Source organism: Amblyomma mixtum, chromosome 6, assembly GCF_055824585.1.
Source record: "Amblyomma mixtum isolate Tamu chromosome 6, ASM5582458v1, whole genome shotgun sequence".
Classification (NCBI taxonomy): Eukaryota; Metazoa; Arthropoda; class Arachnida; order Ixodida; family Ixodidae; genus Amblyomma; species Amblyomma mixtum.
In genome coordinates, this window is record NC_143017.1 from 147,173,878 (window position 1) to 147,295,773 (window position 121,896).

General features: G+C 46.1%; 2 protein-coding genes and 1 long non-coding RNA gene across 4 annotated transcripts; 2 read left to right on the forward strand and 1 right to left on the reverse strand.

Annotated features, from left to right (window-relative positions):
- Positions 1 to 29,912: 29,912 nt before the first annotated feature.
- LOC149340703 (ATP-binding cassette sub-family G member 1-like) lies at positions 29,913 to 66,689 on the forward strand. Of its 2 annotated transcripts, XM_089549533.1 has the most exons (13): positions 29,915 to 30,510; positions 35,515 to 35,637; positions 37,847 to 37,964; positions 39,305 to 39,491; positions 40,072 to 40,217; positions 43,604 to 43,727; positions 48,389 to 48,503; positions 49,544 to 49,683; positions 50,737 to 50,838; positions 53,885 to 54,053; positions 57,950 to 58,050; positions 60,582 to 60,737; positions 65,437 to 66,689. In XM_089549533.1, exons 1-13 carry the CDS (start codon positions 30,384 to 30,386, stop codon positions 65,779 to 65,781), a joined length of 1,953 nt encoding a protein of 650 aa, XP_089405659.1. In that variant the 5' UTR covers positions 29,915 to 30,383; the 3' UTR covers positions 65,782 to 66,689. The 2 variants fall into 2 exon arrangements, with proteins under 2 accessions (XP_089405660.1, XP_089405659.1); XM_089549534.1 differs by lacking the exons at positions 48,389 to 48,503; positions 49,544 to 49,683; positions 50,737 to 50,838 and having other exon boundaries at positions 29,913 to 30,510.
- Positions 66,690 to 72,774: 6,085 nt separating this feature from the next.
- On the reverse strand, positions 72,775 to 107,338 carry LOC149340704 (ATP-binding cassette sub-family G member 4-like). The gene is made up of 13 exons (XM_089549535.1): positions 106,391 to 107,338; positions 97,621 to 97,743; positions 95,134 to 95,251; positions 81,503 to 81,689; positions 79,824 to 79,969; positions 79,299 to 79,422; positions 78,333 to 78,447; positions 77,301 to 77,437; positions 76,313 to 76,414; positions 75,397 to 75,565; positions 74,579 to 74,679; positions 74,089 to 74,244; positions 72,775 to 73,703 (listed from the first exon to the last, which is right to left on the reverse strand). Exons 1-13 carry the CDS (start codon positions 106,503 to 106,505, stop codon positions 73,359 to 73,361), a joined length of 1,938 nt encoding a protein of 645 aa, XP_089405661.1. The 5' UTR covers positions 106,506 to 107,338; the 3' UTR covers positions 72,775 to 73,358.
- A 13,436-nt stretch (positions 107,339 to 120,774) lies between these two features.
- Positions 120,775 to 121,688, forward strand: LOC149340705 (uncharacterized). Its single transcript, XR_016283873.1, has 3 exons — positions 120,775 to 121,079; positions 121,232 to 121,449; positions 121,557 to 121,688. It is a non-coding gene; the product is annotated as an uncharacterized LOC149340705 (long non-coding RNA).
- The last annotated feature ends 208 nt before the right edge of the window (positions 121,689 to 121,896 follow it).

Sequence of the window (121,896 nt, forward strand, 5' to 3'; positions counted from 1 at the left end):
CGATGCATGTTTCATTTGCTCTCGCAAACAAGGTTGGCGCAGTACAAGCGCCGACCGGAAGTGGGGCTCTCCACGCCAGTGCCCTTAGTTACTCTGGGCCCCGCGGGGTAAAGTTTGCCATGCTCGCTCCTCTCTATTAATCAGTTGCTGTCTGAAGAAGGCAACGCCCTCTGGCGCTGTTCTGCGTGACAAGGCTTAGACCGAAAAACGCGCCTCAGTCACGAGCGCCGGTAGCTTCCAATCAGCAATTACTCGCGGAACTGTGTAAGAATGTTGAGCAAAGAGTACGCTGTTGTATTAGACTTGAACGTTCAGAAAATGGTTTCCATCACTGCGTGCGGAAGGGATGAGGAAGAGGCACCCTTCAGCAGTGACTGGACATATTAGCCATCTAACACGTGCCCATCAGCTACTCACCATGAGCGTAAAGGTCAACTGAAGCACACTCACTCAAAACTTACTCGCTCACGCTTACAAAAACAGAGCTTTAACAAGGTGCGTGCATGTTCGGTGTTCCGGAGAAATGTTAACAGAGACTATTTTGCACGTAGACTGAGGCCGCGTGAAAGCAGGGTACAGGTGCATTAATTGGACTGCTAAGGACTTATCTGTTAAGCTATTGCGAAAACTACTTATTTCTTCTTCTCTGGGTACATGCAGTTTGCAATGGTGTCCGCTTCGTACATGTGCAGGAAACATTGAAATTAAGAGTCGTGCTTTGTGCGAAGTTACAGAATGGTTTCCAAGCAATATGTTAGATCATGAACGTATTCCCTTTTGGAATGGTCCTCCTAACTCGACAACACTCTGCTACAGGACCCTTCCTTCACGTTGAAAACTTCTCACACTCACCAAAATAAATTCAAGGTTCTTCGACTACATAAGGCAGGTCTTGAGGATCGAAAGTGTTTAAAGCAACTAAATTGTTCTTGATTTCAGATGGCGAACCAAAGCGGGCTCAACCAAAACAACCTGCAGCTAACGCAATGTTCACTAGTTAACTGCCTTGAATGAACGCAAACAAAAGCAAAACAAATAGTATTTTATTCCACAGCTTTTGATACTTTCGTGCACTCCTTAAAGCTTATGAAGAAAAACACCAGGCGTGTATTAATTTAAATGTAACAATGAACATGTTTTAAGTCTTCACTGAATGCACTACTTTGATCGAAATACGTACAGAAAAGTACTTCTTGTGTGAGCACGAAACATTTCGAAGCTGTCCCGGGTATAATCCCGGCCGCGGCGGCCATATTTCTATAAAGGCAAAATGCAAAAGGCGCCCGTGTGCAGTGCTATAAAAGCGCACGCTAAAGGTCCCAGATGATCGAAATTCATCCGTAACCCTGAACTTCGGCGTACCCTATATCCTATATGTCGCTTCAGGACATTAAAACCAAAAATATTTTTCGAAGTTGTCTTTTTTACGTACTACATATATGTTTCATAAGATTAGTTGTGTGTATCTCGCCATCAACCTTGAAAGCAAGAAACAGCAGAAATGGCCCCTAGCCTATGCGCTAATTATGGCTGCAAAGAAAAACTGGATTTAGTGCGAAAGTAGAGCTACTGCAAACCACCCGGAAATCTTATGCTTGTTAAAATGAAGCCTCCACTCCAAGTGAGGAGCCTCCAGCCTCCGCCTTCGTCCTACAGAGGCACCTACCACCGGACACCTCCTTACACACCCTACCAACCACCACACTCAATCCATCGCTTTACCCCACCCCCGCCCACCTTCTACCTACAAAGACGCCATCCACAACCCAGCTCTACTTTACAGATGCGCCACTGTCCACCAATCCACCTAAACTCCGCAGTGTCTCCATCTACTGGAAGCCCATGGGCCATCGAGACGACAATGCGACGGCGAAATCTCCAAAAGTTCCGCACTGTTACCATCTCCCAACCACACCCAACCTGCCTAGAAAGAAGGCTGCCCACCCATCCACCGTCTCTCTCGACCCAACTACGCCCACGTTTACCCTCCAGAGAATATTTGTCGCACGAAGCGTCGGCTTACGGTAAAAGCATTCTATAGAGTAAAAGTAGAAAAGTATTCTTGAAGGGTAAATCTAACTACTTTCGCAGAATTATCGCAAGCAATGTCTGGTTGTCCAGCAGTTTTTTTTTATATAGTCTTAACATCTGCGCCAGAAATCTGCGGTTAAGCGGGCTCTTTCACAACCTTGAGGAATTCTGCGTAAAAATATAGTTATAATTAGTTCGTACTCATAAAGAGCAGGACGAAACACAAGACGGGGGCACGAAAGGCAAAGATGGCTAGGTCTATCCTTACGTGAGCTTTTACACCGATGTCCTCTGTCGCACTGTACTCTGACCTATATATTCTCTGTTGTGTCCTGTGCTCCCGAAGATAGGCACACTTTTAAAACATCCTGTCTCTCGGCTCTTTTGTGGGCACCCCAGAGCATCCAGTTTACATGAATTTAGCTTTCCTTTGATTAACGCTGACGCTCGCCGCAGGACATCTCTCAGAGAGACTTAGCGCGGAAGCATAGAACGAAGAAAGACAGGACAGTACGAGCTCAGAAAATGCATTAAAAACTAGACCAGAGCTCTACTTTGCTATAAAGGACATCTGTATCTAATACAGGAAGCGTGGAGACCCCGGGCTCACCAGATGTCGAGCCTAGAGCCAAACCGTGAATTTTTAGCCTCCTAGTTATTGCACGTATTCTGCAGGGACGAGAGTCATCGCTGACTCAAAATAGAGGAAAATGAGCTCTCTATTTTGGAGTAAAAGCTTGCGAAAACATTTTGGAGGTAGAATATTTATTATTACATCATGTTTAGCAATTGTTGTCGTTGAGCCCGAGGTCGCGAGATGGAATCCTTCCTGCCACGCTCGCATTTTTACGGACGCGAAACGCGAAAACCCTGCATTTCCTGAGCAATGTTAGCCTGCATTAAAAAACTCGATGGCGTGCAAATCAGTTAGGAATGCAGCACTACGGCCTCTGATAACAAGAGTATAGCTTCAGGTCGTTAAACCCTGCATAAGATACAGAAACAATACGGAGATGGGGCGTCATAACATGACCGCGCAACACCTGTTGTGTTGTGGCGGGATCTGGCGTGTTGTGGCGCGCACAGTGTCGTGTGTGTCGTTCCGTGTACACGTCCCGCCTCTGTACTGTTTTTCTAGATACGACGAAGGCGTGTATAGAAAAGCGGTCCTCTGTGCTTAAACCTTTCATACGCTTTGTACACAAATGTGTACTTTGTAAAGTCACATCTTTTTTGTCACTGTGTGCTACGCCTAACCCTGATTTCTTTGTTGCATGCCAATCTAGAAATAATTCGTAGCGTAAATGATGTGTGTTCGGTGTTTTGTAGCCAGCTAACTAAAAAATGTTTCCCAAAAATGTCTACTTAGTCCGCACGTGCTTACCAAATTGCCATTAAAGATGATTTTTCCATTTTATTTTTGTTTAATGAAGTTAAGTCCAGCTCCGGAAAAACTTACCTGATTGCGAAATCCTCACATTGCCCATTCGACAAATGCCAATAATTAGCAGCGCGCAGTAACCTTTTGCCGCCAAAATTTGTGAATGTACATAAATGTCTTCGAAACTGAACCGCATGCTTCCCACTGTCTAGGTACACTCAGTTATGGGCATATGTATCTGGGGGTCACTTAGTATTTTGTCTGAAATATTTTCGTACCGCTTTTTATTTTAAACATATGCTTGGTACGACAGAAGAGTATGCAAAAAATTCAGTTCATAACAGATCAGGAACCATCCGGCACGTTGACTCCAGAGGAAAGGAGAACGAATTAAGTTAATGTGACTGTTTCTCTCGATCCACCTCTTAACATAAGAAGACGAACGGAGCAAAAACATGTATTTAGGACAATGACAGTGCTGCCACACCATAAAATAAAAAGATGCACTGAATGAATAGAAACCTCCGCTAGTATCAATTCATTCAAAAGGGGAAGCCACATGTGCTGCAGCGTAACGCTAATGCATGCTAGAAAGCGTGGGTTGCATACCGTATACTTTAAATCTTCCAAAGGCTTTAGGAAGGAAAGATTAGCCTGCGTAATGAAACAATTTACTTTTTTATGGCTGCTCTCCTCGCGAAAGCATGGCTATAGTAATTAGCGATTTTCTTCTAATGATTCGATCGCGTTAGTCAACGGCTTAGGTGCACCCTGTCTTCGTTACAACAAGGTTAGACGGTTCGCGCAGTGTCTGATAAAAATAAAACTGTGTCGAATAAATATAGCTGTTTCTCAGTGCACAACAAGTTGCATAGCTTTCTTCAAAGCTCCAGCGACTATTTACAAGGAAACGGGTTTTCCCCTGTGAAAATGTCGAAGCACGCCTGAAAGGTTCAACTAGAATGGCTATTTTCGAAACATCTTGGAACGGTGTTTGCTGTTTTCAACATTTGCTGACTTGTATATTGTGTGCCCACCCTGAAAAAGTGTTGGAAAAATATCAGAGCATCAATAAATAAATGCTTCTCCTGTCTTCCCCTAAAAAATCACGAGGAAAAAAGAAACATGCCAAAACCTAATTCCAGTATGTGTTGGCAGTGCGATAGCATTGAAAGCTGTTGATGCCTTTGCCGGAAGTGACTGGTGGCGCTTGTGGGACCCACGTTGCTTTTCCCAAGCTCTCCTCGCCACTCCCCTCCAGCCAATCGGCATTCTTCATTCTGGTGACGTCACCGATGACGTCACTGTCCTCTAGCCAATCAGGAGCTTTTTCCGGTAAAAGTTTAATGCTTTCGCAAAAAATTCCTAAACGGTGTATAGATAGTTCTGTGCTGTGCACGTTTCCACCTCCAGACTTTGAGAGCTCCTCACGTATCTCCCCGCAACGGCCGATCCATCACGAGCACTGCGCAGCGGTATGTATATGAGAGTAGTTTCGGGCTGTCGGATTTTAATGATTCCACCTTGCTTTTCGTACCGTTCGTGATCTCGGCAAAGTTTGAAGCGCATATTGACAGAGAAACGGGGTTGGTATAGGCTCGGTCGCCCTAGAGCTATTTCAGCATTTCCGAACTTTGTGTTTGTATATTGTTCGCGTAGCAGTGCATCTGATTGCTCTTCTTCGCGACCTATTGCTTTCAGCGACAGACGGGCCCCAACTGACTGGTGCGGTGTATGGTGTATGGGGGTTTGACCTCCCAAAGCGACTCAGGCTATGATGGACGCCGTAGTGAAGGGCTCCGGAAATTTTCACCACCCGGGGTTCTTTAACGTGCACTGACATCGCGCAGTACACGCGCCTCTAGAATCTATAGCCTTCGTCGAAATTCGACCCTCTGCGGCCGGGATCGAACCAGCGTCTTTCGGGTCAGCAGGCCAGAGCCATAACCACTGAGCCACCGCGCGGCTCCAGCTGATTACCACTGAGTTAACGGGGTAACCAAGCTTGCATCGATTGAGGTTTGACACTGCACATTCCAGTCCACGCTGACGTGAGATGACGGGTATAGAAAAAAAAGGGGACCGGCACCAATACCTTCAAAAGATAGTCCACGGAAGATAAAACATGCACATGCTCCTCACCTCAGCGTACCACCTCTCTTATGAAAAAATTATTGCTCAATGGTAGGATAAACGCCCAAGGCGAGCTTCAAAATTGAACGAAATCAATTTGACACACCGATGAACAAAGCCTAGACTACCTCACGGTGCTCGTTTCTTTGAACGGTAAACGTTCCGTTGTATCGCGCAATATTCATACAGTAAGACATTTCCGCATTAATTAGTGACAGACTGAATGAATGTCGATAGAAACTGCTCTTGCGTCTTCGTCTTCCCCTGTTCGCTTATGCCAACGCTTTGTTAAGCATCAAGGAGAGTTTTAGGTAACAAGAGTTATTTTAAAGCATATGTGATAGGGCAAAGTAGAACTATAATTACTCGCTATTCCTGAGCTATAACCTCCATTTTCTGGCAGAATGCAAGAAACAAAAGCGGCAGTAACGTCGCCAGATATACCGAGATCAGCATCAGTTGGGTTCATCCTCCAATTTTGGGTTGCTGTTCCCGTGATTTTTTTTTCCCGGCGTGAAAATTCTGAGGAATTTCTTATCACTGCGCCATTGCGTAGATGCGTAGTAGTTCTTTTGCGTAGATGCGACCATTTACGTCACTCGTGGAGATGACTACATTTTGACTCACTATCAGACTAGACACCAAGAAAAGACGAACGTAATTGGAGGCGTCCAATATGCGGATGGAGTGACAGTTTTGCGAAATTTGCTGAAATATCGAGGCAGGAGCTCACGCGATAGAGGAATAGTTGAAGGTTATAGGAAAAGTGTTTTGTGATGCATTGCGCTCATCTCTGACGACAACGACGACGGTGTTGATGATGACGATGATGATTTGGGGGAAGGTTATAAGAGTCCGTCTTCTAGCGCTACCAGAAAGTCATGGTTCCATAGCTTTCCTATCTGGCTACTGAAGCTCAGTGACGGCAGCTTTTGGGCGAGAGTCTCTGCTGCCGTGTTAGCCTTTTCGGTAGCTTCGTTGCCACCAGAACGAAAGCGCTCAAAGTAATTCCGAAGCTAATCCTTCGGAACTGAGTTGTTGAGCGTGTGCCTTATGAAACCGTAAACGAAGGACCCTCAACTTTTGTTCGAGAAGTATTTGCTCTTGGCAATTTCAAACCCTTGATACGTGTTGCATCTTGCTTCATTAGCGCTTGTGCGGCGCTCAGGAGAGGTGTCATACATGCGCAAACGAGGCAAGCCGCATTGGTTTCAAGGCAGCCATCGCGACTCTTCGGCCTAGTTGGTAGCGGCAAGATGTTGTGCTGCCGTTTCATTAAATGTGGTTGGGAGTAGGCTCTGCGTCTGTTACTCTGTTTCATTTGTTATTGCGCTGTAAACAGCATGCCCAGCGAGGTAATCACCTAGCTTCCCCCAGAAATACTAGCATTTATCTTTAATGTGTTCACACCGATTCATAACTACGCAGTGCTGGGATCCCTTTTCTCAACTTCCCCCGGGTCAACCGTGATTTACGTCAAAAGGTTGCCAACGAGGCAGGACCTTTTTGTTCTAGAGTAGACTCAAGAAACAAAGCGTGTTTTCGCAGCAAAGCATTTATTTCAATAAGAGAACGTGATATGAAAATATGCCGAATTTTTCTCTTATAAGCGAACTTTCTAAAACTTAAAAAACAAGGGGAGCGCTCTGCACTTCACCATCATCAGCTGCACAAACTCGGCGCCTTCCTCCAGCAGAAAAGAAGCCGTTCTGAATGCGCATAACGCAGAACAACATAAGGCAAAACAATTCTTGAATCTGGAATAAGGTCTGCAGTACTATTATTTAGTTAACTTATTCTTTTCACGCTTTGCCTAGTGCCACATGAAGAACAACAACCCTTTCAGGCATGAAAAGCCAGTGCTGAAATTTAAATTTTTTGCCTCAAGCACTTTCGTGTTTTTATTCTAAGAGTTTACGGCATTTTTATGATAGACTTGTTCATGAGGTGCTTATCTCAATCAGTGTTGAAACCGTACACTATGCTGGAATACGAGGCGCGCGCTAATGAAGACGCTGCCAGGCGGTCCCAAGACAAAACTAGACCATTAATGCATGATTTCCTCCCTGTTTGCATATAAACAGCTTCGTGAGAGGGACGTCACAAAAGTAAAAACGAAAAAAGGGCAAATGAAGAGGGGGGAATTGCATTGAGAAGTGCGAGACCTCTGCGTTTACTTGCACCTCAAATATAAGTTGCAGCCTTCCCTTTCCACACGAACGCTTCTATTTTGTTGTTTCTAGTCGAAGGTTGTGCTGACGGCTCTATTTTCCCCTTGATCTTCACACCTGCGCTTTCATTGTTCCATTGTCATTTTTTTTTCGTTTCCTCTAGCTTACGAAAAAAAAGCGTGAACGGCACATTTTACCTCGAAAGCAGCCCGTGTAGTACTAAGAAAAAGTTTTACAACTCCCCGAAGACGGCACAGTACAACATACGTATGCCTTATGTCTGACATGCAGTTTTCGCATACAAATCGACTACTCATTTCCATGAAAAACCGCGACACCGTGAACACTGCTGAAATCCCAAAAGCAAGAGCGAAGGACCGCAAGAAAATGAAGCAGCTAAAGGAAACGAGTTTAGTGGGAGGCGACTCCGGTTAGCATGCTCCGTGAACTGCTGACCAAACTGGATAGCTTGAGCACTCCTCTTTGGCGCCATTTTTGAGACAGCTCTCCGATGCGTTCCCACGGAGGGCGAATTTGTCTGCTTGCCCTGCAGGATATACGGGAATTAACTTGCTGAAATCTGGCTGACTTTGATGATCACCATTTCATACTTAATAAAACAAACCTGCTCGATGTACACAGTTCTCTGTTCCCAACAATACACGCAGAAAAAAACTATAAGGACGATTACGGTACTCTCTAATGCGAAATTTGAGCCCAGCTCAGTAGTTGTCTCAGGCATCGTAGGCTCATTGTTTTCCTTTGACGGGTCGTCACAGACGTCTAGCGACGATATTAGTTGGTTTGGTTTTTTGGGGTTTGACGTCCCAAGGCGACTAAGGCTATGAGAGACGCCGTAGTGGAGGGCTCCGGAAATTTCGACCACTTGGGGTTCTTTAACGTGCACTGACATCGCACAGCACACGGGCCTCTAGAATTTCGCCTTCATCGAAATTCAGCCGCCGCAGCCGGTATCGAACCCGCGTCTTCCGGGTCAGCAGCCGAGCGCCGTAACCACTGAGCCACCGCGGCGGGGCTAGATATTAGTTCGATTGTAGCATTAGTCGATGAAGACGACGATGTGCAATGCACAGCAAGTGAGAGTCTGTATATTAGTTCCGTAAAAGTATTAGTAGAAGAAGACCACAATGTTTGGTTTTTATGGGGTTTAACGTCCCAAAGCGACTAAGGCTATGAGAGACGCCGTAGTGGAGGGCTCCGGAAATTTCGACCACCTGGCGTTCTTTAACGTGCACTGACATCGCACAGTACACGGGCCTCTAGAATTTCTCCTCCAAAGAAATTCAGCCGCCGCGGCCGGGATCGAACCCGCGTCTTTCGGGCCAGCAGCCGAGCACCATAGCCACTGAGCCACCGCGGCGGCCAAGACCACAATGTGCAATGCACAACGTAAGTGTATGTTGCAGTTTAACAAGAGGCGTAATCGGCTGCGCCAGTGTCTATTTTTGCCGCCCTTTTAGCTGTGTTGTTTTTCGTCTAGCTAGTGTAGTGCCGTCGCTAGCTGCGTGCTTTGTAAACATTCTGTACATATCCCCTTTCTGTACATACATAACCTTGCGTAGTTAATACCATGTTTAAAAAATGCGGTGATAGCCTAGTGCAGTGGAGAGCGAAGCGGATCTGCTCGCGGAGCCGCGGGTTCGAATCCCAATCGCGGCAAAGTTTACTTTTCTTTGTTCATTGCTTAGCTCTGTTACACTAACAGTGGCGACACGGCACAACCCACGAATGGGCGCTTAAGGGCTGCGCTCTAAAACTGTTGTACAGATTCGAAGTGCGCCACATTACAGGGCGGGAATATTAAGGCAGGTACAGAAGGCAGAACATTTTTTGAAGCAGAAACTGAGGTAATAGTCGCTCTTTGTACAGGCAATGTTTAAACCGCGAAACTTGCATATAGAAAGCAAAGCAACCTTCGTTTCTATTTTTGTTACTTGAAAACCACTTACTTGCTGAGCAGAAGAAGCCCTAAAACCAGAAAAATATGTGCACTAAAATATGTCACGATATAGAGAATACGTACATGAACGGCGATTTTGCTTAGTGCTCATAGTTTACGCACAGGATCGAAGTAATATAAGCTATTCAAGTTCCGGTGATCACACAAGGCTTCGTTGTCTAATACAAGCTAACATACAAGATACAATGACCTGCTATCAACGGGGTGATGGAGAGAACGATGGATGAAAGGCGACCTCGTTAACGGGTTTAAGTTGGTGAGACCTTTTACAAAACGTGTGCCATACCGTGATGGATGTCAAATGACGCTTAATGGGTAGGTGTAATCAAGGAGCTCCCAAAATGCGTTTACCAGTGAAAAATAGCAAGGTTTGGATCCTATTTGAAGTTACTCATACGACTTGAATCGGCTAGTATGTTCAAACATCGCACATTCTTTTAAGATAGCTTAAACTGTTCAATTAACCTAAACACTTCGGTAGTTACTAAAAAGGCTTTCGAAGCAGGCAGTAACCGTGAGCGGTATTTGATCGATGCTGATAGCTGCATTTTTTTTCTCAACTCATTCAGTTGCACTGCACATTGCCAGTATCCCCGGGTGCGCACAGACACTGGCGTCAAAGCATCACAAAATCTTGAGTTAAACGAAGAACGTTGAACGGGCTCTAGCTAGCTTAACGCTCATCGTCTCAACATTTTTTACCCAACCCGGTTGAGCCGCTACCTTGATTATGACACTTTTTAAGAGCGAGTAGAAGTTCTTCAAACTTGCATTCATAATTTACGACTAGTTAGGTAAGCGCAGCTGCACTAGCACTCGTCCAAGGCATAGGTGCCCGTCTATCACAATATAAAAGGCGGTCATGCAATTCAAAAAATTCTACTTGGCTCGAGCAACCTGAGGTTTTCCCCTCCCTTGTTCATTTTGTGATCTACTTATGTATGTAAGTTTTATGATCCATCTCCCAGTACACTTTACATAAAAACTAAGGCACCGCTGACTAGTCCACCTTACTCGCTGGTACCCGCCAACTTGCGGGATCTAGCAAACGTTAACTACAACGGATAACTTCCCGTTTCCCACGCATCTTGAAAAACCGCACTAGCGCGTTCTCCTCATGTTATGGCCGTGCTTCGTTACCTGCTTGAAAGGCGGTGGGTTCTTTCCGCGAAACAGAACCAACTCAACGTAATTTGCCACTGCCGGCGTGCGAGCTACACTTCCGCCCATCCGAGCTTTTGCGGCGGGCTGCAGAAACCGCACTATTATAACCTGCGATGAAAGAAAGCGAAATACACAGAAAGCGTTCATTCGGCGCATTGCCTGCGCGTTTAATGAGCTGAAACTTCGGGCACGGCAGTTTTTCGCGTTAATTCGAGCGGATCCGAGGTATGTGGGTCCCACACAGTGGAATGACGATGAAGTAAAAAAGAAAAAAAGAGGGAAGGGGAGAGAACTCATGGCGAATCACCCGGTGCACGGGCAAGTCGCGAGTGCTTCCAACGGCGCTTAATCAAAACGCGTGAATCATGGAGAATGAAAAATGAAAACGAAGAGATCTTCGCAGGCTGCCGCTCTTTTGTTGCCATTAGTGCCACTCTCGTCGCTCCATAAAAGCATTCACACGCGTTGCACCCCCCCCCCCCCCCCCTCCACTCCCGAGCGCATACAACACGGATGCTGTAATTGAAAAGTGAACTGTGTTCGGCATAGCTTCGCCGCACGTGCGCTAACTGAAAGTACGTGGGGCGGCCTCTTTTTGTTTGCTTTTTGTTCTTTGCCTCGTTTCTAAGCAGCGTGTCCAAATCAGGGTCTCATTAATGCCGATAGCTGAACTTTGGGTGCAGTTTCGTGCAGTTCATACCGCAGCCTGTTCGGCAAGTAAACCTGTGGCACGTGTTAGCTCTAATTTGGTTGAGCAATGTAGCGCGCAGTCTAATACATTCGGTGCTGTTTAGACATAGCCCATATGACTGGTCAACAACAACAACTGACGTTGTTGACCTTTTTTATTCCATACCACAAGACAAACTGCTTTGTGCTCTTAAGGATACCATAGATGACTACGGCTCAGTGGCCTTTCAGAACGCATGTGGCATGAGTGTGGACGACTTTGTAGAAATGCTCCGTTTTTATCTTTCAGCGACTATAGTTAATTTTGAGGGGAAGAATTTCATTCAGAAGCATGGTGTGTGCTTTGGTTCATGTATTGCCCCATTGTTAAGTGACATCTTTTTATCATATTGTGACAAGCGGATCGCTGCTAGCCTCGACACAGCCCACTTGGCTAAGATTTTTAGGTATGCTGACGATTATGCCATTTTCTTAAAAGGGGTATCTCCAGAAGGGGCTATTACAGTAGTGAACGGAATCCTTAAAATCTTCAGTGAATGTGCCTTTGGGTTGAAATTCACCCATGAGTTGCCATCGCAGGGATGCTTGCAGTTTTTGGACATATGTATTGTCACGAGTGCTAGTGGAACCCAGGTGTGTTGGAGGTACCATCCTCGCTCAAAAAAGGTATTTTAAACCACCAGTCAGCTCATTCAAAGCTTATTAAAAGGGGTATAGCAAAAAACTGCCTGCGTGCTGCTCTTGATAAGTCTTGCCCACATGAAATGCAGGATAGCGTGCGATTTCAGTTACAACGTCTGAGTAGTGCTGGTTTTCCTCGAGAGATGGTCACCTCGGTGATAGAAGCCCTTGCCAAGGAAGCTCGTTGCCCACCGAAGCACAGCCCAAGTGAAGAACCGCAACGCCGGAGACCCGTGGCAATGCAATACTTCCACCAGATCCCCTTATAAAAATGGTCTATAGACTTTCTATAGACTTTTTATAGACTCTATAGCCATCCTATAGACTTTTCCTTTTGTCTATAGACAGTCTATAGAAAATCTATGGACTAAAGTCTATAGCTGCTTCAATTTCCTTTTGTCTATAGACGGTCTATAGACTCTCTATAGACTAAGGTCTATAGCCGCCTCAATTTCCTTTCGTCTATAGACCCTCTATAGACTAAGGTCTATAGCTGCCTGAATTTCCGTTCGTCTATAGACTGTCTATAGACTCTCTATAGACTAAGGTCTATAGCTGCCTCAATTTCCTTTCGTCTATAGACTGTCTATAGACACTTTATAGACTAAAGTCTATAGCTGACTCAATTTCCTTTTGTCTATAGACGGTCTATAGACTCTCTATAGACTGAAGTCTCTAACTACCTCTATTTCCTTTTGTCTATAGACGGTCTATAGACTCGCTATAGCCTAGGGTCTATAGCTGCCTCAATTTCCTTTTGTCTATAGACTGTCTATAGACTAAAGTCTATAACTGCTTCAATTTCCTTTCGTCTATAGACGGTCTATAGACTCGCTATAGACTAAGGTCTATAGCTGCCTCAATTTCCTTTTGTCTATAGACTGTCTATAGACTAAAGTCTATAACTGCTTCAATTTCCTTTCGTCTATAGACGGTCTATAGACTAAGGTCTATAGCTGTCACAATTTCCTTTCGTCTATAGACGACCTATAGACTCTCAGTGGACTACGATCTATAGCTGCTTCAATTTCCTTTCGTCTATAGACGGTGTATAGACTCTCTATAGACTACGGTCTATAGCGGCTTCAATTTCCTTTCGTCTATAGACGGTCTATAGACTCTCTACAGACTACAGTCTACAACTACCTCAATTTCCTTTCGTCTATAGACTGTACACTATAGATAGTCAACTGCCTATAGACCAGTCTATAACAATCGTAATTTTATCTAACAATGTTCGATACTCTGACCTTCTACTAAGTCCAGAACAATATCAATTTATTTTTGCACTGTATGCTGAGGGGACCTGCATCTAGTGACCGCAACTATGTCGGGATTCCCGCACCTCCTTCGCTATTACGGAAATTAAAATGTATTGCGTAAGGCCATTACAACACCCTCCTGTATATTGTTTTCAGGAGCCTTGACAAGCTCCTTTTCGTTATACCGTGACGTATATTGTCAATACAATTAAATATTTAATGCTAACAAGTAAGCCGAGGAAAAGCAGCCGTTCTTGAAGTAAGGGCGCCCGCAAACAGTACTACATCGAACGAATACGCTGTCCCTTAAAGGAATTGCTCGACAAAATTTGATTCCATCTTTCAATCGTTACTGTCCAACGTGCTGAAATCAAACATTTTATCAACGGATCTACATTACTCTTTAAAACGTCCTGAAAACAAAGGGGGAAATACGGGTGTGAGCATTCAAGGAAGCGCCCATCCCTTAGAAACATCTTAGATTAATCTCAAAGATCCTGGTCCTCTCTGCGATTAACATCTGCCATTTCTACCTTTGGAGTTTGTATTCACGTGAATAAGTGCTGCGACGCAACAATCACAAAGCCAGTATTTTTTCGTTCCTACCCTTGCACCTGTTGCTTCGGAGCCGATGACACGCTGATGTGGCGCATATCAGTTCTCTAAACACGAACACACGCAAAAAAGACGTTATGCTACGTAACCTTATAATTATTATTTGAGAATTGTACCACATACTATTCGGTGGGAGATGCGGCGCGTATACCGACAAGAAGTTAGATTTCGGTTCTGTTTTCACGAAAACAATAAAATTTTTAGAGGGTAAGCGAAGAATTTAAGCTTATAAACCGATTGCCTTCTGTGGACTTGGATATCAGATCAAGCTGCGCACGGCCGCCGCGGTGGCTCAGCGGCTATGGTGCTCGGCTGCTGACCCAAAAGACGCGGGTTCGATCCCGGCCGCGGCGGCTGGAATTTCTTTGGAGGAGAAATTCTAGAGGCCCGTGTACTGTGCGATGTCAGTGCACGTTAAAGAACCCCAGGTGGTCGAAATTTCCGGAGCCCTTCACTACGGCGTCTCTCATAGCCTTAGTCGCTTTGGGACGTTAAACCCCATAAACCAAACCAAACCAAGCTGCGCACGGCAAGAGTGCGAGCGATAAAGATACGACCGTGAAATGGGTTTCTGTTTCACGTTTTACCCATTTTACCGCGAGACGGCGGAAAATCATTCGGGCTGCAAACAACCCTGTGCGTGGCTGCATCAATGGCGTTGGCGTGTTTATCACGGATTACGTTTTCTTCAAAATCCAGCTTCATCGTCCGCTTACGGTAAGTCTACACGTTTATATTTTATTCATTTGGTCTCCTAAACCACTCTAAGCAGAGCTGTGTGTGCAGAACAGATTATGTGCGCAGTTACAAACGTCCTATCTTCGTTTCTAAGGCGGAAGCCATCGGGCTCTCGACTAATGCCGCTTATCTCTGTGCCGCTGTCTTTACTAACGCGCGGAAAGGCAGTCTGTGCGATGCCCTTGATGATAAGCCGCTCCTCGCGAGCTGTCTACTAGATTTTTCGTGTTTCAAGGTAGATGCGCGGCCAGAAATGTCGTTTAGCCTGTGAATGACGGCCGAAATGGAACTGTGTGTTAGTTAGCGCCGTGTGAGCTCAATTTACTTTGCACCTCCGAAAACGTACTTACATACAGTCTCGTTTAGTGGTGGATTACATTTCTTTTCTTATCTTTGTGTTATCGCCTGTCTGGACCATGGAGTGCTGTTCTTTTGGAGGTGTGCATTGCTTGCTACGTATGGACGCTCGCTCGGTGCGCGTCGTGGACGCCGACGTTTCAGCAAAGGTGTCTTGTAACGCTATTGACTGGAGCGCGAGACGTTTGTCAAAGTTGTAGCCAAGCGGCGCTGGAGGAATGCTTGTAGTGTGATGGGTGAATACAATTCGTTGCCGGCGCGAATGGCCGGCGTGCTCAAACACCGCGAAGAACCCACGAGCTCCATCCCGTCTCCCCTTCGTTGCACACGTATGGATTCGTCCGTGTCTGTCATCAGAGCCGTTGGCCGCCGCCGCTGGCTTGCGGGCACTTCATTTTGAAAGCTGGGTAAAGGTCGGCTCGACAAGAGGTGGCTTACATTTCGTTCCGAGTGGTTCGTTCATGAATCCTGCTCACGCGTGCACAGATTTCTCGAATACCATTTGCGCTAGAGGCAAAGTATGTGTTTCTGATTTCAGACTGCTACGTTACGAAAGCGCCGATGTGACTCGCCGCTTATTTGCGCCTAAAATTAAATTAAGCTCTCGTGTTATTATAGCTGCACCTGTAATTGTTTCATTGAAATACTACCGACTTTGAGCACGTTCAATGCTTTCGCTGATTTTTCTAGCAGCGTTGGGTTAGGCTACCTCCATGCAATAAACACACCTCTTTACTGCGCTGTTGGGGCTGCACTTGAAGGAAAAACTAAGTGAATTTCAGACGGCATTTTATCGTGACAGTAATTTGCTGTCTCAACCTCGCGACTGCTTTTGAAACGGCGCAGCTGCAGCCTCTCTGTGCTGTATTAGTATTCTGAATAATGAGCGCGGCATGGAAGCGCTGCAACCCGCTTGTTTCTAAGAGCGCGCGCAGATGTATGAGTATGCTGTTCCGTCTTTGTGCTTCAAGTTATAGGCGCAAATCTGTGGTGAACTGGTTGCTTCTGCCTGCTGGTTTTGTATAGCTTGTGCCCGTTTGAGTATCAGCTTAAGTACACTCGGCCAAATCTTTAACTGGCTCAGGTGTTGCATCGCTAAATGCACCTTGTAAAAAGGTGCCTTTTGGCTACACTGCTGGCATATTCATGTTGTAATTTAACGCGTGAGATGGAATTTCATAGCTTCTTTTTGTTAATATAATGTTTGAGTGGAGTACTTGCGTGTTTAGATCAAAGGTATCAAAATATTCATCGTCTGCCGCTATACGAAGAGCCGAAACAAGCGAAATACGAAGCAATGGTTCTGGTGGCGCATTTGCACTAATCTGGCTAAACGACTTGTCCGCCATGAAAGGAGTGGTACTTTGCCCAGAGAATGAGGCCATATGGACCAGATCCATTTCTGCGTATGCCGCTTGTTTCAGCTGTTCGTAGTGGCAGACGAATGTTTCTGATAATGTTGATCTAAACACGCAAGTACTGCACTCAAACATTATATGAACAAAAAGGAACCACGAAATGACATTTCACTCGTTAAATTACAGCATGAATATGCCAGCAGTGTAGCCGAAAGGCACCTTTTTTACAAGGTGCATTTAGCGATGCAACACCCGAGCCAGTTAAATATTTGGCCGGGTGTACCAGGCTTCACGCAGGGTATTTTGAAGCGCTTCTTCTATAGCGGTTATAAGAATAAATGCTGCAATATTCTCCTTTTTGGATCCCTGTGTGAGGTGCACTGAATCTGTATTTTATGGAGGTGGCATTCTTAACAGCTCCTTGCGAGTCAATGCAGAAATGTGGCACAATTGTTCGAAGTCTTCTGTTACAAATAATGTAAAAGGATTGCCATAAAGAGGTCAGTATTGGCTGTAACAGTATTGCCATACAGAAATCAGTATCAGTACTGGATTCAGAGTAGAGTGCTCCAGGGATTAGGGGTCTTTGTTACAATGTTTTATGACGACGCATATAATCTTTCGTGTATTTACTGATATGATTGAGCCGGCGTGATAGCTCAGTGGATGTCATGTTCGTATGGCGACCTGAAAGATGCAGTTTCGATTCCGGCCTAGGCGGTCGCATTTTAATATTGGCAAAATGCTAAAGGCCTGTGTACTCTGCACAGGTGGCCGAAATTATTCCCCAGCCTTTCACTTCAGCGTCTCGTAGCCTGTGTCGCCTTGGGTTTTTGAACTCCATAAAACCAAACCAAGAGATCAAGATTGCCTTTCTAGAATGGCATAGCCAGGATATGCCTTCCATTGTAAAGCACATGTGTAGAGATGGAATGGGAATTTTTTTTTTCAGTTCCTCTTATATTATTTTTTTCCTTTGTGCTGTACAGGTAAACATGCCCGGACGATTTACTGCAGACAACAGGCCACAAGAATGCTTCTGAGGAAACTAGCCGGACTGTTACTTTCAAGTTTTATGTTACTGTGGTGCATTCTTATGGTGCATGTATTGCATATTCCCAGCCTGGATAGCTTGGAAATAAACTAAATTTGTAAGTATATTGATTGTTTCATGTGTGAACTCTGTCTGGTGACCTTTTTCAATGATTGTGGACAGTCTATAGGCAGTCTATAGATAATGGTCTACTAATAGTTTAGTAGACAGAGGTCTATAGACTGTCTATAGACGAAGGTCTATAGCACTGCCAGGCCACACACCTATGGAATGTCTATAGACACTCTATAGACATATGTCTACTGGACCAGTAGACTTTTGTCTGTAGACTGTCTATAGACGGTAATCTACAGGAAGTCTATGGCCATAAGTCTATAGGTCGTCTATAGTCCGTCTATAGACAAGTGTCTATAGACAGCTCTATAGGAAATGTATGACCATAAGTCTATAGATCGTCTATAGACTGTCTATAGACCTGTGTCTATAGACTTCCTATAGACCTATAGACTTTCAGTAGACATTTGTCTATAGACTGTCTATAGACAAAAGTCTACTAAAAGTGTATGGCCATAAATCTATAGACTGTCTATAGACCAGTCTAAAGGATTTGTCTATAGACAGTCTATAGACTTCATAGACTAAAGTCTATAGACAGTCTATGGACTTTCTATAGAAATTTTTATAAGGGTCTCCCATCGCCTCAAAAAAGTGGCCATGAAATGTGATGTCCCGGTGGTCTTCACGGCGCCCGAAAAGCTTTCGGGCATGTGCAATATGGTGCAGGGAAGGGGAAAAAAGAACGAGTGCCGCACTGAGCACGTAGACAGGTTCATTCCCTGCAAAACGGGGGTGGTGTACAAAATATCCCTCACATGTGGGAATTGCTACATAGGGCAAACTGGACGATGCCTGAATGTCAGACTTCAGGAGCATCGCGCCGCTATTGAATCATTGGCGGGAGGCGGGGAACTGGCAAAACATTGTCGCCATTGTAGTAATTGCACACCCAGGTTCCGCGACACAACTGTCTTAAAAAAATTGACGACCCAGCTTAGCAGGGAAATCTTCGAAGCCTACTCCATAAAAAAAGAAAATGACCGTTGCATCAGCTCCACTTCAGTATCTTTATCTAAAAAAGAGTTAATCAAATGTTTTAGGGGAATCCCCCAAGGTGGAGTAAATTTGTAATAAGGAAGTAATTACTCATTGGCATCCACACAAGCGCAGCCATACGGCTACAAAGGAAAGCTATACAGCTTTCTCAGAAACTTCGTAGTTAAAGAAAATTCGTCCTGGTCCGGGGTTCGAACCCGGGACCACCGCTTCACCGGAGCAGTCGCTCTACCAACTGAGCTAACCGGGACGGCAAGCTTATACTAGGGCGAGAGCGAATTGATCATTTCGCTCTCGCCCTACCATAAGCTTGCCGTCCCGGTTAGCTCAGTTGGTAGAGCGACTGCTCCGGTGAAGCGGTGGTCCCGGGTTCGAACCCCGGACCAGGACGAATTTTCTTTAACTACGAAGTTTCTGAGAAAGCTGTATAGCTTTCCTTTGTAGCCGTATGGCTGCGCTTGTGTGGATGCCAATGAGTAATTACTTCCTTATTACAAATTTACTCCACCTTGGGGGATTCCCCTAAAACATTTGACCAACACTGTTCCCACTTCGAGTTATTGATCATTTCGCTCTCGCCCTACCATAAGCTTGCCGTCCCGGTTAGCTCAGTTGGTAGAGCGACTGCTCCGGTGAAGCGGTGGTCCCGGGTTCGAACCCCGGACCAGGACGAATTTTCTTTAACTACGAAGTTTCTGAGAAAGCTGTATAGCTTTCCTTTGTAGCCGTATGGCTGCGCTTGTGTGGATGCCAATGAGTAATTACTTCCTTATTACAAATTTACTCCACCTTGGGGGATTCCCCTAAAACATTTGACCAACACTGTTCCCACTTCGAGTTATTGATCATTTCGCTCTCGCCCTACCATAAGCTTGCCGTCCCGCGGTTAGCTCAGTTGGTAGAGCGACTGCTCCGGTGAAGCGGTGGTCCCGGGTTCGAACCCCGGACCAGGACGAATTTTCTTTAACTACGAAGTTTCTGAGAAAGCTGTATAGCTTTCCTTTGTAGCCGTATGGCTGCGCTTGTGTGGATGCCAATGAGTAATTACTTCCTTATTAAAAAAGAGTTAAACTATCTAGATGCTAACTTGTTCCACGCGCGCCCTCGTGCCTGTGTTATTTGATGGTTCCGGCTGTTTATCAGGTGTGATTACGGTTCCTGTATAAATGTGGTTTCCCCATAGTAAACTTTAGTTGAAGTTCCGCGTCTTGTCCTGTGCTTTCCTCTCTTCGTCCTGCGTCTTTCTGCGCGGTTGCAATATGCACTCCACTTTCTCACGTATTCAAGCACTTTGTTGCTCCATCGGCATTAATTAGTTTATCCTACAATTCTTCCCCACATGGCGCTACGAATTTTTCACGTGGTTCTCTTATCTCAGGCGGAAAAATTTGGATAGCCTCTCACGTCGTTTTCTTCCTCCATAGACTTCCCTAACAGCTCTCTCTCTTTTGAATAGAAAAGCTTGGTCTATGTGAGCTCGTCGCACACTTAACTCCAAGCCTTCCAGCGGACCCGAATCGGTTACACGGCGTCTGCCACAGACCGGTTTATCCAACGGGGCATTTCTGCGTAACGTCCGACCACTCGCAGCCGTAGCAGCCGTGCACAACCGCAAAGGCAAAGAAAACACGAGAGAATGCTGCCGGTCAAGGCCATCCCAAGACGCGGATGCCAAAACTCGCGTTACGTTGACAGCTCCGGAAACTCTTCTAGGTACCACAACTTGCAAATCGCTCCTTAATATCGAGCTGCTGCTTGCATTAGGACACACAGGTGCGCAAGTGAACAAAACAGTACGAAAAAGTGAGCAGCACTATTTTGGCAACGGCTCAACGAGTGTTTTCCTAGAAGCAGGCCTCGGATGACAAATGATGAGTTGCGACGGTCGTTAAAAGAATAAAAAAAATCCAGTTCGGCATCTGCCTTACTTCCCGCAAGGCAAACACTTCCTACGCCTCATCATACCGGCCAGCCGGACATATGCGTTAATTTCGGTGCTGTTGGAACATGGCAACGGGTTACCCTGGCAACAACGCCGTTGGAAGGAGTTTTCGGAAAAGCTTGAATACTTTTTAGAGTGCAAACTGCATAGCACTTTCCTGAGGCCGGCATTACAAGAAGTGGAATCTCTGTGTCGTTGCATCTGTTTGAATGTGGAATGAAACGATGCTACAATTTTTATGTACTATACGAAGAAGGATACAGGCCAGTGCAACGTTTTTAAATGCGCGGCAAAGAAGATTCAGCAGAAATCAGAACAAATGAAACAGAGACATCATTTAAATCAGCTGCTTCTGGGCGCTTTTCTTTATGTTCACTATATACTACACCAAGGGGTATGTCATGTTAGCGACTAAAGGGGTTTTTCGCGGCAAGAAGCACGCCACGAGTTCTTATTAACTCAATTAGAGGTGCTGAACTAGAACAAATAATTGCCGCAGATTTAGAGCCGCGCATTGTTCTGGAAACTCCACTACCCTCTAGAAATTTAGGTCGGCTGAGTAGATCGCTCTTTATACCGGTTGGATATGAAGTACTTACTGCAGTTCACGCGACAGCCCCCTCGGGTAATCATCATGGGCATAAGAAGTTCTGTTAATTAAACTACTAGTACTTAAGCGGCGCGATATGATTACAAAAGAGAACGAACCCATCGTTCCCTCTTACAAGGGTCATTATGAGCTAAGTAGGAAGACCCCAACAAAGGCTTTGCGTGGCGTATCTAAGTTTGAAGAAACCTCCTCACTGCAGTTTATTTCTTTTTGTTTTTCTTTGCGGAAGGGTCGCAGCGCCTTTCGCATGATTAAAATCCCCTTCACGGGTCACAGCGAAGTTGTGGAGAAAGGCCCGTCACGTGGCAGCAAAGCAGGAAACTGCGTTGAAGTTTCAATTTCCGCTTCGAAACAAGCTGCGCTATACGGACCCTCCGGCCGGCTGAAGACGCTACGCACTCTTTTCACAGCTTCGACGGCGGCTGGTGCAATCAGCAAGGAGCACGCATCCAATCATAGTGCGGCGCCACACGGCTTAAATGAAGCGGAGGGGGCTGGAGTGGCTTTCTTTCGGACGTCCGAAGTGTCCACGTCTCAAGAAAGGTTGATCAAATGCTTGAGCTCTTGTGATTAGAGGCGTCCAACTTTCCTCTGAATTCAGTAACAATGCAGCGAACAACAATCTATGGTGAAGTTCGGTGATATCTGAGCCAAGGGCACTTTGCAAGCACTAATTGGTGTTAGTAAGGCTTTGCAGCAACAGAAACATCATATGTGTGTGGGTGTGTTTGCATGTGCAGAGGGGGAGGGGGGTAAGGGGTGCGTGCCTCTTGGTCTCCGTTTCTGTCGTTGGTTTTGTGGAGGAAGAAGCCTTAAATATGCGTTTGGTAGGATTTCACATCACAGCTTAGCAAACCGCGCAAAGACACAGACGCGAGGAACATGGTGATGTCACAAAACGTGCGCCCCGCCGCGTGTCCTGTAGTTCGTTGGTGTGCATTTGCTAGCGTCTTCTGCTCAGATGATTGGCTACCAACTAGCCCAACTTTTCTAACTTGCTGAACTGCACCACTTTCGTGCAGATTGTCTCTCGTGTTCGCGTTCCCTGGAATGTATAGCTCACAACTAGTTCCGCTCGCTACGATACTGATAGCACAGTGCTGTTGAATACCACAGCAGTAGATAGAAGGGGACGGGTCTCGGTGTTAATTAGAACACGGCAGTGTCTCTAGCATGCGCCTAATTCCTACTGCAAAATCAATTTTTCAGTTGGTTACACACCACATCTCGACTCCATTCCATGGAAGGAAACACACCAATTAGCTGAGCATCATACCAGCAAAGGAACTGCGACGGATACCGAAGCTGTCCTCAGTGGCACGTTTAAAAAGCGGCGTCTAAAACACTTGTTAAATATATGTGCGCCTATCTTTAAGTTTTGAAAGCGAACAGAATATTACATGCATTTCATATTCCTACTCGAATCAGAAGTTTACTTCCTTCCTCTTGTATCAAATATTCGAAGGGATACGAATATTCGAGAGAAATCGAATATCCGGAAATGCATTCGCATACGAGTATATTCGTTTTCTTCTCAACGGTCAAGTTAGACAGCTTCACCGGCAGCTACACAGAAAAAAGGCAATCCCGTGCACTGGCTTGTCGATGTAGTAGCGATTGATTATTAATTAGTGCTCTCTGTGTTAGTGGTAAGCTGCGCATTGCTTCAGCCATTGCAAGTTTGCAAACCTAAGGTACAGATGTCTACCACGTGAGCTCCAGGCAAGGGGGAGCGGTTTCATTGGGGGGGAGCGGTTTCATTGGCAGCGAGAAATTTTCACTGCCCGAAGACTACCTCTCTTACCTTCCCACATAAAATTGCTTTTATTTTGTAGGAAAGTATGAACGCGTGTAATGCTTGAACCTGTTCTATTACTGATTCTATTAAGTGTTAAGGATAGCTCGCCCATCTGCAATATCTTCTATGTTTATAATGTGAACTAATAAAAAAAGCTATTGTGCGCAAACGCATCAGCATTTCAATGTTCTATACTGCATTGGTTCTCGGAGCTCGCGGTTAAATATTGCGATATTGGCGCATTCTTAATTTCATTAACGGGAAAACCGAAATTATATTGCTATTACTGGTTTATTCATAATGAAATAAAAATGGAAGGAAAAGATATTGCTAGCCGCGGCATCTGGTACCGAAGCCTAAAGCTACTATGCTGTGGCTAGCGGAAATAAAAGGTACAGAAAGACAGGGAGGGAGTGTGAAAAGAAAAAAGATAGAAAGAAAGCATAGCGAAATCGAAACACAATTACGCTGTACGGCGCGTTTGTGTTATTTTTGTCACAAAGAAAGCTCTTCACAGCTCATTTGATTTTTTTTTTCCTTTAGGACGAAAAGAATGCTTACCCAGCATTTCTAGCCCAGTCGAGGTCAAGTGTTCCCCTTGTTCTTCCTTGCAGAGAATGCATCCTTCAGAAATGGCGCGCCTGCATGCTCTTTGCGCGGTTGCTTCATCATCTTCGAGAATAATAATAATAATAATAGTTTGTTTATTTACAAAGAACATAATACAGATTCAGGCCTGCCTAAACCAAAGAAGGCTTGAGGGGCAGTGCCTTGCATTTGGCGACCACAATGGTACATTAATATTGTTTAAATGTTTAATTAATTTTATTAAAAATTTATTTGAACATTTATTTCTAACAGCTGTAGAACAACAGCTGGGCAGGTTGTAGGGATGCCGCAAGGTCACGTCACCTAAGTTGCCCCACCTACCTCCTAGGTCGCTGCTCCGGAGATTACCCGAGGATTTTTCGCTGAAGGCCAATGGCACCGATTACGACGGCCGGCTTTTCTGCGAGACGCTACACACAACGCTATAGCGTTAATTACGAGTGGCACCTGACAGAGTTAAACTGCTTCGAAGTCTAGCTACCGAAATGCGCGATAGGCGCTGCAACTTAAGAGCCCAGTTTCCACTTCACCCTTTCTCCTCTTCCGCCTCCACACTGGCTGTTGTGCTCGCCTCACCTCTAAGAAAAATTAAGAGACATGTTTAACTGTTGCACGTGCCTTCATTTTAACTCTAACCTATTCTATTCTGCCGTTCATATGAGCGCCTGGCAAAAGTTCTTAAAGAAAATTATGCAACTTTTGATTATTGGTGTTGCCCACCTGTCAGTGAATATAGGTCAATCGGCAACAAATACAGCTCACCGATTCAGGCAATTAGGTCGACCAGTTTACCTTTTTTTCGTTTTTAAAGGAAGGAGAAAAGTCACCAATGTGTTATTTACTACCTTGTCGTCTTAGTTTATCGTGTTTATTTTTTGGGTCAAATAAAGCGACATATGCGCCGCTCTCCCCTTGAAAAGTATCCACTGGCGCTGGTTGCCTAAGTGGCCGAAGAATCACAAATAAAAGCGAGTGCAGCGCAGTAGCGCCATCTTGCGATTGCGAGTCAGACTGCATAGATGCTAAATACAGTTCTAGCGGCTGGCGACAGGTGTCGCTAAGGTTCCAGTGACTTTCTATCTGAATAAAGCTCCCATAAACCTCAAGGTTGAAGTTGCGTGGAATTTTTCCACCTCCCTCCGTGGAGAGGATATAAACGAAGAGTAAGAAGGAAAATCAGGAAAAAAAAAAATCTGACATCAATTTCGTTCATGGAGAACACAGAGCAGAATATGAATGCCATAGATGTTGCGTGCATTGGTTAGAAAAATAATGCCTTGATTATGCCATTTATTCTTAGATGCCAGGGTGAGTCCTCGACGCCAGGGGAACGTTAGTCTTATATTTGTTCAATTTTATCCCTCCTTTTCGGCACCTTCTATTTTTTCGCCTTATTACCACTTCCACAGTCAAATTAATATCTGTTCTCAGCAATAGCGACCATTGTTATTCAGAGGCTGCTCGTAAAATTTCCTTGAATTTAAACACACTCCGCGATTGACCAATGCGTGACCGTCCGGCACGTTGCGATTGCTAACACAACTATAAATGTAGCTCAACGATCATAGCTAAAGAAATCACACAGGTCGTACTACAGAGATGCTTTGTGAATCTCATACCTTCTGCGCTATAGATATATGTGCAATGTTGTACGCAAGAGTATATTTCCATCATTTCCCGATTCCTAGGGACATTATATTAGGCTATCAATGGATGATAACCCCCAGATATCACCGAAAGATTAAAACAATGTTATTCGTTTGCTTTGGTCAAACGTTAATTCAATGTTCTCATGTTCTCTTTTTCTAACGTTTCTGAAGTGTTACAAATAAGTTTTCAAATAACCTTTTCCTAACATTAATTATTAAACAACATTAATGTACTGTTCCCGAAAATGATGAAGCAACCCTGCAAAAACATGCAGGCGCACCCTTTGTGAAGGTGCACTACCTAATCAACTTTCTGACGATGAACAACGGCGACACAACAGAGCATAACGCGTACCTCATACACAAACCTCCGGAAGGATACCATGGTGTGAAGCTGATACAGCTATTATTTAGGGGTGTTTCATGGATGATACTGGCGAGCGTTTAATAAGAGAAGCTTTCTTACAAAACGATGGGGTTGCGCATGCAAACTGTGGCAGGCACAATCTAACAGATTTAGTTGCAAAGTACTGCTAACTGTAAGATGTCTTGTCTCTAAGAGCAGTGGGAAAAGATCTGGGGCACAGTGATCGAAATACATCTGCAGTTTTCTTCCATATTCATGTTTCAAACACTGTAATAAGGTTTGCAGATCGATATTATAGTAATTGATTATTTGCAGCATTTAACCAATGTTTGTGGTAAAATATTTTAGCTTATTTCTTAATTTTTAATAATTACAATGTTTACTTTCAATATTAAACCAATATTTCGGACATAACACCTAAATTTATTTGTTAATTCTCAACACTTATGTGACGGTTAAATGTAACAATAACTTAATTGCATTTTGCATAATATTTTTATAACATTATTCTTAAATTCTGTACTACCATTGTCACGGCCGCGAAAAAGACTTACGAGTTTCCTTGCGATCAAGATCTAAGCCCGCATGGGTTCGACACGTCTTTTCATTTCGACTGTAGCCTTTGCCTGCTTCTTCATTTAATCTAACGACTAACGATAGGGCTGGAACCTCGGATAGCCACTATTATGGACGCCAGCAGGCTAAGTACATGCCTAAATATGCCATTTAAATCCATTCTCCCTCCAAGATCTCATCACTCCTTTTATAAATATTTTAAGATTTAACATTTTTATGACGAGGATGTCATCATAGTAATTAAAAAGGCGCAGGTATGTCCCTTATCTCTAGTGATAATTCTAATAGCAATATGAATAGTCCACATGCTTATCGAAAAAGTCAGCTAAGCTAGTAAGAAATGCATCAAATGAAAAGTCCGTCAAGCTATTGATCCCCATGACGCTGGGAAGTAACATTCGCAGGGCCAACTACGTGGCAATTTGAAGCATGCCGTCATTTCGGAAGCGATAACTTGGACACAGGCATAGGAAGATCGACAACGACGAGAGCTGTTTCCTGTGTCCGTGTCAACCTAAGCGCTTCATGAAATGACACGGCACACGGACAGCACATGGATAGTAAAATTCCTCTGAAATACAATGACGTTAGTCATGGACAAAAGTTTACGAAATGCAAATTGGGGGGGGGGGGGGGGGGATCTTTCTGCGTTTCCTTGCCAGCCAGTGAATCGAGCGCTAGCCAGCCAGCCAATGCGTTCCAGAGCACAGAGTATACATCTCCCGTCATGCTTCTAGGCTTATAACTGAACTGCTTTGTCGGACCGGTCAGATATAATTTTTTTCTGAATAAAGTTTAGCCCTAGACTGTTTAAGAACACGAAGAGCACAAAACCACTACACTTACTGTATCCAAATACGGCGCCTTCATGGCTCTTTTGTATCCCTCTAAACTGTGCATAGCCAGCCATATTGCCTGGTGTGGAGCTGCTGGTCCGCGAAGCTACGTAAATAAATATTACGATTACATAATTCTTATGTGGCGCATAAAGCTGGGCAGGTTTACCTGCGATTAAATAAACACCGAAATATTGCTAATGTCGGAGAAGTGCTGTCCTTTGAAATTGTACACTTTGCTTTAGTTAGACTAATTCTACTCCGTATCAAACTAATACGGGAAACTGGAGAGGACAAGTAAGCTTCGCCTTATGAGTATCACTCGATAGCGCTAATGCGTTAATTGGTTAATTGGTCATTCTGTACTTTACATTAATAGATCCCTGGAAGTTCCCCTAGCACTCCTGGCGCAGTGATGCAGCGGTTAAGCGATGCGCCACTGCCCTGCGATGGCAGGTGCTGTTCCCGATGGAGCTTGTGAGGCCCGGGTTGCTCTTCCCGAGCAACCTCCCGCGACCAGTCATTAATTTCACTGCTACCTGCCACGGTGGCCAGTTTGCTCACAATTCAGTGGGCAGGTTGTGATGACGCCACAAGGTCACGTGACCTATGTGGCCATCTAGGGTTGCTTCTTCGATGATTTTTGGCAACAACGCCGACGACACCGGAGTTTGTAGCCTGAAGCATTGGTAAATACTTGTACGTTTTTATCATAAGTTTCTTCCTTTCCTTCTCCTATTTTTCGGGTATCTCTTATCAGGTATCTTTTTCGGGTACCTCCTATTTTTCGGATATCGATATGCGCTTAGCTACGAAAGCTACTTTCCGTCCCGTGTGTTCCCTGTGCGCTATTTTTTACATCATGAACGTTATCCAACTTGCCCAACTTTCCGCTTTGCCACATGTAATCATTCCATACGCTATTGATGCGAAGCAGCAGCCTACTAGATTAAGCCTGTTATTCTCAGATTTCGCATTCCTACCAGCATCGAAAGCGAGCCGTGATCAACACTCGCAAAACAAGATGATCGCTTCTTCGTATCGCAGTGTGGAGAGCCTTGAGACGGACGTGGTTAAGGCCGGGTTTTTCTGGGACGAGGTCACGAAAGAATTATGCAAATACACGTGTCGTGTTTACCGCAGGACCTGCGTCAATGTCTGCGGCACGCTGTAAATGACCAGAATAAAGTGCAGCAAACTGTGCGCTCAAGGTCAAGGCTGTAGACAAGGCGTAGCACAGGATCGCACTGCTACATGAGCTCTGTCTCGGCAAGTTTTGGGTAGCGCTGAGCTCAAAGGACATTCATCAGCTAACCAAGAGACTAAGTCACGTAGAAATATGTTGCATTAATTGACTGTTCTGCTTTAAACAATTGCGGAAATTCGCCTGACGTCACCGCGTTCTTTTTAGCCCCACTGTATGGTGCGGAGGGTTGCCAGACTGGCGTCACTACCCCAGCGACCGCAGGATAATTTGCGTGGACATGGTTGCTCGTTTTAGCTCATTGTAGTTGATCTACAAGAAATTATCGCTATTCATCTTTTGTTTCCTTGCCTGAGGTCCACTAGTGCTGCGACCGATATAACGGCCCCCGAAGCACTAAGGAGTAGCATTATTTTCTTGACAACCACGCCTGGGACCCCTGTCCCTTGAAATACTTGTCCAACTCGTCCAACTGAGCTAGAACCACATCATAATTGTGGCGCTGGAAAACTTTTTAACCCGTTAGCATTAAAGGCCCCGTTCTCCAGAAAATCCGACGTCGGCGTCGACGTCGTGAGCGAAAAATCGCAGCCGTGGCTATGGCAGGTGGCGTCCTGAGAGCAACGTAGGCGGCAGGTGGGCCACCTAGGTCACGTGACCTTGCGCCGTCATCACAATCTGCCCACCGGATAGTGAGCAATCTGCCCACCTTGGCAGGCGGCAGTTAATGATTCCTCATTTTCATGCCTTCGTTAAGGATGGAATGGACAGATCCAACGCAGATGCGGCGATTCATTGTTACATGCACTGCAGTAAGCCGGCTGTCCCTTATCATCATTTATTTCAATTGCGAGATCATGCACGTCTTCCGAGAAGCTGCTTCGTGCCTGAGACTTCTTTGGTTTGAACTCACAAAACCTTCAATAATCTTTGAAGTCTCGCAGTGGCAAGCGAACCATTTTCTACTTCCAGAACGCAAACATGTTTTGTAACCAATATAGGATTTGCCCAATGTGCTCCGAAGTTCCTACCACGAAATTGCGTAGTTCCAATGACAAATGCCGCAGTGCGGTCTGATGTCTATTCCCAGGGACACCGATAGCGGTCCGTAAATGGTTGAGTTCTTCCTTAGTCACGTTCACCGGAGTTCATCAGCTCTCCTGATTGGCGTAACACTACGCTGTACGGTATTGATGACACAGAGGACAGGCTGGAGTCATGTTCGCTCGAGCGCATCGTCTATCCTGATTGGTGAAGGCCTCTGTCCATAATTTCAAGTACGGCGCTATTTCTGGTGCGGCGTCTCCTTCGTTACACTAACAAACAAGAGAGGAGGACTGGACAGAACCGATCGACAGCTCGCCATGCGAGAGTCAGGCCGAGCCGCTTCTTAGGGCGCGCGGAAACTTTCGGCACCCGCAAACCATGAACCGAACGATTAAAAACACCCGCCGCTGCCGCAGAGAGAGTTTCCCACCGGTCTACTGCTACCCTGCTCTCCTCGCCCACATGCCGGCGGCCGAGTTCAGAAAACTTTATTGCGCTCACCTTCGTTCGCGCTCCGTGACGTCACCACGAAGGTCACCTCCCCCACTCCGGTTCACCTCCTCGTCGAGGCCGAGCGATCCTAGTGCGCGCTTTCTCGCGCAGGCTATCGAGTCGTCTACGCGTTTGTGGCCCATTTCGTAGACGCTTTGCTTCGAGTTGTGCTCGCGTAGCAACGGAAGCTTGAGCGCGCTAATAGGTTGCCTTCCGTTCTCGGCTGCAAACCGACTGCACCCCCCACATTCCGCTCGACAGAGATCTCCTTTTTGTTTTTGTTTTTCTGGTTTCCGAGCGTGTGCCGGTGGCTGTTGTGGAAAACCACGGCGAAAACACCTCGCAGCGTGTGAGTGGGCCAGGCAGGCAATACGCGGCCAGTTGGATTCCGGAACACCGACGAGCTTCCCTTGTCCTTGCTGTTTCTCCGGCTTCAGGAGGCACGTGGTGGGAAGTGCATCTTCAGCTTCGATGTAGTCAACTGGTGTTTTGTGTCGTGTTCGCCGCGTCGGCGTGCTGTCGTGATGGGCCTCAACGAAGTGCTTCCGACGACCGTCCCTTATCGAATGTCCGACAGCTGCGGAGCTGAGAGGTCTTGGTGGGAATCTTACGAGGACTGTGGTACCGTCAATGACGCAAGCGGGCAAAATTGTAAGTCTGCGGTTGCGCGTGTGCTGCTTTTATATATATATATATATATATTCTGTTGATACGCCGCTGCTTCATTTGCTGCTATAGCCTGCTGCAGTAATGTCGAGTTTCAATTAAATCTTTGAACCTCACTGCCGTTCGAGGTCGGAATTTTTTAATATCTTTTTCGTGATGCAGAGCTCATTTATTTGTCTTGCGAAAGTCTGACAACCCATGCCAAAGCGGGCGCACGCAAAAGAAAAAGATCGCTTTCTGAACATGTGGTTGTCTGGTTTCAATTAATATCCTGAGTGTGTGAACTGCTGAATACTCGGGCCAATGCGTGGCTTAGTGACACGTTAGCCCTTCTATATCAGCTACAATGATATTGAAAAGGCAACTGTTGAGAAAAGGACCATGCGTACAGTACGGTCTCCTGTTAAAGGGAACATGCGATTGCGTGGCCTCCGCGCTTCACGGAGCGCTGCCGACGAGAATCTGTGGGAATTGTCGGCCCAAGACGCATGCGCAGCAAGCATGGCGGGTGGTCTTTCCGCGCATGCGCCTCATGCCGCATATTCTCGCCGCAACTAGACAGCAGGGCTTTGTGAAGCGCGGAGGGCACGCGATCGCATGTTCCCTTTAACAATGGACCGTACTGTACGTTTCCAATGAGTGGCGGCTATTGCCACATGTCTCTAAACCAGTCCGCTGAAGTTGATTTGATGCACAGTGACCGTTGATGTTCAGTGACTGACAAAGTTTTGACAAAAAATTTCTTCGTTGTCTTGCTAGACATTCAGTTGACATTTGTTATTCCCGCAGTTCGAGCACGCATATCCCCCGTCCCCCTCCCACCTGCTTATATGCCTTTCACTGACCTGCTTTGCTTGATGAAATGAAGAAAAGAAATTTTTTGCGAACACCGATCCTGCATTTTTTTGTTTATGACTGTACGTTACCGCTGCGTGCAACAGAACTTAGTCCTCGGCTGTTTTCGTCGCATTTGTACGTACACATAAAGATGTTTTGTTTGTACACGAACATGTATGGGCAATAGAACTATTTTCCTTACTTCAGGCACATGTCTCGGGATGTATTTTATTACGCAGTATGCTTCTCTCCTACATTCGATCGTGACACGTCGTCCTTTCTTCTCAGCTGGCTTCCGATCCTTCTCTTTCTCTCGCCAAACTTCTCCGACTTCTCTTCCTGTTGTCGGTCCGAACGCCTCCTTTCATTACCATGTCAGAGCAGCAGTCATTCCTCCAAGTGATGTCATCCTCAACGTGCTTCCTGTTTCTCTCCTTGTTTCGAAACAAATATCCGTACCATTCTCCAGCGTCGCTTGATGGATCGCTGCTCCGATCCATCATCCTAATCTCTTTTCACAGTGTGCCCTAATGTACTTCACAAGCTACACAAGGAGGAAATGCCCTTGAAAGTTATGTGGCTATGAGCACTCGCTCTCTGTTTTCACGACACAGCTAGGTGCGACTGCTTCGTGTACATATTCGCTCAACGTGTGTTTCTACTGCACGCAACATCACAGATACTGTTTATATCCCACAATGTGTTCTTCGGTGACCGTGAGTGCTAACCTTGCCTCACCTGTTATGGAATCTTGAGCACCGTATCCTTAGCGTCAGCTTCAGTAGTCATGTAGCGACGAGCGCAGGTCTAGTCACGTAGCCTACAGATGTCTACGTGACTAGACACAAGCTCGTCCTCTCTGCAGTCAGCTTCATCGACCACATGCCGACTAGGTTGCATCACGCCGCCTAAAGGCGGCTACGTGACTTCGCCTGAGCGCATCTGTACTTTCCAAATGAAGCTGACGCAAGAGAAACTACGGTTAAGATGGAACCACAAGTGATGTAGGGTCTAAGGTTTTACAGTGGCACAAACTGGAACATTCATACGAAGATAAGTCTGTCACTAACGTCTTCGATCCCACACTAAAAAAATAAACTGCCAGAACACTTCATTTCATGTTCGTTTCGTAGGTCATGGTGACGTGAAAAGTTCGACGCTTTACATTTCGGGACGCACTACCTGTTCGAGACTCGTGAACTAATGCCGAAGCGCAGTGTGTTGAACAAACTAGTCTTGCCTTCAAATTTGAGACCAGAAGCGGGCGGAGTGGGTGAGAGAACAAATGCGGGTTAATGACATCCTAGTTGAAATCAAGAGGAAGAAGTGGGCTTGGGCAGGGCATGTGATGCGAAGGCAAGATAACCGTCGGTCCTTAAGGGTAACGGAATGGATTCCAAGAGAAGGCAAGCGTAGCAAGGGGCGGCAGAAAGTCAGATGGGCGGATGAGATTAAGAAATGTACGGGAATACGGTGGCCGCAACTGGCGAAGGACAGGATTAATTGGAGAGACATGGGGGAGGCCTTTGCCCTGCAGTGGGCGTAGTCAGGCTGATGGTCACGATGATGATTATGTGTATTCTTGCAAATGCAGCTGACCTAGCGGAGTTCACCGCACTAGCTATTCCAAGTAGTTTCTTCTCTTACTCTCTATCATTGCTTTATTGAACATTGTCTATTCAATCAGATGTGGGTGCTTACTGGGTATAGAACCGTCACCGGAGCAAAAAACTCGGCGCCGTCCGGCATCCAGAAGAATGCTGATTGGCTGGCAGGCAGTGATTTCATCAGTTATGTCACCAGAGATGTTATATCTTATTGGTTGGAAGGACGTGACGTCGTTAGCCCGACAGTGATGTCACCAGACGGAAGAATGTTCATGGGCTGGTGGGAAGTGACGTCGCCAGACGGCCAGTGACGTCATCAGACCAGGTTCGTCTGCGAAAAGCCTCCACCTGCTAACCGGGACAGGTGGTGAAACATAATAGCAACCTGGGTATCACAAGCTGCACGAGTCACTTTCGGCAAAAGCATCAACAGCTTCGAGTGCTAACACATTGCCAACACATAATAGAATTAGGCTCCCCGTGCTTTTTTTTTCCTTCATTTTACAATTATTCGTACTCTGCAAAACTTGACGGCCCACCAAAACGCTGGCGCATGAACTTTTAATAATGGAGATGATTGCTTCGTGGGTGTCTGTCAGTAGCTAACGGCAAAGAACTGTTCCCCTTTGCATGCGACATGTTTCCTGCATACTAAATGCACTCTCTGCATTGCCTGCTTCCAGTACGTGCCTCTAGTATTACCCGGGGTCTCGGGACATTAGCCCCTGCAGGTTCCATTAAGTAGTCTAGGCTCTTCCGCGTCGCTCGTTGCGCTAGCAAAAAGTTTTCCTGCAACTCTACACTGGATTCCTGAGAGAGTGGTCTATTTTAGCTGTGACAGAGGCGAGAAATCGCGGAAGACTATTTAGAAGAAATTTAACTTCGCGGAGCTTTATCAAAGTCACGTATACGAATGTCTTATCAGGGCCGGCCTCAACGACAATGCCTCCACGTCTGGCGTTCAGCCAATCACGTAGATGTCCGCACGCGCTGGTCAGAATTAACGATGTCGCATCGTTCGCACTCCACAAAGCGACCGCTTGCCACGTCCCGAGGCCTTGAGGAAGAGCAGATTTAAGGGGCATTCACATAAAGGCCGTTCTCAATGAAGCATCGAAACACTTCACGCCTTCGCATTTTTCGGCGGCCAAACCAAATGGCCTTTCTTAACGACTAAATATTGCGCTCAAGTTTGTGCCATTGCGTGAATTACGAGGAGGATTTATAAAAACTGACAAGGGCGCCAAGATGTTATTTCGGATTTATCGAATTTCGGGAACAGCCCCCGCGGTGGCTCAGTGGTTATGGTACTCGACTGCTGACCCGAAAGACGCGGGTTCGATCCCGGCCGCCGCTATTGAATTTCTATGGAGGCGAAATTATAGGGGTCAGTGTCCTGTGCGAGTCAGTGCACGTTAAAGAACCCCAGGTGGTCGAAATTTTCGAAGCCCTTCACTACGGCGCCCCTCATAGCCTCAGTCGCTTTGAGACGTTAAACACCATAAACCAAACCAGATCGAATTTCGGGATTTCGTTTACAGAATTAAAACTGTCATTAAAATTTTTTCCTTCATGTCTCCCTGCTTATGTTCAGTAGCTGCTGGATCTTTTCATGCTTGTTCATTCCGACTCCAAACATTCCTCAATATTCGCGTTAGTGAACAGCGCGCTCTTCGAAGATCGTACATGTGAAAGCATGGTGTCAGTTTCGCCATTGGACAACGCCGAACACCTCTAATGCGAGGTATATAAAACAGTCGCAAAAGTGAGAGTCGCTTTTTCAACCGCGTGGGCTATTAATTTTGAAACCATTACGAGGAGTGCACGGTTCTTTGTGAGCGCTACAACACGGAGAGCAAGCTGTGAAAATTCGGGGGTGTCTCCGCTCATGCAACTGCTGCGTCTATAGTGACGAACGACAATGAATTTTGTTTTAGGCCTTTAACTTACGTTGTCGGCTGTCTAAGCTGTTATTGCGATCAAATGCAAAGTTCGACGTGGTCGCAGTTTGACTCTGGGCCTCGGCGGCCGCATCTATGCTGCGGCAAAGTGGCAAAGTGCAGAAACGCCCGTGTGTTGGCATTCCAGGGATGTAGGCGAGCCATACTACACAGTGAATTACCTGCACTGCAGTGATCTCCATAGGAGCAGCGTTGATGCATAAACCTCAAATGAGTCGCCTAGGGTCCATAAGAGCGTGAAATTATTTAATTATTGCCTTTAACAATAGTCACTAAACACGGGGGCATCTTGTTTTGTGTTGTGCTTGTAGAGGTATATAGATACTGCGTTGTTAAGTAAGTGATGCACATTTCTTTCAGTAAGAGGCAAGGGAGGGTGCGTCGCTGGATTCAATGCTCTTCTTACAAAATATTCGAAAGGCTAATGTTGCAAACCTACCTAAACACAACAAAGACCCTTGTAGCACAGTGTGTAAACGTCAAATAGTTCTCAGCTGTACTGGGCGCAAAGCGGATGATTCAAGAACACGATGAAAGTGCTCTGATCACGATTATCAAACGCTGATCCTGAATTCCACCCGCAGGTACTGCAAATGCTGACGGGAAGACGCTTCAAGTGAGCAACGGTCGAGCAAATGGATTACGCAATTTCGAAAGCATACATGTCGCCTGGAAAAACCTCACCTACACCGTGAAGAGCGGCAAGCGTGAGCTCTTCTTACGTTTTTTTTTTTCCCCCAATGCAGTTGACTTCGCCGCCTTGTAGGTGCTGCACCAACTTTTACATGAATTATATATCAACTGCTCTGTTTTGTACTGAAGCTGGGCAAGGTTACTAATCATTTTAAATATAAAAACTTGAGGGGACACTTAAACTCCTCCTTAAGTGTATCTCGCGATAGCGATAGGGATTCCCTTCAGCGGGCCTGGGGCGCTTTTTTGCGTATGACTTCGCGGACACAGGAACTAAACGTTCATTCACTCATACACACAACGCTTAACCTAATTTTCAGAGCACGATGCGATGGCAGCAGAGATCTGCCTACATGTCTTTTATGCGGAACAGGTGATTCTGCGCTTTACATTCATAGGTCGTAGAGAGTGATACCCCTCCTGGCGCAGTGATGCACCGGTTAAGTAATGCGCCACTGCCCAATCAGGCGGCTGTTTCGAACACAGCCATCTACGGGGCTTGTGAGATCCAGGATGCTCTTCCCGAGCAGCCTCTCGCTTCCTATCATTAACTTAACTGCCACCTGCCACGGTGGACAGGTTCTGATGACGCCGCAAGACTGTGGCTGGCGGGCCACCTGTTTTCTCCCCCACAACGCCGCCGCCGACGTCGGATGTTCTGCATAAGGGGAGCGTTTAAGCTTTCTCGTTAATAAGACTCTTGAGTTCGTACCGCCATCGTTGTTTCAACTCGTGTTTAGACCAAAACGTGTTTAGACCAAAACACAGTTTTCTTCTTAAACGGCACAAAACAGTTACGGGGACACCGTGCAGTGAAAAAAAAACAAAAAAACATTCAAATGTAGTAAAACTAATGTTGCTTTAAAAATAGAGACGGGATCGCAGAGGTTGTGCTTCCCTGCAGTCGTCGACACAGCTAATTTTAAGAAATGTTATTAATCTTCTGCTTTTCCACTAATCTCTGCAATGCCTCCGGATCTTGAGAGAAAGAAACTAAGTCAATAAAATAAAGGATGGGTGGCTAGCCGACACCGGCCATCTAGTCAAACATGGCGGCTGACGTAAAGATCACCATAACAGGTACTTTGGCTCCCTGTAGCCTATACATAACTTGCACTGACATCATAGCGGCTGCCATCTTTGGGGGCCTGAAGAGTCAGTGAAAAACCTGAGTGTTTCCCGCATGCACTGCGAAAGCTAGCCTCAGTACTCAAAGTGGCGCCGGAGACGCCCCGTGCAAATCATCGATAAACAGGAAAAGCTTTCGCGATTTCTGCCACCGGCTGTCTTTTGGCAGCAGCTCGTTTTGGTTATTTGTCGTGCCGGTGCCTAGGCTGCTGCGCAAGTGGCTAGCAATGTGAGGCACGCAGAGTCCTTACTTTCAATGCTTGGCTCGCTCCCCATCTTAATGAAGAAGCGTGGCTTGTTGGACCAGTTGGTGCGTGCTTTCCGCTGGTTTTCCACTTATTGCTCCCCATCTGTTTTCCCGTGTGCAGGTTAGCAAACTCTTATCCTCTCTTGGTCAACCTGCCCGCCTTTCTGAATAATCCCTCCCCCTCCCCCTCAACCCATCTGACCTGCCTCTCGCTCTCTTTTGTTATATATATGTCGGAAGAGCTTATGACTTATTTCAAGCGCGAGTTCAATTTCAAGTTTTATTACGTAATTACGAATGTTGAAAACTACACAAAAAGATTAATAGAGAAGAGAAGGTTCAGAAGTTAAACTGCCGGGGGTCCGCCTGTCATAAACCACATGAAAATAAAACGGAGTCCGGCAGTTGTGCCAAATAAAACAATTAAGCGGCAATTAGTTTGTGATACATTATGAAGCAGCTGTTTAGTTTTTATACATGATCAAGGTCATATGTATAAAAAGTCGATTGAGAAAAAAAAAATAGAATACACGTGACAAATTAAAGTTCAATGAAGCAATTTATACATCACCACACGAAAGCAAATCTAGACTACACTACTTCCTGCGCGACTTCTGCACCCGAAATAGCAAGTATTTTGACATTCTATTACATTATATTGAGGACCTCTCTGTGCTTGACCTCTCCCTTCTGAGCGTCCGCCTAGCTCTTCCATTTAAGTTGTTCATTCATACATTCGCACTGCACAACGCTGTCTCATTGCTCAGTTGTGCTGAATCATAAGCTGCCTGCATGCTGATGTGGCGAAACACGTGTGACCAGTTCCCCTCTTTCTTCTCCCTTCCTAGAGTTAACGACCCTCGTGGACAACTTGAGCGGCGAGGCACCGCCCGGCTCGCTGACGGCTATCATGGGTCCCTCTGGCGCAGGCAAGACGACGCTGCTCAACCTCCTCACAGGCTTTTAGTGAGTACCTTCACCTTTCTCGAGAAATCCACAACACAAGCTGGTTCTTCTTTCCTTCCCCATCGCTATATCGCCACGACATGCTGTGAATGTTTCCCACAGCTCCAAGTATAGATAAAGAAGCAAGACGTCATCAGCTCTTCTGGGTTTCCCCTTTAGAACTGGATGCGCAAATCATTAAGAGTAATTTCCCTCCTCTTGATCAACCCCTGTGTGGAATGTTTCACCGAGCCATGCAACTCTTTGCTATGGTCTTGAACAGAACAAACTTGTTTTGTGAGCCTTCACTGCTTTTTTTTTCTGCACTTCTCTTTCTATAGGCGTGTTTTTCCGCGCTCTCGTTGCATTATACTTTAGCGGTGTATTATTTGTTCTCACGTTCAACGCTGACTGTTCAACGCATTTGCTTGTACCTAATTTCTTGCTAGGTTTGGGCAGTTATTGCAACTAATGCAACACGGAATTAAATGAGTAAATTTATTCTAAACGCTTTCACCACCATTCAACAAGACGCTCAGAGGAAGCCAAGCTTTGGTACGCCGTAGTAAACGAAATCATTGATCGACTTTCAGTAGTTAACATCAGTTTAATTTTGAGAAAAATCGCATCACCTGCATTTACGGGTGGCACATTGCTTCGTAGCTTAACTCTAGTTTGTCTTGATGGCGCAATAACTGCGCGAACAGAAAGACGGCCCGAGTTATGAATGTGGTGAGACAGGTGTTTTCTTGCAAAAGGCGGATTTATGGCTAAGAAAATTTAATTTAAATGTTTTGCCGCCGCTCGAGTTAAACCCGTGGCCTATGCACCGAGGACTGGTTGTCGATGTTTCGAAGTGAATGGCGGTGTAGAGTAGCGCCCGAGATGAGGGATCGAAAATCAGTGTCGACACATGCAGTTTACTTACGAAATGGATGATGATGGTGACACCTGTATTTAGTCTCTTGATGTTTTATTGCGTATAAAAGCTGTGTTGTCAGAGAGAGGATTCTAACTATTGTAACTTGCTACCCAGTCACCGCGGACCAACTTCCATTCGCATTCCTTTAGTCCGTTAAAGCAAAATCGCGAAAAGTGGACTGAATTTCGCGAAAGCGACCAGAGAGCAGCGAAAGTTCTTTAATAAGAGAAAGCACTGTTTACCTCGTGGTGACTATGTTTATTGAAAACCTTAAAAGGAAAGTAGAAGCTTGGGGGAGAAAAGTGTTACGCGAATAAAAAAGTAATATTTTCTCATCACTGAATTCATAGGAACGATTTTGATAATATAGAATCAAAGACATGCGCTGCATGTATGTGTTCTACAATTCCTCTTACACCTTTTTTCTTATCCCATGTAGCGACAAGGGCTACAAGGGCGAGGTGCAGATCAACGGCTTCGTGCGCGACCAGGCGCTGTTCAACAAGCAGAGCTGCTACGTCATGCAGGATAATCGGCTGCTGCCTGCCCTCACCGTCCACGAGGCCATCTCAATGAGCGTCGAACTGCGCATGCCCACACTGTCGGAACATGCGAAAGCAAAGATGGTACAAAAAAATTCTGTTGTCCCTCGTGAATCCTGATGTTGTGTCTCGAATATTTCGTGCGATTATTTGTCAACACTCATCACCAATTTATTTTGCTATGTTTTTGGCTTGCATGGTGTCAGTGACGGAGAATGAATGTACCTCAAAAAAAAAAAATTCAATTCAATGCGTTCTTCGATGCGAAGATCTTCTGGAATTTTCTTTACCCTTACATTTGAATTTTCAATGTTTCAACTCCGCCACTCACTTACTCTACTCTGTGCTTGTAACGAACCGGGAATAAGCAACTTGGTTTTGTAGTTTTTTTTTTTCAGAAAATAGATTATTCCGCCGGTAAGGTAACAAGGAGCACCCAAGCCTCATTTCCAAGAATAACAGCGTAAACTTCCAAACGTACCAAGAACTTAACAGGTGCCGTTCAGAACCATGATGGTTGTATTGCTTCTGTCTTGAAGCGACCCGCATAGATAGTATCCTCAAAATCACAAGCAAATGGTTTGAATCCAAATAAATATTGACTTGCCGCAATCGTTAATAGGGGCTGAAAGCCTCATTCAACGTGCACTTTGTATACGAATAGGTGGAACGCTCCATCGCAGAATGGGGCTTGGACGATTGCCGTGGTACCCGCACGGAAAATCTGTCCGGTGGCCAACGGAGACGTTTGGCCATAGCCCAAGAACTTGTCAACAATCCTCCTGTGCTTTTCCTCGATGAACCCACCAGGTAAGGGTCAAGGGAACATTTATGCCGAGCCAAAAGCTACTTTCTCTAGTTAAACAAGTCAAAATTTAAAGATGCTCTAATTTTTAACCTCCCCCACTGACTATAATGCAGCTTGTTAAAGTTTGAAAGGAACAGTTAAATTGTATTGACCTGATCAAGAATGATTTAACTATAATTTATTGTAATTCTAATTCATATACATTATATTTTGGAGCCGATAATCATGAGTCGTCGGCATTTGAAAGAACATATCAAATTTGTCTTTGAAAAGTTCAATGGCACACGGAGAAGCTAACACGGCAGTGTTTGCTCTGTGCCATCCCGTTTCGATACGGACAATCTTACATGAACATGAACGAGCAAGATGAACATGAAGTTTTGTCACGGCCATTCAATCTTTTTGCTGGTCGTGAAGGTCAGGAAAAATTTTGATACAGTTGATACAGGAATAGAAGTTGCCACTAGGGGCGCTGCGCTAGGTCACGGGGCAACGAAGAGGCGCCAGCACTGCAGAGCTATAGCACAAGCTACAGCTATAAAAGAAGCGTCTAGCTCATTTATAAATGTTTCGTACGTTTCTATAGTGGGAATATAGGTAAACCACTGGTGCAGCCGCAGTATTTCATTACGCCTTTTGTGGGAGGATTTGTGGGAAGACCACGATAAACAGCATTATTTGTTAAACGCTCAATGTAGAGGTGGTTGAAGAGATTGCATACAGCTTGCTTATATACGATATCAATGAAGACTCTCCTGTCTGATAAGGAGGGGTGTCATCAGCATTAGGATCCAAGTCTGTTCCGAGGCGACTGTATCCACGCTAAAGACGACGATGGAAATCAGTACCAAGGCTTATTTGCCTTTCGCATTTTCGTAGCATCATTTCAAGGCGTAAAAGTGCGGGAGCTGGGAACTTAGTTCAAAAGGTGCAAGAGTTAAGCTTGCTGACAGAAATGTGAGGTTAAAAATATACACCCAGCCTAACCTTATTGGGGACGACTGCACACGCAACCAGTCCAAATCCACATGGCATAACTCAATGCGGCTCGGAAGTGCAGGTGTAACTACTTGCCGCGTCTTTTAACTACTGTTTCTTAAGGCGTAACCTGGCTGAGCAGCCGTGATGAAGGTAAAACTTTAATACCGAGCTTAGAAGTCCTCGATCACATGAACAATGTTACCGCAGACCTGCACGAGCGTTCGAAGGTGAACGCTGGCAGCAAATATCAAGCAGACGAGTTTATAGATTGCTGCGAATAATTATTTGCTCCTGCAGAACACTCGTGTTTGAAAAATACGGACAAATTTTGAAATAAACAAGCCTGCACGTATCAAATGCCAGTGCATTATTTATTTTTACCCCAGTGCGCGTTATAAAACTTACGAAAGTTATCAAAAAAAGAAAAGCCATATCCGTCGCTCTTTTCCCACGGCTCGAAAGTGAGCACTATATGCGTGCTGTTTTCGACAATTTTGCTTTCTCGCACTGTTATCCTTGAAAATAACGCTTCACTTGACAGTAGCGAAGTTGTTCGTTACGCACAGGGCTGCGTTATCCCTTTCTGCATTGCTGAAGCGCAGCATACAGCCTCCTCTGTTTGGCACGCCTGTTTGTACTCACCCGCACACCTTCGAAATCTTAAAAACAAAGCTCAAGACATACAGCTCGCTTGTCAAGGACATAATCCTAATAAGGAATTCAGCCAAACAGACACCGAAGCGCGCTGCTGCTTTTACACAGCTACATACTATAGTCATCGTTTATATCAGCTTAGTTGGAGACGGTCGAGTGCGGCATAGACGCAATTTTCCTTCTTGTCTTGATCAGGTGACTACTACAGGCGACATCCTTCACGTTGCTGACGCTTATACGGTTGCAATACCAATGCCGACTTCCGCAAATACACTGGCACCTCCAATTGCGGGCCAGATTAGCGAGAACAACGTCCGTCCATTCGCTCAGTTTTCGGAGCGGGAGCACAAAGTTTCCTCAACTCTCGCGCTGCGATGAGATGACATCCTGGACGTCATCAAGATATCAAACACGTCAGAATGCTTTTTTTTAGGCCCGGACGTTTGGCGAGTCGAAAGAGTCACCTCCAGTTTCCTGCCATGGCGTGACTCGGCGCCGTTCGCAGCCGCTGTGCGAGGCAAACAATGACACATTTCTGTCCGTACTGCAGCAGCCAACGCGGTTGCGCGGCGCACAGCGGTTTTTCGGCATCCGTTGTCGCGGCCTGAAGCAGCATTTCACACGCGCTACATAGAATCGAATGTAGAGTCCGTGTGAATCTGTCACGATGCCAGCGCGTCACATTAATACGAATGACGCGCGCCTTCCTCGCTGGCCCACACGCGACCGCTTGGGCCGTTGCGCGGGTTACACCTGGCGGTGTACAAAGCTCGCCCTTACCGTTACGTGAAAGCTTCATTACCAGAGAAGGGTACTGAAGGACTCTGGTTTTACTACCATATCAAACTTGTACACACTTCGTGCGTTAGGGTACTTGAACCTGCTAAAATCGACTAATAATGACACTGTATGTCGAATTGGGGCGTCAGTTGTATTCTATGAGAGGTTTGTAAAGTTCTGATGCTCTACACAGTCAAGCTGCAGAATTAAATTTTGTCTGCTCTGAGTACTGTGAATTAATGCCTTCCAAAATACTTATATGTGTTTTTTCTCGTATTTAGAGGAATATAGCTGAAATTTAAAGACTTAAAAGTATTCTTTTGAAGGCAGACAAGTTTGAGTTCCCAAGCAGGCATGTGAAAACCGTACACTTTACACTATAGCACTTTACAAGTGCCGGAAAGCTCTGTGCTGCCTCAGAACACCGTGAAGCGGAATTAATAGTCAAGTTTTCCTTTCTCAGTAAACTAGTTTGTCTTAATTAGGCGAAAAAATGCGCATCGCTCGGAGGAGGTAGTAAATGGGCGAGATTCTATAGCACAGTCAAGTAGGCCCCGCTGCGGTGGCTCAGTGGTTACGGCACTCGGCTGCTGATCCGAAAGACGCGGTTTCGATCCCGGCCGCGGGGGCCTAATTTCGATTGAGGCGAAATTCTAGAGGCCCGTGTACTGTGCGATGTCAGTGCACGTTAAAGAACCCCAGGTTGCCGAAATTTCCGGAGCCCTCCACTACGGCGTGCCTCATAGCCTGAGTCGCTTTGGGACGTTAAACCCCCATAAACCAAACGAAACATTCAAGCAGCTTAACTTTTTAACCGCTATGTCAGTTATTTTATAATAAATCATTCTGCTGTAAGCGAATTTAGCAACATTTATTTGGTGTGCAAGGTTCAAGAATAATGCGTATAGAAACAAATGTGCCTGATGTCAAAATCACAGATAATTTTTTGCCTTGTTTTTCGCCGACTATGCAGTGGGTTGGACAATGTCTCGGGCCTCATGTGTGTTCAAGCCCTTCGAAACATGGCTGCCATGGGGCACACGGTCATTTGTTCCATACACGCACCCAGCGCCAAGATCTTCTCCTACTTCGACGCGGTGAGTTAAACTGAAAGCCCTCACCCAACATGAAATGGGATGTAGGTATCGTTGTTGCCTTATATAATTTGCGATACACGTCACCAGAAAAATGTGATGGGGTTTTAACGTAGTTAAGCAGAGTAGAAGTGCTAACGCATGTGTTCAGCCTGACTGGCTCATGGTTTTGGTTTGCTGGCTCATCCGCACGTCTGGCGACGATATTAGTTAGATGGTAGTATTAGTTGCTGAAGACGACGATGCACAGCGTGAGAATGTGTATATTACCTCGATAGTATAGTATTAAGTGAAGAATCGATGTTGTGCAATGCACAGTGCAAGTGTGTATTTCAGTTTAACACGAGGCATGATTGGCTGTGGGGATAGCAAAGTGCTCTCGTGCAGTGGTCAGCGAATCTGATTTGTTCGCGCCACCGCGGTTGCGATTCCCGGTCACGGCTGTAATTGTTTTATTCACTTATTTATGGTTTGGCCAAGGTCACGCTCAAGGCCAAGCTTCACACAAGCTCGATGACCCGGTTAGACCTCACGAAGTAGTGATTTAGCACTAAAAATTATGACTTAGCATGTGCTATTGACAGAGTGAAAATGTAACCATGAGTGACCGGTAAAGTATCCCTCTCGAATTAGTATAATTCACGAAATTTACGAAGAGTTCTAGTTCTAACTTACGAAGAGTTCTAGTTCAGAGTACTTGGTTCATGTCCCACAGCGTTGCATTTCGGGACGTTGGGCCCACTAGCTTTATATGCTTGCAGAGGAAGAGAGAGCACTCGACCCGTGAGAGAGGGTGAAAAGATTATAGAAAAAAGAAAAAGGAAAAATATACGCTATCGTAAATGGGCCTCTCAGTGGAAATTATAGCGCTGGCAGCAAATTTTCCCGCACGGCCGAGCAAGAGGAAGGAGAGCCAGTGGTCCCACGAGGCCCTTGAGGACTTGCGGTTGTGCGATTGGAGGGTGCTGGCACAATAAAGCTGGCAAGCAATAGCTTGTCTGTTCACGAAACAGCGTTCCTAAACAAATCAAATAACTAGATAATAATTTCAGTGTATATAATAAACCTTCGTGAGGCCACTACGCCCCAATGACCGTGGGGAAGCTGCCATGCGTACAGCAGCTTTTTACATTCCTCGTCGAGAAACTATCAATTCCTGAAAGCATACAAGCCATGCTACCGTTATGTAGGTTTCTTTAGTGGGACCGATAATGAATTGCACATTTTTTCTTGATATAAAAGTCCTGTGGGCATGGTAATGACCTCCAGCGATACGAATCTCTACAGCCCAGCCTCATCTAATTTGGTACGATATCACTAGCGACGTGTGCCGCTTTCGCAAACTTCGCTTCCAGGTACCCAATGTCGAAAGGCGACGGATATTTGGCGAACGGAAACGTAGCGCGGGTTGACAAGGAACCTGTTTTTTCAGGCGAAGGCCAGTGGCAATAGCATATGTTGCAGTCGCGTTCGGGTACTTATGCTGCATTTTGAGGTCTTCTGGTGATCCTAGAGATCTTTTTCTTTTTTTTTTATTTTGTAGTATGGTGCCGGCTTTCTCCAGCGAAGACTTACGTACGTAAGGCAGCGTAAATTAAAGCTTCAAGGGTTGGCACACTTTAACCGCGGTATTCATTGTATACGCTTCTCCTGTAGAGGGCTCTACTGTTTCGTAAAGGGCCGCGATACTTGCTGATGGCAGGACAGGTAATATGGGAAAGCGTGACTCGGGTCCCGTTGCTAGTGTGATACGTCAGTGGCCTGCGGCACTAAGTTAAAACCGATTGAAAAACAGACCGGAATTAGACTCTCTTTCACCTTTATTAATCGACGTGACAATCTAAATATTTCTTAACGCAAGGCTCACAGGTATGTTGATATCTATTAATTAATTTATGCAATCAAGGTCAAACACATTCCCGACCAGAAAGGGTGCGGAAAGGCGAATTAGAAAAAAACGAAGAGAAGCGACAACACCAAGCGTAGGTATGATGCAGTTTACTATACAGTGTTTTGTCAAAATCAAGGAGTACAGGCGGATCCGAAAAAAAAAAAATGAACGAGAGCAGTAGGAAACGAAGTGTTGTAGCCAGAGAATATAAAGTTGGCTAAATCACTTCAGAAGTGATGGATATATATCCACAGCGGTGGCCGTCCATCCTGGACTCCTGATATAGTTTGCTGCTCCTACTTTGGTGAGATGTAGTTCCAGCGGCAACCACGTGCACAGTAGTCATTAAAACACGAAGGCTGGTGCCAGAAATGTGCGTGTCGGAAATTAAACTTCGTAATGCGTGCTTCTATTTCAGTTTCCAGAGAGACCTCTTTCTGCGTCTCGATGCTGTTCACATTTCAGTCTAGAGGCATTTAACATCCAGCCAAACGTGCGTTGCCAAACGTGAGAGTTGCCGACGTACAACTCTCTTAACTAATTAATGTAGACCGCTTGGATGTTTGTGCAGTGGCCACGACAATGTGCAATATATAATCCGCTTCTGCAAAATACATAATATTTTATCCTTGCGTCTAAAAATCTTGTTTGTTAGTAGCTCAAAAACATAAATCACTTCTGACACTTTCTATTGTGGTCCGCCTGTTCGTAACAGTACAGTAATCCAACACAGCATGTACTGTATAGGGCACAGCGTACAATTAGTGATGTACTATCCCCTCGACTACACCACGTGTCTATTTTTTGTATCGGCTAAGTGCGTCTTCTATAGATTTTTTTTTCCGCGTCCTATTTATTCAACCCTCGACTGAACGCATTCATGAGTCGTTACTGCCCATTCACTGTTGTTAGCTAATCGTAGCGAAAATAAGGAAGAACTTCGAGCGGAAAACGACGGAAGCAGCTGCCAGTTCGGTGCCGAATAAAACCAAATCTGCCTTCCTAACACTTGGACTGAGACGAGAGCTCAAAGCATCGAATGCAACTTCAGGCCCTCTACCGTCCTGTCATATAGAGACTTTGAAAAGCTACCGCTTGGAAGAATCCAACATACCCTCGATACTATAGAATCGGGTTACACGAGCCAATGGCAGCTGGCCAGCTCACGTGTGCGCGAATCAGGCGTTGTTTGGATGTCCTAAACAGCACGCAACGTTTTCCAACGTGCATGGGCTATTTCTGTGGCTTCTTCCCCTGCCCACATACAATCTAAAACGCTCTCACTTATGCTTCAAGGGAACAGCCCTGTTGGCAAGAAATTGGCACGAGCCGCATAGATTCAATGCGATGATATTGTCGCGTCTCGTTAAGCCATAAGGGGAGCGCAATAACTCAGAGGCATCAGGATCAGTTGACCTTAGCAGTGTATTTACTGTAACCTTCTAGATACTGGTTTTACTCAAGGGCACCCGCAGCGGCAAAAGTAAAGCTTTGATGTTCACGTTCTGGGACCGGTTTTCAAACCAGGAGCCTTGCCAGCCCACCACAAACGCCGAATCACACACGGCCTCTTAAATTTACTCATCGTATTCGAAAGTTGTTTTTGTCCTGCGGTACATCGTAGTTCGTACTTCGAAGCTGCTGAGTTGGTGATTTTTCAAGTATTTCAGCCAAGGCGGCGCAGGTTGTCCTGCTTACTCGGGGCAGTTGTAAGTGGCGTGATGGTGTAGAATGCACTGTGACGAGGTACACAGAACAAAGTCACTGAATAAAGCAATTGGCACAGAATACGTCTGTGCTGAGGATCATCATTCTAGGTGGTGTCATACGATACCAAATAGCATGGCAGTGTTTGTCGCTGAACAGCTAATGAGGACTACCGTTTTCCAGATATCTATCTACCCATGGCGTCTCACGGCAACACTTGGTTCTATATATTCATGCTGGCATCCGCAGCCCATAGTTGTCAAATAACAAATCTTAGTGTTCTAGCTTGGTGAGCGTAGCTTTGATTGTGCCATCCGGTTGCCTTTCATTTTCCTGTGTTCAAGCGATACGCGGTCCATTGAATCTCGAATCTCGTATGGAGAACGTGGGGCACGAATTGGTCTACGCGCCTAGTTATATTTATATCAGTGGGTATCGGACCAAGCAGGTGCCCAAGGGAGACGGAGTGTTATCTTTTATCTTTTATTACGCACAACTTTATGCGAACTGGGATATCGTCCGTTGCATCGCTACTTTCGAGCTTCATGCTCACTTTTTCTTAGTATCACTGTCTCCCCGTCTGTTTGCATTTTTCTCAGAAACGCCTCAAATATCTGACAAGAATGCGACAAGCATGCGAGCGCACTTTCAGAGCTGGCGTTATGCCAGTTTCCACGTGCTGCGCTGGGTCCAGTGATGGCGACCTTGAATCTCACGATGTCCGCATTGTTTTTGTGTTGGATGCTGTCTTACCCCATCTTTCTTATATTAATTTTTTCCACACAACTTGAAGCGGAGGACTGACAGGCACTAAGAAGAACGTCAAAGCATGAAATTGTGCTAGTTGGCCTTTCATGGCTACAAAATAAGCGCTAAAAATGGGACTTGCAGAACACAAGAGACAACATGAACGGTGTCTCTTGTCTCTTGTTTTGTGTACGTCCCGTTTTTTGACTAATTTTCTACTAGAAGTACACAGGCTAAAGCATCGAGAGAAAGCACGAGCTAATGAACAACAAAAAATGTGGCGCTAATGGCTCTGTATATGCAACCCCTTCATGTCCAGCTGTACATGGTTTCCAGTGGCCGCTGTATCTACAACGGCAGCGTTGACCAGCTGCTTACCTTCCTTGGGCAACGTGGCCTGCACTGCCCCGAGTTTCACAATCCTGCCGACTACAGTAAGTCGCATAGACGCAATAAAAGAATTCCCGCCTCAGCGCAAATACGATGAGATGGAATGGCTAAGTGCTATGTAAACTTTGTGGACAGAGCATCGCGCGCAAACAAGTGAAAGCATATAGTCAACCGCAGACAACGCCACGGGGCGTTACGTCAAGAGTACACATTTTTACGGGTGCATGATATAGCAGTAAGGCTTAGGAAGTCCACTCGACCGCACCGTGAAGTCTGTCCTTGAAAAATCTCGTTCGGAGGTCATGGTACCACCACCGCTTCGTCGCGCATAGCCCGCTTGATAACAATAAACTGCTTTTTCTTTGCTCAAACACAGTATAGCTAAAACTGGGCGAAAACTTCACGCAGCGGCGAAAGTAAGGAATTAAATCTGCGATTGTATTTTAAAAGAGAACACGTGCATTTTGTAACCAACAGTATTATTGTGTTACATCTCTGAGTCGTTAAATAATCTCCTCCTCATTATAGTCAGGAAGACATTATATCAAAGTGCGTATAGTTACAGAAAACATGTTTATATCTCGGCGTTTTCTGTATATAAAGGCATTTTTTCCTTTCAATTTTTGTCTCAAAACAGTGTTTGAATGTAACGCCTTACCTTCACAAGTTTTAACAAATGGCGCTGAAAATGGATTAGAGCCTAAAGTTTTTTGTCGTGAACTTCAGCGTTATTTGTCACAACCTGCCTAGTTCAAATTTTTCTAATTTATTGTATATATCTATTCCATTAATCTATATACTCACTTGTGGCAAAGCTATTCTGCTTGGGTCATATATGCTCCGCAGTGTCTAATACGAGTAAACTTCGTGCTTATTGCTGCAATGTGCAAGCAAATGTATATTGCTGGCTTGTGTTGGCTTTTGCACTAAAAGCTACTTTCGAAGCTTCAGTGAGGGGTGCGATTGTAACCAAAACTGTCAATTTATATTGCCCTTTTCCTAGTAACTTGGTTAACTCATTTGCGTTACGATTACAAAAGTTCCCCTTTAATACAGCAACCAATTTTGTGCCACTTTTGCACAGTCAGCGAGTTGGCTTCGGAGGGGCACGGCAACCACTGCGATAGGCTCAGCGCCGAGTTCAGCGTTCCACCGCCAGTAGCCGAACCGACTCTCGGCGATGACGCAACGACTATTTATGGTGGAAAAGTCATGACCGAGAAGGTAAAGACCTGATTCTGGTTGTAACATTTGCCACGCCATAGTTTGTATCATGAACGCAAAAAAATAGCAACCACGACCACGAAGGTCTGTCACGCGTTGTGTCACCTGCGAAGAATTGCTGGTGGTGGTGGTGGTGTGACACTTTTTATTAACAGCCTTAATGTTAGGCGTTCAATAAGGGATGGGCAAGAATTGCTGGAGAGCTCCGAAATTGTACCTACCGTTCGTGTGAGGCCATGTCACTCCTTATGAATCGGCAGCGTACGTTCATCCTAGATGGCACTCTCAAGTTCACATAGAGACTCAGTCTACTTCACTAAGATTGCTGAGAAAAGTAGCTGCCCTCTTTATTAAAATTATCATCGGTTGTAATGTTCCCTTTTGCAGCATCTACGCAGGTCAGCCTAGCTATTGCGGCTGAGCGTAGTGGCGCCATTTTAGTCGATAAGGCATATATGCGGTATTTCGATTGCTTGAACATCACTGCTGAGCTACGCGGCACTTACAGGCCATGCGAACAGTCTATAGGTAACAAACTGTTCTCTTAAATTTCCTATGCTGCATTAGCGAATTCCCATGTTCGGTGCAATAATGGAGGGCAACTGCGCTACCGTGACGTTCACGTATCAAAAGGCCGAAATTTTTCCTGGGAGAACGTAGTTAGCGTGCCCTGCGCGCTGTTTTCTTCCCGGTGTCCAAAATCATGCGCATTTTAAATAATTCTCGCTCGCTCATTTTTATTTTTCAATGGGCGAAATGCTGTTCAGTGAAATGCGAAACTAGCACAGTCTGAGTTCTAATGCATTGTTCGTGCGACTTCCAACTATTAGTTTATTTAGATGAAGGTGCGTTGTTTATACTCTGTTCGACTGCAAGGCTTGCAACACCTCCAGTTGTTGCGTTTTTATGGCTCGTCAAAATTAGACTTATAGTGCTTGTGTTTGATGACAAATATCCCATTTCTAGCATTTCTGGGCGCGCTACATAAATTTGTCCATGCAAGCAATTTCTTTTTCTTTTTTTTAGTAACCTGTGCATTTTATTTCTACTCAGGAAAAAGCGGAAGGGTACCGCACGTACGCGTTCAAAGTCAACCAGCTTCAGCAGTTCCGGACGCTGCTGAGGAGGTGCTGGCTGTCCGTGTTTCGAAATAAGGTACGTTTGGTAAACTTCACATCACGCCGAAGGTTCAGTATGCATAAGTTTTTGTCTCCCCGTTGCCCAGAGCCATGAATTCACGAATACTGGGCAGAAAATACAAGCCGTTCAACGACAGCGGCCGCCGAAATGTACTTACTCTCGGACTAACCTTGTGACGCCATAGTGGCCTCTGGAAGGACGTACAATGCAGCTGGTATTGCACCCTGAGCGCTGCAAATTATTATGGGGCACTAACTCGGGCCCAATCCTCTAACCTCTGCCCCTTCTCGTAACCAGTACCCTTCTGCGCTGCTAGTCCCACTATAAAATGCAACAGCAACCTCGCTGGTTTTAGACTTTTTGATGCGGTAGTATCTATATTGTCGCCGTGCAGTTTTCGGTTTCACCTTAACGAAATTCCCCGATTGGTTGTTGAGAGGGGTCACACAACCTGACCTGGTGGACCCCCTTCTGTTTGGTTGAAACAGGTCACGTGACTCTGTGACGCCTTCCCAACCTGCCCATCGTGGCAGGTGAACCCCAAAAATTTGGAAGTTGGCGTACCCCCAAAATTCCAAAGGACCCCCAAAATTTTCGAAGTGGACCCACCCCAGAAAATGGATTAAGATGAATTAGTGGTTGGATAAAGGTGAACCAGTCGGTCGGAACATTATAATCTCCTGTAATAATACAATGGAAGATATTAAAATGTTCTACGGGGTAAGGGCACTGAAACCGGTCCCAACCGCAGTTCTTGCGGGAAAATCGCAAGGAAAACATCAGACACTCATTGTAAACACCATAGCAGTCTATCGCATTTTATTCTAAGGATGTGGTTAAGAAAGCCCCCAAATTTTCTTATCCAAGCTGTGCATGCTGCATTTTTTTGTTCGCTATATTTGAGTGTAATCACTGTTACATGCGTGAACCGTACGCCGAGAAAGCCGAAACTTATTTGCTTGCGCGTTCTTTATCACTTCGGGCATTTCATATGCTCTAGCTGACGTATGGTAGGCGGGTGTAGGAAAAATGTACTCGCAAGAAATGTCCCATGAAGATGCGTCCCCAGAACAAAAGTGAAGGAAGTGAAAAATTACAAAAAAATAAATTCTTCGGGAACCAACTTAACAAAAAGTTTCCTTCTTTATTGGTTTCTTCGTTTAGCTTTGATAACAGTTGTAAGCAGGAAGTATTTTGCAGTACCAGATCACACTATGGCCATGTAGTGCAGGCCATGCCAAGAAAAGCCATATGACAAAGCCCTTCGGCTGTTTACTTCGCTGAAGCGCCGAATGATCCAGAGACGCACTTGCCCAGGGCCACTCCCTTTCCTCCGCCGTCATTTTTTTTTATGGACGCCCCATGGTTGGTGCTGGTGGTGAGAATGTACAGGCGGGATTAGGCTTACAGTGGCCTGTCGGCAATACCTTCGTCCGGGTCACTGATTTATAACTGTGGCTCTACCACTGTTCTATAAGGCCCGAGTCCTCTAAGAACTTCAAAGGTGATTATGACACCGATCGCTGCTCAGTTCAGCAGCCCTCAGTGTACTTGATGAATGCCATTACGTTTGTCATAGCTCCAGCGGGGGCATGAACACCCGGAATCTGTTGCTTAGTCACTTCCATGCGGATGGGGGAAACTGGTGTACATTGTTGCACGATTGCTGGTCCCATGCCGTCCATCAAGAGGACGCTGCATATCGCAGAGAGATAAGTGGGAGGCGTTCGCCGGAAAGTTACTGTGTTCTAGCTCTGTTTCAGAAATACAGTCTAGCCCGTTTATAACGAAGCCACTTACAGCTAAATAGCGGTTATAACGAAGGGATTTCAATTTCCCATTCCCATTTTTGCATTTTCAATACATTTTGGTCCGGTTTTAACAAAGTAAATAAGTGCGTGTCAGCGGATATAACGAAGAGATTTAATACCAACCGAAAAACAATCTGCCAATAAACACATTTTTGCGTCCTTGAGGCGATTTTTTCCGCGAAAATAAGAGCAAAATCGGCTGACTGCGTCCTTTCGTGGCGTCGTCTGCTCTCCTGCGGAGCGAAAGGTTGCTTCACTGCATCGCATGGCACGCCGGCCTCGTGTTGCGCCGTCCTTGAACGGCGTCACGGCGTAGAGCGGTAGAGCACGCCGCGCAGGGGAAAAAAATGTAAAAAAGAACAGAGACGATTTTTTTTTTTTCGATGACGTCGCAGAGAGCGGCCGTCTTGGCCAATCGCGGTTCTCTATTTCTCCCAGGCAGTCGGCGCCACGGCTGGACTGCAGTCTGCAGGAGGTGTGGCAGCGCGCGCTTTGTTTTATCTCGGTGCCGCAGTGCGCAAGGCAGGGAGAAAGCGCGGCAGCATTGTGCATGTTGGAAGCGTGGCTCATTTTTATCGTTATCGCGGATCGTTGTATGCTGTTGTATGGATGTTGTATGCGTTGTAGGGGACGCTGGACGACTTCGTTCAGCGGCAATAAATCGGTATGCCGATGTTCTGAGCATTTTTTTGTAGTCCGTATATAACGAAATAGCGGATATAGCGAAGTGATTTCCGATTCCCGCCGACTTCGTTATAACCGGGCTATACTGTATACTGTGCATCAGTGCCGTCCAGTATTTCTAGGGCAGCTTCTGGCATTAGTCTCCTGGGGAACGGTCCGCAATTAAAGCACTTCTGCAGCCATTACGTTTAGCACAGCACCAGTGGGGACAAGTACCCAGTTTAGAGCGCGCACTGCATACCGGTCCGAACGTAACGTAAGATAAGTTGAGCGCCAGGCCAGGGGAAAGCTTGTGACTATTCAAAAACCGGTGTGTACCCGGCGGCACTGGGAATCGAACCTCGCTGCTCCCGCATGCGAGGCGGATGCGAGGCCGATGCCCAAATCACATGGGTTTACGGGACGTTTGCTGGCACACGTTTGGGGACATTTTTTTTTCTGCTTCGAAAATGGGAACTTTTTTAAGGTGGGCATTTTCGTCTGGGGAAATTTTGTGCGGGAACGTGCTTTTTCCGGAACTCCTGGTAGACATATGCTCGTTATATGATGTCCTACTCTTCTCGCAGGTGGCGACACTGATGCGTGTGCTGGCGTACGCGGCCTTTGCGATCATGTGCATGATTCTTTTCTACGACATCGGCAGCCGTGCCAGCTTGGTTGTGCACAACGTGAAACTCTACTTGGCCGTGGTGTGCATCTGCGTGCTACAGACCGTATTCCCTACTACGCTCGTATGTGAGTACACTGCACTCGACAAGTATGCATTGGAAGAAGTTAAATACGTTACATATACTTGCTGAGGCTTTTCACACGCCTGGAGAGGACACGTTTGAAAATAAAAGAGCAGTTACAGGAAGTCACTGGTACACTTTCGCATTTGTTCATGTGCTTGCTAACGGGTACGCACCAGTTAAAATACTCTGGTTGTGTGAGTTATTCACAGCTTCTCCTTTTATTAGCTATTAATGGCCTGCGTTATTCACAGCACGTTAACAGTTTTCATCTAGTCTTGGCACGAGGGGCACGTAAATAGCTATCAGAGTGTTCCGATATCACTTGCACTCACCTCCGAAGGGGTCCTTGCCGACACTAGGCGGCGCAAAAAGCTCTGTGTCGCTCTTGTGGTGACAGCGGTTGAATCTTGGGTAGGTGCAGAAATAAGTTCTTTCAGATTTTTTCGCTACTTATTTCGGCATGCTTCACCTGCATGATTAACAACTTTCAACGTATCGCTTGTGGTGTCGTTGCTCCCTCTTAATGGCAGGCTATAAGAACATTATATTATTAATTATGCCAGGGGTGGCCAACTGTGGCTCGCGACTCTCTGGCATCTGTGCCCCCCTCCCACTTCCGCCTCTAAAGACAGCTTCCCTTCTGTTCTAGAAGAGGTGCTTGCTTCACGAATGGGCGTCGCAATGCAGAAGCACGGTTAACAATCACTGGAGCAGAGGGATTGACTTTTACCACCAGCTTTATTACAAGAAAAAAATGAAATTGTCACGCCCCGTTTATATTATGGCTCTTCACTGGAAAGATTTTTTTTTTTTGTGGCTATTTGCATGTCCCTGTCTGGACACCCCTGCATTATGCTTTAGCATTATGCGGATTATTAGCCTGGCCAATACGTGGCCGCGAACTTAACTTTAAAATGTCACCGCCGCATGCAAATATGCAGACAGCGAAAAGCAATATTAACGCATGTGGAGCGGTTGCTCGGTGGCTAAAGCACTTAGCTGCTAGGCAAAAATAATCTTTCCATATCGTTACGGCAGCGGCAGCCACACATAGACAGATTCAAAAAGAAAAAAAAAATGCCCATGTACAAAAATTCGGAGCCCGTTTAACAACTTGGTCCAACATTGTCCGGAGCCTTCCATAGCGTCGTTCCTAATGTCCAAAATAGTTGCTTTCGCACTACAAATAATTAACGGTGGCTACACAGACTGACGTCTTGCGTCCTTCACCTACGGCGTACCCAGTGCACCGTGTGACGCCACAGGGGGTCCATGTCTCTTTAGGCCTTTCCTGAAGCAACATTCCAACAATCTGGAGGCTAATGTGTGCTTGATGTGTTATCGCTCGGCACTCTCGCTCTTTATAAAGGAGAAAAATGCTAATTACCATCGTGGATGAGAAGACCTAAGACAGTGCGCGTACTTGGCGTGAAGAAAAACAATAGATCAACAGAAAAATAAGCATCTAAGTCATGTGACCTTGGCGCCCGCGGCATCGATGGGGAGGCTGCCGCAGCTGCGACGGGCCGACCGGGGCTAGTACGCGGCCCTTAATAGCTCCGCTTGTAATTGATGTTGTGGAGAATTTTTGTTCTATCTAGGCGAACCCTCCCCGGGGGAACGATTACCATAGCCCAGGTGCTGCTCACGTGCCACAACAGGCTCTATAGGTCGGCAGGCGCTCAAGCCCGTGCACATAGCGATGACCAGAAGCTAACGATCGGTGTTGGGAATATTTTTATCTCCTGCAAAGTTGTTGACTCAGTATATTTACTCACGTCGCTGATAACCAGTTCCCTAAATTTTTCCTTTAGTACTGACGTTTGTTTTGCACGCAGACGTCTAGAGAGCGTGCAGTCGCCCACACATGCCTATCCTGAAAAAAATTGCATATCTTCGCGTCTTATTTTCTAGGAGCCGACGTATAGTTCCGTGATACAAAACGCATATATATCTGAAGCCCAGCCACTCAATACCGAGAACATGCGTTGTCATCATTCTTAAACAGCAATACAAAAGGTGTCAGGTGCATTCTCGTTGTGTGTTGTACTGAAGTTCTGTGGGCGTAATCGGTATCATTTGCAGGGTTCCAGTTCATATCGCTAGGTCTACCTGCATGCAATTCGCAAAAAATCGACTAAGAAGGTTCATCTGCCATTAATAACGCAATATTTCGAGAGAAAAATCAGCATTGTAGGCATGCTGACAGCAGAACTAAGCCATAATTGAACTGCTGTCGTAACTGACAAGCAGCACGAACGCGTAAAAGAAATCTGACATTTATCGCGCAAATAAGTAAAAGAGGCATGTGGTCTATCACTTGCCTCGTTTAACTGTACTTTATTGTTTGTTTGTTCGTTTCCTCGTTTTTTTCTTCAACGTCCATCGTTTCAACACATCAATCGCTCAAGCTCTTGCCTAGACGGCAACTATTCTGACGGAAAAAATGTCTGAGCGACCGTTTAAGCATCAGGGTGGAGGTACCAGTATCCAGCTTTTCAAAGATTTCAGGAAACCCATTTAGTAAAGCGGGCATTAGGACGATTAGGTTCGGTTCCCGAAATTCAGCACTCGGGCGCAGCTTTTGTATAGACCACGCTTTGTGTGATATGCTGTTTGAAACGTTCAATTCCAGACACAGGTCGTATCTTGCGCAGTTCATGTATAGGTGACGTTTTGTTAGATTCAAAATGCGATGTAGTGTCTTCTGAGAGCTGTAAATTACTGCCTGCCCGCGTCGCTCGTTTTTGCAGGGAAGAAAAGTAAATGTAAGTAAAAAGAATTCCTTGTACACCATACTAACAAACAGCCGTAGTAACGTGAATATATGGGGGAACAGTTAATTTCTCTTTTCCCTGGGGCATGCTATCGCATCTTATCTAAAATTCTAACAGCTTGTCCAAGGTCATTTTGCGGCGTGTCAATGATAGACGTCTACGATAAGTTTTCTTGAAATAACATCCCTAAAAATCTTATTGATGTAGATTGCTCAATGATGTTAATCTGAATTTTGAAGGAAGGAATGGGCAGGGCAAGTAATGCGAAGGCCAGATAACCGCTGGTCCTTAGGGTTAGTGGGGTGGATTCCAAGAGCAGGCAAGCGCAGCAGGGAGCGGCAGAAAGTTAGGTAGGCGGATGAGATTGGGAAGTTTGAGGCGAAGGACAGGGTTAATTGGAGAGACATGGGAGAAGCCTTTGTCTTGCGGTTGGCGCAGTCAAGCTGATGATGATAATGGGGATGGCAATGATGGTGTTAGTAGTTAGATTGGTGGCTTTTGGACGGAAGAGTATTTTCTTTTACCGGTGTTCAGTTGAAGCCAATTAGAATCGAAGGCGCGCATCAAGGCCGGATAACTATTAGCTATCTTCGCGAGACACCTCTTCTATGTCCGCGCCAGACAAGACCACATTTGTACTGTCTGCACATAAAGTGAACTTTGTATTTTAATTTGGTTTTATGAGGTTCTAACGTCCCAAAGCGACTCAGGCAATGAGAGACGCCGTATTGAAGGGCTTCGGAAATTTAGACCACCTGGGGTTCTTTAACGTGCAATGGAATCGCACAGTACACGGGCCTGTAGAATTCCGTCTCCATTCCGACAAAGTGAACTTTCTGATGTTTTTAATATTTACAATATTGTTAATGAATAACAAAAATAATGCAGATCCAAGAATCGGCCCTTGGGGCACTCTTAGTTTTAAAATTCTATTAACTGACTTCGTGCCCATAATATATGTGCACTGACCTCTAGCTTTTGATCAATGGCTATGGTTTAGCAGGAATTTCGTATAACATCAGTTTGCTTAAAAGAACTCATTATGTTAGACTTTTATACTCCGTTTTGTACAACGCGGCTGCAGAACTGGACTGTCTGACCTTTCTTTGTTTCTTTTCAGTTCCATTGGAGGCGTCTGTCTTAATAAGGGAGCAGCGAAATTGTTGGTACAGCCTCAAAATATACTACCTCGCCTATTACTTCGCGGAATTGCCGTTCGTCGTAAGTTTTTTCCTTATTCTTCTTCTCAAAGTTTTGCGTACCTGTACCAACCTTTACATCTTCAGCACCCTGCAGTTTTTGTACTCTGCTTCCCGGCTTGGCCCACTCTAACACTTTAGTTCACCAGCGTGTCCTAGAAATGTCCCTCGTGGAACCAGAATACGCACAGTTTGTCCTTCCTTGCTTTGATTACGGCACACTAGTTTACCCGAGTAGCAATTTAACTTATTGTTATCCGTCCAATTATAAGTCCAGTAAGACTGCTGTCAGTACGCCAGGAGTGTTGATTTATGATAATGATGATGATGATTTTTTTAGGGCGAAAGGGCATCTGCGGCCAAAGGGCGCCATGGCACAAGGTAGATTCGTTTTGCTCAAGGTGGGGTTACAGACCCATTTCTCAAGCATTTCACCCCGATTAAGCCGAGCACCGGGCCAGGGGAAAGCTTGCACCCATCGTATCACCGGTGGGTACCCGGCGGCATTGGAGATCGAACCCCGCACCTCCCGCATGCGAGGCGGATTCTCAACCACTAGGCCACCGCCGCGGTTGTTGAGTTATGCGGAGGTTATATCATAGACGCCAGCTTACAAAAGCGACATTGGGCAACCATTTCTATAGTTTCCATTCAACGAGTGGTGTCACTGCTGATATTCGACTGAAATAAAAGCTGCACAAAATGTTTACTGCAGTGCGAATGCCCGAGTTTGTGCCACATAAGAGACCACGATGAGCAGGCAGTGCCGCGGGACGGAGCGCTCGCGCTAAGCCAGCTGCGGACAGACAACGCAACAACGGGCGATTTTGCAAGGTGTTGGTGCCCATCGAATTAGTGCAATTGCGCACTAAAACGTTAAGTAAGGTGTCCAAGTTAATCGCCTCAGGTATTCATACGGAACTGCAGGCATCCCAGCGAAATCTAATTGAAAAAGAACGGATGTAATGACCGCAAAGCATGTTCTGAAAGCACGAAATCTGTTTCTTCATACTGCTAGCATAGCCGAAGATGACATCTCGAGTATCTTGATTAAGGCTAGTTGAACTCACTCTTACAGCACGCGACGGACGGACCGCTGAGCGCCGCCGCGGTGGCTCAGCGGTTATGGTTCTCGGCTGCTGACCCGAAAGACGCGGGTTCGATCCCGGCTGCGGCGGCTGGAATTTCTTTGGCGGAGAAATTCTAGAGGCCCGTGTACTGTGCGATGTCAGTGCACGTTAAAGAACCCCAGGTGGTCGAAATTTCCGGAGCCCTCCACTACGGCGTCTCTCATAGCCTTAGTCGCTTTGGGACGTTAAACCCCATAAACCAACCAACCAACCATAAACCTGTGAAAATCGCTCATGCATATTCCGCTGCGGAAAGAGTGCGATCTTTGAATGTATCGATGTGCAAGAACGTACGAGAAGTTTCCGAGTAAGTTTCCAGCTCCTACCGAAATTAATTTATTAATCAATAAATGAAGGAAAGGCGAAGCATTATAAGGGAAAACGTGAAGTGAGAGACGGGAGATAAGTTAGCTAAACAAATGCACTTATGACTGTGATCGGGAACGTTTTGTTCATTGCAGCAGTTTTGAGTCCGTTTTCTACTGTTTATTTGTCATATAGCTGCACTGTTGCCGTGCCCAAATCGTTCGCTTGAGGAAAATACAAAAATCTCCCTTTGTTCGGTAAAAGAACTTCACTGGTGACTGCACTGTGCAAATCTTATGTTTGTGCATGAATGAAAAAGTCCAACAGCCTCACACTATTTCATGTGGCACAACGCGTAGCAATCATTGAAGCTGCTTGGATATGTATCCCTTGTCAACTGAAGAACAGGATATATATCCCGTTCTTCATATTTCGAGTTCTATTGTGCATGCCACACACACCTTTTGGCACCTAGATACTGTTCAACGTCGCAGAAACGGGCTTCAAACCTCATAGACGTTGCTGTTTCCGTCTGCAAGCAGCCGCTTTGACAGCTTACTTCAAGTGATAAGGCTAGCGTAAAGCCCCATGTCAGATGTAACATAATGAATTTAATTCGTACCAATAGAGTGCAGCATTCTAGCGAGAAAGGCGCTACTTTTGTTGAAAACAGAGGTTTTATCAGCCAGAAAAGGACAAAAAAAAAATGAAATAGAGCTGTCGCCATTATCACTGAGTATGAAAGCAAATTGCGGTGACCTCATAAGTTATTTTTGCTCAGGTTTCTGAATTTAAGCTACATCACCATTCACTTCCAAACAGTGACCACGGTATCCATTTTGATGTAAACGGTACGAGTTGCAATCGAGTGGCGAAAAACTTTTAAATACACTTTTTCCTTATAATAAATGCGTCTCTTGTCGCCGGACAGACGTCAACACACCCAGAGATCAATAGATTTTTTACTTAGAATAAAAATTAGACGTTGTCTTCAGCGCCTCTTCGCTTTTTTTTCTACGACCCCGTCATGACACGGTGTTCAGCTCCTTTCCTCTGGGAGCACGTTGGAAGAATGGGCGTGGCTTAGACGATGGCGACTCTTCGCTTCCCATCGCAGGTGCTGCCCATTTCGCTGTTCCTGGGCGCCATCTACTATCCGACAGGGCAACCACTGGACCTGTGGCGCTTCGCCGTCATGGTGCTCTTCTGCGTCCAGCTGTGCGGCATCTGTCAAGCCATTGCACTGGCCGTGTCTGCAATGTGCACCGTGCAGGCAAGTCACTTGGTGCACACAACCATCCCGTTGTGTGCTTCACAAAATGAACAAGGGAGGGGAAAACCTCAGGTTGCTAGAGCCAACGTTTCGACAAGGGGACTTGTCTTCGTCTGGGCAAAGCGTTCATCATCGGCAGGGATTAAATAGGGCCTTCGCTCCGAGGAGGAAGGCCCCGGGGGTGGGGAAGGAAAGTGGTGTGGGAGGGGATGCGTGTCAGGAAGGGGAGGGAGGTGAATCATGATTCGTTAGGCTGCAATAGTGGAACAACTTATATCCGGGGGGGGGGGGGGGGGGGGGGGGTGTATAATGAACAAAAGGCTTTGAAGGGGCTGCGACGGGGGAAGGGGATGAGGCGCTGGGTGAACCTGCAAAACTCAGATAAAAGGATTAGTCAGCGTGGTACAGGAAAATGAGAACAAGGAAAAAAAAGGAAAAAAAAAAGGCTGGCACTGGAAGGAGAAAGGAAGGGGGGCATTTCCAGGGAAGGACAAGGCAGGGGGGGGGGGGGGGGGGGGAATGGCTCGTGTTCAGAGAAAGCCAAAAAGTGGGGGCGGAGGGGGTAACAGGAGTGTCATGGTTTCCGAGAACTGGTAGCAGGGGATTAGGAGAGAAAAAAAAAAAGGTGAACAAAAGGGAGAGGGTGACAAGGCCGGAAATGGGGTGGAAGATATGACGTGGGAAGGGTGCAAGGAGCGACAGTATACTTATGTGAGGTTCTAGGAAATAGTCTGACCACGTGCAAGACATTTGTTAATTTAAAATTATGCTGACCCTGGAATGTACCTGAGAGATTCCAGGTTTCCTCTGGACATGTTGATCCCTGTTGGTTGCAGTGTTTTAAATTTGTGGATTAGGAATGCTTCTCTGTATTTTCTGTCCCTAGTCGATTTGAAGCCTGACTGAAGAATGAACAATTTGAGTTCGTCGAATTTGTGATGGCGTTGATTAAAATGGGTCGACACTGCCTTCTGTTCATTCCGTGTTGTGTCAGCCCGGTGCCCGTTTAATCTGGCACTCATTGTTTGTCCGGTTTCTCCGATATATTGTTTTTGGCAGTAGGAGCACTGGAGCATGTAGATAATATTGGACGATGTGCAGTCAAAACTGGTCTTTATATCGAAACTGAAATCGCTTGCCGTACTTTTAACCGTAGTGTCCCTTTGTAAATGTTTGCATGTCTTGCATCTAGGTCGAGAGCATGAAGTTACTGTCGGTGGTGGTTTCTTACCGAGCCTAGCATGCACCAGGATGTCCCTCAGGTTTGTGTTGCGTCTGTATGTTACCCTTGGTGCGTCGGGAAATATTTTCTTGAGACGGTCGTTACCAGTTAAAATGGGGTGGTATTTCCGCAGGATATTGTTTATGTTTGGAAGCGCGTTTGAGTATTTCGTTATAAGTGCAGGAGGTCGTTGACTGTTAGCTTTTGTTCGTTTTTTAAGAACTACATCTCGTTTCAAAGTGGTTGCTCGTTGGAACGCATTATTAAGGGTTGTCTGTGGATGGTTTCTGGTGATTAGTGTGTTTTTTAGCGAGTGGAGGTGTTTCAGGTAGTCATCGTCGTCGCTACATATTCTTCTTAGTCTCGTTGCCTGTCCTACGAATATACCTTGTTTGCAGTGTCTTGGATGATGGCTAGTGAAATCTAAGTATTGTTGTTGGTCAGTAGGCTTCCTGTAAAGTGTGGTTTTGAGCTTGCTATTTTCTAAATGGACAGTGGTGTCAAGGAAATTGACTTGCGTTTTCGAGGAGTTGAAGGTGAATTTAATGCTGGAGTGGAATGAATTGAAATGTGTGACGAATGCCTTCAGGGTCTCAGCCCCAAGCTCCCATATCATGAAAATATCGTCTATGTACCGCAGGTATATGAGTGGTTTTTTTAGAAATGAATTTAGAAGTTTAGATTCTAGTAGCCCCATAAAAATGTTCGCGTAGGTGGGTGCGAAGGGAGTGCCCATGCTTGTTCCAAATACTTGAAGGTAGTAAGAAGAATTGAATTCAAAGTAGTTGAGTGTCAGTACCAATTCAAGTAGCGTGAGGTACACTTCAGTTTCGTGCGGGTGAAAACTTTGAGTTAGAATTTTTAAGAGTGCGTCGATACCTTCATTAATGGGAATATGGCTTTCTCTGAACACGAGCCATTCCCCCCCCCCCCCCCCCCCCCCCCCCCCCCCCCTGCCTTGTCCTTCCTTGGAAATGCCCCCCTTCCTTTCTCCTTCCAGTGCCAGCCTTTTTTTTCCTTTTTTTTTTCCTTGTTCTCATTTTCCTGTACCACGCTGACTAATCCTTTTATCTGAGTTTTGCAGGTTCACCCAGCGCCTCATCCCCTTCCCCCGTCGCAGCCCCTTCAAAGCCTTTTGTTCATTATACCCCCCCCCCCCCCCCCCCCGGATATAAGTTGTTCCACTATTGCAGCCTAACGATTCATGATTCACCTCCCTCCCCTTCCTGACACGCATCCCCTCCCACACCACTTTCCTTCCCCACCCCCGGGGCCTTCCATCTCGGAGCGAAGGCCCTATTTAATCCCTGCCGATGATGAACGCTTTGCCCAGACGAAGACAAGTCCCCTTGTCGAAACGTTGGCTCTAGCAACCTGAGGTTTTCCCCTCCCTTGTTCATTTTGTGATCGCCAAGGACCATCTACCGCACCCTCTCTCTACTATGGACCGTTGTGTGCTTTGAATACCGCTATGCGACGCCACAAGATCTTCATTTTATTTATTCTCCGTAGCGATAGCAAATCCGGTGCTAGCGGCGTCGATATCTTAGGGGGTTACCTCAGTGGTCTTAGAGCATGTTACTGTTCGGAGCGTTCGACGTTACCATTTGCGATACTCCCTATAGGGACCCTATACTGAAATTAGGCGATATGATTTTCTCGAAACTAGGATCCTGGCAGACGGTCGCGACGCCTGAAAGCTTCAAAGTAAACTCGGAGAAGACGCAAACATCGATACGGTTGATAACAGAGGGCCTCAATATTGCTAACAAAATCAGCGAAACAGATGCAGTAACAAAAATTTGTAATAAATTAGACCAAGAAGATAAATAAGAGCCTAAGAAGAGAAATACAATTCACCGTGTCTTAAGGTAATGACTACGAACAGCGACATTTATTTACCGCTGCTAGATGGCGCCTATGTCTGCTGGCCTCTATGAAGTGTCCACAACGAATGGCCAGATTTTAAAGTGTATTTTCGGAACTAGTATGACCAAACAGCTTTGCATGTTCTTGGGGCGTGTTTAAGGCTGGTTGCACCAACTACAAAATCGGGTCTGTATGAACGTAGAGGCCTTAGGGCCCAAATAAATAGAAAGAATTCAACAAATTGAAGTTTCATTGTTAAACCATATAATAAGCATGTGTACGAAGTAAGTAGCCGGACACTTATGGCACCCTTCAGGCGCTCATTATTTGTATGGTTAGGTAAACCCTCACCCTTCGCTTTGAAGATATTTTTGCCTTTTGGGGTAACGAAAGGGCTCCACTGCACGACTGAGAAGTGTCATGCAGCCTGGTTACTTTTGGTAAGAACGGTACATTTTCGGTATGTTAAACCTCACGTGCCACTAACTCCGTCCTTGTCAACTTTTCACTTTTCCATGTTCCTAACCGATCAGCAACCGCCACTGTGCTTCCGCGCCTGTTTCGTGCCGTCTCTGTTCGTTAGCCGTGCGAAGTTTTCAACGCAAACAAGAACAGTTTAATTTGGTGAGAATAACGTTTGCCCGGTAACAGAGCCTCCCGTTAGATGCAAACTTCAGAGTAAACAGAGTGCTTATTTCCGAGCCACACACGTTCAAGAAACCGGCGAATTTAACAATACAACACTGCGCATTCGAAATTTTACAGACTTTTTCGCGCACGCCCGACGTAAACAAGACTGTAGCTGTACTGACTCCTCCTACTCGCCTCCAAACTTTCAAAGCACTTGTGGCATACGTGGGCCAAAACTATCATGATCATGCCACTACAGAGGGCGCATTTTTTAAGAGCCCCACTTGTCGCAAAAGAACTCCTTGGTTTATTATTACGACTCCAGTAGAATGAGTAATCACCCTTTCGCATCGGCCTGAGCGTAGCCCTACGACACAGCACTGGTTACAGCAACGCCGTTTAACCTTAAAGAAGCCCTTCATACAGGTATTACCTCTTTGAAATGATCTTGGAGTTTAACGAAAATCTTGAAATCAAATCGAAGACAGCCTAGCCAGCTAAGGAAATAAATGTGACAGGGGTGACGTTAAAAGACAGGAGGAAGCAGAGTGAGTCACGGTGCAAACGCGTGCTGGTGGCATCCCAGATGAGACCATGAAGACGAAATGGGCCATGGACAGGACGAGCACTGCGGACAGAAGGTAATCGGTGGTCCTTTAGCGTAACCTAATAGATTCCAAGATAGCGCGAACGTAGAAAGTCAGTTGTACATATGAGGTAAGGAAGTTTGCGCAGATAAGGTTGCTCAGCTAGAGGCAAGATAGGATTAACTTGAGATCGATGGGAGAACCCTTTGAATAGCAGTAGGCGTAGATGATTATGATGATGAAGACTAAGAAGAGTATGGGTCTTTCCAGTCTTTCCAGAACAGCACAAAATATCATGCGTTAGGATGGTTTAAGCGTCCAAAATGTGTTCAGTGGCGACTTTCTGTCTGCTATGTCCTGCCCTGAACCATTATCTTGCGCTTACACGCAGTCCGCGGCTGCCGTGGCCTTCCCCATCGTGTCCCCGGCGTTCATGTTCTGCGAGGCCTTCGCTTCCAGCCCCCTGGTGGCCCCCTACATCCGGTGGCTGAGCGAAGTGTCATTCATCAACCACGCCTACAGCGGCCTACTGGTAGCAGCCTACGGCTACGGCCGCGCCAAGCTTCCGTGCGAGGAGTTCATCTGCCTACACGACGACCCTGCTGAGTTCTTGGCAAGTTACAAGGGCGGCAACAGGACAATCCTCGAAGTGTTTCTAATCCTCCTTGCCATGGAAATTGTGGCTCGCATCCTAGGCTTCTTTCTTCTCAGGTTTAGGCTGTCGAAGAAAAGGTGATCATGGGTACCCTTAGACAATTTGTGCATTGACGAGCGTTATTAAGAGAGAGAGCGCGTTGTGAAGAGTGTCATAGAGGCTGGAAGTGCAATACTCTGAGGAGACGAACGAGGCAGCATACCATACGCTTGCTCTGCAAACGGCACGGTGTCTAGTGAACTAATGTTGGAAGCTGCAGGATTGATATTTGGACAATGCCTACGTATCTCTCTCAAGATGCTCAAGATTTGCTCGAGATGACGACCCAAATGCGAGTGCATAGTGACACGCCTTCGTTTTCTCTTTTCAACATCTTTTCTTGGGTGGATTCCACGACGGCTAAACCACTCTGCACATAAACTGAGACGTGGATGCGCTCATGGGCACAACCGAAGCAACTTAGCCGACCAGTTTCTTGCGTTTCGCTCATACCCGAGTCTCGGGTTCTGCTAGGAGGCAGCACGAATGAAGCTAACTGTATGAATCAAAACTTTCAAGTCTTTTCAAGTTTTTGAAGGACTCAGGACTGAGTGCAAGGCTGTGAACTTTCAGTGTGTGCCCTGTGTATCCTGTACGTACTGGCCAACGGACACGTGAAAAAGTGATCTCCCTTTCCTCTCTCCCCTTTCTATCTCTCCTCCGTTACCCTTCCCACGTGTAGGGTAGCATTCTGGGTGTCTCATAGTTTCCGTTTCCATGCCTTTCCATTTATCTTTCTCTCTTTCTCTCTCTGGGAGCAAACGTCAAGTTCTTGACCGTGGCTTTCTAAACACTGTATTGCAGCGCCGACTTCTGGCGTTTACCTCCTCAACGTGCCCTGCCACGACCCGTATACAAGAAAATCCCTTCGGGCAGAAATATGGGATTTTTTTAAAAATTCCATATCTTCGTTGTTTAGAAACCACAATAAAGTTCCTGAACTGCTCGAGTATCTGCCTTGGAAGTGTTTCAGGTACTCTGCACAGAAAAATTCCAAGATATTTAACAGTTCCTGCGGAAGACACATGACAAAGACATGTGCCGCACACCCCGCACGCTTGCCCATTCCTACACCGTCTTTCTTAATTGAAAGAATCCCAAGCCTGCGTGAATAATATGGTCACAGATGAATATTGTCAATGGTCCACTTAAATACGGCATGTCTCGAGCGTACCGGAATCTTCAAGAACGCTAACATAATTTAAGGAATAGAATGTCCAGGACATGTCTACAGGGTATTTATCTTGGTAATCGTTAATCTAACTGGACTAACCTTTGACTTCAGCCTACCAGACGACCGTGCTAGCTTTCAGAAAGGCTACATGACATTAGACCATCCATCTTCAATCGCTATATAGAGGAATGCGCAGAATATAACCAACCCCTGTATGTAGCCTTTATTGATTGCAAGGAAGCGTTTGGCTCAGTGAAATGCTCGGCAGTCATGCAGGAATTGCGGAACAACGGTGGAGGAAAGACCTGTGCAAAGGTACAGAAAAATATCTGTAGCGGCTGCATACGAACCACGGTCCTCTACAGAGAAAGTGATGAAATCCTAATCAAGAATTAGGTCGGGCAGGGCGGCACTATGCCTGCAGTACTATTCACTGCGTGTTTATAGAGGATATTCAGGGAACTGGATTGAAAAGAGTGGCGAAAAATGGTTAATGGTGAATTCTTTAACAAACGCCGATTTTCTGACGACATTGCCTTGCTAAGTAACTCCTGGGTCGTAATGAAAAGCATGACGACGATCCAGACAGGCATAGCAGAACGGTTGGTTCAAAAATTAATATGACGAAATCTAAAGCTGTCTCCGGTAGTCTAGAAACGGCACGCCAGATTGTGAACTACAGCGAAGTATTGCTAGTTGTAGAGGAAAACATCGACTGAGAGCAGCTAGATAGTCACCGCCGACCCAGACAATGAGAGTGAAATAACTATGCAGGAGAATGGGAATGGGTTGGAGTGCATTTGGTAGTTAGTCGGGTCATGAATAGCAACCTACCAGTATTCCTCAAGAAGAAAGTACACAACAGTCCAATCTGGTCAGCACTCTCCTATTGCGGGTAGACAAGGTGGGTAACGAAAAGGCATCAATTTTTTTAGAGAAATTTGTGAAATAAATTTGATAGGTGTACGTTAAGGGAGGAAGCGAGTAGAGTGAATCAAAGAACAAACACGACTTAATGACATCCTAGCCGAAACCTAGAAGAAATGGGCATGGGCAGGTCATGCAATGCGAAGGCAAACTAATCGCTCGTCTTTAATGGTAAAAGAGTGGATGCCAAGAGCAGGCAAGCGTATCAGAGGTTGCAGAAATTCAAGTGGGAGGATAATTTTCGGAAGTTTGATGGCACAAAGTGGCAACTGCAGTCACAAGAACAGGACTAATTAGAGGGATATCAGGAAAGCCTTTGTCCTGTAGTGGATATGCTTTGGTTGATTGTGATGATAGGTTGATTAGCAGTTTCTTTGCCCAGTTGGTGATCGCGGCAAAAGGAGCCCTCATGTACCTGCCACTGAAAATCGCCTCGAAGAATTTACGCCATTTATATTCACAGATTAAATTTACATCCTGTCTCTTTGCCGTGAAATTCACTGCAGGAAAGGCGTACCGCATTCTAGGACGCCTGGCGTGATATTATCCGCACCCTGTGTCTTTGCTTGTTGAACGGGCCGCCTTCTTCACCGTATTCTATACATCCAACCGGGCAGCCGCATCTCTTCCAGCTGAACAGCTCTCCGCTAGCGTTGGCATTTCGAAGAGCAAAACGAACGGATCAAGGATGACAAAGACAGCGCTTTAAAGCAGTTGCATGAGAGGAAACCAGTTAGAACACAGAGCGCGATATGCTGCAGCTGTGGCCAAGAGGTCCGAGGCTTCCGAAAATGAAGCTGCTCTTTTTGAACCGGCGGTGGTTCGAATCCCACTCTAGGTATAAATCTTAAGCGCAACTTTATATGGCTCGCTCGCCGGTTGAGCGGCGTCGGTAGTACTGTACGCGGGCCACAGATCGCTCGTAGATCACTTTAAGTAGTGACCGCTCACGTGACTCATGCAACGCTCCTCGTTGAATCTCAGCATAACGACGTCATCATTCTTCTGAATTGTCCTCATAATCGTGACGCCAACACTCACGTGACCTTTCAACACTTCTCATTGGTTATCAGTGACGTGACTATTATGGCTACATAACACGGCGTTCGCCGCTATCTTACCAGTCTGAAGACCATTCCTCCAAAACAAGACGTGCTTCAAACGTTGAAAAAATAGTGAACAAATAAAAAATTTTCTAAATCAAGCATGTCAAATGTCTGAATGAATCATCTGCTATGCTTCTATTAATGTAAAAAAAAATTTTCAAACAATCTCAGAAATCAACCGCAACTATTAACGCATTAAAGAATGTTGTAATCGCCCCCCCCCCCCCCCCCCCCCTAGAATTATTTTTCCTGCGGTATACAGTTGGGGCGGAGAAGTTCGGAAGTTTTCGAATAAGTTCGACTTCGTGTCCGGCCTCGAGTAGAGCTTTATGCTCGATCTCAAGTTTCCCGCAGTTTTCGGACGTTCGCCCAAATTCGCCGGAAATGTGAGCTCAAAGCATTTTGCGCTTAACAATTTTATGCGCAATATTTGCGTCATTCCACGTTAAGAGTGATAGTTGAGATAGGGCAGGCGAGAGTGACGGTTAGCACAAATTTCTCCGCTGTTTCTAACATGCCCCGATTGCTAGGTCGCTAGCCGGGTACTCCTGCTCTTGCGCAAATGTCAAATCAATTTCGGCTTTTGCCGACATTGGTCACCACCCACATCCAAAATTCTCATGAGCACGCGGTCATGCCGGCGGAGAGGAGGAAGCTACTGCTGGTATGCTCGCTTCCCTTCGGGTCCGGTCAACCGTACTGTTCAAGGGACTACGGCCACAGGCAGAAACGGTGACCTAACAATTACTTTCGCTGTACCTCACAATAGTTGTATGTTTTGGCGTCTCCACTCGCCACGCTCGCTGCCTGGACCGCCTTCCTACAAGCAATAATTGCTTCCGCGCTACATGAGGGGGTTAGGGTGGCTTTGATTGCTCTTCGACGAACACCGACCAGTAGGTTCCTTGCCGCCATCTTGCCTCCAGACAGGCACAACAGTCTATGCGTGGTTTACAGCGATGCCAAATTCACATGCTTCAATTCTTCCCTAGTACCGCATTATCGTAATGAATGTTTCGACTTTGCCAGTTGTGTATAATCGGCCGTTTAGGCCACTGGCCCATGCACTGACTGAATGCATTGCAAGGCAATGACTCAGTACCTTGGTGAAAAGTGTCTGTGTGCTAGACATCAGCGGCCAGATAGAGTACCACTGTCGCCCCTCCAAACCAGGCCCGTGATCGTAGCGTGTTCTACCAGCTGAGCGCTGAAACTTCGAAAACGGAATCCAAAACATACATGAGCTGTCCCCGTTGCCATAGAACGCAGATGCTATCGCGCGGAGCTTGTTTCTTGAAGTTTGGCCAGCCGGGTACTATTCAGCGCAACAACGGCTTACAAGGGTAGTAAACGCTCCTTTTTTGAAATGAGGGCACTAGACCGGACGCGTTGTGACGGATGCAAGGGGTGGCAGCAAATCATGGAGTCAACAATCGAGTGGGACAAAAGAAAAACGAGAATACATCAGGCAAGAATCACTGCTTTGTAATCGACGCGCCAGTTCTTAACCGTGTAACAGGTACAAATAGGGCTAGAAAATAGGCCGCTCAGAGAAGGCTGCTCTCCTGACGGCAAGGCGAACAAGGAGCCGTATATTCTAACGGCGCGGGCTCTGTATCCTCAACACCATTTTACACCGTGTTCAGTACGTAGCACGCGAATGGTATTTATTTTTATCTGAAAATGCAAGTCTTTCAAACCTTTGGTGCTTTGGTGGAGGATGGTGACATACGCACACAGAAGAAGAGTTTTGTGGTCGAGCGGCGAGTGTCCTGCGTGCGCCGAGCAAACGACTTCATCATCAAAAAGGAGACCGGCCGCAAACATTGGAGAGTCAAAGTAGTACATTTATATTAACAATGCGAGATTCAAGGGCTTACGAGTAGGCGTATCGGGTGCCTAACTTGGTTATGATCAAGTTACTTGCAATCAATTGGAGGCAAGAAACTATCACATGCTAACGGCTTGCAGAAAGCTCCGTTTTCTTCGGGATTGCCAGGCCGCAAACCGAAATCGACTGCTGTTGCAGCTCGAATATAGGCTAGAAGAGAAAGGCAGAAGTCGAGCGAGAAGGGTGTACAGAGCACAGGGCGACTACAATGGGAGCTTTCGGCGCTCAGACGTGTTAGCGAGAGTGTAAGGCACCACTGATGTGCAGTGTGGCTCCAAGGCCCGCAGATTATATCCTGGAAGACAGTGATAAAGCAAACTACGTATATAGCCAAAACTTGGGGAAACACGGGCAAGATTGTAGGAAGCACAACTTTTTAAAAGCCAGGGTTACGTTTAGGGAACATGCATGCACCACTTTTGCGTCACTGACTACGGATTAGCATGCACGTGCACAAGGTGTGCTCAGCATGCTCTCTTTTGTTGCGGGAAGTCGAGGAATGCTTCTGAACAGCATTTGATGAGTTATTAAAATAAGGAGTCTAAATTAAATGTCAGCCGCTGAAATTGGTGACAGTCAAATGCAAGAACTTCGAGAATGTCGCTATTTCCTGTCATCTTCCTACGTAGCTTCTTACTGCATGTCGGTCGCGATTGGAGTCATCTTATCAATGTAGTATTGGCTGTCAGATGAGCCAGAGTGTCAATATTGATCGCTGCTGTGAATTCTCAGAAATTTGAGAAGTTCTACGTACCTGTTGCATTCAGCGGACGGATCATGTCTATTATTTCAGGAGAAAGCGATGAACGAAATTTGCGTCATCATCATCACATCATCACAACGATCTTCATGATCCCACGCGTATAAAGAATGCGTGAGAAATTTTGGGGTAGAATGATTTGTTCAAGCAAAGTCTCCGCAAATTTCTTTCTGCCTTTGGGACGATGAAGGCGCTACACAAATTTTCAACCACATCCTCCTGCTGATAATCTTTCGAAGTTATTATTTCAATCTATATAATCACAGACGAATAAAAGTTCACAATTTCTAGAGCAGCGAAACGCAGCAAGCAGGAGTGGAGGTCTGATATCGGCAGCACTAGAGAGGGAAAAGTTCGATAACATGGGCTCAATACTACCCTGCGTCAAGGGCATCCGCAATATTGGGCTAGCAATGCAAGCATTTTCCTTAAAATGTCAACCCTTAACTCGGCAGGTTAGACTTCCGAAGTCTGACCAGAGTGCACCCTGCAAGACTCCTTTCATGAAATTCGCGTGCACAAGCCCGAAACGGGCAACCCCCTTTGAAATGTACTTTGTACCCTGAGGGTATCACAAATCACAAATAAAAGAAGCAAATAAACGGGTTTAGTTTTTTTTCTGCATCTGGATAGCAGGAACTGAAACAGCACAGTGCTTCGTGTGTTGGTCAAATGTTTAGGGGAATCCCCCATGGTGGAGTAGATTTGTAATAAGGGAGTAATTACTCACGGGTGGATGTCAATGAGTAATTACTCCCTTATTACAAATCTACTCCACCATAGGGGATTCCCCGAAACATTTGACCAACACAGTTCCCACTTCGAGTTATTGATCAATTCGCTCCCGCCCTACCATAAGCTTTCCGTCCCGGTTAGCTCAATTGGTAGAGCGACTGCTCCAGAGAAGCGGTGGTTTCGGGTTCGAACCCCGGACCAGAACCAGGATGAATTTTTCTTCAACTACGAAGATTCTGAGAAAGCTGTATAGCTTTCCGTTGTAGCCGTATGGCTGCGCACGGGTGGATGTCAATGAGTAATTACTCCCTTATTACAAATCTACTCCACCATGGGGGATTCCCCTAAACATTTGACCAACACAGTTCCCACTTCGAGTTATTGATCAATTCGCTCTCGCCCTACCATAAGCTTGCCGTCCCGGTTAGCTCAATTGGTAGAGCGACTGCTCCGGTGAAGCGGTGGGCCCGGGTTCGAACCCCGGACCAGGACGAATTTTTCTTTAACTACGAAGTTTCTGAGAAAGCTGTATAGCTTTCCTTTGTAGCCGTATGGCTGCGCACGGGTGTATGTCAATGAGTAATTACTCCCTTATTGCAGTGCTTCGTGTGGAGTGAGTGAGTGAGTGAACAGACTTTAATCTCAAGAGGACAAAAGTGTGCCGCTGGTGACTGGATACCTTAGCACAGGAACCAGGTGCGAATGCGCAGATTTACAAAGGTCATGCACAAAATCACGCGTGGGCATTATAAAGCCTCCGCCCACAGTAATGCTAGGCGATATGATGGGTGAGATATTTCTGTACTGTCCAGCACTATGAGAAAAGAAAAAAAAACGTCGTAAAAATCTTAAAATATACGCTTCAAACCAGCTCTTAAAATGAAGCACGTGGTTCACAAGTGACAGCTACTCGGGAGTGCACAGCACACTGCTTATACAGTCAGTTTCAGAGAAGCTAAAAGCACTTGAAAAACCTACGCGCACAGACACACAAACACAAGAAGACAACGCTGCTTCCTCGTAACTTCACTCCTTCCTGGACAGCCTCAGCTTGAGGAGAAAAAAGGCGAGAATCCTGGCTGCCAACTCGTACCCGAGCAGAGCTAAGGTCAGTATGTGCATCTTCTTGTCCGCAGCGCCGACGAACTCGAGGAAATGCGCGGGGTCCTCGTAGAGGCAGATGAACTGGTCGCACTCGAGGGGCTCGCGGCCGTAGCCGTAGATGGAGAGCAGAAGACCGTTGTATGCATAGTACATGTACGACGCGTCTGTCAACCAGCGCACATAAGGGCTGAGCAGGTGCGCTTGCACGAAAAAGCCACAGAAGAAGAAGGCCGGCGACACTGCCGGAAGGACCATGAAGACAGCCGTCTGCGTGAAAAGAGGCAGTAGAAGGGTTTTACTCTTGGCTTATTATTGTTGCGAATGACTCACAACGAGTGTGTTACTCTTTACTTAACCACACTTGGCACTCTGATGTAATAACCACATTTAAGACCGTTTCCACTGTGCTTGGGCACGCACTACAAATGCTGAAGACCCTTCTATTGCTTATGCAGGGTTTCGTTTATAAAATGCATCGATGAACGTCTCCCCTTTGCGTGCTTCTCCAAAGCGAGCTCCAATCGTGTAATCCCCATTTGACCCTAGAAGCTTTGACGAATGCTTTGTTATATCCATAGGCCTCAGAAAATACCTATCGCTTACTGAATTCCTATGTATAATCCCCAGCATGATCAGCTGGCTGGTTCCTCACCTGTAGCTTGGAAACTGCGGATACAGTTAGGGCTATTGCCTGAGACACGGAGCAGATCTGGACGGCGAAGAGCATGAAGCAGGCAACGCGCCACAGCACCAGGGGTTGGCCCGTCGGGTAATACACGATGGCGATCAAGATGCCGATAGGAATCACCTGCGTAAATATCGAGAGATTATTATGAAGAAAGAACGCTCTGCGCTGTTTCAATGTCCTTTTCCTGCGTCTGAGTACTTTCGGCGTTGCACTGAAAAATGACCATACGTCTATAACCATACATTCCTGTCAACTGCACTGTTGCGCAGTACAGAATCAGTCAGTAGAATATGTTTGGGCATGTATTAATAGTGCAGTAAAGTAGAGGAGGTATTTAACAGTTGACAGTTTCCTTATTAGTGAAAAACAGAGCCCGAGAAGGTTCTTTTTTTTTTTTACAAGAAATGCCGGCATAGATAATTTTCGTTTTGCGAAGTAATACTTTATTACTTACCAGAAATGGAACTTCGGCGATGTAGTTTGCCAGGTAGTAAACCTTTAGGCTGTACCAACAGTTCCGCTGCTCCCTCACCAACACTGATACTTCCATGGGAACTGCGACAGCGCGAAAGGAGAGGATGGATGTGGTAATTAGGCAAAGGCAGCAGTTTTGTGCACCTGTGTATCTACCACGAAAGTAATGGGCGCTCTGAATTAAGGCGGTAATTTTTTTAAATTTTCTTTTGCTAATGAAACGGATAGTAAAAGGGAAGTCGGATTTTTCTTTTTTCCGGTGTAGAATTTTAAAAACACATGTACATTATTTCATTCAACCCCAAGCTGCTACAAACACATGAAGTGCTTGAAGATTGGCGCATCAAGATTAGCTGCATGCTAGTACGACGGCACGTACTAACTTCTAGCGTTCAGAACAGCGACATGAACGAAGCCACCCCAAAGATAAGCGCATGCTATGGGAGTGTCATGTAAGAGAACATTTGCTGCAGATGACGATAAACTCGCTACAAAATGCATTCAAACCCAAGATGTGCGAACAAAGAACTATGCTTACTGCAGCCGCCAAAGTCACCCTTGGGACGGCCCTCACTGAGAACATCGCGACCTCCCTACCACAAGAAATTTATAAACACCGTTCGTCAGAAGGACAGGGAGGAATAAATGCAAATCACGCTATCTCTTTCTCTGTAACGGCTACGTCCCGAAGCAGGACATTAGTTCGAGTGCGAACAAACCTAAAGATAGAAACGCTATTTTCCTTTCAGTATCACTGTCAACCCCATGAAGTTTATTTTGGAGGCTGCCAATACTCACAGACAATGGCGGCGGGAAGGACAGTCTGGAATACGCAGATGCAGCACATGGAGAAGAACATAGTGGCGTTGTTCGTCACCGTGCTCGCCTTGCTACCGATGTTGTAGAAGAGCAGCACCATGAACACCGCGAATCCGACGTAAGACAACAATCGCAGAGGGGTGGCAACCTGCAGGGTAAAGCAGCTATGTCCGCAGAGGCCCGAGAGGGAAATGAGGCAGCTGACGCCGCCGCCCGCGCGCTCTCTCACCGGACATTCCCCTCTGACCCCGACGATCAGGAACTCGAATTCACTCCAGCTTACTCCTTCAAAGATATTGTTTTGCTTTATCAATGTGGCCACGGCCTTTATCCTCGCCTGTGTAAAGGTCTCTCAAAGGCGGAGGAGCGGCTTCTGCTTCGCCTGTATACTGATATTTTGCTGTGCCCGGCAGCTCTCAAACACTTCGACCCTTCTTTCTTGGGCAGCTGTCCGCACTGTGCGGAGAAGTCTTCGGACATCTACCACATGGTGTGGGCCTACCCCTCCAACCCTGCTAACCCCCTTAACCCCAACTCAACCAGGGAGGACTGGGAGGCGACCCTGCTTGGCTGCTCTGACCTGCAGGCCCAACGGGCCTTGGTACAGGTAGCTTCATTATTAAAGTGAACACGTAAGGAGCATTCAGCCAGTCACTACTCTATAAGTATAGATGGACTACACTGGCTGGCCAAATATGAATGGACCGAGCCGCCAATCCCATATTGTTCGTACAGAACGACAAATCTGTGAATTTAAAACCGTGGTTGGTAGCTGGCGTGTTCTAAAAACTGGAACATTTTCTAGAGACAGAGTACTGGCGGACATCTACAGAAATGCAAATGAACAAATCAGAGAACATCAGCATAAGTATAGTAACGTTGAGGCAAATCATACCTTGTTGCGAGAAACGGACAGCCAGCACCGTTTGAGAAGGACTAGGAATTGATGAAACTGGTTGACTTTGAAGGAGTACATTCGGTTGGCCTCTGCTTTTTGCTGTCAAGTAAAAATCATAGACCACGAACGAACATCTTAGTGTCTGCAGTCATATCATTGGGAATATAGTAGCACAGCGGCATTACATTGATCAGAAAAAGGACCTCATGGAAAACTGCACTTGCTTCACCAGGACAGCGGCGGTCCGTCAAGTTCGAATTAAGCTAAGCACTCGGCATAAGAGTGTGGCATAAAAGTGTGGGTAATGGGTACACGTGACAGCAGTGTTTAATGCGCATAGGTTGTTTTGAATTGGCGCTTATATACAGGTAGCTGGGATAGTAAGCTAGCAGACACCGAATAATATAAAAGCCCTCTTACAAGTCCATCATTGATTGTCAGTTCCAGAAAACGAACAAAGTAGTGTTCATCTGCGTAAAAATTAATTTATTTATTTATGTTTTCTCCGGTCCAAATGCATTTCAGCATTCGAACAAATGTATGTTAGAGAAGGAAGACAGTTAGCTGCATAATGTTTAATGTTTGCTAGTTCACTGCGAAAACATTAATCACCTGCGCCAAACACAATAATGCAATAGAATTACTAATGCTACAAAGAAAGATTAGCTTACTCCGGAATATCCATTGCCAGCTAATGCACCGCATGAGCCTTGGTTTAAGTCGAAGGAAGAGAGATAAAAACTTTATATTCTTAGATGCTCATTACGTGGGGTTATCATCAGTGCGGCCTGAAACAAATTCTGGGGGCGAGAATTGAAATCATTTCATACGGAAAAGCGGTAATAGTCCTTGTCACACGATATATAAATTTACACTTTATTTCAGGTACGCTAAAGCACGCATATAAGTTTATGTTAACCGCTCCCCTTGCGTATGGTAAGACCCAGCACAGCATCTGAGTGATAAAGCATCTGAAACTACCCACCTCGCTGCTCATGATCATTCCACCGTACTTGGTGTGCACACCTTGGACGGTAGTGCTGCTGTCGGGCTCGGGTAGCTCGAACTCACGGCTCAGCCCCTCGCAGCAGTCGCCGTAGTCTCCAGATGCTACTTCACAAACTGCGCCGTGATCAACGTGAAATCGGGTGAGTATACTCTAGACGCCATGGAATAAAATGAAGCACATTGCCTACAACAGCACGAAACTCACCGAGAAACTGAGGGGCGGCAATGGAACCCTTTTGGGCAGGAAATTGCGCGTGCAATTTCTCAGTCCTATACGTTACCCGCATACACGTGTCAAAAAGGAAGGTTCCAAACCAGACCATGTGGCTTACATCTCGAAAAAAGTGGCAGCTGACAGAGTACTTACAAAAAAATGCCACAAAAATCGCATACAAAATAAGCATAGAAAAAACGCACGCACACGTACTGGTTCCATAATGCATGCGACGGAAAAATATTACTGAGCGTTACGAACCACCGAGAGCCAATAGTTTTTTCGGTAGTTTCGGTAGCGCACTACAAAATTTATGCATCTTAAATTGTATTTTCTCTTCCACAGATAAAATGGACATTTTACATGACTCACGCATAATAAGCAAAAAAACGCTGCCACCCTCTCCTTGCCTTCCTTCCCCCGTGACCATAGGTAATGTGCCAGAGTAACACTTTTTGACGAGCTAGTTGTTTCATGATCTTTGAAAAACGACTGTGTGCTTAACAGACGGAGACAGAATTAGAACATACATGCCAGAACATTGCGCCTTGTGTGTCGTGATTTGTTCTCCCTCTGTCATCGTACATTAAGCGCACATTTGTTTTCCATATTAATGCGCCTTGAATGCTGGATGCATCCGGATTGGAGGCGTCACTCGGCAGCCACGCAGAGACACATGCCGACACCTTTCCCCCCATGGCACTCATATTTCTTACGCAGTAAAAAACGTTCGTCTACCCTGACCCAGCACACGGGAAGATAAACAGATGCAACATAATAAACCTGGTGACTCACTGTAGTCGGCGGGATTGTGGAACTGTGGGCAATGCAGTTGGTGCCTCGAAAGGAATGCTAGGAGGTTGTTGACTTCGCCGTTGTAAATGCAGCGCCCGTTGGAGACCATGTAAAGCTGTGAACAATGAACAACAAGCATAGCGGTTTGTCGCAAAAATCAGTACACATTCGAAATCCTGCTGGATGACACGTTTCGTATTGCTTTCTAAGCAAGATATGAGATATATGACAACTGTTCCTGCATGTCATAAGTATGAAAACATAAGTTTTTCTTTTTTTCCCAGAGATGACACTTCCTGAATCAGCCAGAAACTCAGTGTTTGTAAATTCACGAGATATTGAATTTCATTGCATATTTTCTTAGTACATTAAAATTCGATTTGGTCTCGAAGTGCCGGCGGTGCGACAGAGTTTAAAATTCATAGCACAGTACCAAAGTTGCAAGAGAGCCAAATATAGTGAGGACAGGGCGATTAAATCGCATGACAGCCTTGATATGTCATACAGAACGCATTATAACCACAAGAATATAACATACAATTGCTACACTGTAAATGAAGGCGGACCTCCTAAAGGATAAGTACCTAGATAAACAATCTTTAATTTGTTAAATTGTCACAAGTACCTCAATAAGTTCAAAAGACTACTGTGGGACATAACGAACACATTCCTGTATCATCTCACTATGCCGAAGCGGGAGACCTTGGCATCCCGTACATGGCTTGGTTGCCTATAACATGACAACTAAATTTTGCGGCATTCATGCTGCAAGCAGCAAAATAATTTTCGGTATTCCCGAGTATCATAACGCAGTACTGCCATTTCTTACTCGTAAATTCGGCTGTGTAATGAAGCACCTCTCAAGTGACATTTAGAGTATTCAAGTATGATGCGCGAAATTGCCCCTATGAACAGAGAAGGAGAGAACGCAAAATAGTGGACAAGCGCATCACTATATCATCTCACCATGTGGAAGTGGGAGAAGATCTTTGCGCTGGGCGCGTGTATGGAGCAGATGACCGTGTGCCCCATAGACGCCAGTCGCTTGAGGATCTGTATGCACATTAAGCTGGACACATTGTCCAGGCCACTGCGTATTTCAAAACATGGCATTCATGTTAGATAGCAGGGAAACAGAGTAACCAATGTTAAACTCTGGATTGCAATTTTCGCACGGGCCCTGAGCGTACTGAGGCACCTAATCTACAAACAAGGCAAAGCACAGATGCTCCAGAAAAAGCCTACTGACTTCATTCTCTCCATGGTCCTTCTTTTCCAGGATTGAAGGAAAGCCAGTGCAACATATATTTTTATTTATATTTTTTAACAAAATTAAGTTCATAAGCACAGTTTCATCCTCTCGTATTCATTTGTTTTCGTAATATTAGTTTTCTTCATTGGTACTATTGCCTATTCTTTCCAGCGCTGATATTAATTTTGTCCTCGACCTCATCTGTACCTGGAGACCGGTGCCATACTTTGAGTACCTACCTGGTCGGCTCGTCGAGAAACAGCACAGGCGGGTTGTTTACGAGCTCCTGGGCGATGGCTAGCCGCTTCCGCTGGCCACCCGACAGGTTCTCGGTGCGAGTGTGCCGACACACTTCAAGGCCCCATTCTTGAATCGACTGTTCCACCTGGAATGTGGGGAAGCTTGCGAAAAGCCGTATCTATCCTCTGCGAGCATCAAATCAGTGGAACGTTACGGTCGAGCAGAGGACACTGCTAGGCGCCATAAAAATTAGAAGAATTTCTGGTAGCAGCCTCAGAATTGAAATTGTAAGTCACCATACTGTGTGCACAGTTTACTACTATGATGTTCTTGTGCACAATGCATTACAATGACAGTTCGACGAGTGATTTTCCATACGGCAAAGGTCAGTGCCGCAGGAGTCGGCTTAATGTGCTGTAAAAACTGGAAAAGAATCTCAGTTACTAGACGTCGTCCAAGTTATGAAAACAAGAGGCACCGGAATGCATTCCGATGCGAAGGACGTCGAATACAGACTCGTTTCCGAAAACTGTGCATCTCGGAACACAGAATTCAAACACTTTCTAACCTTCGAGGTTTTGAAGACGGTTCATAAATAATCTCCAATCAGGAACTGGAATAGTAAGTAATCTGTTCAGCTTGCTTCTGAAGCAGTCATTTGAGCCCTCTTATGTTTACGCCTACCGCAGTACACCGCAGTAAACACAAGACGAGAAGCGCTCGTCCTGCATTTCTTCTGCTGTAGTCTTCGCACTTGCGCTGTTTGCCTTTCAATTTGTACTACCAACTCGTCCGTTTAGCTGTTTTGCTACATTGTTGTTGTACTATTGCAGCAGAAATATCATTACGGCTTCAGTGCTACTGTATGCCAAGGTTCAAAAACGGCGCCTCGATAAGCAGTGCTACCGCCTTACTTCTCAGTGCATTCAATCATTGTCCCGAGAGGCGCTATATTTAGTGGTACAAATTGCAGAGACTCCCTGGTGTATAGATAAAAACTTTCTAAAGTTTTAATTCAAATGAGACCTCTATTCCTGACACCTACGACTACAGAGTAAAAACTGTTTTTCTTTACAATTCTATCGCAGCGGCTCGAAATTGTTTTTTGTGGGCAAAAATAGTTCAGATGAAACAAAGAAGCTCTGCTGGTATCGAGGCACGTTGTGTTTACTGACGTTATTCAAATTTAATGCTAGCAAAGTAGAAATTCAGGCATAGGCGAATTCAGTGCTTCCAGTTATTATTTTAATTAGCTATATTTCTGTCTCCTTCCATGCTTCTCTATTGCACCTTGTTACGCTACAATAACTTGCTGCCCTACCGATGTTTCTATTTTTAAGAAAGTTTGTTTGTTTTTAATAAATATAACACTTATCTTCTGGTGGTACGATGACATTCCCGGACAATTTACATTTTAGCACGCTTGGAGCGATGCGCATTGTGACTATGGTACTTAGCGGTCAAATATACTGGCACAAAAAAAAAGGAGTGCAATGCCTGTCATTAGGGGGCAAGGACTTGTCAGGCGTGCATAAAGCATGTTTTATGCATAAATCTTTATGCATAAGGCGTGCATAAAGCGTCGGCAGTCTTGGTACAACACTTACTATTGTAACCTGCTTTGTTTTGCAGTTGTTCTTGCCGAAACAAATACAAAATAAAAGTTTTTTTTGCTCACCTTTTTTGCTTTGTCCTGTGGCTCCATGTTTGGCATGCGCAGCTCGACGCTCATGGAGATGGCCTCGTGGACGGTGAGTGCAGGCAGCAGCCGATCTTCCTGCATGACGTAGCAGCTCTGCTTGTTGAACAGCGCCTGGTCGCGCACGAAGCCGTTGATCTGCACCTCGCCCTTGTAGCCCTTGTCGCTGCGAGGAAATGCCGTGCTTAGATAAGCTGCTGTGCTTGGTTGTGAGCTGCTCTTCTGTAAACATGATTCCTCGGCATGCACTGTTGAATTTGATGGAGTGAAATCAAAGTTTCTTTCACGTAGAAGTCGATGTGTTTTAGAGCTTCTTTTTATTAAGGCGGTAATCTGCATTTAGATCTAACTGAAGTTTCGTCATACTAGCCGCACGCATGGTGGCTTTCCGTTAGCATCAAAGGTCGACCTCGTCTCAATCGGTTCAGACCAATCATACTTCTCTTTGCAGCAGCGCTTTTCCTGAGGCAGAGACTGTGGAAAAAGAATACTGAAGACCTTTCATCATTGGCACAACGTGAGACCCAATCCGGAATCTATAGTTTATAGGCCTCTATAATTTTCTCTTGCGCCTAGGTAGTTTGCGGAGCATCGCGATCATGTGCGGCCGAACCGACAATTTTAGCGACTGTTGCGAAAATGTAAGCACGTTTTATTGTATGGTCCGAGTCGTGTCTAAAAGAAAGTGTGACCTATAGCCACGCCCATTCTGGTTCTAACGACAGCCAAATGACCTTTTCTGTACCACCGCGGTAAGTTTTTAGTTTTTTCTAGAGGACACAAGTCTACATAATACTTTTTCAATTCTTGCGACAGAAAAAAAAATGACGAGCGATTTACTCGGTTAAGCTAATTGCGACATAATTGGTGTAGCTCGATTGCCCTTGTTTAGCTTAGCTGGTTGTTCTTTAGCATTTTGAGCTTGAAAATTCGAGTTGCACCGAAATGTTCTTGCAGTAGTCCCTGCGTTTTCCTCTTCAGATAAGCCGCCCGAGCTCCTCGAGGCGATTCGAGTCGTCCTTCCCCTGTTCGGCGGTCTCTGCAGTCACTTGTACTCGACTCAACTGTACGGTCCTACGGCTACTTCTTCCTTCACCTCTTTTTTCTAGCGTCTCCTTGCGCACGCAATCATGCTTCTCGTTCTTCATCTCTTTCCCCATTCCGTTCAGCAAGGTTATATTGCCTTCGCCGTTCTCCTTCGGCTTGACGCCTCGCTGTATCCACTGGATTGGTTGACTCACATTGGCGCTCTTTTTTTTTTTGCGTTGCTGTTCAGCTCGCTGGGCACGTCGTTCGTTCGGATTCGGAGTATGTCGAAGGACCGGCTTCATCCACGATTTATGGTTTGCTGCCCTGCAAGTTCCTCAGGCTACTTCATAATTCGCCTTTTCTTTAGAGCTGGCATGTGCATGTGCACTCAACCGGTTCTCTCCCTCTCTAGCTTCAGACCCTCTCTCCACTCTGCAGCAGCGAGTGCGTTGTTGGCGTGACGCCCTCTATCTATTGGCTGCAGCTGGCGGGATGCTCCACCGAGCTCACCTGAGGCTTACACATTACGAGTCATGAGTTTTTTTTTTATTTATACATCCCGTGTTAGCGCACTAAAATTTATTTATATCCCGCGGCCAGTCGGTCAGTCTTAAGCTCTGCACCAGCCTGTTTGATTTCTACGCTTGCCTTCCTGGTGCTCGTGACCGTTGAGTGAAGACACTCGTAGTTGTGCTAGCATGGATCAGGCGATTGTTAGCACTGCTCAGCCAGTACAACATAGACATTCTTTTCAGTGGATTCGATTTTGTTTTCTTCATACTTTGCTCCGATTGGTTACTCCTGGCGATGATAGGGGCGTGGCAATGCCCCAGACAATAACGAATAGCGGCTGGCGAACTTTTTGATCGCGTCATGCCTTTCGTAAGAAACTTAGCACAAACTGAAGTTGACCTGCGTCGATAGGTTACCGCACTTTCATGGCATCGAGATTGTTTCACTGACAGCATAGCTTTCACATGCTAAAAAAAAAGGCCAGTTCTTGAAACTCAGGTGTCGTCTTCACCGGCCATTTTGCAAGCGAACTTCAGTGCGTCCGAACTGATTTCTTTTTTTCGCGCGTATGACAGAGGGCAGCCTACATCTCCACCTTATCTGATGTTCGAAAAGTGCTAGCTGCAAACGGGGACTGGACCAGGTGGGAGGGACACACAAACACGCTAGACGAAGGACTTCTGTCAACTGTTTCTCTTTAGAATAGAGCATGAGACAAATGCAAATTTCGACGTCACATCATAAACAGTTGATAGAAGCACTTCATCCAGAGTGTTTGTTCATCCCACCAAATCGTATCCCCGTTTGCAAGCTGGCCTCTCAGGACATTAGATAAGTACCAAGTAGCCAGAATCCCAGAGCTTCTGAGTTTCTTTGGAGCGGCGGGAAAATTTTTAAATTCATTCTCTTCAGCTGGTAGGCAAACGCCAACATGGCCAGAAAGAGCCAAACTATCGTTTTTACTGGGATCAAAAGTTTGGTAGAGTGGTCCTTGGTGTCCCATTAATTACCTATATTATTGCCATTCAGAAAAACAAGTTTTTGTTTTTCAGGAGGGCAACTCTAACTGGTTTAATCTTTGCATTATCGGTGTATGCAAGGCACATTCAGAAATTAGGCTGTGCGCTGCCTATGATAGCGTTTGGCATGATTACGGTCTGTCTAGTGCCTTGAACATCCACTCGCGCGCGAAGCGTGTGGGGGTCGATTCCCAGTGCCGCTGGATGCCCGCTGGATTTCCGGGTAAAAGCGTTCCCCCTACCTACCGCTTAGATTGATGTGCTGAAAAATGCTTGTGAAAAGAATCTCACTTAATCGTTGTGTGTGTGTGTGTGTGTGAGTGTGTGCGCGCGTGTGTGTGTGTGTGTGAGTGTGTGCGCGCGTGTGTGTGTGTAGTTGTGTGTGTGGTTGCGTGTGAGATTGCGTGTGTGTGTGTGTGTGTGTGTGTGTGTGTGCGTGTGTGTGTGTGTGGTTGTGTGTGTGGTTGCGTGTGCGGTTGCGTGTGTGGTTGCGTGTGTGTGTGCGTGTGTGCGCGTGCGTGCGTGCGTGCGCGTGCGTGCGCGTGCGTGCGTGCGTGTGTGTGTGTGTGTGTGTGTGTGTGTGTGTGTGTGTGTGTGTGTGTGTGTGTGTGTGTGTGTGTGTGTGTGTGTGTGTGTGTGTGTGTGTGTGTGTGTGTGTGTGTCGGGTAGCGCATTTGGAACCACACACACACGCGTATGCGTGTGCGTGTGCGTACACAGACGTATGCGCTGCGCTACCCGACTAAGGGTAGCGCAGAATGCTGCATACTTACTGGTACAAAATGCTTGGCATTGAAAAAAACTTTCCTGTAGGCCGTTCCGACCGGCCCTCTATACGACGCCTGGCGTTCAGGAGCACACTGCGCTCTACCGTAGCGTGTGTTTCCCAAGCCGCTCTATTATACTATCTACTTTCTCGCGGATTAATCTGATGAGCAAAGGGCCCCCGGCGCACACCTGCGTGCCGTGAAAACGCGCGTGCCTAAGTCTCGAAGCCCAGCACGGACTCACGTTAACCTTGAGAGAGACGAGGTCACGGACAACACTCGCCCAAAGGAACGAAGGCCAGACACGCGCGGCGAGAGTATGACCATGAGTCACCACCGGCGCCGACGCTCCGCACAAAGACCGAAGGAACGTGAGACAGCGGGATGAAGGAACAACAAATTATCTAAAACGACAACATTAAAAAAAGCAGACGCGTCTTGACGCTCCTTGAGCCTCCTCGCCAAGAGAGAGGCATACATTATATCGCGCCCACCTTCTGCCAGCCGTTTCGTTTCTTCGAAACGACAGTGTCAGCTCAAGGAGACGTTGTAGCCGCGCAATCCAGGTCGCTGAAAAGAACTTTCGGACCTTCTCCGCTGCCGTGGCCCGTAGGGAATGATAGCGGCACCGGCACTGGACTTTTTACGCTGCCTCGTGGAGGCCCGGTCGCGCGTGAATGTCCCACAGTTAAGGCCCTTCTGGGAGCACTGTTCGCGCGTCATAACGGTCAACATCTGTTTGCTGAGGTGACAGGGTGACTTAGCGAAAATACTGTGAGCTGGCATCGCACTGTGGTTGGTCAACATACATGGTCTGTTCTGAAAGTAGTAGGACTCATTTTCTTAAACAAAATTTATTCAAGAGAATAGTACAAACGATTAAAATTTTTCAAGGTAGTACCCTACCGCACCAACACGCTGCTGCCAATGAGTTTCACTGTTTTCGTACGACTCCAGGAACGCCTGGACCGGATTGCTGTTTAACTCCCTCGTCACGGCCTGTTGAACCACCTCTACCGATCCGTGTTGTTTCCGCTTGAGCGTCGATTTTATTCTGGGGAATAGAAAAAACTCTGGCGGGGCCAAGTCGAGACTGTAGGGGGTCTGAGGCAGCGTTGCCGCCTTGTGCTGGGCGAAAAATTGGGGTCCTCATTCACATGATGAAGAAGATCCACCGGTTGGCATTTTCTTCCTCTGACAACACTCCCCGCACCAACTTCGCGCATGCTTTCCTCATGGATAAGTTTTCTGACAGGATCTCAAAACCTTGGGTTTGAGGAATGCTCAAGTCATCAGCAATCATTCTGATACTCATTCTACGAACACTGTTAAGTAAATGTTTCACTCGCTACACATTTTCGTTGGTCTTGCTGGTCGAAGGGCGTCTGGAGTGGTCGTCTTCCTCCACTCTTTCGTTAACTTCTCGGAATAGCTTTTGCCACTCAAAAAACATCTGATCTACCCATAGAAGCCTCACCGTAGGCCTCCTTAATCATGTTGTGAGTCTCTTTGCCCATTTTACCAAGATTTACTCAAAATTTGATCGCGTATCCCTGATCCAGTAAACGCTCGATGATTCTGCGTGACGAGACGTTTCGACAGGGGTTCACAGTACAAGCGACCTCCTCTCTTCAACGGCCGAGAGCCGACTGCCGATTTTCCCCAGCATTCCCAATATCCCCCTTCAACGATCCTGCACGCGCAGATCACCTCTCGTCAGCCCGTTCGCCCAGGAAAAAATCAGTCCTACTACTTTCAGAACAGACCCTGTATATAATCTCATTCTTTACGTCCGTGCTTTACGTTGACTCTAATCCACCCTAAAATCGAATACGCCGGCGCCAAAGAGAACTCTGTTCAAACTTACGTGATCACTAACATCGAATCCTTTGATAACCATGCTGTTCGATTTATCTTTTCAGACTACTCGCTTTTCACAGGTGTCTTCATCCTCATAACACTGACTACGCCCCCTGCAGGACAAAAACCTCTCGCATAGCCCTATATTTACACTTATCTTGCGCCTGCTGTGGCCACCTTATCCCCTCAATGTTCATAAAGTCATTCTCCCATCGAACTTTCTGACGCCCATTGCTACGCTTATTTTCTCTTGGAATTAAGTCCGTTAACCTTAACTACCATCAGTTATCTTTCCTTTGCATTACACACCCCACTAAAGCACATTTCTTCCTCTTGATTTTGACTAGGATGTCATTACCTCGCGTTTGTTCCCTGACCTACTGCTCCCTTCCTTTCTCTTAACGTACATCTATCATTTTCTTTTCCATAGCTCGCTGCGTTGTCTTCAATTTAAGTTGAACCCTTTCCGTTAGCCTACAGGTTTCTGCCCCATCGGTGAGTACCGGTAAGATACAGGTGCTTTTTACTTTTCTCTCGAGGGATATTAGTAAACTGCCGTGTATGATTTGAGAGTACCGGCAAAATGCGCTTTGTTCCGTTCTTATTTTCTTATTCTCCTATTTATTTGACTGTCGTGGTCAGGATTTGCGGTCAGTGCCTTCCCCATGTAGACGTGATCCCTTACAACTTCCAGCGCCTCGCTACCGATCGTAAACTGCTGCTCCCTTTCCAGACTGTTGAACGATGCTTTAGTTTGCTGCATATTATTTTTATGCCCACTATTCTGCTTTTCCTGTCTAAGTCACTAATAATGCTTTTCAGTCCGTACCCTGAGTGGCTTGGCAAGGTAGTTCCACCAGCGAATCGCAGATTACTACGGTATTCTTCATTAACTCTTAGTCCTAACTGTTTGCAATCAAGGGCTGCGAGTGTCTCCTCTAAACAGGCAGTGAATGGAGGCATCGTGTATCCCTGCCCGAATCCCTTCCTTATTGGAATTTTATTGCTTACTTTATGGAGAACTACGGTGGCTGTGCAGTCGTTTCAGATATCCGGCAGTATTTATGCCTGAGTGTCATCTGCACTATGATTCCGCAATACCTGCATGACTGCTGAAGTTTCGACGGCGTCATATGCTTTCTCGTACTCTATGAAGGCTATACACAGAGGTTGCTTATATTCTCCGGATTTTTCTTTCACCTGATCGATAGTGTGAATATGGGCTATTGTAGATTACTTTCTAAAAAAACTGACCTGATCATTTGGTCGATTTAAGTCTAAGGTTGCCCTGACTGCATTAGCGATTAACTTTGTAAATACCTCGCACGCAACGGACAGTAAGCTGAACAGTATGCAATTTTTAAAGTCTTGGACATTCTATTTGTTACAGATTAAAATGATGCTAGTGTCCCTCGAAAACCGAGGTAGGCTCGAGGTCACAAGGCATTGCGTTTTTCTGGCACAATCTGCCCACCATCCTTCAACAGATCTGCTGTTACCTGATACTAACCAGCTGTTTTCCCGTTTCGCATTGTTCCTAAGGCTTTCTTTACTTCCTATTGCTTCATTGGCGGAATTTTCAATTCCTGTGAACTATTTTCCCTCCCATTAGCTTCTGTACTATAATGGTTACTGTATACACTTGTGTTGAACACTTCTGTTACTTTATCCATCTTATTAATATTCCTAATGGCGTTGTTCTTGTTGGCTCTGAACGCATACATCTTATTTTGCGTAAACCTAGTTTCCTCTTGACCGGTTTAGGCTACCTCCGTTCTTTAGAGCAAGATTCTGTCTATCGAGTTACAGACTCCCATGGTTTGGCGTTTCTTAAACAGATTTTTCATCTCTTGAGATAGTTTGCCGGTATCCTGTCGAACTCTCCTACCGCCTACTTTTACTGCGGACTCCATAATGATAGCTGCTACATTACCGTTCATTGCTTGAATATTAATGCCGTTCTCTGATCACAAGCATATCAGCATTAAAAAAAAAACGAACTGACGACATATTTACGTAACCGCAAATATCCTCACCCAACGTTTTTCCACAAGCTTTATCATCAACCATCCCTCGCGACGTTGTTCCTCAGTCATCTCTTGTCATCTTTCCACGACGGGATCATTCTTCCGACGTTAAACGCGCAAAGTGCCACTCATGGTCTGATGCCAACTAATTCATTGCTCGTACCATCATTCAGTGGAATAGTTGAACGGTAGAATCGAACATGGCTATTGTAAGTGACATTTAACAAAAATAAGATTTCGTTCGCTAGGAACGGAAATGTGCCGTGATATTTTGACCGGGTCTAATGTCTAATGTTAGCGATGCATCTATCTTGCACAAAACTTTCCCCTCCCTTGTTCATTTTGTGATCGCCAAGGACCATCTACCACACCCTCTCTCTACCAAAAACTGAAGAAGGCTTTTTAGAAAGGTTTTCTTGAGTACGAGCACGTGTACAGGTGTTTTTTTCTCTCCAATGTAATCTGAAGTGTTCAGTGCACAGGCCTTTTTATCAGGGTTTTCTTGCTCCACGTGTTTTTTATTGCATTTGTTAGGTTTTTATGCAATATCGCTTTGTTATCATCCTGTTGGATTCCAATAAGTCATGTTTCTTTAGCCCTGTACACCACGTGTCATGCTTTTTAATGTTCTTCCACCGCTTTTATCGTTTTTAGCTACGTAGTGTTTTAAGTCTTTGTGTCTTTTATCGCTTTTATGACCCTTTACATCATTCTGGCGTTCAGCTGATAGGTGGTGTGATGGTGTGCCTATATATTACGTGTTTCTTTCAATAAAGAATCAGTTGTCAGTAGCGCGTTGTCCTTTCCACCTTTCTTGTGATCGTCTTGTGTTTTGCGCTAACTTTTTGTCGTGTCCGGTCGCTGTGTTGAATGCAGCGAAAGACGCACACGGTACTTTAAGACTTCGTTTATTTAAAGCCGATGAGGGTGCGACCAGCGTCGACCGAGGCAGGAGCCGAACTGGCCGCCCGAAGAAAGGAGGGAGCGGAGAAGCGTCCACGGGAGGGAGTGGCTTCCCAAAACAGGAGGAGGATGCGGGGGCGCACCATGGGGGGGCATCTGGCGACAGCGTGCGACGAGGGGCAAGTGGTCGTTAGGAGGAGGATGCGAGTGGTCGTTAGGAGGAGGATGCGAGTGGTCGTTAGGAGGAGGATGCGAGTGGTCGTTAGGAGGAGGATGCGGGGGCGCACACACACAAAAGCAATAAGGGGACACAACACTTCCTTCCCCCTTAGAAAGTTGCCTGGTATCGTGCAGGGGGTCGGCGCTCACGCGTGGAGGCGCGCTGGCTTTGTGCGCTCGGGGGAGAAACACTTGTAGGCTGGCTGTTGTTCGCTGTGTCTCCTAGGTCTGTCCTGGGCGAAGTCTCTTCTTCCGGGAAGAGGTGCCAGGCTATGTGGGAAGATGGTGCACGTGTTCTCTCCGCTGGCGGACAGCTCTCAGACGGCGTCGTAAATCTACGCAGCTGGTTGAGATGTCGGCGTGCTACTGTGCCATGTATGTTGACGAGCCAAGAGCGCAGGCCTATGCGTCTGACAATTGTAGCTTCCTCCCAGCGTGGCTTTTTCAGAAACTGTCGGGCGAGGACGCGCTGCCCCTCATTAAGCGTGCCGCAGCGCGGAATTGCTTTTTCTTCCCGGAACGTCTCTGCCTTTGGCTCGGGGAGGATGGCTGTGAGCTGGGTTCGCATTTCACGCTCAAACATCATTTTCGAGGGGGTCTCGCCTGTTGTGCTCTGAACCGTCGTGTGCTGCTTGAAGAGAAAGCGCGCAAGGCGGCGCTGCAGCGAGCCTGTCTGATCTCTTTCAAGGGCGCGTTTTAGCTCGGCTACGTAGCGCTCGGCTTGTCCGTTTGTCGCTGGGTGGTAGGGGGCCGATGTAACTGATGAGATCCCGTTGTCGCGATAAAACTTGAGGATCTCCGCAGACACAAACGGTGTTCCGTTGTCCGACAATACCTTGCGCGGCAGGCCGAACGTTGCAAATAGTGATCGGAGGTTGTCAATGACTGCTGCCGAAGTCGTCTGTCCCATTTGCCTTATCTCAAGCCACTTTGTGTAGGCATCTACGACCACAAGGAAAGTGCAGCCCTCAATTGGTCCTGCAAAATCAATGTGCAGTGTGTGCCATGGTGTGTCTGGCTTTTCCCATTCTGGGACAGGAGCTTTCGGCGGGGCGCTCCGGCTGCTCTGGCAAGGCTTGCATTCTCGCACCACTGTTTCGATGTCGTTGTCAATGCCAGGCCACCACATGTAGCTTCTGGCACACTTTTTCATTGCAACGATGCCCCGATGTCCGGCGTGGATGAGAGACATAGCTTGTGCGCGTAGTTCTCTCGGCATCACAACTCGGGACCCAAATATGATGCAGCCGCGATGGGTGCTCAACTCTGTAGCTCGCCTGCGGTAAGCGTCGAAGTTGTCCCCTTTGAGTTTATGCACGTTGCCTTGTTGAACAGCTGTGTAAACTAGCCTGAGAGCTGCGCACTTCTGCGTAGATGCTGCAACTGTGCCTGCTGTAAGCGGAGGTTCTGGCAGTGCTTCGAACATCAGAACGTCTCCTGGTGGAAATGGTTCGTCAACAGTTGCGTCTAGTGGCAGACGGCTTAGCGCATCGGCGTTTTGATGTTTACTCCCATTGCGGTAGACCAGAGCGTAGTCGTACGCTGAGAGTTTGATGCACCAACGTGTCATTCGCGGAGACAAAGTTGGTGGCATAGGCCTTTGTGGTCCCAGAATGCCCAATAGCGGTCGGTGATCGGTTATAAAGGTCACCTTCCGGCCGGCAATGTACTGGTGAAAATGTGTCGCCGCGTAGACGATGGCTAGCCCTTCTTTGTCAAGTTGCGCGTAGTTGCGTTCTGCTTGCGACAACGTACGTGAGGCGAAGGCGATGGGAGCTTCCCTTCCTTGCTCGTCAGTTTGCGATAGAACCGCGCCGACTCCGTACGGTGATGCGTCGCAAGCCAAAAGCAGAGGCTTCCTTTCGTCGTAGTAGCGGAGGACTGTACATCTTCGAATCAGGTCTTTTAGGGCATCGAATGACTGCTGATGGCGTGGCGACCATGTCCATGTCACATCTTTCCGAAGGAGTTGGTATAAGTCGTTGGCCACGGTAGCTCTTTGTTCCAAGAACCGGTCGTAGAACGTCAAGAGTCCGAGAAAAGCCTGTAGCTCCTGCTTGTTTGTTGGAGCTCGTGCTTCTGTGATCGCTCGCACTTTGTCCTCGGTAGGGTGAATGCCTTCCGCATCAATTCGGTGTCCCAGAAATTGCACCTCTGGCACCGCAAAACAGCACTTCGATTTGCTTATGCACAAATTAGCGTTTGCTAGCCTTTCGAGAACGAGCTCTAGGCGCACTGCATGCTCTTCAGTGGAAGTGCCACTGATGATGACATCGTCAAGGTAGACACAAACTCCTGGGATGCCCTGAAGCACTGTCTCCATGAATTTTTGAAATATGGCCGGGGCTGCAGCTACGCCAAAAGGCAGTCGCTTGACTTTGTACAAGCCTTTCAGTGTGTTAATTGCCAATAATTCAGCAGTTGACTCGCTCACCTTCAGCTGCTGATACGCCTGGGTGAGGTCCAATGTGCTGAAGACTCTTGCGCCACGTAGTACACTGAATACTTCTTCAGGTGTCGGTAGCGGGTAAGAGGACGCTTTAGTCGCAAGATTGACGGTGCTCCGGTAGTCTCCGCAGAGGCGTATGGTTCCGTTCTTCTTGCGAACTACGACAAGTGGTGTGGCCCATTCTGAATGCTGCGTCGGCTCGATGACACCTTGCTGCTCCAGTTTGTCCAACTCTTTTTCAACTGAATCTCGGAGAGCAAACGGCACCGGCCTGGCCTTCAGAAATTTGGGTTGCGCGTTGTCCAACAACTCCAGTGTGACCGGGGGCCCTTCGTTTCCTGGAATCTCTTCCGAGAATACTCTTTCGTATTTCTCTTGCAGTTGCTCAACCATGTTCTGGCTCGGCGTCTGGTGTATGCCGCATATCATCACGCCTAGTGGAGAAAACCAGTTTCTCCCTAGAAGGCTTGATCCTGTGCCCTTCACAACAAGCAGAGGCAGCGTATGGGTCTGGCCGTTGTAGTTAACCTGCACGTTGGCAGAGCCCAATAGTGGCAGATTCTGTCCTGACCACGTTCGCAGGTGCGTGTCGTCTTGTTGCAGGGCGGGTGCGTCAGATGGCCATGAAGTTCGGAACGTGTCCTCACTGATCAGAGTACAGGCTGCGCCGGAGTCCACCTCGAACTTAATCAGCTGGTGATGTACGCTTACTTCTGTAAAAATCTTCGGTCGCGTGCCGAGATTCATGGTGTTCAGGTCGTACAACACAGATGGTGTTGCTGATGTTGTTCCATGGAGATCAGATAGCGGCGTATTCTCTGAGGCGTTGACGCTGTGATTAGGCTGGGAAGGTGACTTTATCTTGGCAAGTCTCCGTTTCGTAATGCATGCTCTTTCGATATGCCCTCGCTTGTGGCAAAAATTACACGTGGCTGACTGGAATCGCCATCCCTGGGGGTTGTGTTGGTCGTCACACCGCCAGCAGCGTTGTGCCTTTTTGACCGATTTTACAACAACAGAAGGCTTGCGCACCTGGTTGCTTGTCTGGTGTACCGGCTCGGTGTTCCGGCGAATCCCTCTCTGCTGGTGACCGGCGCTCTCCGCTCGAACGGCGATGTCGTAAGCTTTGCTGAATGTGAGGTCCTTCTCAGCGAACAGGCGCTGCTGCAGTGACTCGTCACTCAGTCCGCACACAAATCTGTCGCGTAACATCACGTCCAAGGGAAGCATGGTGGTGTTAGCAGAAGAAGCTGCGTCTCCCTCCTGCCCGGTAGCTGTTGTCGACAGCGTTCCAAAATTGCAGTCGGCAGCGAGCTTCTTGAGCGCGGCTACGTAGGCGCTCACAGTTTCTCCTCCCAGTTGATCTCGTCGTTGGAAGCGAGCCCGGCTGTAGACCTCGGATGGCCTTGGGTCGTAGTGCTTTTGCAGCGCTTTTACGATGTCGTCGTAAGACACTGCCGCTGGTGTGCTTGGCTGAATAAGGGCGCAGACAGTATCGTAGGTCTGCTCCCCGCACAGCGTCAGCAGGTTGGCCCTCTTCAAGGCTGGGTCTGTGATGTTGTTAGCTTCAAAGTAGAACTGAAGGCGTCCAACCCACGATGACCACGATGAGCCGTTGAACTCTGGTATCTGATTGGGAAACCCTCGCGTAGCCATGGCTTGTCAATAGCGTTGCGTAGCGCGGGTCGAATCCACTTTCTCGTCGCCACTGTCGTGTCCGGTCGCTGTGTTGAATGCAGCGAAAGACGCACACGGTACTTTAAGACTTCGTTTATTTAAAGCCGATGAGGGTGCGACCAGCGTCGACCGAGGCAGGAGCCGAACTGGCCGCCCGAAGAAAGGAGGGAGCGGAGAAGCGTCCACGGGAGGGAGTGGCTTCCCAAAACAGGAGGAGGATGCGGGGGCGCACCATGGGGGGGCATCTGGCGACAGCGTGCGACGAGGGGCAAGTGGTCGTTAGGAGGAGGATGCGAGTGGTCGTTAGGAGGAGGATGCGAGTGGTCGTTAGGAGGAGGATGCGGGGGCGCACACACACAAAAGCAATAAGGGGACACAACACTTTTGTACGAAGAACTATGCAACGACTAGCCCAGCAACAAGTGTTACTTGAGTCTAATGTCATGTTTTAATTATTCATAGGTATTTTTTATGCTTGATCGTGTTCATCACAAAATGCATCCCGTGCATTGATATGATTTTATCCGACCCTCCCTCCCCCCTCCCTTATATGATACTTTCCCCCCGAAGGCCTGTACGGGTTACATGAAAAAAATAAATATTTAAATGATGTGTCCATGTTTCCATGCAAGGTAACCAAATAACAGACTAATGTTTGCTCAAAATTGATTTGTGTTTCAGTGATGCTACTTTTATAAGGATGCCATATTATTGTGTGCAATAGTATCACATAACGCAGAAATTTGTATTGCCTTGAACATTAATTTTTGTATTACTTCACCGCTCGACGTCACTGCCAAACGCAATATCACACTCCCTCTAGCACTGGGTCTGAGCCTTTGACCGAACGTGAAGTCAGAAGTCGCCTCAGTCACTGACGAAGGGCGGGTCACACAAGAGCGGGACAGAGCAATAGGGTCATTATAATACTTCGCCCAACAATGCGTGTTCTCGCCATTTGGAATAAGATAAAATTGCCCGTATTCTCACCGCAACCATCCTTAATAGCGCGTGCCCATCTGGAACACATTTTCTTTAACCAGCATACCATTGGGGGAGCTTTCTATTTACGACCTATTACTCCAAGACTCTAAAGTACTTGCGTTTAAAGCACCCGTAACAACGTGAGACTGAGAACTGTACTTACTAGAAGCCTGTGAGCAAGTTGAGCAGCGTCGTCTTGCCGGCTCCGGAAGGACCCATGACGGCCGTCAGCGTCCCTGAGCGAGCTTCACCGCTCATATTTTCGACGAGGTTTCGACTGGCTGGTGAGCGAGGAACAATAAGCGAAAACAAATTATTCGCAAGTTCCACCCTCTCTTGTGTGCTGTGCCATTGCGGTTGATCTATGTGTTCCATGAATGGTGCATGGAATAAAAGGACCTCAGGTCGATACTCTGAACAAAACTCGAAGAGTGTCGGAAGTTTAGCATTCTGGATGTGTTTTAACACAACATGTAAATTAGTGCGACTTATTGTTACTAAGAGGATTCTGGTGTGGGCTAGTTGGTTCATGCTTAATAAACAGATTCACAACAGCGCTACGGAACAAGGACAGAAGGAACACGAAAAACACAGGACGGGCGCTGACTACCAACTCTTTATTGCGTGAAAAACCAGCACAGATTTATACTATTTCCTGGACCACGTGATGCACTGTCAGCCACGGGACACAGCGAAGGAACGCTTCACACGTTTGGGGAGTCATCACACAGCTCGACAGGACTCATAAAACGTGCATGCACTATCAAAAAATATAGCATTACCAAGCTAATGATAAAGGGACTAACAGATACAAAGATGTGCATGGACCAGCTACAGCCAATGACAACTGCAGCTCAGATAGGCAAGAAAATGAGTACTTCAAAGCAAAGCGGAATCTTTGGGCTACGTAAACAACATTCAAGAGAGCGAGAAGGCGTAAAAGCATGAGACAAGCATGAGCAAAATGGCGATGAAAAAAGTAAAAGTTGCTAGGCAATAGGCACAGTCAGCAGGCTAAAAGCGAAAACAAGAAACCGACACCAACAAATAACACGGTAAAAGTAACAATCGTTAAAAAGGAAACTAAAAGAAAGAACAAAAACTTGAACCACCACCGTCCAAGCAATGAAGACGGTAAAACAACCAAAAGTCTATAAAAGACAGAGGAGCAAAGTTCCGCATAAGGTCAACAAACAAAACAACGCAAAATAAAACACTATAAGGTGAGATGCAGGAAAAACCGTTTGTCAGGATGTCTAGCAGTTTGTCAGGACGCTGCTTCAATGACAGAGAAAGCGAACACTTCCTGAACGTAAAAAACAAGTCTGGGAGCCACATGGCACTACATTGTAACCAACCCCGTCACGATTGTCGACCTATGTTTTCAGACACCAAGTTTCTGGCGACCGCAAGGAGTAGAATAGAAAGGGAGATTATTGAAGGTTTTTTGATTGAAAAGGCTGGGGACGAGTGCATCAGCAGCTCATCTGTCTGTTTACAGGAGAAAGAAAGGTCCTTTCTTGAACGGACGCGATTCTTGCGTTTTAACTGCTAGACATCCTGACAAACGGTTTTTCCTGCATCTCACCTTATAGTGTTTTATTTTGCGTTGTTTTGTTTGTTGACCTTATGCGGAACTTTGCTCCTCTGTCTTTTAAAGACTTTTAGTTGTTTTACCGTCTTCATTGCTTGGACGGTGGTGGTTCAAGTTTTTGTTCTTTCTTTTAGTTTCCTTTTTAACGATTGTTACTTTTACCGTGTTATTTGTTGGTGTCGGTTTCTTGTTTTCGCTTTTAGCCTGCTGACTGTGCCTATTGCCTAGCAACTTTTATTTTTTTCATCGCCATTTTGCTCATGCTTGTCTCATGCTTTTACGCCTTCTCGCTCTCTTGAATGTTGTTTACGTAGCCCAAAGATTCCGCTTTGCTTTGAAGTACTCATTTTCTTGCCTATCTGAGCTGCAGTTGTCATTGGCTGTAGCTGGTCCATGCACATCTTTGTATCTGTTAGTCCCTTTATCATTAGCTTGGTAATGCTATATTTTTTGATAGTGCATGCACGTTTTATGAGTTCTGTCGAGCTGTGTGATGACTCCCCAAACGTGTGAAGCGTTCCTTCGCTGTGTCCCGTGGCTGACAGTGCATCACGTGGTCCAGGAAATAGTATAAATCTGTGCTGGTTTTTCACGCAATAAAGAGTTGGTAGTCAGCGCCCGTCCTGTGTTTTTCGTGTTCCTTCTGTCCTTGTTCCGTAGCGCTGTTGTGAATCTGTTTATTGTTACTCAGGGGCAGTTGTCTTCATTGAATGATTACACAACTTCTGTTCGAAGGATTTCGGTTTTCTTCGAAAATCTGCATGTCGTAGTAACGGTTCTATATTGTTCCGTACAGCATACGGAATGTATTCATCGGATTCGTGCAGGTTGCAGAAGTGTATAATTCTTTTATCTTCATTGAATTCGTTAATATTGCTATCACTTTCGCGTAGCGGGCAACAGTTACCTGTAAACCTGGACATTTCAAGGAAATCTGAATGTTCGAAGGCACATGAGGGGTCTGGTAAAAAGAACGCCAGCTTATCGCCCATCCAGTGTATGTGGACATGCGCAAGAAGTGACCCCTAAACTTAGAGCACATTCATTTGCACGCACCTTTACCGCTTTTGATCGTGTAGGTCAGGTTCCTCCAACTCAGGTCGATGTTCTCAAAGTTCCTGAACCCATTGTGGCGTCCATTGCCGTTTACCTCAGCCTTGGCCGTGAACTCAGCTCCCACTGCGCATGATGCAAATAACCGGCGATTGTTTATAAGACCAAAACACTACTGAAGGAAAATGCTCAAGCTTATCAAGTTGTTAGAGCAACTGCGCAAAATGCAGCAGCCTGTTCGCGGTAAGTTCGCCAATTGGAATTGACGTCACCGGAGCATTGCGCGCAGATGTCTTCATTCAGTCTTTGGAGGAGAGTCACAGAGCCAGGGGAATTCGCTTGACTAGAACACAAAGGCAAGCCTCGACTCAGACAGCAAAAGGGAATTTGGGCGGGGTAAATGGTGCGTGGTGTTAAGCGAAGAAAATAGCGCTAATGACAGGGACGTAACAACACTACTCAGGCACTGAACTAACAACTGAGGGGTTTTTTTTGTCACCCAGAGAGGGAATGTATAGAGCTAATATTAATTTAATAACAAGCATGAACGGTATTTGAAGGCGGCATAATGCGAGTGCGAGCGATGTCAAACTGACATCTGTTTTTGTGCAACATGATGGGCGAGCATGTCTACTTTCTTTTTGTTGACCAATGCAAGTTTTAACTTCGTTCGCACACACATTCTGCTTTGTTAAAACTGCCATTCATGGCTTTTATTAAATTTCTAGTAGCTCGGTCCGGGCTCTTTGTTTTGTTCATGTTGCCTACATGTGTATATTCCCGCTTTGACAAAAATCTCATATTTATGTTCTTGTCGCACCCTTGTTATTAGAGCTGCTTCTCTCCCTTGGACACCATGACTCAAGGAGGGACAGGAGTTGTAATTATAATCTGTAGGAAAGACTAAAGAGAAAAATTACACTGCGCTCACTTCTGAATTTACTTCCACTGAATTTACTGAATGCGTTCACCAAATCAAACCTTTAAACTCCGTACAAAAGTTTACAAAACCCTTTTGGAAATTCAATATGTACTTCCAATTACCACTTCTTTTCTTTTGCCCAACCAGCAGATTATTAAACTTTATATTAGATTTTTCAACAGGTGGGCAATTTGTGGCACAACTAGCCGCTTTGCAGAGAAATAATTAAACCGCAGTGATCTTTAAGCAATGTTCTCTAAGCACTAGTGGCTGCATCGAAGAGTGTCGCAGTCTTTGGAATGCTCTTTTGAATCGGGGGTGACAGCCGCAAACATCAGTCAGTATAATCTCACATAGCCTAATTCAAAGCAACTAGCAGCCCCATCTAATCCCTTTGCCTTCACTCTCACTATTGTTTCTATAGAAACGCATCCAAAGCCCATACGAATCTCCGAGATGCAACCATAGAAACTTGTGGAAGTTATTGCCAGTCATTTTCTCAGGCAAGTTTTGTGCATCAGATATTAACATTATTGTTGTTTTATTTCTAGTTTTTTAACTAAAGGTTATGACCAGCAACGCGTAAAACTAACCTTGGTTGGGCCTCTAATTCTCAGGTAATGAGAAATTAAGCCTACAAACTTCCAGCATTTTGTCTCCACTGGCTCCTGCATTACACAAATGTGAACAAAAACTGCCATGCTTATTAAGGAGGTATGATTACTGCAAATGAAATTTAAGCGGCAAACAACGATGAAACATTAAATCACAAGCAAAATTTAAACCATTCTATATCCTCCCGATTTAGCAGTATGCATTCCCGAATTTATTTGACGTGGACATAGAAATTTCTGCCGTTTTTTTTCAAGCGAGGTCGGGTTTTGCAATGAATCACCTTACAGCAGGTACTCTTGCAATGCCAGTTGCCGTTACTTCGACTCTACGTCGATAAATACGTTCTAAACCACCGTTTAAGCAACTATGTGAGAATTTATCCACTTAATTTTTTATTTATGAATCTTTATATTCACCGTCCTATTGTGTGCCATTCCAACTCCGGTACAAGGGCAGGAAAAAAGGAAGCACAACCTAAATGCACACGTAAAATTTCTTTTCTTTAGCATAAACAAAAACTACTTTTTAAAGTTTGCATCGCACATGATTCAGCGATCACAACAGCATTAAGCTTATGTCTCCTAAAGCGGCGCCCAAGAGTCATGACTTGAGTGAAACAAAACACGGATGTTTGTTCTGTCAGTTATCCGCTTTGCGATGGTTGTTTACATGCAACTTCGCCTATTTCGCCACTCACGCTGCTTGTGACGCATCGCTCTTCCCAAGCCTGGCGCGCCCAAGTCCTTGACTGCCGGGGACAACTTTGACGTGCACGTCGCAACGACCTCACAATCCTTCCGTACTCCGTACTGAAACATTACCGACGCAACCCATTTGCGATAATGGTTTTCCGCGTGGCAGAAAAGGGTAGCTGGTTTTTTTTTTTTTCAATGCATCTCTCTCGTTTTTTTTTTACTTATTTTTCGCTCCTTTTCGCACGAAAGCTTGCTTTTCTGATCGCTTAAGGACAGTTTTCTTGGCGCTACGTTTGCCGCAAGAGAACCGAGAGCTGTAGATAAGAGTTTTTGAATAGGCGGCCGCGAAGTAGGAAATGGCGCTACCCTTACTGTTCAAGAGTTAATACCTATAAACACTGAAGTCTTGAAGATAGGTTTGTTGCCTGGCATTAACTCGGGATCCTCTCTTACATTAGGTTTAAACATGCAAAGCGTGCGAAACAGCAACAGTGAAACGCCCTGAAGGAGGTATATGCATCTTTAGTATTCTAGAAAAATAACTCTTTGATATTATAATAACTTCGCATAAAATTCTTGGTGAATGAATAGTGGCCATAAAACACGCATTGGACCGTCTACAGTACCGGTTCCAGCGTTACCGTTTCTATTGGTGCTTTCTTTCTTTCATTTATTTTCCTTTTTTTCCCGGTCTTGTTTCTGCGTATTTAATAGCAGCATGCGTATGAAGCTGCCGCTACTTAGGCAAAAGAGCAGTGCGCACTGTACGCAAAAGTAAAAACAAGAAGTCTTTTAGCCTGCGCTTGAAAGAGACATACAATAGAAAACAAACTCGAGAGGCCTAGATCTTGATCTATGAGGAGAGCGCCTAACAAAAGATAGAAAGGAGAAAAAAAACCTTGGGGAAAGCTTAAAGTAACGGTGCGAAAGTTGTATTTTTTCGCACGTGTCTGAAGCACACACTACATTGGTATTCTGGCTGAAAAAATTGCTACCTTGCGCCGCTACGGGTTCAAAACAAAAAGTGAACGCCCCAGTCTTCGCCACACGGTCTTACGTCTGCGTACACCGGTGCATAAGCGTGACAGGAATATTTCCGCGAGGCAATTATCGCCCCCTAAAGGAACCCATTAGCTTCTTCGTGAGTATGCTAAGTTAACAAGTGCGTCCTTCGCAGGAATATGGAATGGCAGCAAGTGCTTGTATTACCGGTCACTGACATATCCGATGGCTTGATTATTCACTAAGAAGGGTGTTTGTGAAAGCGTCATCAGTAAGAGAGAGCGGTGGCTCTAAGCCTTAATTAAACGGTAATTTCAGACTCCTCTATGCCACATCACTGATGGAGATTCATTATGCTAACAACTACTTTCGGCCATTACTCGACGACTGTAATATATATATATATATATATATATATATATATATCAAAAGTGATTTCTTGGCAGCTGATTAATCAGTAACAGGTAAAGTAACCAGAAATTGTAAAACATAACAGAATTCATTTTCAACATTTCGGCTGGAGGGCCAGCCTTTTTCGAGAGCTGCTAACACTCGAAAAGGCTGGCCCTCCAGCCGAAACGTCGTGAATTGAATCCTGTTATGTTTTTCAATTTCTGGTGAACCACACAAAGTAAGCAACACAGGGGATTTTTTAATATGGTTATCTGTTTTGTGGGGTTGATCAATCGAGAATATTGCTGAATAAGTTCTAGCTTAATGATAATTGATTAGAAAAGCAGAAGAAAAAAAAGAACCACATACCGTCGGTGGGAACCGAACCCACGACTTCCGCATTACGCGTCCTGTGCTCTACCAACTGAGCTACGGCGACGGCTCCCAGATCTGCTTTCGGGGGTATTTACGTTTACAAGTGATATATATATACGCACTTCATCTTATCTTCATCTTCAAAACTCCGTGCAGCGTGGGGACAGGTAAAAATACACGTCAGACAATTATTTTGCGTCGCGGCTACGGTTCTCGCCCTACACGATAGCGCTAGCAAGTCGTGAACAGTAGTTAAGTTAAGCAGCTTTCATAAATTCTCCTCCAGCACTGCTGGAGCTGGATTTTCCTTCACAGCAACGTTTCGTGGTTTAAACGACACGGAATACAAATGTGAGCGCTTATTGACTGTCGTCCATTTCGCGCTTATTCTCGCTATCGCCACCTCCCTCGCAATCGTTATCTTCCATTGATGCTGCAGCTAAATAACATTGTGACTAAAAGTGAGTATGTTACGAGTGATGAAGCAGCTAATATCAGGGCGCCGGGAGTAGTAATGATGCCGCCCTGCAGGTGCGACTGGCTGAGCATTAATTATGTCGGCAGTTGCTCCAATCGTGATTGGTAGTATAAACAAGAACATGCCTTTATCACTGTCGCTGAAGAGCTGCTTTCGATATCCTGATCATAGCTTCACCCCCCCTTTAGTTGTCTGAATCGTGGAGGTTCCACCTAGCCACACGAAGACAAGGTAGCGACGAACAATAGGCCCCTATAGCGCGCCATTGATACGCGTTATGTAGGCTTTTGGTAGCTGACGTGGCCGAAGCCGCCTCTCGGGAATAGCTTCTGTATTCATGCTTACTTGCTACTCACGAATATACGCACTCCTTTCACTTGTTCGAATAGTACCATGGCCAAAAAAAAATTGATCGGCTCAAGGTTTGTCTGAAAATCTAAAGGCGCTAAGAATTTTGACTCTCGGCTTGAGTAGCGGTGCGTGGCGTTGTCATGTAGTCACCGGTGACGGTTTCAGATTTTTTTTGGCCGGGATTCCACCAGAACCGAGGGGTTCTGCGAAAGCTCGCCTGGAACGTCTGGTTCACAAACATGTGGGCATTCCATGTTTGAAACGCAATCACCTAGAACGTACCCGCTCTGTATCATTAAGCCCCTCCGCTGAGTCACGTACAAAATGGCCCTCGTAATACCGGACTCTGTTTCATTCAATTAGGACACATGATTCACAAAAACTGAATTGGGTTTTCGTTTTCGTTTCATTTATGCCATTCCATATGGCCTTCCATATAATGACGTTATTTTCCCATCATGCCCAAGGTCGAAAACTTAACTGTTATCATGCCGGCTAAAATTGCTGTGCCAGGGATACAAGCGACAGCATTTCGATGGAAAATTTTTGACTACATTGCGCACTTCTGGCACACAGCACAAACAAGACCGCAGTTTCAAGACAGATAGAATGCAAGCTATAGAGCAGGATTGCTAGCAATAAAAGTTGGAAAGGCAAGTAATTTTCTTCAGAAGCGTATTCCTACGTCTCTTCCTACGGTCATATCCTATGAAGTTCGCTACTTGAACTGGTGCAAAGTGCATGCAAAAGGAAACAAGTTGGTGAGATTTTAGTCCCTGTTCTTGTTAGGACCACAGGTTTTAAATTTGCTACAGAAAGTGTGGCAGTGAGTACCAAGAAAAAATTCGAAACAGTGAACGTTAAACAAGCTCCGTGATAGCCGCTTGTCCTAAATGTCTGCAAATTATCGCACTCACTTATTGCTTATTCTGAAGAAGTAGGCCTTGTGACTAAGATGGTTTTACGTAATGAATAAAAAATTTCGGCAATTTTAAATAAATAATTGCGACTTATTCATATTATGGTTATATTTTTCTCTTTTCACTTTTTCTTGTTATCGATAATAACCAAACTGTTACATTCAAAAACGGAATCAGGAAAAAATAAGCGCGACGACCTAAATCGCCGTGAAAACGTAGAACGCACTGAGGGACATTTTGAATCTTTTCGGAAGCACGCTAATGGGCATAGGCATATTACGCAAAGTGACGCTCCCAAATTTTGATAAATTTTACTTCCTTCAAGGAGAGAAAGTAATTGGTAAAACGCTGCACGGTGGCAGCTTGGCTTGGCCTTGCCGTCCAGTGTGAGCTTGAGTTACGTATCTAGCAATTTAGAGCATTTAAATAAAGGTTTCTACAAGAACACCTAGCACGCGCCGCGCATTTCATTCGCATAACTTACGCCAAAATTTTTGAAAGGAGAAAGAGAGAGAAAGAAAAAGCAGATGAAGGGAATGGAAAGACGGAAACCAGACTTAAGTCAAGTTGGCCACCATGCGCGATAAAGCAGTCAGAACACCTGCATGCTGCTTTCGAGCATAACAATTTTTTTTCTACATCGCTAACAATATATATAATTATGGTAATACGAACCTAAGGTAACCCGCTTGGGATGCAAAGCTAATTTTGTCGTGGCGAAGCTTCCTGCATTTGATTGTTCCCTCCGAAACTAATGTCGATAAGCAACTCGTAAATTTGCGGTTGAGGAAACCCAGCAATTCTTATCTGATCATGCTAACAAGCTTGCTGCAGGTCCATGCGGTTTTCACGAACACCGTCAAGATTTAAACGGACCTTGTACAACGGCCAACAAGGAAGCTACTATCAGTGTAGAGGCATTGCAGTAGAATAATTAATCTAAGTTTTGTTCAGTTGGCAGATGCCCACGTCCAAAGAGAAGGTCTGGTAGGCAATTCGCGGAGCCCCTCTAGTTTTTTTTTTGTTATTTTTTTGCTGTTAAATTATTTTTTTTTCTCAGCATTCTTAGCGCTCTAAGCAGCGCTGGAGACAGCGCTCTTCCTTGTCTCGAACTTGCCTCTTGGTCTTCCCGTGTTGTATACTTAATGTAATCTCCCTCCACCCAACACAGACTGATGTCACAGTGAAGACTGCTTAATCGAAACACGTGCAGAGGGGGTTAAGCGGAAAAGCGTCACAAGAAACAATAGTTCTAGGAGATCGACCACTCCGAGTTAAACACAGGGAGCACATCTATTAACAAAACACATCAAATTGCTATACGTTCACAAAAGGGAAGTGAATCACCGATGAAGAATAAACAGAAACAGAAGCACTAAAAAGCCATGGAAAACTCAAAAATATAATACTTAGCATTTTTTGCACATAAACAGTTTGCTAAAAGCTAGGCGTCTAGGTAAGCGCAGCGCTGACGCAGGAAATGCAAGGCATGCCTAACAGAACATAAACTCTTGTCTGTGGCGCACGCTTGGCTCTCTACAGTGACGTAGTATAGCTGGCTGGCATCCGCTTTTTCCTTTTTGTAAAGCTGTTAATAATAATACTTCAAAACACCAGACTCAACACGCTCCTTTTCTAAGAATGTATTATGCGATAAAGTTTCTAGCATTCAAATTTTTCAAGGTTTTTTGACCACTATTCGCCTATTTCTTGACTGAATAGATGGCAACTATGCGCAAAAGCGCACCACGCCACTGTCTTTGAACTAGGTTCATGGCGGTTTAACGTCGGAAAGCGACTCAGGCTATGGGGGACGCTGCAGTGAAGGGCTCCGGAAATTACAACCATGTGCAGAGCTTTAATGTGCACTGACATCGCACAATACACGGGCCTTTAGCATTTCGCCTCCATCTAAATTCGACCGCCGCGGCCGGGATCGAACCTGCGTCTTTGGGGTCAGCAGCTGAGCGCCATAACCAGTAAGCCACCGTGATGGCCTTTAAGTTTTCTCTAGATATTTTCGGTAAATTTTAAGGCAGGGTTGCCTGCACAGAAAATGGCTCATAAGACAAAATATCCTTGAGCTTACTAGTTTGAAAACTATAACTTAAACTTACAACCGTGATCACTGTTGCCGCGGACACGAGTGCGCGTCTCTAGCACGCACTACGTCACTGATAAGCTCCTGCGTCATCTCTTCTAGTTGTGCGTCATCGGCTACGCGAGCTTTCTTGATACCGGTGATCGTAACTCGAATCTCGTGATAGTATCGAAAAGAGGGCACCCGCGTGTTCACAGTAACGGTGACTGCAGTTATACTTCCTGGAGTGTGGCTTCGAATATTTTCCACAGGAAGCACATACTGTGGTCACGTACGAAAGGAGACGATTTCTTTGACATGCTTCTAGTGGCCTCAGTTGTATCTTAATTTAGCAGACACTCTACAAGCTAGATATTCAAACACTAAACGCGTTTTTTTTTTTAATATTACGCGAAATAAGTTTATTGCGTACTCTTGGGATGCTTTTCATATTAGCGTTGTTGCTGCGACACTGGTAATTAAAGAAGAATAGTAACCCCAGCCACCAGCAAGAGCGGTAGCATAGCGTTTAGCTGAAGTCGTTCCGCCTGCAGTGGTGCATGGTTGCACTACTATTTCGGCCTTTGACTCTTTTATCGTGCGTGAAATACATTTACAAATTCGAGTGCGTGATATCTGGGAGAATTTCCGATGCATTAATGAGATTCTCAATCTGAAGCGCAATCTTTGTTTGCTTGGCATACATAATTAAACAAATTCGCTTCTGATTCACTTTAAGTCTTATCACCCTCCTCACCGTTTAACCGATTCTAGTGATAACGGGAGAGGAAGGCATTGGCACGACTATACAGCAGTCAGTAACCAACGGCGTAGAGAATTGAAACGCAGCAGAATGATTGATGAACCGTTATGTTATCCCGCCCCTGACCTCTACCAGTCGCCGTGTCTACGCTCAGTGAAGCGTAATTTCAAACAACTCACATCTGTCGTTAGAGAGGATCTTGCTCGGCACGTCCAACGCCAGATTGTCAAAGCACTTTGCTGGCAAACCATTCTCCAGACGCGAGACGTTGAGAAGCACGGCTCCGGGATCCATGTTCGTTCCGAGTGTGGGGAGCTACAGCCGCTAAGGCAGTCGCGCAGGAATGTAGAAACGACCGCCACAAGTCCGCGTCAGAGGCCCATCTGCAAACCACGCAGCACCATTGCCTACACACTGTTGCTGTTTCTTCAAGTCGAGTAGCTGCACCAAGCGATCGCTTGGTTTTCACACTTCTCAGGAAGGACTCAAAGAAGACTCCAGACGGAATTATAACTGCTTAAGAGTCTGCCGTTCCTTTTTTCTTCCCTTGGAGAACAACTGAAAGCTCTCAGACGTCGCAAGCGGTGCTCACAAACATGTACTCAGCGCACAGAAACCTAACAGTGCATTGGCGAGTCGCTACGAAGTAAGTTCTTCCTCGAATCCACAGTAGTTCAAGCGCGCACCGGAGACTCCGCTTTGCCAGCCAGTTTGACACCGCCTCGCCTTCTCAGAAACTACCTTGGACTGCGCCCGACGCGCTAGCTGCTCGCAGCGGAGGGGCTACTGACCATGAAAGCAGAGCCGAGCTTCTGAGACAGCCCTGGCTCTCTCCTGTCGGTCAATGCAAAACTAGCATGGCGAGGGAGGAAGAGGAGCGCTAAAGTCTGGGAGAGGAAGTTCCCGTATGGCCAGCGTGTCGAGAAGGGCAAAAAGCCTGCTGCGCTTGTTGCATCCACACGGCGCAACTCGTTTGCTGCGAAGGGAACTGCCGTACGCAGTCCACGTCTCCGACGAATACTGATAACCCGCGCCCTCGGCTCTGGCTTATTTCCTTTTGGTTCCGTCTCCTTTCTCCTTCTTTCTGACGTAGTTCAAGAGACCGCAAAACAACAGCGTTGGCGGTGGCGAGGAGGAGAACAAGAGGGAGGACAATGCGCAGTTGTGTAGTGCGCGGAGCAACGGCGACCGGGAGGCGCGGCGGTAGTGGAGCGAGGAGACGCAGTCCTGACGGAGAGAGAGAGAGGAGAGTTCACGGTCATCGCCGGAGTATCCCCTTTCTCTCCACTCGTACGGAGCTGAACGAGCAGACAGGTGGAGAGGGAGAAAGCAACACGCGTCAGATGCATGATGCACGACCTCGACGCGACCACGCACCTGCGCAGCTTCTAATTAAGTAGGACTCGCTTTCTAGAGGGTAATTTTGAAGCTGTACCTGGATTCCTCGTTGTTTCGCACGCGTGAGAGCTATAACCGCGCCATTTTGTAGGACAGCTTTATACGCCTTTTACATTGGCGCCACAAAGGCCTTTGAGAATCAGGTCCTTATATCCAAAGGCGCAAGGAATGCAGCTACACGGCGCAAATGTTGCGCCTTTGCCGCTAAGCGCCTTGGAGGCGAAGGTGCCCGTCCGAGACCTTTGGAGCCCAAAGACGCGGCCTTCGAGAACCTGCGATCGCAGTGCCGTCCAACGTCCAAAAGTAAAAGCAACGAAAAGAAAACAAATGCAGCCAACAATGTTTGAAAGCATCTTTTAAAAATACGAAAGGCGTGTCTGGCTATGCTTTTCGTATGGGCGTTCATATTTTATGCCTAGACTTCAAGACAGTAAAAGTGTTGCAGCAAAACCGAGTGTACCTGGTGGCCAAGGCTATACACAAAACCTGCTGCTGCTAATCATAGTAGCTGTTGCAGTTATTTAGAGAAGTAATTAGAATTAAAAATTCTCTGACTTCAACGAATGAAGAGAACAGCCCACTTTAATCTTAAAACACTCACTTCGGCCGCCTCTAGCACAGCAGCGAGTGCTAAGCCTCAACGACTGTTTCACCTTTGGGCTGCACCGTGTAGCTGCGTCGCTGCTCTTTTGAGTTTGCGGTCCTTTGGTGAAAAGAGTTGCCTTTGCTGGAAGTGCCTTCGAGGAATGCCGTGTGACAGGGGTATTAAATGCGCGGCGGTCTTCGTCCGATTTGAATGGCGTGTTCATCTGAGAAGCGTTATGTCGGAAATAAAACCCATGCGGTTACCTGCTGAGTGATGAAAACGTTAACTAGGCGGCCCACTCAGAGAGAGCTGCCATGTAATTCGGACCCTTAGGGAAGGGCCCACTGGGGTTTTAAAGAGGGGCTCTTAAAAACTGAGTGATCAAAAGTTATCAAGGGAGAATTTTATCAGAGTGAGCTTTGACGAGAATATGCCCTACGTGGTCATGCGACTCAGGCTCTCCAGTGGGTACAATCATGTGATGTGAGACTAGGACGTCCTGTACATAACGCTGTTTCTGGAATTTCTTCCTTAAGTATGGCGGAAAAAACTTCGGGAGCGTAGTTCTTTTGGAACACATACATTTTTTGTGAGTGGCGATGCAGCTTCTCGCGTGGTCGACTTGGTTTAGACGTTGAACCACTGCTGGTTAGCGCATCTTAATGTCTGCAGTCGTAAGAAAGAGTAATAAAATGTGCAATACGAGGAAAAAAGAGGCGCAGCTTTGTTCAGCACGGAATTAAGTTCTCTTTTGCTTCCACAATTATGAGCTTGTCAAGGATAGTTAATAGTCACCATCATTATCATCAACAACCTGACTACGCCCAATGCAGGGCAAAGGCCTCTCCCATGCCTTTCCTAGTTAATAGTCAAGAGCTTGTTAAAGTAGGTAAAAATTATTTCAGATGGTATGATTGACTGCCATCGTTATAACGTCAATAATTCCGATCTCGAAGCAAAATTTAAGGCTTTTCCCACGTGTAGTTCCATTTAACATTAAATTTCTCATGCGTTACTTCTGCTCTTATCTTTGTCGCTTCTTTTTTTTTTCGAAATTATTCCCACACTGAATAAGACTCATTTCTTCTATGGAAATATTAAGGAAATGAAACGAAAATATTTGGGGGACTCTGTCTCCCGAGCTCTACTCTTCTGTAGAGGCTAGCAAACCGATTATTATTTCGGTTAACCTCCCTGCCTTTCCTCTTCTATATCCTCCTCCTCCTCCTCCTCCTCCTCCTCCTCCTCCTCAAACTTTACGTTTGCTCAACTGCTCGATCTGCGGTTGCGGAAACTGTTCTGAGCATCGGCCATTGACAAAGCAGTTTTAAGGCTCAACTTAAAACAAGATCGTAAATGCAGCTCAGCATTGTTGAAAAAATAGTGAGAATAGAATAGAACAGATATGTCCCAGGCAGATCTTTCGCAATCTTCTGAACGTTTGCAAGGAGGGGCCGCTTAAGCGTGGTCACTTTTGTGCGGGAGAAGGCAGTTGGATATGCAAAAAATATGGCACACACAAAAAAGAACACAACGACGAAAACAGACTTTTTTACACTGCGTGGTAACTGATCACAGCGCTGCGTAGCTTATGTCATATAAAAATATATTTCGTCAACATAGGGGAAGTCAAGAAATACAAATATAACACCGCTACAGTGTGTATGCTGTTGTAGTACAGTAGTGCGAAGAGATAAAAGAAAAAAATGTGCAAATTAGGCGAAATACACACAGAGTAACGCTGTGGTCGAAATTCAGTAAAGAGGGCACAATGCAAGCAGGCGCGCGTTTTAAAGAAGCGAGCAAACATAGGTAAGGAAGAACTCTACTTATAAGGCTTAGAGAAATAATCAAGAAACCATTCCTCTGTCGGCCGGCGCTTTTGCTGTAAATATCGTCCGGCACAGTAATAGGAAAAAGCTCACGCGGCCCTAGAACGTTTCACTAGCCGTAAATATCCTGTCAAACATTGATCTTAATTAAAGCAAGTGCCAACTAGGGCAGTCGCAGCCGACCACCCACAAACACATTACTCACGCAACGTGAAACTATTTAAAGCAGAACGTTGGGCCAGTTGGTGTAGCGACATATTTAGGAAAACTTTGCGCAGAATAACGCAAGACGGGAGGGAGAAACACGCTCACACACACGAGCGATCATGTGTGTGTGCATGTGTGTGCGTGTGTGTGTGCGTGTGTGTGTGTGAGTGTGTGAGTGTGTGTGTGTGTGTGTGTGTGCGTGTGTGTGTGCGTGTGTGTGTGCGTATGTGTGTGTGTGCGTGTGTGTGTGTGTGTGTGTGTGTGTGTGTGTGAGTGTGTGTGTGTGTGTGCGTGCGTGTGTGTGTGTGTGTGCGTGTGTGTGTGTGTGTGTGTGAGTGTGTGTGTGTGTGTGTGTGTGTGCGTGTGTGTGCGCGTGTGTGTGTGCGTATGTGTGTGTGTGCGTGCGTGCGTGCGTGCGTGTGTGTGTGTGTGTGTGTGTGTGTGTGTGTGTGTGTGTGTGCGTGTGTGCGCGTGTGTGCGTGCGTGCGTGCATGCGTGTTTCTCCCTACTGTTATACAACTGTTATTAAAAATGTAATCGCTTATTGTACGTTATTTTCCTTCCAACTTTTTTTCATCATCGCCATCAGCCTGACTACGCCCACTGCAGGGCAAAGGCCTCTCCCGTGTCTTTCCAATTAACCCTGTCCTTTACCAGCGGCGCCCACCATATGCCCAACTTTTTTAGAATATTACAATACTCAGTCTAGAATAAGCATGTGCTGCTTGATTAATTCATTTGTCCTTCTCATTTTGCACATAGTTCGCTTTCAACAGCAGGGTTTTTTTGCTTTTCAAAGTTTCTGTCGATATTTTTTCACGTTTTCATGGGAACACAAGACTGACTGATCACGCATTGCACGCACTGAAGGGAAGGGCGGTATTGTACTTTACGAATACCTTGAGCACCAGCTCGTAGTTAAGCAAAGCGCTGCGTTTCGTCGTTTCTTGCGCTGTAAGCTTAAAACTCGATGTCCATTACAATTTGCTGTGTCTAAGTCATGACATGTCGCTGCAGGCAATCCCAGGAACATAAAGAGCACTAGTGCATGAAGCAGTAACCCCTGAATTCCAATTACCCAACTGTGCGAAAAGGCAAGAGCGAAAACAATAATCAATAAATCTTGAAAAAAATCTGGATAATTTCGACCAAAGATGCTACGCCATTTTCTTTATCATTAGCAGCGCGAAGGTTGCTGACATATAGAGCATTCTTGCAATGGTTGTTCATGTGTGAGCATTGAAGTGCATCTTTATGACGATGGTATAATAAAACGCCTTCAATGGAACGTGCAGAGGTGTCTTTCAGCTATTGCATTATGTCTATGTCTTGTTGCAGCTCCTAGGTACAAGATTTTCCCAGAAAACTGCATGTTTTGACTCTTGTCGTATGTTCCGCGTCTTTCACCGAAAAAAAAAATAGTATCCGCACCTTAGTCAAGAGCCACACTTCTATCATCTTTGCAATGAAATTCACTTTATCGTTCCTACGATGAAATATGGGCGGCAGGCTGTAAAACTTAATGCAAACTTATGAAATTTGTTTTGTTTTCATCGAAATTACTTAATTTACCGCCTTTCGGCCCCCCTAACAGGACACGAAACAGGGTGTTATCATCCTATTCTGCTAAAAGTGATTGCATATCGCCACCGATTGCCATCCTGAACAAAGTATGTGAAAAATGAAGAAGGGTCGGATTTTACCTGACTAGCATTTGAAGATCAAACAGAAATAGCGCAGCCGAAGCACTTGGCGATCGAAAAACACTTAGCAGGACATCGAAAGGAAAATTCACGAGGTTATCTGTCGGTCTACGGAGGAGCCCTGGGACTTTCCTTCAGTGCACTGGCGGCAGCACGTACTGGTTGGGCCGCATTCAGACTGAAGCCCAGCTGCATTTATCACTCTAGGCTTACTTTATATTTCGCTGCACTTCAATATACATATACATATGCATATGCATATCATATACATATGCATATACATATGCATATGCATATACATATGCATATACATATACATATACATATGCATATATATATACATATGCATATATAGATGCATATATATAAAAGTATGCCAAGATTTATGCATGACGTCCTTATCGTTCGGGAAGATCATTCCTGGCTGACGATGGCCGTCTACTTTTGTACTTTCTTCTCAGGGCACGAGGAGGCTTTTCGTTCTGTGTCTTTAATAGACTCTGCGGTGTTTGTTAGGTTCTTAGCAGCATTCGAGCTGTAATTAACATGCAAAACACTCAGGATTCCTTGCTCTGGTAGTCTCGTGACGCGCGCAGAAGTGGAGGGATTTCATTGCAGTCTCGCCGCTCAAGACGAAGAGAAATTCAGCACGAGTAATATCAACGTGCACTGCACGATAATGTGGTTGCAGGCGGATGTTGTAAGCCGGCAGAAATCTGTAACCGTCAAGAGCGCCTGCCGTGAGAATGTCTCCATGCTCAGAAGCGTCCTTTATAGTCCTCACATGCTGACGTGATATTTTTTTATTTTTATTAGAATGAAGAAAACAGCAGCTGTTTAAAATTCTAGTGTGTTCGGTGTTGACACGAGGCGAAGGTTTCTTGTAATCCATGCAGGATAGGTGTTGCCTCCAAGGCACTCTTCGTCACTAACGAGCGTGTTCGGTGTTTTGGTCGCTTTATGCTAATTTCTATTTGACGTTGGAGACGCTGGCCTCTACAGCGGTCGCTTGAGTACATGTTCGAAGAAGGTCTCAGCTTCAAGATTAATTAAGTTAAGGTACCAGACTCCCATAGAACAAAAAAAAAAGAAAATAGATAAGGTGGGACTGGCTGAACTGGGAAAGCTTACCCTTTTCCGCAGTGCGTGCGGGGCTGGGCGCCTCATCTTAGACCAAAACAATCAATTTCAGTCTGGCGGCCATTTTAAAAGGGCTTTAGTGTCTACTCTTCGGTTTAAACAAGCAATGACCGTTCATAAGCCATGTGGATGGGTACTAAGGGATTTCCATCGCCCGATGCGGCGCAGACAGCACCCGCCAGTGCTTTTGCCTCTGACCCACGAAAGGGCAGACCACAGAACGAAATAGTACGCCCATATTTCCTGGACTGCACCAACCAGCGTCATCTACCGGCCGCCAGTAGCAGATACCGTGTAACGTGATATGCACATTTTCACTTGTGATTGTGACAAAAGTAGTGTGTAATGAGATGCTGCGCAAAAATGTGGATGGTACGGCCTACTCTTCGCACGTGCTGCAGAATCTGACTTGCATAATTGTTCTTGCGCACATACTGATTAAATGTGACGGGCACAGAAAATCAATGGTTCTACCAAGCATTCAAAATTGACGTGGTGATTTTTAATGTTCGAAGCCATAGCACAGGTGGCGAGAGCCGCGCCAACAAAAAGTCTTTCTGCAGATTTTATACGGTTTGAGGCAATGACCGATAGCGACCGGAAGAAACGCCATGTGCGCGCGAGTAAAGAATTCGCAAAGATCCCCGGCTGCGCTTCTTGATCACAACTGGGCACAGTGGCATACTCCATTGCACCTCCAGCATGAACCGCGCGACACTTCGAGATACTTTTTAGGTTAAAGGCATCTCTTATTTTCTTGGCGCCGGTTCTTCATAATAAGAGAAGTTCCGCCTATTGGATAGCACTGCGCGGTCCACTAATCATAGCGCTCCAATCGCTAAAAATAGCTTTTTCCCGCAGAACTGCGCGATATGAGAAAATAATGTGCCATATAGGAAACTTCTGCAATTATGACCTTGTCTAAAACACCTTATCTTATTAGTTTAGAGTTACTTGAAACTCTTGCATTTGGAGAGATGCGGCAGCCATTGAGCCCAAGCTGAAGAAACTGTATATATAAAAACATCTCTGCAATTTTTTCCTAAACGTATTCGAGATCCCAGGAATTAAGAAATGTTGTTGGAACAAAGGGTCATCTGGTTCCTCATGAGTGGCATCTGTACCATTCGTGTCTTGCTGATTTGTTAGTTCGGCAAAAAAAAAAAAAAATCACCTGCAGGTCCCTTTCAAGCTTCGCCCAAGAGCGTCATGCGTGACCCTATTTGAAAAGCCGCTACGCTGCAAACCAAGCTACTACGGAGGCGATACAAACTCGTAAAGGTATGGAGTACGCTGTGGTGTAAGTGCGCACAACAGCGAGATGCTACCGTTAAATGGTCGTGTTTTTCGCACACACATTGCCCCACGGAAAGCATAGCAATTAATCCCCGCGCGTGTAATGCACATGTACACGAATTTGAATAACGCACCATCCTCGTGAATGCTCGTCAGAGTTCGTGTTTGTCACTTAACACGTTCTAAGGTCCCTCAGTCACACCTCCTTAATCTTCGAGTGTTCGAGGAATCCTGCTTCTGGCCCTTGTAAACTGTAAGGGCACCAGCGAACGCAGTACATTTGATTAACAGGGCACGGATATATTCAAGTATCCTGCAAAAGGGACAAGCACTCGACAGTGGAGGTTTTTTTAGTCAAAAGTCTGAATACAGTAAAGGTTAAAGCAAGTGAGGTCTTGCAATGAGTGGTGAAACTGGCGGACTCGCTTTGCAAGGCGGACTTCAAGAACCTTGAAACTGTTCCACACTACGGGGTAGCACCTTCGACAGAGTTGATCAAGTCACAGATAACTGAGGGACGAGCAGACACTGTTATGAGAGTAACGAACTTAAGCAGTGTTGATTTTTCCTCACTGCTTTTATGATTAATGCTTTTCCAAATGATGCTCTTCATTTTAGTACGTTTCCAATTTTGCCGTACCAAAATGCCTGAACTTGCGTCAGGTTATTCCGAATTTCCTTTCGCTGTGTTGCCTCAGCTGTGCAAGCATGCCGAACCACCTCTAGGTCCTCGCTAGCGTCTAGCATCTTTCCTGGCTGGAATCCTGCGGCGCGCCTCAGGGACCGGGAGCTAAGAGCCGAAAGCGCGCGGTAAAAGGGAACTGGCAAAGCGCGCGGGCTCGCAGTTCTCAGGAGAGGAGAGGCACAGTTCCGCAAGCAAGCCAGGTCCTTAGAGCGGTGAAGTTCTCGCTGACGTGAGTGCAGCCAGATGTTTACTGCCTTTGCTATCTTGCTGCAAATTCTGTGCCTTTATTCCTTCATCACCTTTGCGGGGGGCACAAGGCTTCACTTCACCCTGACACCAGGTTCGCGTGGGAGAGGGGTACAGTGGCAGTGTTTCCGCACTTACAAAACCCTGCGGGACTTCTCTTTCTTGCCCACACATTCCGAACTGCACCGCAGCCCCCATAAATTAACCCACTCCTAGCCCTAGATGTTAGTTCTGTCTAAGGTCAACGTAGATAACTTTCGGTTCGTCCAGCATGAGTACGCTCGAGGCTTCAGTTATGACACGTTGCGCCTAGACTGAAGGTGACATTTTCATGCATAAATGCATTCCTTGGGGTACATTTCGCACTTTCAGCTCATGCGTCCCATTTCTGAGCCGCACTCACTCGTCTGCGCCTGCCAGGGTGCCTCGATGCCATCGTCGCTTTTGAAATCGTATCTGAAATAACATTTCGTTCCCTCACGGCGTATTTCGGGTGTCAGCCGAGAAACGAGGCAGCTGTTGCGCCCCTTAACTGGGTATGCTTGGATCAATTCAAGCATTCTGATAAGGACCCAAGGCGTATTAAACCGGAGTTTTCCGTCATTATCCTTATTTTCAGAAACGTTAATTACGCAGAAATGATTTCTCGGCTTCCGCCTCATACTTTCTTAGCTTGCAAAAAGCAGCAGCTTTCCGTGTTCGCAACGACGGGACGTGCGATCGTAAGACGTCTTCAAGAGCTTTCAAAACACCTCTCGAACGCTTTGTGCGCATGGGTGTAGGGATTTTAAGTAGTTACTAGCAAAAGCTTCATAGCAGTAAGTCATAGTGGCAGGTCACTTGTACACATCCAATGAAGGAAAGTGACTAAAAGGGAATAAAATGGTTAGATATAAAAATAAAGCTCGCATCCTTTATGCTCTCGCGGATTTTCGCTACTTGCGCATCCTAGGGTATGCCAAATCAAATATTTGTTTTAGTTCAGTCTTTGCGCAACATGCTTTCACGCTGCCTTTGTGTATCAGTGTAGGCTTCAGTGGAGTGAAGGCCGGCTCAATTTTTTTTCTTTCAAAGAACGCCCCTAGTAAATGCTTCACTGTACACTTTCAGAGACGCGAGACTTCGTCGCATTTCCTTCGTACACTGCGTTTGTCGTAAACATATTGTCTTCGTGCACAACACTGCGTATTTCCTTGCTCCAGTTGAGCTTAGTGAGGCTGAACGTGCAGCCTTGTGCCCACTTCCATCATAGCCCTTATAGTTATCCCAGCCGTTGAGAGAGCCTGATCCTCGTCCAGTTGAATGCAAAAGTCTGTTAGTGCCGTGGTTCCCCCCTTGAAAGGAGCAGTCGTTGAACGCCTTCGCATAACCGCGATAAAATAGGTACTTCCGTGTCAGCAATAACGTGCCTGTTGTGTGCCTATACCGCTCTCATTTCGCATTCTCTGTTTCCTGAGGGAAATGGTGGTAACTGAAACCAGCCTCGGCCACTGAGTTGACATCCTTATTGAGACTGTCCAGTTCACGTACTCTTTCAAATTCGCGGCGTTGTGAAACTATGTATGCAATCGTTGCTGGCCTTAAACGCTATGGGACCCGATACTGCTCGACTGAGCCCTCAAATGGGGTCTGTGCAAGAAGAATGTGAAGCTCTCTGGTTTGTCCCGTGGTGACTCCCGTAGCTGCGCACTTTCGCTGTCGACCACCCATGATCTGCGCACAATAGAGCTGGCCTCGCACGCCGCGGGAATTCCGCTCTCTCTTCCTACTTCTGCACGGTGATCCCGAAGGGAGGTCGTTTTGGGTCAGTGCGCGCAGTTACTACATAATCTGCATTGAATGACTCTTTCTTACTCCCAATGTGCGAATGCTACAGCAACCCAGTTGCGTTTTTACACCTACACGGCCACTGTCCTCCTGCTCAGAGCGTTTTCCGTTTGAGGAACGGGCCTCGTAATTGATAAGCTGCGTATTGCATGCTTTCGCTCTCTTTGTATGACCCGGTCCTACCAAACGCCTGAACATTGCTTGATATAACTAAAACTCCAGGTGATATTGCACCCTCATTCTCAGTTCATGATCTTTGTCAATCAACTGGTTTTCGAAACTTCCGCAAGTGAAATTTTGACATTTCGGCGTTAGCCGAAAGTTTCTGCATTCACTTGCTACCTAGGGACAATGTCGCCCAGGTGTGAGCCGTAGGTCACTGCGGGTCTAGGTATCATGAAAGCTGGAGGGAATCCGGCGAGAGTGCAGGAATGCATAACCGGATATTGGTACCACGGGAACCACAAAGAGGATTATTAAAATGGAAGGAGGAGGGTATGGAGACAGCGTAAGTACGCGCAACCAGAGGGTGGCGGCCACGGGAGCCATAGGTAATGCAGTTACCGCGGAAGGATGAAGGAGATTATGGTGAGAGCGGAGGAATGTAGCACTATCCGTCTACGGCGGCTGCGGCTAAACGCGCAGCCCTAGAAGCTCAGTGATGATGGCGCCGCGCACCTTCAACGGAGTACTGGAGAGTAGCTCTAGTCGAAGACGAGTGTGTGTGGAAAACTGAAATTATCGGAGAAAGTAGGCCAAGGCTTAGTTAAAAGGTTCAGAGAGAGCCGTCATTGGTCGCAAATGTGACGCAGAGGCGGTGGCTGCTTTACGCTAACGCTTCCTGCACTCTCCTTCCTGCACGAGCTTCCTGGTAAGAACGTCGTCCTGGAAGGCAGTTCAAGGTTCTGCGCCACAGCGAAGAAACCGTGATCTGTGTGCGTATAGACATGGTCAAGATGGTGGCAGGTGAAAGTAAGTGGGCGGGTGTGCGGGTGGTGTCACTTTAGAAGAATGGCGGTGGGCAGGATACTCAGGTTCCCTGCAGAGAGAGGATCGGGGCTACTTTGGGGTGCCCTCTGGGCCCGAAAGTTGCCTCGATACTCTGTGGTCTCCTACTAGTTGCGCTAAGTTTGCTGCCCACCGTCCTCCGAGCCCGAAAGTTGCCCGAAGGTGCTCCCATCATTAGGTCCCGGGGCGCTTTCCACGCACCTACCAAATTCTATTTCTGCCGTCTTTTCACCAAAGGCCCAGCGTGGGCCCCGTATAAGGACTCTCGCTGTAAAGAGTGTCTTTACCTATACATACATACGTGCACGTCGCTTTCAGATTCTTTGCCTAAATATACCGCGAAATGAAAGTGCCTCAACAGCTGCCCATGAATCTCTCGTTACACGGGGGTAACCGCAATGTGAGCTTTTATTACTTGCTACAGTACCGGCTCTACCAGGTGAGTGAGATATAAGAGTAAGGAGAGGAGGGGATCACATTTGTACCTTTTCCCATTTCCCTAAATTCCTGCTGCCGTTTCGGTAGCACTGAACGCTTGTGCTGAAGGGCTGCTCACCGTTCGACGGCCTTGCAGATCACAGCTCCACAGACTGCATCGTTCGCGGCCTTGTTGTGACTCGTTTCTGCCAGGCCTGCAGTCGCAGTGGACGTTGGCCTCCTTGAGCGCGTCTGTCTATTACTGCGTTGCGCCTTACCTGTCACCGCCCTTCATCTGTCTTCCCCACTGCATGCCTGGTTTGTAAACACCCCTATTGAAAAATCCGGTATCGCGGCAAACCGGATTTTACCGGAACATATCGGTTTCATACCGGTCCGGTATCACTCTCATACCGGCGAGACCCGTCCGGTTTGATGGCTATACCGGTTCATACCGGTCCGGTATCGATCCCAAACCGGACAGACCGCTCCGGTACGGAGCTCATACCGGATAGTCCATTCCCGGTTCGAAGCTCAAACTGGACAGACCAGTCCGGTACGGAGCTCAAACCGGACAGACTAGTCCGGTACGGAGCTCAAACCGGACATACCAGCCTGTATTCAGAGCGATATGTGCCGCGGTTTTGGTGCTTGGTCTGCAGATTGACTGTTGTACGCCAGCAGATATTTTTTAGGGGAAAGGTGGGGGCAGCGCGCGCATAAGTGCGATAATCAACACATACACGGTTTTGTTGAAAGGGCTAGGAAAAGAAAAGGGCTAAGCGTCAGCTTCGCAGTGGCAAAACATGCAGTTTGTGCATGATTTGGTGATTTGAGGGCAACCGCCATATTGGCTTCCCGTGCAGCACCCTGACAAAGTCAAGGCGGCTGTGTGCGGGCACACGGCTAGTATATATCCGCCAGCAGCCTTCGTAAGTCCTGCGCAGATTACTCTGGATTTCACAGTGCAGAACTTCACGACTGGCTGATAAACATGGCGAGCCTCCGGTGACTGCGCCAGAGGCTCCAAAGGGTTTGTTACTGTCGCGTTCATTGCAGCAGCTGTTCGCTAGCGGCAGTCTGTAGCGACGCATCGATGAAGAAAGAAAATTCTTGGTTTTCGTGCAGGAATTCTTTGCACTTCTTCGTCAAGTGATTGCCCATTGATAACGCAACTTGTCCAAGTGCCATCCCGAGCGGCCCCACCCTTCACTTTATCAGGAAGGCATACTAATCACAAATCGCCCAGAACATTTCTATCAACGAACAAGATATCAACGGAGCCGGCAGCTTGCGGTGTTCCCTTAAGGGCGACGCTTCGTGCTAGCTAGAAGATATAGCGCTCGAGAGAACAAAATAAAAACAAAAACCACCTGTAGAAACCTTACACGAGTAACCAGTCTTTACGCAAATTTTTTAAAGCTTTTTTTTTTCTCTCATCACCGCCTTCTCTGCTTTTCCTGGGTCCGTCACAACAAAAAAACCGGCGCATTCCTGGTCTTTCTATCGGGCTTTGTTCCTTCCCCTTGGGCTCCTCTGTGTCTGTCAACCCACGACCGAACATTTTAAGCCGCCCTCCCGACCACGCTTCCCGCGACTTCCATGAAGTGGCGAGGAGGTTCCGATTCTACTTGTTCACTGTCCCCGGCCGCTTCGCGGTGACTTTTTGCAAAAGTGCCCCCCCCCCCCCCCCCCCCCCCGCCTTTCCTGCGTTTGTTTGGAACAGGTTTTTACTTCTCTCCTGCGGCTGGGTTGAGTGTCAAGCGATGAAGGTAGCTGGGAAAACACGCTGGCACTCGCTCGTTGGCGTTGAATTTGTGTTATACAATTTTTTGCGACTTTCTTCGTGTTGCCTTGATCAATCCATGATCAAAGATGACATCGCCTTTCATGCGTACGTCCAGTGCAAATATGGTGGAACCCTATCATCCTTGTCTCAGTGATGAATGACTTCGCTCCGGAAGACGTGAGTGGTGAACATTTGACCGGTGGAGGCCGGTGGTGAACATTTGACCGGTGGAAGGCGGATTTTATGACGGCGACGTCGTGCTGCTAGGACGTAAGTACGCATTTTAAATCACTCTATTCTTTAAGTACTGCCTCCGTCTCGGTTATATGCTCGGCGTCAACAGAAACGTTCTAACTGTTCAGTGTCTTTTTAACTAAAACTTTGTAGACTGCACAGCGTAGAGGGGACGAAATAGTGCAAAATTTTCTTTCAGTTACATACCGAAATTGCTTGTCCTTCATGATAGCACGACTAAAATTAGTTTTATAGTTTGTATTATTTCTTTACAGAGGCACATGGTGTATACGTGCGAGAGCAATCATTGATAAGTATCCTGAGGGGGAGCGGCTCAAGACCTTGAACAAACATCACGCATCGCATCAATGCTGCGGTATGTGCCGTAAATAATGGAGGATGACCACGCAAGCATCGCAATCGTCTGAGCAACCTGTTTACACACCAACAATGTTACGACGCAGATTTGCAATACATTATTGATTCAAATATGGAAGGCGGTAGGTGCATTCACAATACTGAGCATTGCCAATGCTCAGGGCCTGGCGTCTTGAGACGCCTGGCTTGTCTGTGGCTTGTCTGGGCCCACGGGGGACCCGCAATTCAGAGCCCCGTTTGTGCTACTGGGGTATGCATTTGTTATTGCATACAGGTCCACCTCGGGAATGGAATTTTTATTCCTTCGGCAACGTGCGCAGCAGTTATGGTGGCACCCAAGATTCGCGTTTCTGTAAAGACGCAGCCTTTGGACGACTCCACAACTCCTGGAAAGGGGCGTTACAGGGCAAGCTTGCCATCGGAACCTGAAGTCAGAAGCCTCCACAGTGGGCAGAAAGCCAATGACCCCTGAAAAGCTACAAGCCATTGGCCGTAAGTTGCATGTCACAGTGCTCAATGCATTATGTTGTGTGTCAGTGCGCAATTAAAAGATAAGCTGGGGGCATTATGTACTACCAATCATATTTTCTTTTCTGCAGGTGCTTTTGACTACTTCATTGGCCAGCACCCTGTAGAGACCCCAGCGCCGGTAGATCGTCGCAAAGAGTTAAATTATTACCTTAGTGAGCTGGTTCAAGACATGCGGAAAAAATAAACATCTTTTGGAGTTTTTGATGCATTATAATACTCACCAAGCTACCAATACTTTGGTAAAAGGTGGGAGCAAATAACACAATGGCACATCGACTGCAATGCGAGTTGCTGATAATCGCAGATTACCAGTTTCTGAGGCTCTGTATATTTCAGCATTTAGCATGTACACTTATGGCCCCAGTTTTTGGGCAGATTTAGTCCAAGTGGGATAAATTTGAAGCATTT

Excerpts from the sequence above, each read along its gene's own strand:
- LOC149340703 (XM_089549533.1), top strand. The coding sequence starts at position 30,384 with ATGGGCCTCAACGAAGTGCTTCCGACGACCGTCCCTTATCGAATGTCC. Across the intron at positions 30,511-35,514 it reads TGACGCAAGCGGGCAAAATT|GTACTGCAAATGCTGACGGG; the intron begins GTAAGTCTGCGG and ends TTCCACCCGCAG. Across the intron at positions 58,051-60,581 it reads TCGCGGAATTGCCGTTCGTC|GTGCTGCCCATTTCGCTGTT; the intron begins GTAAGTTTTTTC and ends TTCCCATCGCAG.
- LOC149340704 (XM_089549535.1), bottom strand. The coding sequence starts at position 106,505 with ATGGATCCCGGAGCCGTGCTTCTCAACGTCTCGCGTCTGGAGAATGGT. Across the intron at positions 95,252-97,620 it reads CACGATCAAAAGCGGTAAAG|CCAGTCGAAACCTCGTCGAA; the intron begins GTGCGTGCAAAT and ends CTCGCTCACCAG. Across the intron at positions 79,970-81,502 it reads CACAGGACAAAGCAAAAAAG|GTGGAACAGTCGATTCAAGA; the intron begins GTGAGCAAAAAA and ends CCCACATTCCAG.